General features: G+C 41.7%; 3 protein-coding genes across 10 annotated transcripts in view; all 3 read right to left on the bottom strand.

The window, feature by feature from the left end:
• Positions 1-10,265, bottom strand: part of LOC135469354 (protein dispatched homolog 3-like) — a 13,469-nt gene extending 3,204 nt beyond the window's left edge. Inside the window, exons 1-9 of the mRNA XM_064747983.1 lie at positions 10,055-10,265; positions 5,585-7,086; positions 5,127-5,354; positions 4,104-4,229; positions 2,590-2,724; positions 2,112-2,241; positions 1,755-1,882; positions 1,275-1,361; positions 266-436 (exon numbers count right to left, since the gene is read on the bottom strand). Coding sequence (XP_064604053.1) covers positions 266-436; positions 1,275-1,361; positions 1,755-1,882; positions 2,112-2,241; positions 2,590-2,724; positions 4,104-4,229; positions 5,127-5,354; positions 5,585-7,086; positions 10,055-10,265 — 2,718 coding nt within the window. The remainder of the gene's footprint in view (positions 1-265; positions 437-1,274; positions 1,362-1,754; positions 1,883-2,111; positions 2,242-2,589; positions 2,725-4,103; positions 4,230-5,126; positions 5,355-5,584; positions 7,087-10,054) is intronic.
• A 13,592-nt stretch (positions 10,266-23,857) lies between these two features.
• Positions 23,858-46,105, bottom strand: LOC135468487 (uncharacterized). The gene is made up of 13 exons (XM_064746770.1): positions 45,913-46,105; positions 44,819-45,044; positions 44,121-44,228; positions 43,353-43,454; positions 42,325-42,452; positions 41,357-41,489; positions 37,454-37,630; positions 36,983-37,179; positions 32,720-32,849; positions 28,284-28,577; positions 27,564-27,680; positions 27,183-27,340; positions 23,858-24,066 (listed from the first exon to the last, which is right to left on the bottom strand). The coding sequence occupies exons 1-13, from the start codon at positions 46,032-46,034 to the stop codon at positions 23,928-23,930; spliced, it is 2,031 nt and encodes a 676-aa protein (XP_064602840.1). The 5' UTR covers positions 46,035-46,105; the 3' UTR covers positions 23,858-23,927.
• A 10,624-nt stretch (positions 46,106-56,729) lies between these two features.
• Positions 56,730-95,352, bottom strand: LOC135468235 (uncharacterized). Of its 8 annotated transcripts, none has more exons than XM_064746371.1 (16): positions 95,218-95,352; positions 91,065-91,109; positions 89,281-89,355; positions 85,349-85,459; positions 84,981-85,079; positions 71,309-71,419; positions 70,975-71,073; positions 69,550-69,651; positions 66,071-66,169; positions 65,762-65,872; positions 65,415-65,513; positions 63,288-63,386; positions 62,176-62,291; positions 61,199-61,474; positions 60,912-61,021; positions 56,730-60,521 (listed from the first exon to the last, which is right to left on the bottom strand). In XM_064746371.1, exons 2-16 carry the CDS (start codon positions 91,102-91,104, stop codon positions 59,252-59,254), a joined length of 2,817 nt encoding a protein of 938 aa, XP_064602441.1. In that variant the 5' UTR covers positions 91,105-91,109; positions 95,218-95,352; the 3' UTR covers positions 56,730-59,251. The 8 variants fall into 8 exon arrangements, with proteins under 8 accessions (XP_064602441.1, XP_064602442.1, XP_064602444.1 ...); XM_064746372.1 differs by lacking the exon at positions 95,218-95,352 and adding an exon at positions 91,234-91,495; XM_064746374.1 differs by lacking the exon at positions 66,071-66,169.
• Between the last annotated feature and the right edge of the window lie 48,827 nt (positions 95,353-144,179).

Here is a 144,179-nt window from a genome sequence, read left to right as displayed (position 1 = left end):
TGTGATATAGTAATTACCCCAAGTTTCCAGCCCACCATGGGAATCAGACCCACAACTGTTATTGTGATACAGTACTTATCCCAAGTTTTCAGCCCACCATGGGAATCTGACCCACAACTGTTGCTGTGATACAGTACTTACCCCAAGTTTTCAGCCCACCATGGGAATCAGACCCACAACTGTTACTGTGATACAGTACTTACCCCAAGTTTCCAGCCCACCATGGGAATCAGACTCACAACTGTTACTGTGATACAGTACTTACCCCAAGTTTCCAGCCCACCATGGGAATCAGACCCACAACTGTTACTGTGATACAGCAGATAGTGAGGGTTGCCAGGAAGCCTAAGACCAGGTTCTGAGTAGCCAATACCAGGATAGGGAAGGCCAGGCAGATGCCTATGATGATTCCCTGCACAGCATTACGGGCAAGCGTCTGGATAGACAATAGTTTGATATAAAACAAGAGAAAATACACAGTATTCAAACTTTCATGAAGCCATTGTAGTGCATGTCACATGGTGAAGTACTCCGGTTGACATTGGGCCTATTTGTGAAAGGTGGTCACTGACATTACCCTCTTTGACTCAATACGACGTCAATACACATCTTAGACTAAATACAACGTCAATACACATCTTAGACTAAATACAACGTCAATACACATCTCAGACTCAATACAACGCCAATACACATCTTAGGCTAAATATAAAGTCAATACACATTTCAGACTCAATACAACGTCAATACACATCTTAGCCTAAATACAACGTCAACACACATCATAGCCTCAATACAACGTCAATACACATCTTAGGCCTAACACAACGTCAATACACATCTTAGACTCAATATAACCTCAACACACATTTTAGCCACAATACAACGACAATACACATCTTAGGCCTAACACAACGTCAATACACATCTTAGGCTCAATACATCTTCAATACACATCTTGGACTCAATACAACGTCAATACACATCTTAGGCCTAATACAACGTCAATACATGACTATTTTGATGTACTCCCTGAAGACGATGTTTTCCCTGACTAGTAACACACTAATGTCTAGTCACCTTAAATTGAATCCAGTGAGGCCACTTGAATTCAAATAAACACTTGAACCTAGTGAACAGTGCTAAGGGTTGTAAAGCATGTAGGTGTTATGCCGCTAGGTGAACGAAATAGGCTGTTACTCTGTGCTCAGCAATGAGCACAAATGGAAATGACGGACCAATAAACATCTTGGCCTGTGTTCTAATGGGCTCACCTGTTGAACCTTGAGCCAGTGCCACTGATTGCCGCCTTCAGGTGTACACTGATACCCACTTGACACAGTCGGGGAAAGACTCTTCATCTAAGCAAAAATAGGAAATATAGAGACTACGGTATACCGAGAATGACAACACGGAAGAGCGGTGATTGAAGGAGACTCAAACATATACTGTGGTTTTAGGTCATTTTAAAGAGCCACAAATATGACGCTGAATGGCACGCATGGCTGTATGGCATGTGAGGCAAGTATGGCTGTATGGTACGTATGGCTGTATGGCTGTATGGCTGTATGGTATGTATGGCTGTATGGCTGTATGGCATGTATGGCATGTATGGTTGTATGGCTGTATAAACCTAACACGATGGCATTTGAGCAAATACAAATATGCGAATTCCGCTAGATTTAAACACTCAAACAAAGTATAACAGAGTATTTTGAAATGGATATCAAAGAACACTATGAATGAATGCAAACCTGCTCTCTGGTAAACTTTTCCCAGGCCTCTTGTATGGGAAGTCCTGTCTGGTAGCCCATATTACCTGCAGACAATGAAGTGTTCACTACGACGGCGGCATAGCGTAGCCTGGTGCCATACCTGTAATCTGTAAGGCGAAGGATAACAAAACTGAACTGATTTAACCCTTTCATTTTTGAAGCATGTCAGTACTATATGAGTTGCTTCCCTTAACACGAAAGCGACGAGACTCAGTAGAAAATATGTCCACACAAATTATTAATACTGGTAGGAGATGTTATTTTTTATCTCGTACATCGTCAATCCCAGTGTTAAAGCAGCAGAGTAATCCATTCTTCAGAAGTCCGTGTCAATACCTGTTGCGTTTATCTTGAAGGTGACAGTGTCAAACTGGTCAATGGATTCTCCTAGGAGATCGGAATACGCCATGGCGTCGAGGGAAATGCTACCGGAGTATCCGTCAGTAAGCCAAAATCGTAACCCAACCTTGTGGGATAAAAAAGAATGACCCCGTAAATTAACAGTGCATGACAAATGGCTCTTTATTACCGTAGTGCCATTTTAGCAGTGACAAATGAGTTTAGCTAAGACACATTTAAAGCTCTGTGGAATGGTGCTTTTTTGGTTGCTTGTTGTTTGCGTGAGAGATATCGCGCGGCGACATTGGTCAGTGTAGTCGAGATTCATGTTAAAATGTTGCCTTTGTCAAGTGCTAAGCTTATAACGTTTAAAACCAACCTTTTGGTTTAGGACCAGAACAGGGCTATATCACTTCAAAGGAAATCATCGCATGAACCTGACTTGAAATCTCTGTTATTTATTTCAATCACGTACCTCGAAAAATCTGTAGAAATTATCTGGAAGGATGGACATATTGTAGATGTCCGGATGAGCTGCCATTAGCTTAATCATACTGATCTCTGTGACTGGCAATCGGAAATCCGAAATAGGACTACCACTGTCTTCTTTCTGTAAGCAAGATGAATACAAGATGGTGTAGCCAAATTAAAATCTGCTACAAGCATGACAAAGATAAGAAGATATGTCCAAATCACAACTTCCTGCGAGCATCAACAACGCAGTGGTCCAGGAACAGTAAACACATAGCTCAGTGGGCCAGTAACAGTAAACACATAGCTCAGTGAGCCAGGAACAGTAAACACATAGCTCAGTGAGCCAGGAACAGTAAACACATAGCTCAGTGAGCCAGGAACAGCAAACACATAGCTCGGTGAGCCAGGAAAAGTAAACACATAGCTCAGTAAACATATAGCTCAGTGAGCCAGGAACAGTAAACACATAGCTCAGTGAGCTAGGAAAAGTAAACACATAGCTCAGTGAGCCAGGACAGTAAACACATAGCTCAGTGAGCCAGGAACAGTAAACACATAGCTCAGTGAGCCAGGCACAGTAAACACATAGCTCAGTGAGCCAGTACAGTAAACGCATAGCTCAGTGAGCCAGGCACAGTTAACACATAGCTCAGTGAGCCAGGCACAGTAAACACATAGCTCAGTGAGCCAGGCACAGTAAAAACATAGCTCAGTGAGCCAGGCACAGTAAACACATAGCTCAGTGAGCCAGGACAGAATTCAGTCAGTAACAAGGTCATATCTCAGTCAGTAATAAGGTCGTGTCTCACTTAGTAATAAGGTTGTGTCTCAGTCAGTAATAAGGCCGTGTCTCAGTTAATAATAAGGCTGTTTCTCTATCAGTAATAAGACTGTGTCTCAGTCAGTAATAAGGTCGTGTCTCATTTAGTAATAAAGCCGTGTCTCAGTGAGTAATAAGGCCGTGTCTCTATCAGCATAAGGCCGTGTCTCTATCAGTATAAGGCCGTATCTCTATCAGTATAAGACCGTGTCTTAGTTAGAAATAAGGCAGTGTCTCTATGAGTATAAGGCCGTGTCTCAGTGAGTAATAAGACAGGGTCTCTATCAGTATAAGGTCGTGTCTCAGTAAGTACTAAGGCTGTGTTTCAGTTACTAATAAGGCCGTGTCTCAGTTAGTAATAAGACCGTTTCTCTATCAGTAATAAGACCGTGTTTCAGTCAGTATTAAGGTCGTGTCTCATTTAGTAATAATGCCGTGTCTCAGTGAGCAATAAGGCCGTTTCTCTATCAGTAAAAGGCCGTGTCTCTATCAGCATAAGGCCGTGTCTCTACCAGTATAAGACCGTTTCTCTATCAGTAATAAGACCGTGTTTCAGTCAGTAATAAGGTCGTGTCTCATTTAGTAATAAAGCCGTGTCTCAGTGAGTAATAAGACCGTGTCTCTATCAGTAAAAGGCAGTGTCTTTGTCAGTAATAAGGCCGTGTCTCAGTCAGTAATAAGTGGACAACGATTACCTGTAAGAATTTGTCCATCCCATCCAGGAAGCAGTTCACCTCTAAGAGTCCGCTGATGGGACTTCGTCTGATGAACAGGGCCTCGTTCTCCTTCTCACTTAGTTTCCGAATTTTGTCACACAAACGCTAAAGGGGAAAAGAAAGATCAGTTCATATGCCACGCCAATGCATCCTTTATTTTCAGGAGAGTAATACACTATTCGGTGATTTCGCCTACGACCTTAGCTAATGACAATGAGTAATACTATCATGTCCTGTAAGCTTTCATCCCTCTTATGTGACACAGGTTTTGTGATTTTAAGGTGCTTCCTTCATCACCTGGCGATGGCAACACCGCTATGACAGAGATGTATTCAGACTCGCTTTCTGGGAGTCAGCAGAAGCAAAGAAAGCACCAGGGATCGCTGAAATCTTGGAGGCGGCAACAGAAGCGTTAGAGATCAATGAAAGCATGGGGGGGCAGCGATAGAAGCAAAAAAAGCACCAGGGATCGCTGAAATCTTGGAGGTGGCAATAGAAGCGTTAGAGATCAATAAAAGCACGGGGGAAGAGAGCGATAGAAGCAAAGGAAGCACCAGGAATCATTAAAACTGTGAGGAGTTGAGGGGGGGGTAAAGCGAAGGAAGCAATAAGAATAAATAAAATCATCGGGGGGGGGGGGGGGTGATAAAAGCAAAGGAAGCACCAGGGATCAATGAAATCATCATGGGGCGATAGAAGCAAAGGAAGCACCAGGGATCAATGAAATCATCGGGGGCGAAAGATGCAAACACCTTTAATCACCAATCAGGTAAATGTACAATATTTGTGTTGCTAGGTGTTAATTGGTTGATTTTACCTTTCCTCTAGTTGCATTGCCCAGTCGAACATGCCGCAGTACTGTTATACTTGTGCAAAATTTCTAACTCAAACAGATTTCAGTCGGATTTGGGTTAGAAAAATGTACATCGATAGTGTATAAAATTCGTAAAACAAGGGAGATAACAGCACCAAAATATAACACAGCCGACAGTAACGCTATACCTGGAGTGCAACCTGGGCGGGTTTCGGATTAAGATCGAAGCTGTCGTCCCAGATTGTCTCCCCCTTACAGTTGAAGAAGTTTGTCCTATGGCACTTCGAACGGTCCTGTGTCCGTAGGCCCCAGATTAAATACACTTTCACAACCCGGTCCTCTCGACTTGGTACAAACCTCGAGCTGGCCTTATCTAGCGCCCTCTGGTAATTATGAGCACTCTTGAAAATTCGTACCTATGCAAGGAACAATTTTGGGAAGACAAATTGTGGTTACCAAACTATACAAAGATCATAATATCCCATAAATATGACAATAGAAATTTTAAAAGATGACAGTGCCGCATGTGAAGCACAATTCTTACCTTACTAAGTAATGATTATGATTTACTTGAACTTCACATTAATCCAGACCTTATTACATGGTTTCAAAAATGAAATTGCTCATAGGAGTCCTGAGTACTTACGGGTTCTTCATCTGGTTGTAGCTTAGTTGAAAAGAAAATGAAACATGAAAGGGTGGCAAAACACACTACGAGGATACACCACTTGGCTATCTTATGGGTGACAATCTTAAAATATGGTCCTCCAAAGAAGCGAACCACCGGGTTTTTACGGCTTGTCATCGTTTCAGATGGAGTCAAGTCCTGGGCGCTGTCTGTGATTTTTGCATTCACCTCTACTTGTGAACACTTCCTGAAACATGGCCATGACCAGTCTGACCAATACAGATGATAAACCACAACAACACACGGGAAAAACGACACAACGCTCACATAGTTCACAAACACAAGAATTCCTGAAAACAATCCGAACGAGGATATAGCCAGTAGAGGAGAGAAAGCGTTGGCTATAAAGGCTGTCATAGTGGTCACGGAGGTTATTAACATAGCCAGAGCCGCCTGTCGGTAACATGCAGACAGGCGGTGCGCCAAGGACGGGTAGGCCACGTGTCTCGTTGCTCGCCACGTATCATAGAAGACAAATATATCGTCTGCTCCGATTCCTAAAATGATAAATACAGAGAGCACGTGGAATATCCCGAAGTATTTGTAGTCAAATATGACTCTGTAGATAAGATTAGCGCCAGTGAAACTCGTAAATATAGAGAATAGGGCCAACGAGGAAATGAACAATGACTGCGTCTGGAAAAGAACGACGAGGAAAATGAAAGCTAAACTTGCGGCAGCCAAAAGAAGGTCGGTGCCAACCTGTTTGCTAACATCCGCGGAGAACAACATGTTACTGTAGAAAACAATGTCCATTCCCGAGTAACCGTTTTCCACCAAGTCATACAGCCGGTCACGGAGGTTATCAACCAGAAAGTCTCGTACCTTGTTCCACTGCTTCTGGTCTTTATCCTCAGTGTCGGTGAACCCGTCCAAAGGGAAACCGAAGAATAACAAGGACCGGGTGATGGATCCGTGCACTTTGTTTGAGCCGTTCTCAATCCTGAAATCTTTACCCAAATGAAAATCCAGCAGCGCAGAGAGTTTTGCATCAGCCTTCGCGGTTCGCAAAACCAGACCAATATTTTCGAACTTAGTGTCATTGAACACCGGATGAGGAAGAGTGCCGTCAAAGAACCTTAGTACAGACTGGGGCCGCTTACACCGCCCCTCGGTCGTGAGCTGGCAGTAATCAGCATAACCAGAAGTCGAGGTCAGTTTGTTTTCCACCTCACTTAAGGCCTGAAAGCTTTCTTTGCTAAACACGTTTTCGCCTTCAAAGATGAGCTGAATCGTGTCGATGTTTGTGGATCGTTCATCAACAGGACTAGACACCTTCACCTTGGGCAGAATATTAGGATCGTTGTCTCTGTTAATCCAGGCCTGAACTCTCAGGTATGCTTCATCTTCAGTCAGCTCCAAGGGCACGGTACTGAAGTCCACAGGCAGGAGATCGTAACCGGCCCCAATCAGGGTTACTGTCAAGAGCAACAAGGTGAGGTGACAACCCAGAGTTAAACCTGTGGAGGGCAAACATGCAGAATTAACAACAGTCATGCACAATCTGATTCAGTGGTTGTTGATCCACTGAAATAGTGCAGAACTGCAAGGAGCAAGCCTACCAGTGCTAGTATTAGTGATTTGAGAGGAAAAGAAAACACTAGATATATACTTAGCCTTGATATGCTTGTGTCGAAAATACTTCTGCATAAAACAAGGATATTGTATAAATTCTCATATATATGACCAAGATGATAATCACTATGAATTCCAGGTCCTCATGGGAACAGACATTGTGCAAGTGAATTACTATCAGTGTATTGTACTGGAACTCCCTAGTGTTCCTGAGAAATTGAATGTGCTGGATTCACGCGTACTTCACACAAGCAATAGCCAGGGTATCGTCCGAAAGACTGACAAGCAATAGCCAGGGTGTCGTCCGAAAGACTGACAAGCAATAGCCAGGGTGTCGTCCGAAAGACTGACAAGCAATAGCCAGGGTGTCGTCCGAAAGACTGACGCTTGGGACAATATGGTTGATCAAAAGTAAGAATTCAACTGCGAAATGGCCATCTACATACAGCTATTATATATCTAGGATTGTTTCTTTTTTTAAGTCCCTGCTTGTGGCGCTTTGGTAGTAATAAGCAGTCTGTCGTTCACTGAATACCACTTGTCCTCCGCCAATATGCTGTGCATGTCATATGCGGGAAAGTTCATCAGTAACTTGCCAAAGGTCGGTGGTATCAGTTAAAAATCCTAAAGTGTGGGGTTAAACAATCAAATATGTACGTTAATTAACATAACAACGTAGTTTTTGGTTGTATAAAACACTGTTTTGGACAAGCGGCAAACAAATTATTGTATATATATATAGGCAAACCATTTTGCCGCAATCAATATTGTTATTCTTCATTATCTTGTTGTCATTCCTGTTTATTCTGTGAGGGTGAGTCAATTGATTCTGTGAGGTTGAGTCAGTTGATTCTGTGAGGTTGAGTCAGTTGATTCTGTGAGGTTGAGTCAATTGATTCTGTGAGGGTGAGTAAATTGATTCTGAAACAGTATAATTGGCTCCAGAAATTAAAGCACTCCAGTGTCCGCGCAAAACAAGGTACATTACAATAAAGGCGATAGCATGTAGAAGAAAAGGAGACAGTGCTTTCCAAAGGAACACAAGATTTCCCTAGGGCTCTCAACGGTTTCCTCCCACCATAACCGCCGTCGTATGTGAAATATTCTTGAGCATGGCATAAAACACATGTCAAATAAATAAATAATTAAAATGAAAGATAACACGTGACTAATGTTTATATCCACTGAAAGATTAGATTTTTTCCAACCCAGTAAGAGTTTAGTGAAACTTCATCTTGACACAGCTTCAGCACGTCTCCATTATTGACATCAAGGTGACGTCACGTTTACTCTAGCTCTTTAACGTCGAAGGTATTTGCCGTATAATAGTTTAAGCATTAGCTTATCACAGATGAAAGATGTTGACATTCGCCCATGAAGGACCAAGTGATAAATAGCTTCTGAAAATTGGACATACTTGAAGGATATTTCTTACACTAGGACGTACTATTTCATTTATACGAGTATATTTCAAGTTTACGAGTAGCCTGCAGGTGCACGGTCGGCGTGTTCCTGGCTCAGTGTCTGAAATGTATTTAGTTTGTGAATTTGTGCGGTTTTTTGGTTCGGCGAGACTCAGAACAGGTTATGGGGACACATTAGAAGCCGTTATTGCCCGTAATTCTACCAACATTTTCATATTGGTCGATTTCAGAGTTACATTCCGCAATTAAGACGGTATGATGCTGTATGACACAATTTGAATATTACACGGCTTGTAAATCAACTGATTTTACGTCTGTGGTGATCCGTAAATGATAAATGTCTTTCTCATAGCACTGTGTGAAATAGCCCTTTAACTACATGTAAATAAATCGTTATAAACGATCTCGAAATGATGTTTTATCATTAATTCTGTGTTATCATATGTCACTTCATGAAGTGAACAGGTAAAGGCTACGTCATAGCTTAGGCCGCAAAAAATCTGATAACAACGTGTTTGATTGCGTAAAATTCTTTAAATGGCTGCCTTGGTTCACACAATATAAGCCTCATGTCCGACATTCATATACCATTCGTAGCCCGTGATGAGCGTTCCAAATCGATAATCGCAAGATCCATTTCCAAAACAACGTTTAACACTAGCTCCCAAAGACAAAGGTGTGTAAGAAATTATACAAATAAGAAATAAAGCCAGTAACACACAAGAGAGTAGCGATCATCAGTATTCAATGATGTGCAAAAAATGTCATTTTGTTTTACGTGTCATTCGGTGAAATTCATTAAAATAATAAAGTATGATACTTTTCAAAAAGCTTGACTATCCTGTTTTCCACAGAAATATGTTTGAGCCATGTGGTGCCTTGCCCATTACATAGATAACTTGAGTATTTACATGTTCTCCCAGCCCATTAACATTAGACATTCTTTCAAATGTAACTTCTTATGCTTAAATGTAACCGTTTGGCTTAAAAGATGTTTCATTCAACGTTTCGTTTTGCTGTCAATTGTCTGCTTTTATGAAATCTTTTAGACAACATCATAACCCTATATAGTCATGAATGCAAATATTTTGTGGTTGCCATGACAACCACAGTGGATGTGTTTAACGCACATCTATAATTATTTGTTCATATTTAGATGCAATTAAGGTCCCTTCCTTGCCATAAGAACCTTTGATCAATAAATCAATGAAAAGCTTAGATTTCAGCTGACAACATATTTCAGGTGTTAATTTTGACAGTAGGCATTGATCTTGTAGAAGACCTCTACACGACGAGAAAAAATCGCCATATTACAAATTACCCGGCCATAATCGATCGTCAGATCATCTGGCCCAAGTACCTGTCACATCTTAAGACAGATAGACAGATCTTCACGGATAGATTTCACTCACCACACGTTTCTGGATACATTCAACACGTCTCTGCATGCCCTGCGTTAATTTTTCATCAGACATCTCAAGGCACAATGAGCTCATCTCATCAGACATCTCAAAACACAATGAGCTCATCTCATCAGACATCTCAAAACACAATGAGCTCATCTCATCAGAAATCTCAGGGCACAATGAGCTCATCTCACCAGAAATCTCATGGCACAATGAGCTCATCTCATCAGACATGTCATGGCAAAATCAGCTCATCTCATCAGAGATCTCAAAACACAATGAGCTCATCTCATCAGAAATCTCATGGCACAATGAGCTCATCTCATCAGACATCTCAAAACACAATAAGCTCATCTCATCAGACATGTCATGACACAATGAGCTCATCTCATCAGAAATCTCAGGACGCAATGAGCTCATCTCATCAGAAATCTCAGGGCACAATCAGCTCATCTCATCAGAAATCTCAGGGCACAATCAGCTCATCTCATCAGAAATCTCAGAGCACAATCAGCTCATCTCATCAGAAATCTCAGGGCACAATCAGCTCATCTCATCAGACATCTCAAGGCACAATGAGCTCATCTCAGAAATCTCATGGCACAATGAGCTCATCTCATCAGACATTTCATGGCAGAATGAGCTCGTGTCTTTTCTCCTCAAAGAAGTCATACCTCACTTCTGTGCACAAATCTGTGACCGTCCTAGATATGGATGTGTACAAATCTCTGACCGCCCTAGCCATGGATGTGTGTGCATATCTGTGACCGTCCTAGCTACGGATGTGCGTAAATATAGCTAAGACGGTTACACATTTGTACACACGCCCGTAGCTAGGATGGTCACAGAACTGTACGCACATCCATAGCTAGGACTAGATACGCTTTTGTTAAAGTTTGAGTGCCAAATGCGCCAGGGTTAGTGCGCTTTGCTACATTCTGGCAAAATATAATTTTACTTACCCAGTGCTAATTTTGGCCTGTTGGCTATAAAGGAGCAGAAGGCAATCGGGGTTGGGGGTGGAGTTGGTTCCTGTCTCCACGGGGTTGGTACCTGGACGGTGGACCCATTAGAGTTGCTGTCTCCAGGTACCGCATGCATCACCTCCTCCTCCTCCTCCTGTGTCAGAACCGTTGTGCCGTCTGTCTCCTCACCGGCACTATCCCGGGGCCCGGGACGTGTTTCACTCACAGCCGCACCCTCCGCCATGACTTCCAAACTGACCACCTTTTTATAAACACCGTATCGTCCAATAATTTGCACAAGCTCCAGATTCTTATGAGCCCTCCAGATTCTTATGAGCCAGTAGTGTCTTACAGAAGACCTCGTAGTTTTCAGAAGATATAGACGGCATTTACCTGCTCAGGTAAGTGTTATATGTTCTGCTTCTCACTACGAAGTTTCCAGAGGTGCTCGGCGACTGGAGATCTGACGTTATACTGATATTCTGTTAACCGACTGCTCCCGTATTCTCACTGCGCCCTTACCATCGACGTCAGCGGAGACAGGTGTGTGTATGAGGAAAATGGAAATTGGCGTTAGAACAGCTAGAAAGGAATATAAAATCAAATGACGGGGACAAAGAACTTGTACGACAGATGTTTAAGCACAAGTTTTGTTTTGTTTAATAATGTGGTAAGGGATTTCATCTGCATGGTTTACCGACTGGTTGCTGGTTTTGTCTGTATCTTCGATAACATCATGGATGGTGTATGAAGGAATAACTACTGTTTGGCTGGAATGGAGTATTGTTTTCGTGTGTAACTGGATTGCATGGTTTAATGCTTTCCTGAATGACTACATGGTTGATTCGTATATTGATTTCCTGTATATTACATATTGACTGGTAGGCTGTTTCCTGTGACGGCATTGTTGACTGGTATATTGTTTTCTTGTGACAGCATTGTTGACGAAAATATTGTTTTTTCTGTGACTGGACGGCCGATTAGTGTGTTGTTTCCCTGTACGACTGAATGGCAGATCAGTGTGTTGTTTTCCGTATGACTGGATGGCCGATTAGTGTGTTGGTTCCCTGTATGACTTGATGGCCGATTAGTGTGTTGCTTTCCTGTGTGGCTGAATGGCCGATTAGTGTGTTGTTTCCCTGTGTGAATGGATGCCCAATTAGTGTGTTGTTTTCCCGTATGACTGGATGGCCGATCAGTGTGTGATTTCCCTGTATGACCGGATGGCCGATTAGTGTGTTGTTTCCCTGTATGACCGGATGGCCGATCAGTGTGTTGTTTCCCTGTATGACCGGATGGCCTATTAGTGTGTTGTTTTCTTGTAAGACTGGATGGCCAATTAGTGCGTTGTTTTCTTGTAAGACTGGATGGCCGATTAGTGTGTTGTTTCCTGTATGACGCGATGGCCGATCAGTGTGTGTTTCCCTGTATGACCGGATGGCCGATTAGTGTGTTGTTTTCTTGTAAGACTGGATGGCCGATTAGTGCGTTGTTTTCTTGTAAGACTGGATGGCCAATTAGTGCGTTGTTTTCTTGTAAGACTGGATGACCGATTAGTGCGTTGTTTTCTTGTATGATCGGATGACCGCTAGTGTGTTGTTTTCTTGTAAGACTGGATGGCCGATTAGTGTGTTGCCTTTCCTGTATATCTAGATGGCCGATTGGTAAACTACATGTATGTGACTGACTGGTTAACCATATGACTGACTGGTTAACCATATGACTGATTGGTTAACCATATGACTGACTGGTTAACCATATGACTGATTGGTTAATTACATCAACTGGCTGGCGAACTGACTGTAGAGTTTTTTCCACTTCTGAAATTTGGAATAGATGAAGGTCTGCGTTAACAGTTGGGTAGGTAACTATATCAAATGTTTCTTAACGAATTGAGTGTTCGATTTATTGATCGCTAAGCCTTATCTAGATGGAACGACAAAAAGATTTACAGACAAGAAGACTGATCTATTAATCTCTTGTTTAGTTTCTAGGTATCTTGATGGAACAATGTTGTTAAGGCAGAAATATGTCCTTCAACAATGCAAGTATCGGTGCTTGTATTGATAAACTGCTTGCATGGCATCCTGAAGCTGTTTACCTCACGTGCGTTGGTAACCATGGTTTCACATCTTGATCCATTGATCGCAATTCCGCGATATGAACATTATGTAAATAAGCGATTACTTTCAACTGATATCGATGTTACCCGTCTGACTAAATGTCTCTAATATTGAGGCAGTTTTCAGTCGCTTCAGTACTTCAATCAACCAACCCCAAAATACTTATAAAAAGCACCCACAAAAGTCTTATGATCTGAATATATAGTATGACGGTACGTTGTACATTAAAAGTTTCTGTATTCTGTGTACCTTCTTATAGCACTGCCAATGAATTTTGGAGAAAGCACCAAAACGCAATGCTGAATATATCTTATTCTAATACAAAATAGGTAAGCATGCATTCAATGGCATTACGTTTCTCCTTCGTTTCTCCAGGTTTGTGGGATTTGAATACATTTTGAACCAGGTTTGTGGGATTTGAATACATGGTGAACCAGATTTGTGGGATTTGAAGACATGATGTACCAGGATTGTGGGACTTGAATACATGGTAAACCAGGTTTGTGGGACTTGAATACATGGTGAACCAGGTTTGTGGATTTGAATACATGGTGTACCAGTTTGTGGGATTTGAATACATGGTGAACCAGATTTATGGGATTGAAGACATGGTGTACCAGGTTTGTGGGATTTCAATGCATGGTGAACCAGATTTGTGGGATTTGAAGACATAATCTACCAAGGTTTGTGGATATGAATACATGGTGAACCGGGTTTGTGGGATTGAATAAACCAGGTTTGTGGGATTTGAATACATTGTGAACCAGGTTTGTGAGATTTGAATACATGGTGAACCAGGATTGTGGGATTTAAAGACATGGTGAACCAGGTTTGTGGGATTTGAAGACATGGTGAACCAGATTTGTGGGATTTAAAGACATAATGTACCAGGTTGGTGGGATTTGAATACATGGTGAACCAGATTTGTGAGATTTGAATACCTGGTAAACCAGGATTGTGGGATTTGAAGACATGGTGTACCAGGTCTGTGTAATTTGAACACTTTGTGAACCAGATTTGTGGGATTGAAGACAGAGTGAACCAGGTTTGTGAGATTTGAAGACATGGCGTACCAGATTTGTGGATTTGAATACACGGTGAACCAGGTTTGAGGGATTTAAGTACATGGTGTCCCAGGTTGGTGGGATTTGAATACATAGTGAACCAGGTTTGTGTGATTTGAAGACATAATGTACCATGTTTGTGGGATTTAAATAGATGGTGAACAAGATTTGGGCGATTTGAATACATGGTGTACCAGGTTTGTGGGATTTGAAGACATAGTGAAGCAGGTTGGTGGGATTTGAATACATGGTAAACCAGATTTGTGGGATTTGAATAGATAGTGAACAAAATTTGTGGGATTTGAATACCTGGTAAACCAGATTTGTGGGATTTGAATAGATAGTAAACAAAATTTGTGGGATTTGAATACCTGGTGAACCAGGTTTGTGGGATTTGAAGACATGGTGAACAAGGTTGGTGGGATTTAAATACATGGTGAACCAGGTTGGTGGGATTTGAATACCTGGTGAACCAGGTTTGTGGGATTTTGAAGACATGATGTACCAGGTTTGTGGGATTTGAAGACATGGCGAACCAGGTTTGTGGATTCGAATAGATAGTGAACCAGATTTGTGGCATTTGAAGACATGATGTACCAGGTTTGTGGGATTTGAAGACATGATGTACCAGTTTGTGGATTTGAAGAAATGGCGAACCAGATATGTGGAATTTGAATACATGGTGTACCAGATTTGTGAGATTTGAAGACATAATTTAACTGGTTTGTGGGATTTGAATATATGATGTACCAGGTTTGTGGGATTTGAAGAGATGAGGTACCAGGTTTGTGGGATTTGAAGACATGATGTACCAGGTTTGTGGGATTTGAATACATGGTAAACCAGGTGTGTGGGATTTGAATACATGGTGAAACAGGTTGTGGAGATTTGAATACATGGTGAACCAGGTTTGTGGGATTTGAATACGTGGTGAACCAGGTTTGTGAGATTTGAATACATGGTGAACCAGGTTTGTGAGATTTGAATACATGGTGAACCAGATTTATGGGATTTGAAGACATGGTGTACCAGGTTTCTGGGATTTGAATACATTGTGAACCAGGTTTGTGAGATTTGATTACATAGTGAACCAGGTTTGTGGGATTTGAATACATGGTGAACCAGGTTTGTGGGATTTGAAGACATGGTGAACCAGGTTTGTGAGATTTGAATACATGGTGAATCAGATTTATGGGATTTGAAGACATGGTGTACCAGGTTTGTGAGATTTAAATACATGGTGAACCAGATTTTGTGGGATTTGAAGACATGGTAAACCAGATTTGTGGGATTTGAAGACATGGTGTACCGGGTTTGTGGGGTTTGAAGACATGGTGAACCAGATTTGTGGGATTTCAATACATGGTGTAGCAGGTTTTGTGGGATTTGAATACATAATGTACCAGGTTGGTGGGATTTGAATACATGGTGAACCAGATTTGTGGGATTTGAAGACATGGTAAACCAGATTTGTGGGATTTGAAGACATTGTGTACCGGGTTTGTGGGGTTTGAAGACATGGTGATCCAGGTTGTGGGATTTGAAGACATGGTGAACCATATTTGTGGGATTTGAAGACATGGTGAACCATATTTGTGGGATTTGAATACATGGTGAACCAGGTTTTTGGGATTTGAAGAGATGATGTACCAGGTTGGTGGATTTGAATACATTGTGAAACAGGTTTGAGGGATTTGAATCCATGATGTACCAGGTTTGTGGGATTTGAAAAAATGGTGTACCTGGTTTGTGGGATTTGAATACATGGTGAACCAGGTTTGTGGGATTTGAATACATGATGTACCAGCTTTGTGGGATTTGAATACATGGAGAACCAGGTTTTGGGGATTTGAATACATAATGTACCAGAATTGTGGAATTTGAAGACATGATGTACCAGGTTTGTGCATTTGAAAAAATGGTGTACCTGGTTTGTGGGATTTGAATACATGGTGAACCAGGTTTGTGGGATTTGAATACGTGGTGTACCAGCTTTGTGGGATTTGAATACATGGAGAACCAGGTTTGTGGGATTTGAAGACATGGTGAACCAGGTTTGTGGGATTTGAAGACATGGTGAACCAGGTTTGTTGGATTTGAATACATGGTGAACCAGGTTTGTGGGATTTGAATATATGGTGAACCCAATTTGTGGGATTTGAACACATGGTGAATCAGGTTTGTTGGATTTGAAGACATGGTGAACCAGGTTTGTTGGATTTGAATACATGGAGAACCAGGTTTGTGGGATTTGAATACATGGTGAACCAGGTTTGTGGGATTTGAAGACATGGTGTACCAGGTTTGTGGGATTTGAATACATGGTGAACCAGGTTTGTGGGATTTGAAGACATGGTGAACCAGGTTTGTGGGATTTGAAGACATGGTGAACCAGATTTGTGGGTTTGAATACATGATGTACCAGATTTGTGGGTTTTGAAGACATGATGTACCAGGTTTGTGGGATTTGAATACCTGGTGTTCCCGGTTTGTGGGATTTGAATACATGGTGAACCAGGTTTGTGGGATTTCAATACATGGTGTAGCAGGTTTGTGGGATTTGAAGACATGGCAAACCAGCGTTGTGGGATTTGAAGACATGATGTACCAGGTTTGTGGCATTTGAATACATGGTAAACCAGATTTGTGGGATTTGAATAGATAGTGAACCAGATTTGTGGGATTTGAATACATGGTGAACCAGGTTTGTGTGATTTGAATACATAGTGTACCTGGTTTGTGGGATTTGAATACATGGTGAACCAGGTTTGTGGGATTTGAAGACATGATGTACCAGGTTTGTGGGATTTGAAGAAATGGTGAACCAGATTTGTGGGATTAAATACATGATGTACCAGGTTTGTGGATTTGAAGACATGATGTACCAGGTTTGTGGGATTTGAAGAGATGATGTACCAGGTTGGTGGGATTTGAATACATTGTGAACCAGGTTTGTGGAATTTGAATACATGGTGAACAGGTTTGTGGGATTTCAATACATGGTGTACCAGGTTTATGGGATTTCAATACATGGTGTACCAGATTTGTGGGATTTCAATACATGATGTACCAGTTTTCTGGGATTTGAAGACATGATGTACCAGGTTTGTGGGATTTGAAGAGATGATGTACCAGGTTTCTGGGATTTGAATACATTGTGAACCAGGTTTGTGGGATTTGAATACATGGTGAACCAGGTTTGTGAGATTTGAATACATGGTAAACCAGGTTTGTGGGGTTTGAATAATAGGTAAACAAAGTTTGTGGGATTTGAATACATGATATGTACCATGTTTGTGGGACTTGAATACATGGAGAACCAGGTTTTGGGGATTTCAATACGTAGTGTACCCTGTTTCTGGGATTTGAATACATGGTGAACCAGATTATTGGGATTTGAAAAAATGGTAAACCAGGTTTGTGGGATTTGAATACCTGGTGTACCAGGTTTGTGGGATTTGAAGACATGGTGAACCATATTTGTGGTATTTAAATACATGATGTACCAGGTTTTTGGGATTTGAAGAGATGATGTACCAGGTTGGTGGGATTTGAATACATGGTGAAACAGGTTTGTGGGATTTGAATACATGATGTACCAGGTTTGTGGGATTTGAAAAAATGGTGTTCCTGGTTTGTGGGATTTGAATACATGGTGAACCAGGTTTGTGGATTTGAATACATGGTGTATCAGCTTTGTGGGATTTGAATACATGGAGAACCAGGTTTTGGGGATTTCAATACATAATGTACCAGAATTGTGGAATTTGAAGACATGATGTACAAGGTTGGTGGGATTTGAATACATGATGTACAAGGTTGATGGGATTTGAGTACATGGTAAACCAGGTTTGTGGGATTTGAATACATAATGTACTAGGTTTGTGGGATTTGAATACATGGTGTATTGGATTTGTGGGATTTGAAGACATGGTGAACCAGATTTGTGGGATTTGAATACATGGTGAACCATGTTTGTGGGATATGAATACATGGTGAACCAGATTTGTGGGATTTGAAGACATGATGTACCATGTTTGTGGGACTTGAATACATGGAGAACCAGGTTTTGGGGATTTCAATACGTAGTGTACCCTGTTTCTGGGATTTGAATACATGGTGAACCAGATTATTGGGATTTGAATGCATAGTGTACCACGTTTCTGGATTTGAATACATAGTGTACCAGGTTTGTTGGATTTGAATACATCGTGAACCAGATTTGTGGGATTTTAACACATGGTGTACCAAGTTTGTGGGATTTGAATACATGGAGATCCAGGTTTGTGGGATTTGAATACATGGTGAACCAGGTTTATGGGATTTGAATACATGGTAAACCAGATTTGTGGAATTTGAATACATGGTGTACCAGGTTTGTGGGATTTGAAAACATGGTGAACCAGGTTTGTGGGATTTGAATACATAGTGTATCAGGTTTGTTGGATTTGAATACATGGTAAACCAGATTTGTGGGATTTTAACACATGGTGTACCAAGTTTCTGGGATTTGAATACATGGTGAACCAGGTTTGTGGGATTTGAATACATGGTGAACCAGGTTTCTGGGATTTGAATACATGGTGAACCAGGTTGGTGGGATTTGAATATATGGTGAACTAAATTTGTGGGATTTGAACACATGATGAACCAGGTTTGTTGGATTTGAAGACATGGCGAGCCAGATTTGTGGGATTTGAATACATGATGTACCAGGTTTGTGGAATTTGAATACCTTTTGTACCCGGTTTGTGGGATTTGAAGACATGGTTAACCAGGTTTGTGGGATTTGAATACATGGTGTAGCAGGTTTATGGGATTTGAACACTTGGTGAACCAGGTTTGTGGGATTTGAATACATGATGTACCAGATTTGTGGGATTTGAATACCTGGTGTACCTGGTTTGTGGGATTTGAAGACATGGTGTTCCCGGGTTGTGGGATTTGAAGACATGATGTTTCAGGTTTGTGGGATTTGAATACATGGTGAACCAGGTTTGTGGGGTTTGAGTACATGATGTACCAGGTTGGTGGGATTTGAATACATGGTGAACCAGTTTTGTGGATTTTTATGACATTTGAAGACCCATGTTAAAATTGGCACATTGGCATTAGCTTTACATGAAGTAACAATTTTACTTCACAAAGAGACGTCACTCTGTTGTCGTAACTTCGAATCCCAAAACCTGCGTATTAAATCTGAATATATATATATATATATATATATATATATATATATATATATATATATATATATATATATATATTCCTCAGTCCTCAGTTATTCCTCAGTCTGAATAAACCTGACGGTGTGGAATGATTACTGACTACAGTTTCTACCCGTTCACATCAATCTTAGCAATTTTATTACTGGTGAACTTTTCTCTTCTTTTTTTTTTTTTAAGCTATGACGAATCGTTCATTTGCAAACTTGTGACGTAGTACTCATGCATGGCAAGACCGTGCTGTAGTGCTGTTCCCTCTTCATGCCCCTAGATTTATGTATCAAAACTTTTATCCACTAACAATGCAGAGTTCACTAATGAGCACGGGCAGAAGTCCATTACCTGGAGGTATGCAACTTCTCTACAACTAATCTCCACGGAACATTACGTTACATGTTACGTCATCTGTAGAAGGTCGCGCCACCTGGTGGAGAAATATGCCAACCTCTTGGGTTGAAATTGTGAACTGAATCAAGGGAAATCTAATTTAAACGGCTCCCACAAAAACTACGATTTCTCTGATCATTGTTGCAAAGCAGTTAAGAGTCCATTGACTATTTTCATATTTCCAAGCAACTCTAAAACAATTACTATCAAAGACAGTGTTGTCCTTTAACAAAACTCTCTATCGTAGCAATTTTTTTAAAAGTCTATTTCAACATAAACGCGTTTTGAACACTTTTTCCCACGTTGCGCAATAGAGAGGAAAAAAACATGGCTGGACAGACACGTCACATAATGTGTTAGCGATGGAAGAAAAGTGCAAAGGGCCGTGGAAACTAACTATAGGAAAGTTACACACTTCTAGGTAATGGACTTCTGGTACCGGTAACCAGGGGAATATTTGGACCGGCATTTACATGCATGCGCAAAGAGGATCTGCCAGTTACCAGTTTTAGAGCGCGGTTGAAGACGCCATGTGACCGTTTAAATTAAAAACGTTTATTTTTTTCTCTTAATTGCACATTACTCTTTCAACATCAGGAAACATCAAAAGTTGTCATAACAGCGGCTGAATTTGTGCGTGTGGTTGTTAACTCCCTCTGTCAGAAGAGGACAAACAAGGTTTGATTGCTTGTTATCCCGCCCCACGGTTATTGATCAGTTAGATATATCCACTGTAAATGACGCATAAACAATGACAAAAGCCCTTTAATCGCCGCATGTTTTAGTCCCACTTGGAATAAATGGTCTGTTTACTCGACCTACCCAAAGATGGATTTTTTCCATACACGGCCTCACCCCTTACGTCACCAGAACTACACACAGTAAATTAATTTTACATATAAAAAATGGACGTATGTTCTTGGAATAGCTAAGTGCGAACCTGTTCACTGATTTCACGGCCTGGCCTAAATGATTTCCAGGGGCAAGGAGACAAATGAGACTTTCATGACGTCTTCGAAATCATTGTGAATTAAGGTAATGCTATATTGAATGTTCTCGGCAAATCTGGTTTTCTGGCTACATTCTTTAGTAGTTCTTTGCCTTTATGAAAATGATAAAAAAAATCAGCTACATCTGGTGAGCAATGTACAGAGGTCAATCTTGATTTTGACAACTAATATACTAGCATTGTACCGGTACATGATTTGGACACTTCATTTCATTCATCCGCCTGGAATTTTCACTGCGTCTTTCCAGCATTGTTGAACACTGTTGATATCTCTTCTTTGCGTGATTAACTCTTAACTTTGTAGACTTTCTCAGCTCTTTGGTGATCTGTGTTTAACATCATTGAAAATTGGTCTTGTGATTATTGACCCGGGATGTCAATTTAGAAATATAAATGTTTGCTTCGAAGCAAAGATTTATGACGAATATGTCATACATAATTCAGAAAAAAGCGGAAATGTTTTCGTTGATTCGCGTGCCGTCATTATCAAACATCCGTCGCTTAAAAGGTGGCGGAAACCAGAGACGGTTCCGAGCAACCATATCGTATCGTCACGTAGATTTGAACATGCACATGACAAACCTTTTCACGTACAGGCGTAACCAAGCAAAACAGAGCCCCAGCAAACCACATCGTATCGTCACGTAGATTTGAACACGTACCTGACTAACCTTTTGACGTACAGACGTAACCAAGCAAAAAAAGAGCCCCAGAAAGACCACATCGTATCGTCACGTAGATTTGAACATGCACATGACAAACCTTTTCACGTACAGGCGTAACCAATCAAAACAGAGCCCCAGCAAACCACATCGTATCGTCACGTAGATTTGAACACGTACCTGACAAACCTTTTGACGTACAGGCGTAACCAAGCAAAACAGAGCCACAGCAAAGCCACATCGTATCGTCACGTAGATTTGAACATGTACCTGACAAACCTTTTGGCGTACAGGCCTAATCAAGCAAAAAAGAGCCCCAGCAAAGCCACATCGTATCGTCACGTAGATTTGAACATGTACCTGACAAACCTTTTGGCGTACAGGCGTAACCAAGCAAAAAAGAGCCACAGCAAAGCCACATCGTATCGTCACGTAGATTTGAACATGTACCTGACAAACCTTTTGACGTACAGGCGTAACCAAGCAAAACGGAGCCCCAGCAAAGCCACATCGTATCGTCACGTAGATTTGAACACGTACCTGACTAACCTTTTGACGTACAGGCGTAACCAAGTAAAACAGAGTCCCAGAAAGACCACATCGTATCGTCACGTAGATTTGACCATGTACCTGACAAACCTTTTCACGTAAAAGCGTAACCAGGCAAAACAGAGCCCCAGAAAATCCACATCGTATCGTCACGTAGATTTGAACAGATACCTGACAAACATTTTGACGTACAGGCGTAACCAAGCAAAACAGAGCCCCAGCAAAGCCACATCGTATCGTCACGTATATTTGTGCCTAACACACTTTGAATGAACAGGAGCAATCAAATAAAACAGAGACCCAGGAAAACCACAGCATATCCTCAGGTGCAACCAAACACGACAGAACCTAGTAAACACCACATCATATCGTCACGTACATTTCTACCTGGGGAGACCCAGTATCAAACCCAATTCGGATCATACCAAAGACTTTTGAAATGGTATTTGTTGCTGCCTCGCTTAGGTACATTTGTACCTGAATAACCTTTTGACGTACAGGCGTAACCAAATAAGACAGAGCCTCTTCTACACCACATCATGTCGTCACGTACATTTGTACCTGATAAACGTTTTGACGTACAGGTGTAATCAAACAAGACAGAGCCTCGGGAACACCACATCATATCATCACGTACATTTGTACCTGATAAACGTTTTGACGTACAAGTGTAACAAAACAAGACAGAGCCTCGGGAACACCACATCATATCGTCACGTACATTTGTACCTGACAAACCATTTTGACGTACAGGTGTAACCAAATAAGACAGAGCCTCGGGAACACCACATCATATCGTTTGAGGTACAGGTGCAACTAAGCAAAATACAGCCCAGGTGTATTGTGACGTACACTTGAGCCCGAAAAACCGTTTGAGGTAGCGGCAGAACCAAGCAAGATACAGCCCAGGTACAATCAGGAGGAGCTGCATACCAATCAACTAACCATCCAACGGCACTCGTCAATTTTATAAAGGGTCAGTTGTTTTCATGGAGTACACATTACACAGAAAAGGCTACAACAACTTTTTTGAGCGACTACTGTAAATACTAATCCCGATTCAACCAAAACGAAGCACTCTTTTTTCCAATCAATGTCATCATTTGCCTGGAGTATCTACACGTAGATCTCCCTAAACTAACTGCATGATACACCGGAGCCCTTTAAACCCGAAACCCAAGAGCTCCAAACCGACTTTCTAAGTACATGTACATACAGGCTTGGGAAATACATCAGCTGGTTCGCGGACCTTGCTCACTGTAAGCCTCAGCATGCCTCTATAGCGATCTGTGGATCAATGCGTGTTACTCGGGAGACCCCTTGAACGAAGCACATACAGCGTTTGCGGTAACCACAGATTCTTTGATCACTGAATGTCTACACAATGTCACCGTAAAAAAAACATTCATATTTATTCATCGTTAAATGAATAGACTTTATGTGTATATTTACCTTCAACATCAGAAATCTTTGTACGACGTTTGATTAGCTACTCTTTGTGATCTGCAGATGGCAGGACGGTGGGGATACGTACAGAAGGGCCTAATTCAAAAATATTAACAGGTGTTCGTGTAATAAATTATATTATTGATGTTTTACTTGTAACTAACGTGGTGCTCAGAAATATTTCCCTAATAAAATGACAGGTTTATGGTTGAAGTAACCACAGTGGATCACTAAAGAAATAGTCACCTTTTCCCTGGTTTATCGCATACCTCAAGACTTAAAGCTGCAGGTGAATGAGAGCAAGCTGGATTTCAACAGGTAACACCATTGGTCAACTACATACATGTGTACAATATGTATGGCCTAACAGAGACAAAACATCACGCAAAATCAGGGAATTACATACAAAAGAGTTTATTAAAAAGTACAGAAACAAAACCGACGATTCTAGCAAAATCATATTTTGTCATCTTTGTTTAAAAGGCATAGTCATAGGTAATAAGTCTTTAGCTGGAAATCCATGTAATATCAGCAGCAAAATTAAGATTGCCAAGAATGGTCCACACAACAACCACTGGAGATCCTGTAGAGAGACTCTGTGAAACCTAGCAACAAACACAATCACCCAATGAACAAGTGCTTTGTAATAGAATCTATCATGTAACTGAAAAAAAACAAGATAAAGGCTTTCTCCACTTCATAAGTTCCCAACTTGGAAATGGAAACATATCAATGCAAATCTTGAGCATGGTACATAAAAAAACTGAAATATGTACTTTCTGTACTTTTTGATTTATTTGATTGATTTATTTGATTGGTGTTTTACGCCCTACTCAAGAATATTTCACTTATACGACGGCGGTCAGCATTATGGTGGGTGGAAACCGGGCAGAGCCCGGGGGAAACCCACAACCATCCGCAGGTTGCTGGCAGACCTTCCCACTTACGGCCGGAGAGGAAGCCAGTTTGAGCTGGACTTGAACTCACAGCGACCACATTGGCGAGAGACTCCTGGGTCATTACTCTGCCCTACCGCGCTAACCAAATGAGCCACGGAGGCCCCCTGTACTTTCTGAGATACCACCCCTAACATGTAGTTTAACTCTGATGCTAATAAGTCAGGAGTTCAAAAATTTATGGTGTTTAATCTGTATACACCTAATGAACGATGGAATATCCTTCTCGTGATATTGTGCTCGACGTGTGTACAAACCTTAATCGTCGTATTGTGCTTAACTAAGTGCAAACCTTAATCGTGGTATTGTACTCGGCGTGTGTACAAACAAACCCTAATCGTGGTATTGTGCTAAGTGCAAACCTTAATCATGGTATTGTACTCCGCGTGTGTACAAACCCTAATCGTGGTATCGTGCTAAGTGCAAACCTTAAACATGGTATTGTGCTCGGCGTGTATGCAAACCTTAATCGTGGTATTGTGCTAAGTGCAAACCTTAATCGTGGTATTGTACTCGACGTGTGTGCAAACCTTAATCGTGGTATTGTACTCAGCGTGTGTACAAACCCTAATCGTGGTATCGTGCTAAGTGCAAACCTTAATCATGGTATTGTGCTCGGCGTGTGTGCAAACCTTAATCGTGGTATTGTGCTAAGTGCAAACCTTAATCGTGGTATTGTACTCGATGTGTGTGCAAACCTTAATCGTGGTATTGTACTCGGCGTGTGTACAAACCCTAATCGTGGTATCATGCTAAGTGCAAACCTTAATCGTGGTATTGTGCTCGGCGTGTGTGCAAACCTTAATCGTGGTATTGTGCTCGACGTGTGTGCAAACCTTAATCGTGGTATTGTACTCGGCGTGTGTACAAACCTTAATCCTGGTATTGTGTTCGGCGTGTGTACAAACCTTAATCGTGGTATTGTGGTCAACGTGAACAAACCTTAATCGTGGTGATGTACTCAGCGTGTGTGCAAACCTTAATCGTGGAACTGTACTCGGCGTGTGTACAAACCTTAATCCTGGTATTGTGGTCGACGTGAACAAACCTTAATCGTGGAATTGTACTCGACGTGTGTACAAACCTTAATCGTGGTATTGTGGCCAACCTGAACAAACCTTAATCGTGGCATTGTACTCGGCGTGTGTGCAAACCTTAATCGTGGAACTGTACTCGGCGTGTGTACAAACCTTAATCCTGGTATTGTGGTCGACGTGAACAAACCTTAATCGTGGAATTGTACTCGACGTGTGTACAAACCTTAATCGTGGTATTGTGGCCAACCTGAACAAACCTTAATCGTGGCATTGTGGTATTGTACTCGGCGTGTGTGCAAACCTTAATCGTGGTATTGTACTCGGCGTGTGTGCAAACCTTAATCATGGTATTGTACTCGGCGTGTGTGCAAACCTTAATCGTGGTATTGTACTCGGCGTGTGTGCAAACCTTAATCGTGGAACTGTACTCGGCGTGTGTACAAACCTTAATCGTGGTATTGTGGCCAACCTGAACAAACCTTAATCATGGCATTGTGGTATTGTACTCAGCGTGTGTGCAAACCTTAATCGTGGTATTGTACTCGGCGTGTGTGCAAACCTTAATCGTGGTATTGTACTCGGCGTGTGTGCAAACCTTAATCATGGCATTGTACTCCGCGTGTGTGCAAACCTTAATCATGGCATTGTACTCGGCGTGTGTGCAAACCTTAATCGTGGTATTGTACTCGACGTGTGTGCAAACCTTAATCGTGGCATTGTACTCGGCGTGTGTGCAAACCTTAATCATGGCATTGTACTCGGCGTGTGTGCAAACCTTAATCGTGGTATTGTACTCGGCGTGTGTGCAAACCTTAATCGTGGAACTGTACTCGGCGTGTGTGCAAACCTTAATCGTGGTATTGTGGTCCACGTGAACAAACCTTAATCTTGGAATTGTACTCGATGTGTGTACAAACCTTAATCGTGGTATTGTGGCCAACCTGAACAAACCTTAATCATGGCAATCGTGGTACTGTACTCGGCGTGTGTGCAAACCTTAATCGTGGTATTGTACTCGACGTGTGTGCAAACCTTAATCGTGGTATTGTACTCGGCGTGTGTGCAAACCTTAATCATGGCATTGTACTCGGCGTGTGTGCAAACCTTAATCATGGCATTGTACTCGGCGTGTGTGCAAACCTTAATCGTGGTATTGTACTCGACGTGTGTGCAAACCTTAATCGTGGCATTGTACTCGGCGTGTGTGCAAACCTTAATCATGGCATTGTACTCGGCGTGTGTGCAAACCTTAATCGTGGTATTGTACTCGGCGTGTGTGCAAACCTTAATCGTGGAACTGTACTCGGCGTGTGTGCAAACCTTAATCGTGGTATTGTGGTCCACGTGAACAAACCTTAATCTTGGAATTGTACTCGATGTGTGTACAAACCTTAATCGTGGTATTGTGGCCAACCTGAACAAACCTTAATCATGGCAATCGTGGTACTGTACTCGGCGTGTGTGCAAACCTTAATCGTGGTATTGTACTCGACGTGTGTGCAAACCTTAATCGTGGTATTGTACTCGGCGTGTGTGCAAACCTTAATCATGGTATTGTACTTGACGTGTGTACAAACCTTAATCTCAATACCCACAATACTCCTGATACCTCCCATAACATTTTGTTTAGCATTGCTTTCTCTGTTATTGGACCCCAATGCCGACGCTCCGACATAAGATAGAAATGAACTGAGCATTTATCTGCATCATCTGCAAAGGTGTCTTTACCTGACTGACATGGAATCCTGGTAGACTTGGCCATGATGATTCGTCAAAACCACAGTCACATGACCATGACTAGGAGTCAACCAGGACTGCACAGTGATGAAATACTCTCCAGGATGTGAGTGAGATGCCTGAGCCAACAGATGGCGTCCAAAGTAAACCTGCAAACAAGTAGGTCTGAAAAAGTACTATGCTGATGCCATTAACGAAGACCATAAAATATATAAGGGTGAAACGTTACCATGTACAAAAAGAATACAAACAAACTTAATCGACAATCATTTTCAAAGTACAAGAAGGTACTCAAGTTAAAATGGTACTTACATGCATTATACTTTATCACTTTATTTGAAAAGTAAGTCTATGACAAACGGATTTGCCTACCTTGATGTGGAACTCTCCTGTGCTTTTAGGAATTCCAGTGATCTTGTAGCTCAGATAGAAGCTGGTACTGGATACATCTGTGATTCCTGGTAAATGATTTGTGATTACAATTCCTGTCTGGAACAAAGGTGCGAAGCAATAAAATGGTAAAGGAGTGAAAGGGACATCTGAACAAGGGACATATATTCATTAGTCACAGGCCAATGATATCCTGTGTTCAAACCCAGCTGTCGCTTGTTCTGATAACATTTTATGTCAGCAGGTGTGTCAGTGGATTTCTGACCATAATTTTACAGGTGTGATTTATTCATGAGCATTGAGTTCAATAAAATAAATAAACATGCATGTACACTAAAATTTCACATTTATTTTCAAGTGGTCAATTGCAGACACCATACTGTACACACAAGACATACACTGTAACCTGAGGGAGATGCATAGCTTGGCACTATACTGTACACACAACATATAACCTCAAGGAGATATATGACCTGGCACTATACTGTACACACGAGATATAACCTGATGGAGATACATGTATAGAGCTTGGCACTACACTGCATTAAAGCTGGAAGATGTCTGAATCGGACAGTCTTCCAAATTCTTCTCGACATTCATGAAGTCTGACTTACACATTACATTCAGCAGCTAACACTTTTAACATGTACATGTAAAAGTAGGCTAAACATTTACCTAATTCTAATCCTTTAAACACATTACCTTGTTTTGTCCATAATAAAAGTCATTGTAAGTTTTGAGGTCAGCAGGGACAGAGTGCACTTTATCCTCCACACTCCCACCATTGTCACTCAGACTTTGCACATGCCCATAACCAACACCAAAGCACAACAATGTCCCATCCTTGGTGGCGATCAGTAACTCAAGGCCTTCTGATTGGCTGATCAGGTCATGTGACAAGACCTGGACCAATGAGGTTTCACCAATTGGAATATGTTTTCTGCAGTGATGATCACTGGACACCAGGTGTATGCTGCCATCATCTGTGAGGATAATCTGGGAGAAGACAGGAAGACAAAATGCTGAAAGTCTCATATCAGTGATAAACAGTGTAGATATACAAGTATACAGCAATAAATTTCTACAACTTACATGTACATGTACCTACATGGATGTATATGTAGACATTTACAGCCGTTACATGTACCTACTGCATGTACACCATTACACTCTATCATAATTTATCACTTAATAAACATATCCTAAGGGAACCAATTAACACAGTAATCTCTCATCAGTGCATTCAAAGAACAATGGAAATAAAGCAAACATCTAATCAATTATTTTAAACTGCTTTACAAGCTGGTTACAATATAACTACTGTCATTAACTGTGACAGTAAAGCTCAGAGTAAAAGAGAACATAGAGAAGACAGAGTGTTACTATCTGCTCACCATATCTACACAGTGAGAAGTGAGTTTGGACAGTCTGTTGATGAGGACATTAGCTGTAACAGTAAACCCCAGAGTAACAGAGAACATAGAGAGGACAGAGTGTTACTATATGCTCACTGTATCTACACAGTGAGAAGTGAGTTTGGACAGTCTGCTGATGAGGACATTGGCTGTAACAGTAAACCCCAGAGTAACAGAGAACACAGAGAGGTCAGTGTGTTTCTCTCTGCTCACCATATCTACAGAGCATGGACTGAGTTTGGGCAGTCTGTTAATGAGGACATTGGCTGTGACAGGAAACCCCAGACTAACAGAGAACATAGAGAGGACAGAGTGTTACTATCTGCTCACCATATCTACACAGTGGGAAGTGAGTTTGGACAGTCTGTTGATGAGGACATTAGCTGTGACAGTAAACCCCAGAGTAACAGAGAACATAGAGAGGACAGAGTGTTACTATATGCTCACTGTATCTACACAGTGAGACGTGAGTTTGGACAGTCTGCTGATGAGGACATTGGCTGTGACAGTAAACTCCTGAGTAACAGAGAACACAGAGAGGACAGAGTGTTACTATCTGCTCACCATATCTACATAGTGAGAAGTGAGTTTGGACGGTCTGTTGATGAGAACATTGGCTGTGACAGTAAACCCCAGAGTAACAGAGAACATAGAGAGGACAGAGTGTTACTATCTGCTCACCATATCTACAGAGCATGGACTGAGTTTGGACAGTCTGTTGATGAGGACATTAGCTGTGACAGTAAACTCCTGAGTAACAGAGAACACAGAGAGGACAGAGTGTTACTATCTGCTCACCATATCTACATAGTGAGAAGTGAGTTTGGACGGTCTGTTGATGAGAACATTGGCTGTGACAGTAAACCCCAGAGTAACAGAGAACATAGAGAGGACAGAGTGTTACTATCTGCTCACCATATCTACACAGTGAGAAGTGAGTTTGGACAGTCTGTTGATGAGGACATTAGCTGTGACAGTAAACCCCAGAGTAACAGAGAAAATATAGAGGACAGAGTGTTACTATCTGCTCACCATATCTACACAGTGAGAAGTGAGTTTGGACAGTCTGTTGATGAGAATATTGGCTCTGACAGTAAACCCCAGAGTAACAGAGAACATAGAGAGGACAGAGTGTTACTATATGCTCACCATATCTACACAGTGAGGAGTGAGTTTGGACAGTCTGTTGATGAGGGCATTGGCTGTGACAGGAAACCCCAGAGTAACAGAGAACATAGAGAGGACAGAGTGTTACTATCTGCTCACCATATCTACACAGTGAGAAGTGAGTTTGGACAGTCTGTTGATGAGGACATTAGCTGTGACAGTAAACTCCAGAGTAACAGAGAACATAGAGAGGACAGAGTGTTACTATATGCTCACTGTATCTACACAGTGAGAAGTGAGTTTGGACAGTCTGCTGATGAGGACATTGGCTGTAACAGTAAACCCCAGAGTAACAGAGAACACAGAGAGGTCAGTGTGTTTCTCTCTGCTCACCATATCTACAGAGCATGGACTGAGTTTGGACAGTCTGTTAATGAGGACATTGGCTGTGACAGGAAACCCCAGACTAACAGAGAACATAGAGAGGACAGAGTGTTACTATCTGCTCACCATATCTACAGAGTGAGGAGTGAGTTTGGACAGTCTGTTGATGAGGGCATTGGCTGTGACAGGAAACCCCAGAGTAACAGAGAACACAGAGAGGACAGAGTGTTACTATCTGCTCACCATATCTACATAGTGAGAAGTGAGTTTGGACGGTCTGTTGATGAGAACATTGGCTGTGACAGTAAACCCCAGAGTAACAGAGAACATAGAGAGGACAGAGTGTTACTATCTGCTCACCATATCTACACAGTGAGAAGTGAGTTTGGACAGTCTGTTGATGAGGACATTAGCTGTGACAGTAAACCCCAGAGTAACAGAGAAAATATAGAGGACAGAGTGTTACTATCTGCTCACCATATCTACACAGTGAGAAGTGAGTTTGGACAGTCTGTTGATGAGAATATTGGCTCTGACAGTAAACCCCAGAGTAACAGAGAACATAGAGAGGACAGAGTGTTACTATATGCTCACCATATCTACACAGTGAGGAGTGAGTTTGGACAGTCTGTTGATGAGGGCATTGGCTGTGACAGGAAACCCCAGAGTAACAGAGAACATAGAGAGGACAGAGTGTTACTATCTGCTCACCATATCTACACAGTGAGAAGTGAGTTTGGACAGTCTGTTGATGAGGACATTAGCTGTGACAGTAAACCCCAGAGTAACAGAGAACATATAGAGGACAGAGTGTTACTATATGCTCACTGTATCTACACAGTGAGAAGTGAGTTTGGACAGTCTGCTGATGAGGACATTGGCTGTAACAGTAAACCCCAGAGTAACAGAGAACACAGAGAGGTCAGTGTGTTTCTCTCTGCTCACCATATCTACAGAGCATGGACTGAGTTTGGACAGTCTGTTGATGAGGACATTAGCTGTGACAGTAAACCCCAGAGTAACAGAGAAAATATAGAGGACAGAGTGTTACTATCTGCTCACCATATCTACACAGTGAGGAGTGAGTTTGGACAGTCTGTTGATGAGGACATTAGCTGTGACAGTAAACTCCTGAGTAACAGAGAACACAGAGAGGACAGAGTGTTACTATCTGCTCACCATATCTACATAGTGAGAAGTGAGTTTGGACGGTCTGTTGATGAGAACATTGGCTGTGACAGTAAACCCCAGAGTAACAGAGAACATAGAGAGGACAGAGTGTTACTATCTGCTCACCATATCTACACAGTGAGAAGTGAGTTTGGACAGTCTGTTGATGAGGACATTAGCTCTGACAGTAAACCCCAGAGTAACAGAGAAAATATAGAGGACAGAGTGTTACTATCTGCTCACCATATCTACACAGTGAGAAGTGAGTTTGGACAGTCTGTTGATGAGAATATTGGCTCTGACAGTAAACCCCAGAGTAACAGAGAACATAGAGAGGACAGAGTGTTACTATATGCTCACCATATCTACACAGTGAGGAGTGAGTTTGGACAGTCTGTTGATGAGGGCATTGGCTGTGACAGGAAACCCCAGAGTAACAGAGAACATAGAGAGGAAAGAGTGTTACTATCTGCTCACCATATCTACACAGTGAGAAGTGAGTTTGGACAGTCTGTTAATGAGGACATTGGCTGTGACAGTAAACCCCAGACTAACAGAGAACACAGAGAGGACAGTGCGCCACTGTCTGCTCACCATATCTACACAGTGAGAAGTGAGTTTGGATAGTCTGTTGATGAGAACATTGGCTGTGATAGTAAATTCCAGAGTAACAGAGAACATAGAGAGGACAGAGTGTTAATATATGCTCACCATATCTACAGAGTGAGGAGTGAGTTTGGACAGTCTGTTGATGAGGGCATTGGCTGTGACAGGAAACCCCAGAGTAACAGAGAACATAGAGAGGACAGAGTGTTACTATCTGCTCACCATATCTACACAGTGAGAAGTGAGTTTGGACAGTCTGTTGATGAGAACATTGGCTCTGACAGTAAACCCCAGAGTAACAGAGAACATAGAGAGGACAGAGTGTTACTATCTGCTCACCATATCTACACAGTGAGAAGTGAGTTTGGACAGTCTGTTGATGAGAACATTGGCTGTGACAGTAAACCCCAGAGTAACAGAGAACATAGAGAGGACAGAGTGTTACTATATGCTCACCATATCTACAGAGTGAGGAGTGAGTTTGGACAGTCTGCTGATGAGGACATTGGCTGTGACAGGAAACCCCAGGGTTACAGGCCAACCAGAGAGTTCGCTCCCTGAATCACCAGAAAGCACATGGATAGATCTGAAACAAAGTACAAAATTATCACATGTACATATTTGTCATGTTTAGTGAAAATTTGTTACTTCAGTTTTAAAAAATTGTTACACTTCCAAAACCAGCTACATAGCATATTTAACACAGTGTACTAGGTAGAGCCCTGTGCTACACTGTACACAAACTCCATATGTGTGTATCCATGTGTCACAAGTGCAATATCTGCATATGTAACCAGTTCATGAAACTCCATATGTACAGAGGTATACAGGTAGTATTGTAACCAGTTCATGAAACTCCATATGTACAGAGGTATGCAAGTAGTATTGCAACCAGTTCATGAAACTCCATATGTACATGGTATGCAGGTAGTATTGTAACCAGTTCATGAAACTCCATATGTACATGGTATGCAGGTAGTATTGTAACCAGTCCATGAAACTCCATATGTACATGGTATGCAGGTAGTATTGCAACCAGTTCATGAAACTCCATATGTACATGGTATGCAGGTAGTATTGTAACCAGTTCATGAAACTCCATATGTACATGGTATGCAGGTAGTATTGCAACCAGTTCATGAAACTCCATATGTACAGAGGTATGCAGGTAGTATTGTAACCAGTTCATGAAACTCCATATGTACATGGTATGCAGGTAGTATTGTAACCAGTTCATGAAACTCCATATGTACAGAGGTATGCAGGTAGTATTGTAACCAGTTCATGAAACTCCATATGTACAGAGGTATGCAGGTAGTATTGTAACCAGTTCATGAAACTCCATATGTACAGAGGTATGCAGGTAGTATTGTAACCAGTCCATGAAACTCTATATGTACATGGTATGCAGGTAGTATTGTAACCAGTTCATGAAACTCCATATGTACATGGTATGCAGGTAGTATTGCAACCAGTTCATGAAACTCCATATGTACATGGTATGCAGGTAGTATTGTAACCAGTTCATGAAACTCCATATGTACAGAGGTATGCAGGTAGTATTGTAACCAGTTCATGAAACTCCATATGTACATGGTATGCAGGTAGTATTGTAACCAGTTCATGAAACTCCATATGTACAGAGGTATGCAGGTAGTATTGTAACCAGTTCATGAAACTCCATATGTACAGAGGTATGCAGGTAGTATTGTAACCAGTTCATGACACTCCATACGTACATGGTATGCAGGTAGTATTGCAACCAGTATTGTAACCAGTTCATGAAACTCCATATGTACATGGTATGCAGGTAGTATTGCAACCAGTTCATGAAACTCCATATGTACAGAGGTATGCAGGTAGTATTGTAACCAGTTCATGAAACTCCATATGTACATGGTATGCAGGTAGTATTGTAACCAGTTCATGAAACTCCATATGTACAGAGGTATGCAGGTAGTATTGTAACCAGTTCATGAAACTCCATATGTACAGAGGTATGCAGGTAGTATTGTAACCAGTTCGTGAAACTCCATATGTACAGAGGTATGCAGGTAGTATTGTAACCAGTTCATGAAACTCCATATGTACAGAGGTATGCAGGTAGTATTGTAACCAGTTCATGAAACTCCATACATACATAGGTATGCAGGTAGTATTGTAACCAGTTCATGAAACTCCATATGTACAGAGGTATGCAGGTAGTATTGTAACCAGTTCATGAAACTCCATATGTACAGAGGTATGCAGGTAGTATTGTAACCAGTTCATGAAACTCCATATGTACAGAGGTATGCAGGTAGTATTGTAACCAGTTCGTGAAACTCCATATGTACATGGTATGCAGGTAGTATTGTAACCAGTTCATGAAACTCCATATGTACAGAGGTATGCAGGTAGTATTGTAACCAGTTCATGAAACTCCATATGTACAGAGGTATGCAGGTATGTATTGTAACCAGTCCATGAAACTCCATATGTAGAGAGGTATGCAGGTAGTATTGTAACCAGTTCATGAAACTCCATATGTACAGAGGTTTGCAGGTAGTATTGTAACCAGTTCATGAAACTCCATATGTACAGAGGTATGCAGGTAGTATTGTAACCAGTTCATGAAACTCCATATGTATAGAGGTATGCAGGTAGTATTGTAACCAGTTCATGAAACTCCATATGTACAGAGGTATGCAGGTAGTATTGTAACCAGTTCATGAAACTCCATATGTACAGAGGTATGCAGGTAGTATTGTAACCAGTTCATGAAAAGTAAAAGTAATGACAAGCATGCTTCACATTTACGTAGTACTGCCATACATATAGCAATACCAGGATGGTCAGATCAACTACAGCAAGTCATAACATGTTCATATCCACTAAAACTGTTCTTGTCAACTATACCTCTATCTGTCCTCTTAGACGCTATCCCTCTCCATCATAACTCTGTCCCTGTCCACCATAACTGTGTCCTTGTCCATCATAACTCTGTCCCTGTCCACCATAACTGTGTCCTTGTCCATCATAACTGTGTCCTTGTCCATCATAACTCTGTCCCTGTCCACCATAACTGTGTCCTTGTCCATCATAACTCTGTCCCTGTCCATCATAACTCGGTCCCTATCCACCACAACTCTGTCCCTGTCCACCATAACTCTGTCTTTGTCCATCATAACTCTGTCCCTGTCCACCATAACTGTGTCCCTGTCCGCCATAACTGTGTCCTTGTCCATCATAACTCTGTCCCTGTCCACCATAACTCTGTCCCTGTCCACCATAACTCTGTCTCTGTCCACCATAACTCTGTCTTTGTCCATCATAACTCTGTCCCTGTCCACCAAAACTCTGTCCCTGTCCACCATAACTCTGTCCATGTCCACCATAACTGTGTCCTTGTCCATCATAACTCTGTCCCTGTCCACCATAACTGTGTCCCTGTCCACCATAACTCTGTCCCTGTCCATCATAACTCTGTCCCTGTCCACCATAACTGTGTCCCTGTCCACCATAACTGTGTCCCTGTCCACCATAACTCTGTCCCTGTCCATCATAACTGTGTCTCTGTCAACCATAACTGTGTCCCTGTCCATCATAACTCTGTCCCTGTCCACCATAACTCTGTCCATGTCCACCATAACTCTGTCTTTGTCCATCATAACTCTGTCCCTGTCCACCATAACTCTGTCCCTGTCCACCATAACTCTGTCTTTGTCCATCATAACTCTGTCCCTGTCCACCATAACTCTGTCCCTGTCCACCATAACTGTGTCCCTGTCCATCATAACTGTGTCCATGTCCACCATAACTCTGTCCCTGTCTACCATAACTCTGTCCCTGTCCACCATAACTCTGTCCCTGTCCACCATAACTGTGTCCTTGTCCACCATAACTCTGTCCCTGTCCATCATAACTCTGTCTCTGTCCACAATAACTCTGTCTTTGTCCATCATAACTCTGTCCCTATCCACCATAACTCTGTCCATGTCCACCATAACTCTGTCTCAGTCCACCATAACTGTGTCCTTGTCCATCATAACTCTGTCCCTGTCCATCATAACTCTGTCCCTGTCCATCATAACTCTGTCTCTGTCCACAATAACTCTGTCTTTGTCCATCATAACTCTGTCCCTGTTCACCATAACTCTGTCCCTGTCCACCATAACTGTGTCCCTGTCCACCATAGCTGAGTCCTTGTCCATCATAACTCTGTCCCTGTCCATCATAACTCTGTCCCTGTCCCTATAACTCTGTCACTGTCCACCATAACTGTGTCCCTGTCCACCATAACTGTGTCCCTGTCCATCATAACTGTGTCCTTGTCCATCATAACTCTGTCCCTATCCACCATAACTCTGTCTCTGTCCACCATAACTCTGTCTTTGTCCACCATAACTCTGTCCCTGTCCATCACAGCTCTCTCCATGCCCACCACAACTCTGTCCTTGTTCATCATAACTCTGTCCCTGTCAATCATAACTCTGTCCCTGTCAATCATAACTGTCTCCCTGCCCACCACAACTCTGTTTGTCCACCATATCTGTCCCCGTCCACCACTGGGACAGAGCTGTGCATTATAACTCTGTCCATGTCCATCATAACTCTGTCCATGTCCATCATAACTCTGTCCATGTCCACAACAGCTCTGTCCCTATCCATCATAACTCTGTCCACATCCACCAAAACTCTGCCCCTGTCCACCACAACTCTGTCCACAATAAATCTTACCCTTCCTGTGTTGTAATGACAATGTCTACTTTCCCATCCCCATTTATGTCAGACAGCCTCATCCCGGAGATGACTGGACCGGACACCTCCGCCTCCCAGACCAGCTGCCCTTCTCTGTTGTGACAAGCCACATTACCGCTGGGATCAACGGTAACAAGCTGTAACCTGCCATCTCCCAGCAGCTCTGCAACAACCACCTACAGGGGACACAGGACTACACAATACAGGTGCATGTCCATAGTGCACAGACTTTACATATGTAATTCACACCACCTTATATATTTATATTCATGAAAAGATAGTTTTAGTAAAACAAGATTTACACAGACACCTCCAAAAATAACAATAAACAATACAAATTGTTCAAGATTCACGGTACATGTTATATATTGTTGAAAAATAACATAATCAAGCCCCACAGTTTTAACTCAAAACACACTGTCTATAGAGGCTGCACAACCCATCCCATACCTGAGACGTAAGACTGTTTGTGGAGACTGGAAAGCCCTTCCTGTGAGCCCCTGAGGACTCCACCACGTGGAGGTTACCTGCCCCTGTCCCAACCACAATCTCTAATGGCCCTCCTTCACTGTCCAGGTCAATCACTGTGGGTGTGGCCAGCAGGTAACCAGGGAAAACTGCCGATGCCTGGAGGAGGTACATATTTATTTACTTGTTTTTGGTAAATAAGGTAAATCTTCTCCAATAACAAAGTCAAATACATGTATATTATAATTATTAAAATAATATTAACATAATCATTATAAAAATTCAATCCTCACACAAAAAAATATATGCAGAAAAAATTCATTTCTTCTTTTCAGAAGAGTTAGAAATTACCTCAGCACACTTTTGTGCAATTATACCCATTAAGTATGTGCCCAATCTGTAAACCGAATAAACTGAGACTGACAAATAATGTAACCGATTCAGTTCATAAGACCACTTTCACAAAGCTTCGTAAATCCATTCTGCAAAACTTTTCTGGAAAATCAAAAAAAAAATACGAAAAAAAAGGTATGAGAAATACTGTACGAGGTTACCACTGACCACAGCACTGACCAATGACTCACCCGACTGAGGTCCAGATGAACAGTATGTACCACCTGCAGACTGGTCTGATTAACACTGACCACAGCACTTACCAATGACTCACCTGACTGAGGTCCAGATGAACAGTATGTACCACCTGCAGACTGGTCAGATTAACACTGACCACAGCACTGATCAATGACTCACCTGACTGAGGTCCAGATGAACAGTATGTACCACCTGAGGACTGGTCAGATTACCCATGACTACAGCACTGATCAATGACTCACCTGAGTGAGGTCCAGATGAACAGTATGTAATACCTGCGGACAGGTCAGATTAACCACATAACTGATCAATGACTCACCTCAGTGAGATCCAGATGAACATTGTGTAACACCTGCTGACTGGTCAGATTAACATTTACTACAGCACTGACCAATGACTCACCCGACTGAGGTCCAGATGAACAGTATGTACCACCTGCAGACTGGTCAGATTAACACTGACCACAGCACTCACCAATGACTCACCTGACTGAGGTCCAGATGAACAGTATGTAACATCTGCAGACTGGTCAGATTAACACTGACCACAGCACTGATCAATGACTCACCTGACTGAGGTCCAGATGAACAGTATGTACCACCTGAGGACTGGTCAGATTACCCATGACTACAGCACTGATCAATGACTCACCTGAGTGAGGTCCAGATGAACAGTATGTAATACCTGCGGACAGGTCAGATTAACCACATAACTGATCAATGACTCACCTCAGTGAGATCCAGATGAACATTGTGTAACACCTGCTGACTGGTCAGATTAACATTTACTACAGCACTGACCAATGACTCACCCGACTGAGGTCCAGATGAACAGTATGTACCACCTGCAGACTGGTCAGATTAACACTGACCACAGCACTCACCAATGACTCACCTGACTGAGGTCCAGATGAACAGTATGTACCACCTGCAGACTGGTCAGATTAACACTGACCACAGCACTGATCAATGACTCACCTGACTGAGGTCCAGACGAACAGTATGTAACACCTGCAGACTGGTCAGATTAACACTGACCCCAGCACTGATCAATGACTCACCTGACTGAGGTCCAGATGAACAGTATTACCACCTGCAGACTAGTCAGATTAACACTTACCACAGCACTCACCAATGACTCACCTGACTGAGGCCCAGATGAACAGTATGTACCACCTGCAGAGTGGTCAGATTAACACTGACCACAGCACTGACCAATGACTCACTTGAGTGAGGTCCAGATGAACAGTATGTAACACCTGCTGACTGGTCAGATTAACAATGACCACATAACTGATCAATGACTCACCTGAGTGAGGTCCAGATTCACATTATGTAACACCTGCTGACTGTTCAGATTAACACTTACCACAGCACTGATCAATGACTCACCTGACTGAGGTCCAGATGAACAGTATGTAACACCTGCACACTGGTCAGATTAACACTGACCACAGCACTCACCAATGACTCAACTGACTGGGGTCCAGATGAACAGTATGTACCACCTGCAGAGTGGTCAGATTAACACTGACCACAGCACTTACCAATGACTCACTTGAGTGAGGTCCAGATGAACAGTATGTAACACCTGCAGACTGGTCAGATTACCCATGACTACAGCACTGATCAATGACTCACCTCAGTGAGGTTCAGATGAACAGTGTGTAACACCTGCAGACTGGTCACATTAACACTTACCACAGCACTGACCAATGATTCCCCTGAGTTAGGTCAAGATGAACAGTATGTAACACCTGCAGACTGGTCAGATTACCCATGACTACAGCACTGATCAATGACTCACCTCAGTGAGGTTCAGATGAACAGTGTGTAACACCTGCAGACTGGTCACATTAACACTTACCACAGCACTGACCAATGATTCCCCTGAGTTAGGTCCAGATGAACAGTATGTAACACCTGCAGACTGGTCAGATTACCCATGACTACAGCACTGATCAATGACTCACCTGAGTGAAGTTCAGATGAACAGTGTGTAACACCTGCAAACTGGTCACATTAACACTTACCACAGCACTGACCAATGATTCCCCTGAGTTAGGTCCAGATGAACAGTATGTAACACCTGCAGACTGGTCAGATTACCCATGACTACAGCACTGACCAATGATTCCCCTGAGTTAGGTCCAGATGAACAGTATGTAACACCTGCAGACTGGTCAGATTAACACTGACCACATAACTGATCAATGATTCAACAGAGTGACGTCTAGATTAACAGTATGTAACACCTGCAGAGTGGTCAGATTACCCATGACTACAGCACTGATCAATGACTCACCTCAGTAAGGTCCAGATGAACAGTGTGTAACACCTGCAGACTGGTCACATTAACACTGACCACATAACTGATCAATGACTCACCTGAGTGATGTCTTGATTAACAGTATGTAACACCTGCTGACTGTTCAGATTAACACTTACCACAGCACTGATCAATGACTCACCTCAGTGAGGTCCAGATGAACAGTGTGTAACACCTGCTGATGGTTCAGATTAACATTTACTACGGCACTGACCAATGACTCACCTGAGTGAGGTTCAGATGAACAGTGTGTAACATCTGCAGACTGGTCACATTAACACTTACCACAGCACTGACCAATGATTCCCCTGAGTTAGGTCCAGATGAACAGTTTGTAACACCTGCAGACTGGTCAGATTACCCATGACTACAGCACTGATCAATGACTCACCTCAGTGAGGTTCAGATGAACAGTGTGTAACACCTGCAGACTGGTCACATTAACACTTACCACAGCACTGACCAATGATTCCCCTGAGTTAGGTCAAGATGAACAGTATGTAACACCTGCAGAGTGGTCAGATTACCCATGACTACAGCACTGATCAATGACTCACCTGAGTGAGGTTCAGATGAACAGTGTGTAACACCTGCAGACTGGTCAGATTACCCATGACTACAGCACTGATCAATGACTCATCTCAGTGAGGTTCAGATGAACAGTGTGTAACACCTGCAGACTGGTCACATTAACACTTACCACAGCACTGATCAATGATTCCCCTGAGTTAGGTCAAGATAAACAGTATGTAACACCTGTAGACTGGTCAGATTACCCATGACTACAGCACTGATCAATGACTCACCTCAGTGAGATCCAGATGAAAAGTGTGTAACACCTGCTGACGGTTCAGATTAACATTTACTACAGCACTGACCAATGATTCCCCTGAGTGAGGTCCATATTCACAGTACGTAACACCTGCAGACTGGTCACATTAACCACATAACTGATCAATGACTCACCTGAGTTAGGTCCAGATGAACAGTATGTAACACCTGCAAACTGGTCAGATTAACATTGACCACAGCACTGACCAGATATTTGTCCACATCTTCCTCACTGACATTGAATAAGGTGTGTAATTTCTCCAATAGCCTGTCAAGTGTAAGGCCAAGAACAGGTACATTACAGGTAAAATAGTCCCTGTGACACCACATAAAATAAGCAATCAAGACGGTTTACAAACAATGCAGAGATCTCAGAAATCATCATACATATTGCTGGAGGAAGAGAAGTACACCTAGAGTGTGGTATGTGTACAGGTACCTGACAAAAACCCCGACCTCTATAGAATCAATCACCACTAAACCACCAAGAGCTGGGTTCAAGTGTGTTTTATTGGTGGAGTCATCCAATATGATTTTAATAATACGTGTAAAACAACAATCAAATAAATAAGTATGACCTACATATGACTTAAAGATGTGAAATGTATTACATAATATTTTGCATAAGCCGACACTAAAGTGGATAAAATACTGTACAGCATTAATCTTTGAGATTTAAAGTATGCATCTTAGCAAAACACAATGTCATCTTTGTGATGACCTGGGCTCAATTTGAGACCATAATTTTTTTTTTGAAGTCTTAAACATGACATTAAGACTTATTATTAAAGCAGTAAATGCACATGTTAATGACTTCTTTCAAATGTATTACACAAAGAACTGACAATTACATGCATATGCAAGCTTATTGCAAACAACATAATACAAGGACATAAGTAAATGACTTTACAAAATACTACTACACAGAAATCCTTTTTTCTGTACACACTACATGATGTAAGATACACAGTGTAAAGTTAACAAAGAAAAGCTTACAGGTACATGTAGCAGTACACACAAACAAATGTGCAGGAAGATATAAACGCTGGTAGAGTTGTGTTTGTTATCCATGGATGAGGTCTGTGATGATGTAAACCTCATACCTGTAATCGTGGCTATCATAGTAGTAGGACACAGGTACGACCAGCTCTTCCACAATCCCATCATGGTTGACATCTGCCAGGGCAGGCGTGGCCAACACGTGAGGGTCAACACTGATGTACACGGGGTCCTGTTCATGATAAAATAAAATGACAGCCTAACACTGTACATGGCTCGGCACCATCCTAAGCATACATGTAATGGAACAGTGAGTATAAGTTTGATTCGGGTAACATACATTCAAACCCATCATATCTTGACTACTGTGTCTTTTTTTACCTGTGCAAGACAAGTATACAGTACCTGTGTTTGGGGTTAGATCATCCATGAACAGACATGTGAGATAAGGCCACTACCTCAGTGAACTGTTATTACCTGTAACAGTGTTGGTATACATACAGGTAGGTGTACAGTACCTGTGTTTGAGGTGGATCATCCAGGATAAAGTCATGAACAGATGTGTGAGATATTGTCACTACCTGAGTGAACTGTTATTACCTGTACCAGTGTTGGTATACATACAGGTAGGTGTACAGTACCTGTGTTTGAGGTGGATCATCCAGGATAAAGTCATGAACAGATGTGTGAGATATGGTCACTACCTGAGTGAACTGTTATTACCTGTACCAGTGTTGGTATACATACAGGTACGTGTACAGTACCTGTGTTTGGGGTTAGATCATCCAAGATAAAGTCATGAACAGATGTGTGATATGGTCACTACCTCAGTGAACTGTTATTACCTGTACCAGTGTTGGAATACATACAGGTAGGTGTACAGTACCTGTGTTTGAGGTGGATCATCCAGGATAAAGTCATGAACAGATGTGTGAGATATGGTCACTACCTGAGTGAACTGTTATTACCTGTACCAGTGTTGGTATACATACAGGTACGTGTACAGTACCTGTGTTTGAGGTGGATCATCCAGGATAAAGTCATGAACAGTTGTGTGAGATATGGTCACTACCTCAGTGAACTGTTATTACCTGTACCAGTGTTGGTATACATACAGGTACGTGTACAGTACCTGTGTTTGGGATGGATCATCCAGGATAAAGTCATGAACAGACGTGTGAGATATGGTCACTACCTGAGTGAACCAATCACGACGCACATGTACAGCAGGAATCTGTGCAAAACAAAACACTAGAATCAATAGACTGTTAACTATACTCATAGCTTATGTCACAGTGTGATAGGACAGAACTAAGGACAACTCTGTGCAACTGGGGGCTTATGTCACACACGACAGCACTCATCAACAACTGGGAAAAACTAACAGAACAAGTTATCACACTCATAAGGGCACTGCCCCAAGTCTACACACTATTCGATTGGCTAAATGATGCTGTTGTAACTGCATTGCCAGAGCACTTATGTCACTTGAGTGCATGAGGAGCTAATCAGGACTAGGCTGAGCTGATCCCTAAAAGCAGGACATGATCTACTATCAGGAAATGATAATATCACGTCATGTTCCTAGTAGCGAGTGATCAGTCGCTGAGAGAGGCCAACTGGCTCCAGGAACTGATTACAACTAGTTCTGACTCAATGCAACGGTGACATACATTTGATAACTCAAAATCTACAGCATACGCATAAGCATAAATAAAGATGAGCTCAACCCTCCTTTACATGCTTCACAGTTTGTCAGTGGTAAGATTTCCTGTTTAGCTTAACACAATATATCCCATGCTAGAATAAGTTTTGAGGTGGATCTTCACTTCATAGGGAAGTATTATCAAAGAAATGATATCACATAGGCCAAACGTTTTAAACCTAGAATAAAACTTACAGTAAAGGTGTAATCTTGTAACAATTGTCCATTTTTGGCATAAAACAACAACTCTCCAGCTGAGGTGGTGAGCAGTATGTCCAGCATTCCATCACCATCAATGTCAAACTATAAAGATAAAGGTAAAACTGTGGAAAACAGTGAATATATACCTATATATCTCTGACATACATGCAATGAATGCTTGAGTACAGCCTTGAACAACAACCAATCAAATAAATAATGAATGCTCCCCAGAACAGATAATGACAGCTCCCTCAAACCTCAAGATAGATGCACACCCATGCCACTGATAACAGCTTTTTAGTCATTGTGTGTGAACTTATTCTGCGCACATAATGAAAGTCCCCTCCTCACCAAATCCCATCCTTTGAGTTGAGTTTCACCATTTTCTTTCAATTGGCAACCATAAATAGTCACAGATAGCTGTGATATTTTGCCCAAATTATACAATTTCTTAAAGTCCTTCATGTTACAAAAACAACCCATTGTGGTTATCCTGGTCGCAGGCTTGTTTGTTCAGATGAATCTCCAGTGCTGCCTCACTGGAATGCCATGCTGAAGACAATGCATGACACCTCACCCTGTCACAGTAAGCTGACACAAGGACAAACAGGGCTAGGCCTACACCATAATGTTCAGTATACAAAGTCTTTCAGCCTCTGCAGTAAGGTAATTCTGTTTTGGTAAAGCTGTACCTGTAAAGGACTGGAATGGAAACATCTGTCTGTGAACTGAACCGGCCAATATCCATCTCTCAGCTGTTTCCCTGTCTCTCCATCAACGACAGTCAGTGCCTCTGTGAAGGAAGCAGCAACAATATCCACACGTCCATCTGCATCAACATCTGTGATGAGAGGCGTAGCTGCAAAGGGACTATGACCCACTTCATGGCTCCATAACTGGTGCAGATCATAATGACACCTACTCAACAATAATAATTATATTCATGTACATTTTCCTGGCCATTAGCTCTGGCTGAATCCCAGGTAAAGGCCATTTTAAAGGATGGACCACAAACAGCCCATAAAGCTTAGGTACTAATAAGAGTATATAGCATGGCTTGGGTGTAACTTCCAGATACATGAAGTGTTATACTTCTTCTTTGAAATTACTTAATATAGACCTAAACAGTTAACTTAAATAAAGTATACAATATATGGTACGTCATCATGGTATGATTACCTTAAAAAAAGGTAGTCGGCGATTGCTTTGACGTTGGATTTGGTAAAAGTTTGTCCAGCCAAAGACTCAATGACCCCAAACCAATCCCTGACCAAACAAAAATTTTGCGAAACCTAATGTCAGAGCAATTGCATACTAAATATCCAGTCGCAGTTGCACCCTTAATTACTCAAATGCTTCCCTGCCATGACTGTTAGCTAAGTGAATTCTACTGCCAGTCATTACTGGAACCAGAAAGGTGCTGCAGTCCGTGGTAAATTGTTCATTTATTTATTTATTTGATTGGTGTTTTACGCCTTACTCAAGAATGTTTCACTTATACGACGGCAGCCAGCAGTATGGTGGGTGGAAACCGGGCAGAGCCCGGAGGAAACGCACGACCATGCATCCACAGGTTGCTTGCAGACCTTCCCACATACGGAAATCGTTCATACCACTGTCACGAAATCTCTCCGCTTATCCAACCTCCTTTAGTTCCACTACAATGTGCCTTTCATCGGAAAGCTCAAGTTTGCCATCAGATATACAAGTATTATGTGCTGATCTTCAAAAACACGAAGGACTGGCATGTGGTATGTTTGATGTGTTATGTTGTTGTTGCTCTCACCGTCTCGATGCCGCTTCCTCGGCCTCCTGTACAGAGGCTATGTGATCTTTGTGTCTATCATAACCTATAGCCAGAGTAATCAGCTGACAAATTACAATAAGCCACACGCTGGATACAGGCATCGAGTACACAACACCTACATGAACATTCAGGCTGATTTTTTCATTTTTCCACGCACCGCTGCTAGGTGTCACATGATGCCATCTGTAAACAACTTTGAAGGGAGACAACTCCAGCATGCACTTGTAGACGATTCGATCCGTGGCCGCTATTTTCAGCCAGAACTGCTAACTTTTCAAGAACTTGAAGGCGATTTCCATTTCCATACTGTTTCCATACTGAATTTAATAAGAAGTATTCATTTGTCAAGGCAGCCTTTAAATCTATCACGCAAACGTACACAACCTAAACAAGCAAACTGTCCTCATGAAAAATGAGTGCTGTTCCCATACTTAACGATAAAGGTGGTAACTCTTACAGATGTAAACAGTTTTATGATATGCTCTTCCATAAGTCATGTGATGCATGATGTGGTTGTCAGCAAAATTATGACAAAGATGTATGGCCTTGCGTGAGGAATGTTTTATACAAAGCACCTGTGGATAAAAAGATCATGCAATTACAATTTAAGATTATCGATATTCATACAATTTTACTAAGCAATCTTCAGGTCTATTTACACAACTAAAAGTGAAAAACAGTGAACTGTGTACACTGATACACTTCACCACGATTTATTTCATTGCACCTATAACACTACATTTTGGATGCGTACTGAACATTTAATCTCTAACTTAATTAATTATATTAATTTGAACTCTGCTGCGTGATATTAGGCCTATATAGGCAATGCCGAATCTATAGCTGTTAACTTGCAAAGTATATTGTCTATCGCCGTAGAGTTGTAAACTCTGTCCCTATACTTAGTATATTTCTTAAAGAACTGGAAGGATCTGTTAACATAGCTCTGAAATGTTTGAGACTAACCAACAAGAGTTTTGATATACTGACACATCAGCTAATAGTCTATATATGGTACATGCAACTTTTGCTATGACTTGCAAAGATTTTGCAAATCGAGGGCTCAGTCGAAAAAGACAATAATTTTTGTTTGGTGGTTATTTGGGGCCACCTCTTGGTATATATCGTCTTCGCATAATAATGTTTTATAAACGAGTATCTAACACATGTTTAATAAATATATTTGTGCTAGAATTTGGTCGTTTCAGCAAGCAAATGTGTTGAACCTGAATTATAGTCATATGTATGTTTGTAATGTATTCATAAATATGCATGTCATAGATATAAACAACAAATTTGGATTTAAATTTATTAGACATGCATTACATCCTTATCTAGGACATTATAATGCCAAGACGATATATACCAAAATGTGGTACTAAATACCCACCATACAAAAAAAATTTCATATATTCGTTTTCCCTGAATGCAAAAATCTCAAAAATATTATTAAAAAACACAATTTTTCATCTGAGATTCTCTTTTAAACATGCATGTTATCCCCTGTTATGTTTTCGTTTTGAACACAGGATAGAGCTAACTGAACTTCAATATGCTGTAAAACTTCGATATTGCTACTTGTTTACAGGTGTAAACAATATGAGGGCGCACTCATTGTTTTACAGCTATATAACTACAATCCTCACGCATTCTTTGTCCTCGTATAACATGTTTTTCGTACTTGTGTATATTACTGTGCCTACTAATATTATTTGAAGTTTTTATCAACAAAATTAACTGGCATCCTGAGGCCTACACCGCTCTGCACACTGAGGCTCACACCATTCTGCACACTGAGGCCTACACCATTCTGCACACTGAGGCCTGCACCGCTCTGCACACTGAAGCCTACACTGCTCTGCACACTGAGGTCTGCACCATTCTGCACACTGAGGCCCATAACGCTCTGCACACTGAGGCCCACACCGCTCTGCACACTGAGGCCTGCACCGCTCTGCACACTGAAGCCTACACCACTCTGCATACTGAGGCCTACACCGCTCTGCACACTGAGGTCTGCACCATTCTGCACACTGAGGCCCACACCGCTCTGCACACTGAGGCCCACACCGCTCTGCACACTGAAGCCTACACCGCTCTACACACTGAGGTCTGCACCATTCTGCACACTGCGGTCCACACCGCTCTGCACACTGAGGCCCACACCGCTGTGCACAATGAGGCCTGTTAGCTCGAAATTAAATTCGGTCTCAAGATATGGCTCGTATTTACTGTTACTCGGGGACAACATCTTACCCAAAATTAAAAGTTAGCCCAGGCCTGCTTAAACTGTATTTAACATCTAGAACGTGGAGAGTTTTCCGAATGGGCAAATTTGATCATGTTCAGTCCTATATAGAGGTATATAGAGCCTACATACATTTTTATCGGTACATTATTTACCCTTTCGGTCAAAATAATATCAATAAAGCAATGAGAAAAAGGTAATCTTGACAACATTATATACAATTAAATAAATATGAATTGAGAAAAGGTGGGATATTCAGTTGTGTATGTATCTAAATGTTTTGAACTCCATACCGCTACTCAAGACCATTTCGATATCCTCTTACTGTAAGGCAATAGCAATACGGCCATACGAACGTCATTGTCTGCTTATTTGCAAACTAGGCCGCTGGAGCAGTGACATCGTGGGCTAGTATTGAACCCACACCTTGCGTATTTGGAATAGAATGTAAGGCAAGCACCTCTTATTACTTACGATGTTCCTGGTCAGTGAGTGGGGCCGAGAGAATGGGGCTTACTTGAGGTCTATTGCGCCTTCTACCAAGATGCCATGCATGAAGTTTTAACGGTACAGTCCTGTTTGAGATGAAGAAGTAATAAGAGGGCACTGTGAGAGTAACATATTTATAGTTCATTCCGGTGCCCTTCATGAGGGTCGGGTAGTATTTAACCCGTGCAAAAGTAACCGTAGAAACGTCACGCATCCTAAATGACACATGAAATCATGGCGTTTATATAATGACATCGACATGGTTTGAAACTGGCTTAACATGCGCTGCGTCTCATTTCCCACATGCATAGTGAAGAAAGTAGTGTTTATCCGCTGTTGGTCTAATCAGTTGATGCTTGAAGGCTGTCTTTGATGGATTGACTTGATTGCTCTTCACTCAGTCATTTGTCAGCCGTAGGACTGCTTTCAGTCGTCCCTTGTCTAGTGCTTCTAAGCCAGGAATCAGTGGCTTTTCTCTTTGTTGCTTTCTTTTTGTTAGGCCTAACCTATAGGATTGAACCTTGGGCCACTAGTTCCTTATAAACCGATTATGGTCGGTCTACTTAGGGCTACTTTCCGTTTCCTGAATTATTCTCTGGAACTTTCAGAAATTACAAAAATACAACTCGAACAAATTATTTCTTTATTAATTCGGTTTCATATATTTCCTGCCCCACTTCTCCTCACGCTGGCTATCCCACATGTCTTCACACTGGCTATCCCACTTCTCCTCACATTGGCTATCCCACTTCTCACACCGGCTATCCCACATCTCCTCACACTGGCTATCCCACATGTCCTCACACTGGCTATCCCACATGTCTTCACACTGGCTATCCCACTTCTCCTCACACTGGCTATCCCACATCTCCTCACACTGGCTATCCCACATCTCCTCACACTGGCTATCCCACATCTCCTCACACTGGCTATCCCACTTCTCCTCACACTGGCTATCCCACATCTCCTCACACTGGCTATCCCACTTCTCCTCACACTGGCTATCCCACATCTCCTCACACTGGCTATCCCACATGTCCTCACACTGGCTATCCCACTTCTCCTCACACTGGCTATCCCACATCTCCTCACACTGGCTATCCCACATCTCCTCACACTGGCTATCCCACTTCTCCTCACACTGGCTATCCCACATCTCCTCACACTGGCTATGCCACTTCTCCTCACACTGGCTATCCCACATGTCCTCACACTGGCTATCCCACATGTCTTCACACTGGCTATCCCACTTCTCCTCACACTGGCTATCCCACATCTCCTCACACTGGCTATCCCACTTGTCCTCACACTGGCTATCCCACATCTCCTCACACTGGCTATCCCACTTCTGCTCACACTGGCTATCCCACATCTCCTCACACTGGCTATCCCACTTCTCCTCACACTGGCTATCCCACATCTCCTCACACTGGCTATCCCACTTCTCCTCACACTGGCTATCCCACTTCTCAAACTGGCTATCCCACTTCTCCTCACACTGGCTATCCCACTTCTCCTCACACTGGCTATCCCACTTCTCACACTGGCTATCCCACATCTCCTCACAATGGCTATCCCACATCTCCTCACACAGGCTATCCCACTTCTCCTCACACAGGCTATCCCACTTCTCCTCACACTGGCTATCCCACTTCTCCTCACACTGGCTATCCCACTTCTTCTCACACTGGCTATCCCACTTCTTCTTACACTGGCTATCCCACTTCTTCTCACACTGGCTATCCCACATCTCCTCACATTGGCTATCCCACATGTCTTCACACTGGCTATCCCACTTCTCCTCACACTGGCTATCCCACATCTCCTCACACTGGCTATCCCACTTCTCCTCACACTGGCTATCCCACATCTCCTCACACAGGCTACCCCACTTCTCCTCACACTGGCTATCCCACTTCTCCTCACACTGGCTATCCCACTTCTCCTCACACTGGCTATCCCACTTCTCACACTGGCTATCCCACTTCTCCTCACACTGGCTATCCCACTTCTCCTCACACTGGCTATCCCACATCTCCTCACACTGGCTATCCCACTTCTCACACTGGCTATCCCACTTCTCCTCACAATGGCTATCCCACATCTCCTCACACAGGCTATCCCACTTCTCCTCACACTGGCTATCCCACTTCTCCTCACACTGGCTATCCCACTTCTTCTCACATTGGCTATCCCACTTCTTCTCACACTGGCTATCCCACTTCTTCTCACACTGGCTCTCCCACTTCTCCTCACACTGGCTATCCCACTTCTCCTCACACTGGCAATCCCACTTCTTCTCACACTGGTTATCCCACTTCGCAACACATTGGCTACCTCACCACCTCTCTATGGCTATCCCACTTCGCCTCACATTGCCTATCCCACTTCACCCCACATTGGCTATCCTACTTCGCAACACACTGGCTATCCTACTTCACCCCACATTGCCTATCTCACTTCTCATCACACTGGCTGTCCTACTTCACCTCACATTGCCTATAGAAGTGGGATAGCCACATTGGCTATCCCACTTCGCCCTACATTGGCTATCCCATTTCAACCCACACTGGCCATCCCACTTTACCCCACATTGGCTATTCCACTTCGCACCACACTGGCTATCCCACTTCGCTTCCATTGGCTATCCCATATCGCCTCACACTGGCGATCCCACTTCACCCCACATTGGCTATCCCTATTCGCCCCATATTTGCTATCCCACTTCGCACCACATTAGCTATCCCACTTTTCCCCACATTGGCTATCCCACTTCGCCCCACATTGGCTATTCCACTTCGTCCCACATTGGCTATCCCACTTCGCATCACATTAGCTATCCCACTTGGCCCCACCTTAGCTATCCCACTTTTCCCCACATTGGCTATCCCACTTCGCCCCACATTGGCTATTCCACTTCGCCCCACATTGGCTATCCCACTTCAACCCACATTGGCTATCCCACTTAGACCCACATTAGCTATTCCACTTTTCCCCACATTGGCTATCCCACTTCGCCCCACATTGGCTATCCCACTTCGCCCCACATTGGCTATCCCACTTTAACCCACATTGGCTATCCCACTTCACACCACATTGGATATTTCACTTTAACCCATATTGGATATACCACTTCGCCCCACATTGGCTATCCCACTTCAACCCACATTAGCTTTCCCACTTCGCCGCACATTGGCTATCCCACTTCGCCCCACATTGGCTATCCCACTTCACACCACATTGGCTATCCCACTTCGCCCCACACTGGCTATCCCACTTTGCCTCATACTTCATGGCTATCCCGGTGTTCCTCGGCAATGTGATAAACAGGGGCTATGTTTTCTTAAAGAAACTATATGATATAATCATGTTTTTTGTTGGGTATAACAGTTAACGTGCATGTATTGATACCAGCCGATTTCTCAAAGCTTAAGACATCATTTATAGTCTGGAAAATGTGACGTGCCATATTTGACCCCTTTTTCACCCATCTCTCCTATGTACAGACAGAGAAATCCTTTACTGACCCCAGAGGAAATCCCCTCACGTTGGCTAGCATCACAGATAATCCCCATTTTTTGTTAGCACCACACTTTCAGCATGGCTGGCACCATTAAAAACCCTTCTACATTGGTTGGTACCGAGGAAATTCCCTCATCTTTACTAAAATTCCCATTACATTCAGTGGGAGCAGAGGAGATCGCCTGACCTTGGCTGGCACCAGAGGAGATCGCCTGACCTTGGCTGGCACCAGAGGAGATCGCCTGACCTTGGCTGCCACTAGAGGTGATTGTTGACCTTGGCTGACACCAATGAAAATCCCTTAACTTTGGTGAGCGCCAGAGGAATTCAATTTACCATAGATGACAGAGAAAATACCTTCCCCTTCGATAACACCAGATGGAATCCCTCCCCTTTCGCTGACAGAGAAAATCACCTCCCCTTCGCTCACCCCAGAGGAAATCCCCTTCCTTTACCTGGCACCACATGAAAAATTTCTCCCCTCACAATACGCGGCTTAGCATGACACACTAGGCAGCTTAGTGCGTGTAATGAAGTCACACAAGGCTTCGTATGCAAAAGGCACAATAAAGTTTGTATTGACAGTGAACATCAATCAAGTGTCGTGGTATGCGCACAGCCACTACATGTGTACATAAACTGTTGTGGCGCTTACACGCTTATACAAGATATTATATTCCTCCACCTTTAGTAAAGAATTACTCTTAAGTGGAAATGTTAACATGGAAAAAATCTAACATTAGAAATCGTAGTGGTTAATATGGAAATAATATACATGTTCATCGGTACTGCTCGTACTGGGAATATCCCGACACAAAGTTAATTACCCACAGTCTCAGTAGAACCATTTGTATCGGTGTAACATAAAGTACATGTAATTCTTTGTCATGAACAATTACCGAAAGGAAATTCAAACGTCTACAATTACGAGTCATTGAACATAGTCTTTCAAGTAAGAGGGTGATTCACTAACACGTGAAGGATAACGATCAATACTGGCTCACTCTGCCTCTGGAAGGTAGGTTGCACTGGTTCAGAGATCGGTGTTATCTCTGGAACATTATTAGTCTCCACATGACTGTCACAAAGAGAGCTACCGCAGTTGATGTCGATGTCTGTTGATGTCACGGATGTAGGAAACGATTTCTCCACAACATCTGGAACATTCTCCGGGAATGGCTGTTGCTGCACGTATACAGCATTGTCATCGATGATATCAATGCGAAGTGTAATCTGGTCCTGGTGTCGACGACAGATTCGTCCGTCTGGTGTTTGAAGATGGTAAGACAAAGGTCCTGTCTTTTCCTGCACAATTGCTGGTATCCATTTCTCTCCTCTGCCATAATTGCAAACATAGACCCTGTCGTTTTCCAGTGTAGTGCGACTTTTCGCATGTCGATCATGGCATGTCTTTTGCTGTTGTTGCTTCTCGCCAGTGCATCTTTGAATATCTGGATGCAATACGTTCAGTCGGGATTTGAGTCTACGATTCATCAACATTTCAGCAGGTAACAAGCCTGTTGTGGTCTGTGGTGTTTCTATACTGAAAACGTAACTGATTCAGGTGGTCCTGAATGGAACCACCTTTTATCTTCGCCATAGTCCCTTTGAAGAACTGAACAGCTCGCTCTACTTGCCCATTTGTTGCTGGGTGATAGGGAAGTCAAGATGTGGTTAATTCCATTTTGTCTTGTGAATTCCTGTTGGTCTCGTTATCCTACACAATCTGATCCGGTAGACCGCGGGTGGCAAAACATTGTAGTTTCTCAATGGTGGAACTACTAGTCGATCCATTAGCTGGGAAGATTTCCAGCCACTTCGTATAGGAATCTATTGCTAGGAGAAACATTTTCCCCATGTATGGTCCTGCATAATCGATGTGAATTCTGGACCGAGGTCATCCCGGACTTTCCCATGGGTGTAATGGTGCTTCGCGTAGTGTACGCTGGTGTAATTGACACTCTGTACATCTGCGGACTATGTTTTCGAGTTCAGTGTCCATCTTAGGCCACCACACATAGCTTCTGGCCAGGTTTTTTATACGAGAAATCCCTGGATGAGTTACATGAAGTTCCTGTATCACCTGTTGACGTCCCTGTGGGGGGTACAATGACACGTGCTCCCCATTGTGTACACTGAGTTCTGTCCGTCTTATACAAAACGGTTGTGGGTCTGCTTTCTGGTATTTACCTGGCCAGCCCTGGAGAACAAATTTGAGTACTCTGGACAACACTGGGTCTCGCTGAGTACAGGACTTGATCTGTTTTGGGTTTACAGGTCCATACATGTCCAAATGTTCCATGAGCAAAATGTTCTGTCCCGGGATTGGTGGATTTTCACCACCCGATGAATCAGGAAGTGGCAAACGGCTTAAAGCGCCTACGTTTGCATTTGATTTACCAGATCTGTAGACCAGCTCAGTGCTGAATATGTGCTGCTGTCATGGCTGGTATTCCCTTGGGTTTCTTGCAACAGTCCAAGTAATGGTTTGTGGTCACGCATTATGGTAAAATGTCTCCCATAAAGAAATTGATGAAACTTTTTTACTCCAAACACGATGGATAAGGTCTCTTTCCTCAGCTGGGAATACCCTTTCTCTGCTGTAGAGAGCGTGCGCGACATGAACCCAATGGGCCAGCCTGTTCCGTCTGCCGTTTTGTGAGAGAGTATTGCCCCAATTCCGTATGGTGACGCATCAGATACCAAGCGTTTGCTTGGGTCGAAATGGACTAACACATCTGAAGACTCTAACAATCTTTTTGACGTAAGCAAAGCGTCCTCCTGTCGTTTACCCCAATGCCACTTTACGTTTTTACGTAAGAGCTCATGCAGTGGCGCCAATACTGTTGACAGGTTCTTCAAAAACTTGGAATAATAGTTCGGAAGTCCTGAATAAGATTTCAGTTCTGTGATATTTTTAGGTGATGGTGCGTCATGAATAGTTTGGATCTTGTCGTCCAATGGATGGATTCCTTCCTTAGTGATTCGATGACCAAGGAAGGCAACCTCATCTACCATGAAGAAACATTTGTTCCTTTTCAGGTGAACTCCTGCTTTACTGAGGCGTGAACAAACCTGATCCAAAATGTTCAGAATCATCTTTCCCAGTTGTTAGTATGTCGTCTAGGCATACTAACACATGTGGAATGCCTTGAAGAAGACTTTCCATCGTCCTCTGGAAAATTCCAGGTGCACTGGACATCCCAAATGGTAGTCGGTTATACTGAAATAAGCCGTTATGAGTGTTAATTGTAGTGAAAACTTTAGAATCTTCGTCCAGTAACGTTTGTGGGTAGGCTTGAGACAGGTATAACTTCGTAAACTTCTGTCCACCACCAAGTGTAGCATAAAAATCTTCAGTCTTTGGAATTGGACAGCTGTCCAATTTGGAAACTTGATTAACAGTTACGGATAGATTTGTTACTTTTCACTACTGGTACTACTGGAGCTCCGACAGTAATCTTCTTTGTATTCTGTCATCTTTCACTCCACATATCAGCCTATCTCTGAGCATTTCATGTAGAGATCGTCCAAAGTCACAATGTTTAGAAAGTCGACGTAATTCAGACACAAACACACCAACTGACTCGCCCGGAATTCAGACACAAACACACCAACTGACTCGCCCGGAATTCAGACACAAACACAGCAGCTGACTCGCCCGGAATTCAGACACACAGCAGCCGACTCGCCCGGAATTTAGACACAAACACAGCAAATGACTCGCCCGGCATTCAGACACGAACACAGCAGCTGACTCGCCCGGAATTCAGACACAACCGCAGCAACTGACTCGCCCGGAATTCAGACACAAACACAGCAAATGACTCGCCCGGAATTCAGACACAATCCCAGCAACTGACTTGCCCGGAATTCAGACACAACCCCAGCAACTGACTTGCCCGGAATTCAGACACAAACACACCAAGTGACCTGCCCGGAATTCAGACACAACCCCAGCAACTGACTCGCCCGGAATTCAGACACAAACACACCAACTGACTCGCCCGGAATTCAGACACAAACACACCAACTGACTAGCCCGGAATTCAGACACAAACACACCAACTGACTCGCCCGGAATTCAGACACAAACACACCAACTGACTCGCCCGGAATTCAGACATAAACACAGCAACTGACTCGCCCGGAATTCAGACCCAAACACACCAACTGACTCGCCCGGAATTCAGACACAACCCCAGCAACTGACTTGCCCGGAATTCAGACACAAACACACCAAGTGACCTGCCCGGAATTCAGACACAACCCCAGCAACTGACTCGCCCGGAATTCAGACACAAACACACCAACTGACTCGCCCGGAATTCAGACACAAACACACCAACTGACTAGCCCGGAATTCAGACACAAACACACCAACTGACTCGCCCGGAATTCAGACACAAACACACCAACTGACTCGCCCGGAATTCAGACATAAACACAGCAGCTGACTCGCCCGGAATTCAGACACAAACACACCAACTGACTCGCCCGGAATTCAGACACAAACACACCAACTGACTCGCCCGGAATTCAGACATAAACACAGCAACTGATTCGCCCGGAATTCAGACACAAACACACCAGCTGACTCGCCCGGAATTCAGACACAAACACAGCAACTGACTCGCCCGGAATTCAGACACAACCCCAGCAACTGACTCGCCCGGAATTCAGACACAAACACAGCAACTGACTCGCCCGGTACCCTCATTCGGCTGTTGAATTTGCATCTATGAACGCACGCTGACGGCGGAGGCTCGTGGTGATCACCAACGAGCTTAAACCTTTATTTGCCACGTTTTTCAGGTGCAACTAAATTCCTTATGCCTTTATAAGTCCTTCTTCCACAAACACTGAGTAGGATTGAACCCTTTTTCCGTCCATCTTCAATGTCATTAGCTATGAAGTAATGTTGAATGTAATGTTGAATGTTCAATGTATTCAGTCCAACTGCCGCTCACCTTTTCATTGAATTCCTCGATTTTTCCGCGCGAAGCCATCGATAGAACAGTCTATAGCACCAATCCCATCCTCGTCGCCAAAATATGTAATAAAGTCAGTTTGTATTGACAGCGAACATCGATCAAGTGTCGTGTGGTATGGGCGCAGCCAGTACATGTGTACATAAACTTGTGGCGTTGTACGCGCTTATACAAGATATACAGTGTGACACACTTGGCAGCTTAATGTGACACACTAGACAGCTTAATGTGACACGCTATGCAACTAGCGTGACACACTAGGCAGCTTATTGTGACACACTAGGCAGCTTAATGTGACGCATTAAGGAGCTTAGTGGGATACATTAGACAGCTTAATGTGACACACTAGACAGCTTAGTGTGACACATTAGGCAACTTAGTGTGACACATTAGGCAACTTAGTGTGACACATTAGACAGTGTCATCAGTCGGCAGCCTTAATTTTTACTGACGGAGACTGTGAAGACAAATATATGCAGAATAGTTGAGGAACGTACAATAAGCCAATAAATTCAATCTGATTTCAATCTTCATCAAACAGCGTTTTGCAAACGAATATAACATATTAGAATGTGGAAAAAGCACGTATCGAAGGATGATATTATAGATGAAACTGTATGTAAAGCACGTGGAATAAAAGGACTCCAAAACTCGGGACTGACGTTCTTTTATATACTCATGGAGATGGTCACCGCATACAGGTGGTACAGAGAGTCAGAAAGACCTGAGAAGACAAGCATATCAGAACAACACTTAGCACCTTTATATACCCATGGAGTTGGTCACCGCACACAGGTGGCACAGAGAGTCAGAAAGATGCCAAATGTTGCCTATAGTTGCTGACAGGACCCTACCGGGATGTCTCCTAACGTTGTCCCAATAGCATAACCTAATAACTTGACACTGAGCAATAGAATCATGGGTACATGTCAACCAAATTGTCCTAGAGGCAGTAAACCGCAAAGACGTTTGTTATAAAGTTTAACATCTTCCATTAATCACATGAACACAGACTTCCTTCAAGTGAAGAATTCTACTTGAACCTGATATGCAGAAATAACAAAAATTACAACTTTCAAAAAGCTGGACCTAACTAAGTTCGAAGTGACGGACTGGCGTCACAAATATAATAAACAAGGACATATGCACCTAAACGTTACAACATCCCTTACATGTATACAGCCTCTTTTGTTCCTGCCGAGAAGAGTTACAACATCCCTTACATGTATACAGCCTCTTTTGTTCCTGCCGAGAAGAGTTACAACATCCCTTACATGTATACAGCCTCTTTTGTTCCTGCCGAGAAGAGTTACAACATCCCTTACATGTATACAGCCTCTTTTGTTCCTGCCGAGAAGAGTTACAACATCCCTTACATGTATACAGCCTCTTTTGTTCCTGCCGAGAAGAGTTACAACATCCCTTACATGTATACAGCCTCTTTTGTTCCTGCCGAGAAGAGTTACAACATCCCTTACATGTATACAGCCTCTTTTGTTCCTGCCGAGAAGAGCGTATACACGACAGTGTCCGGCAGTTGTAGATTATCACGTGAAATTCCATGTTACCAATGGGAATGGCAAATACCCCATGAGGCTAGAGAAAAAGGTTACAGAGTTCTACAAATGTAGTTGCCGTTATAGTTGTGTAGCATTGATTAGCTCCGGGATCACTCCTCCATCTTCATTTGTATCCGGAACTTCTGGGCATCAGGGAATTTGTCGTTTAGGTCACACCTACAGAATATATTCAAGCAGGAAATAAAGAGGAAGGGTGGGGCATTTTTTCTATAAAAAAATATTAATTCATACAAATCACCGCTTCTAGACGACCAAAAACCAAAACTAGGTACCCTTTGTTGACATTTAAGTTATAAGTATGCTGTAGAGATTGTTCTGTTGTACGGTAATGTCTGGGTATTATCAGGCACATGTCTCCCTCCATTATTATGCATTTCCCCTACAGGCCTACGTCTCTGTCGCAGGCAAGTAATGTAGTCTCGACTACGTGTGGTTATGCGTGACGATTAACAGTAACCTCGGGCAGCTGTAATGCAAGAGAACATTGTCTAGCTGTTTGTCATTTGAGAAGAATACACGTAAAGATCATCTGAAGCAGGCTCGGAATGCGTTTGGTCGGTCATTCCTTCTGCGGAAGTGATGCTTGGATTCACTTCCGGGTAACGTGGCAGACGTACTCCGCGTTGCAGACTGTTTGTAAACTCCATCATGGTGACATCAAAATCGTAGAATATAGCAGACTTGACGCCGTTCTTTGCGTACTGGTCTCTGATCATTCTGCGCATCTCACTGACCTCACGTGACATGACTGTGTTTCCCGTTTGTTCGTTTTGCTGACCCAACAGTCTTGTGGCACTTGGGGCTTCCCTGACAATGGCCGAGGACACGGATTTCACAGCAGCCCACTTATTGCCGGTAGTTTTCTGCGAGTCTTCGATCACTCTCATGAGGTTAGCTAGATTAGCGGTCACGGACTGGGCCAAATTAGTAAGTTGTTGTTTTTCAGAGGCTACACGGAGCTCTTGGCAGTGGTTTTCCACGTGCGTCTCTACCTCCTCAATGCTTTGTAATAAGTGGGCTACAGCCCTGCTGCCTTTCTCCTCCCTCACGTCTTCAGCCACCTGCCGCAAGGCCAGCTGAGAAATTCGCCGTATGTCTTGGATGCTTACAGCAAGGGATTGCTGTGTTTGTGGATCCTCAAACTCGCTGCGCATGACCTCGTGGGTGAAGGTGTGCTTCTCCATCACTGCGTCGAGATATTCCACCTTGACCCTTAGCACGGCAGCGTTCATGTCAGTCTCACACATGACGGATTCCTTGTCTAAGACGATCAGCAGATGCTTTGACATTCCCAGGCCCAAGTCGTGAAGGAAGTAACAGATCTCGTCATCTCGCTCGTGTGGTCGGTGTGCCATGTACTCGTGACCGCACAGTTTGGGCAGTAACTCGGCGGGATCCAGAGCTTCTGCCTGTACAGAGATACTGTTAGCCACAGAGTTCATCCGGAGCAACACGGGCATCAGGGCGCCAATCTCCAGTATATCACTGTCCTTTTCGATGTAAAAGAAGGCGTCATTGCCACAGGTCTTGGACAGCATGTAGACGGCGTCGGACACGTTGTTACCAGTTACTACGGTGGAGATGGTCAGGCTGGGATCCTTCTTGAAGTGGTTTCCCTCCATTTCCAATTCCCGGATGGCCTGTCTAACCTGACGCACCAGCTCCTGACCGTCAGTGACACCGTCGTTAATGTCCCCGTCCGTTAGCACCATGATCATGTCCCGGCTCTCACGATTTGAACATTTCCAGCCCCGCTCTCTGCACACAAAAATGGCTCTCATTAGAGATTAGCCCCGTCAATTTTTATGGTTTCTTTCAAGTTTGTTCCTAATTTCAGTTAGAGATTTATTACCGCTCTGGTAGGGGGCTTGTAGTTTTGTTATGAACAAGAATTGTCATGAACAATCATAATAATGCTCGATTTGAGTTAATAAAACGTTGTGGCACTTTACTGGTTACTTGATGAAAGGGCACCAGTTGTCACACTGTCAGACAGCACTGCAAATTTCTGTCATTCTTGTGTGATGTCTTCAGTTTGACTACGATTTGATATAGAATTTGAATTTACAGATGGACTGATGGAATTGACTTGATCGTGTACAGCTTTAAATCTCTTATGGAAGAATGAGTCGTTGTTTTCAGACTTACTTGGAATCCTGACGGAACATGTTAATGGCGGCGAACATTGCTCGACTGAGGTTAGTGGTTAAAGATAAACCATTTCTACCAAGTTCTCTGACCTTACTCAGCACTTCTTTCTGAAACAGTCAAGTGAGTTAAGCTATAATGTGTCTGTTTAAGTTTCCATTATACATCTAGCTGGTGAGAGTAATCATTATTCAATGTCGCTGAGGAATGTACCGCAGGATGTTTATCATCGCGTCTCACAGCAAGAGCATATTGAAAATACATAAAAATAATAGTTTTAAGATTACCTTTGCACTCGGCTCATTCTTGGTCATCGGCGACAAAACCTCTGTATCATTGCCGAACGCTATTACTCCGAGGTAGTCCATATCATCCAAGGTGTTCGTTATTAGTTTGGCAATATTTCTCATCTTTACTATTTTAGTTTCTCTCCTCCTCGCCTTGGATCCAAATTGCTGACCCATACTTCCGCTTATATCAAATAAACACACAACGCGCATTGGCACGCGACGAAAGTGCCCTGCTTCCGTTTCCGGTGACCTTAACTGGAGAACTATCTTAATCTGAAAAGTAGTAAAACGTATCAGGAATCACTTTCATAAAACAGCATGACTGTTATTTGTTTCAATGCAAAGGGTCAAATGTAGGCAATTTTCAAACTATGCCATTTGCCGTTTACTGGATAGCGTAATAAACACAAAACTGAGTATGTGTGATCTTAGTGCCCAGGTATGCACAACTTCTCACTCCCAGCACAAACTGGGAACAAACCAAGCAAACCAAGTAGCATGCGTGAATGATGGAACATATCTTCCTTCCAAACTATCAGAAACGAAGCAGACATGCATAAATGATGGAACACACCTTTCTCCATAACATTCATCAACCGCGAACCCCACCGCACCCCACCCTACCCCAACTCCCAGCCCCACCCCAACTGCCAGAAACTAAGTGGCCATAATGAGGTATTTATAGCAAGTCCTGTCCTATACCAAACGGATGGGAAATACATACGATAACATTATGAAGATAAACAAAATGTTACTTCCTTCCCCCAACTCCCACCAGAATTGTATGCATTAGAAACAAACTGCAAAGCTGTGTAACTCAGTGCTATTATTACCATACCTTACTGTGAAAAATATTCAGTTCAAATATACCGACCTGTATGCCAGTCTACGCAAAGTTCTGTTCTTTTTTTCCTTCCCGATATCATTTTACCATACGATATTAAGTGGTATATCGTCCTGTGCCATTGCCTTACCTGATCGCCTTCGACTTTCAAGGAGTGAGCCATAGTCAGAGGTTTGGGGGGCTTCATCTCCACTGCCTTTTGCCCTGCACCCATTTTGACGTTTTCTGTTGTGGTAACCCTCAGGCCTGCAGCATACTGAACTACTCAAATACTGTGGCAACTACAAGAAGTGAGCTCTAGTGAAACTTTATCAATTACATCCAAATACCAACCAAACCTTTCTTACGAAGCACTAAATAACAGTTATATTTATTTTAAGACACGCTTGATACATTCTTTTTTACAAATTAATTAAATTGAGCAAATGTGAAACCATCTTAGCGGCCGAAAAGCGAAAGCAGAGTGATTTGAGCAGATCTGCCTGTCTGTATTATGTGTGTTTTGTTTCTAGAAAAAAAATATTTTAAAAACTTATAGTATTAATAATAAATTTGATTTTACAGTCCGACTTATTTATACACACACCCAACAGGCTGAGTGTCGCGGCATCTTAGTTTAATTCAACCCGTAAAGGCACACACACCTTGTCCATTATGCGTCATGGTGTCTGTAGTCTGGCTTAACAAGCAAATGTTCACCCACCTAGCCCACTCCGTGTCGCGGTGCTTACAGCCTGACTCAACACGTACTCATGTACACACCTAGTCCATTCTCTGTCGTGGCATCTATAGTCTGACTCAACACGTAAATGTATACACACCTGGTTCACTCTGTGTCGTGGCATCTATAGTCTGACTCAACACGTAAAAGTATACACATCTGGGCCAATCTGTGTTGCAGTGTCTGTAACCTGACTCAACCTGTAAATTTATACACACCTCGTCCAGTCTGTGTCGTGACATCTATAGCCTGACTTAACACGTACATTCATACACATCTGGTTCACTCCTTGTTGTGACATCTATAGTCTGACTCAGCACGTAAAAGTACACACATCTGGGCCAATCTGTTTTGCAGTGTCTATAGTCTGACTCAACACGTAAATGTATGCACGCTTAGTCAATTCTGCGTCTTGGCATCGTGGCATTTATAGTCTGTCTCTGCACGTAAATATATACACACCTAGTCCACTCTGTGTCGTGACATCTATAGTCTGACTCAACATGTAAATGTATACATACCTGGTCCACTTTGTGTAGCGGACGTCTTGGTTTGGTGCGCTGGGAAATTGCCTGACGGTTTGGCAATGTCGTACATCAAACCGTAATAGTCTTCAGCACCTGTGGTTTTAACAAATGTTCATGTTAACATTCCACATGCATCATCTAGAACTGAAGTTGCTGTGGCTGTTTACGCTGACCGTTAGGCTGTAGGGAAAATGTTAATAATATCCAAAACATATTCGTTATTACTGAGTGAGTGACTGATTGATTGAGTGACTGAGTGAGTGCTTGAGGTTTAACGTCGTACTTTTATCAGTCATATAACAACGAAGGTTTTTACTTTGAAGTACTCATTCACTAACAGGCAACGTAATCTAACAATCAGGTAAGAATATGTAAGTGACATGCAGGTAAAATAGATGGACGGGCAAGGGGCCTACACCTAACATCCTGCAGGCAGTGGTATATGATACCTGTACTCAACATCTACGGCGGTTGTACGCGATGAGGTTTTCCACTCTGCAGTCGTCGTCTGTTTTAATCTGTATCTGTCCCTTAGTCAAATAAACGCTAACTGTCTTAAACTGTCAAACTGAACCCGGAGTATGTAAGAAGCATCACAGATTTCCATTGTGGTATTTTGTAGGTGGTCACTCTTTGTGGTATTTGGTAGGTGGTCACTCTTTGTGGTATTTGGTAGGTGGTCACTCTTTGTGGTATTTGGTAGGTGGTCACTCTTTGTGGTATTTGGTAGGTGGTCACTCTTTGTGGTGTTTGGTAGGTGGTCACTCTTTGTGGTGTTTGGTAGGTGGTCACTCTTTGTGGTGTTTGGTAGGTGGTCGTTCATTGTGGTATTTGGTAGGTGGTCATTCTTTTTGGTGTTTGGTAGGTGGTCATTCATTGTGGTGTTTGGTAGGTGGTCACTCTTTGTAGTGTTTGGTAGGCCGTCATGCATTGAGGTATTTGGCAAGTGGTCACTCTTTTTGGTATTTGGTAGGTGGTCGTTCATTGTGGTCATGCATTGTGGTACTTGGTAGGTGGTGACTCTTGGCGATATTTGGTAGGTGGTCTTCATTGTGATATTTGGTAGGTGGTCACTCTTTGTGGTGTTTGGTAGGTGGTCATTCATTGTGGTATTTGGTAGGTGGTCATTCTTTGTGATATTTGGTAGGTGGTCACTCTTTGTGGTGTTTGGTAGGTGGTCACTCTTTGTGGTGTTTGGTAGGTGGTCATTCATTGTGGTATTTGGTAGGTGGTCATTTTTGTGGTATTTGGTAGGTGGTCACTTTGTGGTGTTTGGTAGGTGGTCACTCTTTGTGGTGTTTGGTAGGTGGTCATTCATTGTGGTATTTGGTAGGTGGTCATTCTTTTTGGTGTTTGGTAGGTGGTCATTCATTGTGGTGTTTGGTAGGTGGTCACTCTTTGTGGTGTTTGGTAGGCCGTCATGCATTGAGGTATTTGGTAAGTGGTCACTCTTTTTGGTATTTGGTAGGTGGTCGTTCATTGTGGTCATGCATTGTGGTACTTGGTAGGTGGTGATTCTTTGCGATATTTGGTAGGTGGTCTTCATTGTGGAATTTGGTAGGTGGCCATTCATTGTGGTATTTGGTAGGTGGTCATTCATTGTGGTATTTGGTAGGTGGTCATGCATTGCCGTATTTGGTAGGTGGTCACTCATTGTGGTATTTGATAGACAGTCTGTCAGTGGGGTATTTAATAGGTGGCTCATCAGTGTAGTATTTATTAGGTGCTCTCTCAGTGAGGTATTTAGTTGGTGGTCTCTCAATGTGGTATTTGGCAGGTGGTTACTCAATGTAATATTTATAAGGCGGTCACTTAGTGTGGTGTTTGGTAGGCGGTCTGTCAGTGAGGTATTTGGTAGGTGGTCACTCAGTGTAGTATTTACTAGGTGGTCACTCAGTGCGATATTATGTAGGAAGTCACTCAGTGTGGTATTTGGTAGTCATTCACTCATTGTGGAACTTGTAAGATTGTTACCATCAGAACTAATTCAGACATGAACAGAAGTGTCTGTCAAAACTCTGACTCTAAATTATGCTTTAGCTTAAAATGAAAGAAACACAACCAACTCAAACTCAACAGTGAGACAGACGAAAGATTCACGGTGGAAACATCTGAACTCACCTCGTGGACGTTGTAACGGAGAAGACTTGTGAGGCCCACCTGAGGAACTACTCAACGTTTTCGGGTCGTCATAGATAAAACCGTCACCGTCATCATAGTCTGTAGTAATAACCACGTTAGTGTTAACAATTCACAGACATTGTCACAGGTTATAGTATATTCACAAAAGTCTTAGCAGAAAATACAACATAAAATATGCGAATAGGGCTTATTGTCTTACAAGTAAGTCAGATGGATATACAAACGACATTTAGGTGAGCTAATTGGACATCTAAGTGACATTCAGGTATGTTAGATGGATATGCAGCCGACATGCAGATGATTTGCCAGTGGTATGTGATACTCACCATCAACCGTGGTTGTAAGAGGTGACGCGTACTGCTCTGGCGCCCTTCTCCGGGCTATGGCTTCTGCATACATGTAGTCTTCGTCGGTTTTAACTTGTTCGTGTTTCTCCGCTGCAAATAAACAGGATATACCAATAAATAAAGTCATTTCCACGGGCAGTCTGAAATTGTTAAGCAACAATAAAAACAAAAATAAGAGTCAAAAACAAAAAGAAAAAAATCAACCAATTCGAACTCAACAGTTAGACATAAGAAAGAACCATGGAAGGGCACCCATTTCTTTTATTTTGACTGAATATCTAAACCCACCTCGTGGATGTTGTGACGGTGAAGACTTGTGAGGTCCACCTGAGGAACTACTCAACGTTTTCGGTTCGTCATAGATAAAACCGTCACCGTCATCACAGTCTGTAGTAATAATCACGTTTATGTTAACATTTCACAGACATTGTCACAGGTTATAGTATATTCACAAAAGTCTTGGGAATTGGAAACATGCAAGTTACGTGATATGCAGGGGCCATACAGATAAGTTGGATTGATATGCAAATGACATGCGCATAAATTATGTAAAAATGCAAACGACATAACTGGTAAGTTAGATGGACATGCAGACGACATGCTGGTAAGTTAGATGGACATGCAAACGACATACAGGTAAGTTAGATGGACATGCAAACGACATCCTGGTAAGTTAGACGGACATGCAAACAACATGCTGGTAAGTTAGACGGACATGTAAAAGACATGCAAGTAAGTTAAAAGGACATGCAAACGACATGTAGGTAAGTTAAACGGGCTTGCAAACGGCATGCAGGTAAGTTAAACAGGCTTGCAAACGACATGTAGGTAAGTTAAGCGGGCTTGCAAACGACATGTAGGTTAATTAAACGGGCTTGCAAACGACATGCAGGTAAGTTAAACGGGCTTGCAAACGACATGTAGGTTAATTAAACGGGCTTGCAAACGACATGCAGGTAAGTTAAACGGGCTTGCAAACGGCATGCAGGTAAGTTAAACGGGCTTGCAAACGACATGTAGGTAAGTTAAGCGGGCTTGCAAACGACATGTAGGTTAATTAAACGGGCTTGCAAACGACATGCAGGTAAGTTAAACGGGCTTGCAAACGACATGTAGGTAAGTTAAACGGGCTTGCAAACGATATGTAGGTAAGTTAATCTGGCTTGCAAACGACATGTAGGTAAGTTAAACGGGCTTGCAAACGGCATGTAGGTAAGTTAGACGGCCTTGCAAACGACATGTAGGTAAGTTAAACGGGCTTGCAAACAACATGTAGGTAAGTTAAACGGGCTTGCAAACGACATGTAGGTAAGTTAAACGGGCTTGCAAACGATATGTAGGGAAGTTAAATGGGCTTGCGAACGACATGTATGTAAGTTAAACGGGCTTGCAAACGACATGTAGGTTAGTTAAGCGGGCTTGCAAACGACATGCTACATGTGGCGGATTGTGATACTCACTGGCGGTTGTACGTGATGGGACATTCCACTCTGGAACGCTTCGCCGGTTTATGGGTAACGGTACCGCATACATGTCATCTGCTTTTATTTGTGCCTGTCTCTCTGTCATACGTAAATAAACGTTGTCCTAAACTGTCAAATTGAACTCAGACTGGCTACACCGTACCCCGTTACTATGGAAGCCGGATCCGCTCATGCTCACTCTCTCTCATACTTACGCTAAACCATTTAGAACGATATTCGAACGACCCTGAGACATTTAGCCCCCACTAGGTCAAGATAAGCACGACAAAGCCACATTGTAAAACCAAGACCCGACTAACTTTTGTGAGATTCAACCGAATCTTGCGCTGTCGTGTGAGACTCGTTAGCATATGACCTTCTCTACTCTACACTTTAACATGCCTTCCAATGTTATGAGAAAGCGACATTTGGACGAGACTCGCACGTCAGAATGTCGCAGTTTCCACAATCTCGTTCTAATCTCGCTTTGTCGCACGAACGTCGATCTTCAAAAGCTGAGTTGAAAGTTCAGCTTTCGAGGATACCCCAACGATCTGACGAGATTCAGAATACAGGCAATATTCTGGTGAGATTAAGTCGAGGATACCCCAACGATCTGACGAGATTAAAAATATAGACAATATTCTGGTGAGATTAAGTCGAGAATCAGTGTATTCTTCTGGTCGGTCCTGGTCGGGATTCAGACGATATTTTGTAGAGAAATGAACAAATTAGGCTGTGCTCGGTAAGCTGGTCGTCCATTGTGGTTTTTGGGAGGTAATTACCTACTCTGGCATTTGGTAGGTGGTCACTCATTGTTATATTTGTATATTTGTTCACTAGGCAAAGGTCGGTAGTTTTGCATTGTAAGGAACTGTAAGGCACTTCGGTTTTCTTCACCCATAAAGCTGACCGCCATCACATCAGCGAAAAATTCGTCAATATGGCGTTAACAAACAATAATAAGAAATAAAAAAGTAAAAAAAAGCAAACTAAAACTCAACAATTAGAGTGCTTAGGGTTTACCGTCGTACTTAACAATTTTCAGTCATATGACCACTAAGGAGTCCTTACAGTGCATGTAATGTGTCTCCTTGAAGCAAGCTAATTTCCACCGCTCTTTTATCTAGTGCTGCTTCACTGAGACGACTTACCGAAGGCAAGTAATACGCCCCGCCCGAGCCATCATACTGATACGGGTCAACCAGTCGTCGCACTATCCTCTTAATGCTGAGCGCCAACTGAGGAAGCTACAACTTCCTCTTTTAATGTCCTGCGTGTGACCCCACCGATGATTCACCCTTGAGCTACTGAGCCATCTGGGCCGGTATTAGAAGAAGGGGACGCTTTGCTAACTGAGCCACCGGGGCCGGTATTAGATAGAAGGGGACGCTTTGCTAACTGAGCCACCGGGGCCGGTATTAGACAGAAGGGGGCGCTTTGCAAACTGAGCCATCGGGGCCGGTATTAGAAGAAGGGGACGCTTTGCTAACTGAGCCACCGGGGCCGGTATTAGATAGAAGGGGACGCTTTGCTAACTGAGCCACCGGGGCCGGTATTAGACAGAAGGGGACGCTTTGCAAACTGAGCCATCGGGGCCGGTATTAGACAGAAGGGGGACGCTTTGCTAACTGAGCCACCGGGGCCGGTATAGATAGAAGGAGACGCTTTGCTAACTGAGCCACCGGGGCCGGTATTAGATAGAAGGGGACGCTTTGCAAACTGAGCCACCGGGGCTGTTATTAGACAGAAGGGGACGCTTTGCCAACTGAGCCATCGGGGCCGGTATTAGACAGAAGAAAAAACATGATAATGTGCCCATTTGGCATGATCTAACAATTGATATAACATAAAACATGCTAATACAGTGTTACATGAAGGTAAATTAGATGGACATGAAAACAGCATGCAGGTAAGCTAGGTAGACAAGCAAACGACATACAGGTAAGTTAGATGGACATGGAAACGGCACGCAAGTAAGTTAGATGGACATGGAAACGGCACTCGAATAAGTAAGATGGACATGAAAAAGGCACTCAAATCAGTAAGATGAGCATGCAAATAGGCACTCAAATAAGTAAGGAATAAGTAAGATTAAAATAAATAAGTAAGATTACATTCAAATAAGTAAGAAATAAGTAAGATGGACATGAAAAAGCCATTCAAATAAGTAAGGAATAAGTAAGATTAAAATAAATAAATAAGATTACATTCAAATAAGTAAGAAATAAGTAAGATGGACATGAAAAAGGCATTCAAATCAGTAAGATGGACATGCTACATGTAGTAGATTATAATACTCACCAGCGGTTGTACGCGAAGAGGCTTTCCGCTCTGGCACACTTCGCCTGTTTGTGGGTACATCATAGATGTAGTCGTCGTCTGTTTTAACCTTTATTTGTCTCTCTGCGTACGTAAATAAACGCTTGTTATTTTAACGTCAAAAATGAGCTCGAACTGGTTAAAACGTATCCCGCTGACATATTTTACATATCCTCTACGTTTAAATCAAATATAATTTAGTTTTACCATTCTATCAAGGAATTGTTTGGTATGTGGTCACTGAATATGGTATTAGGTTGTCGTCACACGATGTGGTTTTTGATAAGTGATCAGTCAGTGTGATATTTGGTTGGTGATCACTCATTGTGGTATTTGGAAGGTGATCACGCATTGTGGTATTTATTAGGTAATCACTCATTGTAAAATTTGGCATGTAATCACCCATTGTGATATTATCACCCATTGTGGTATGTGGTAGGTGATCACATTGTGGTATGTGGTAGGTGATCACATTGTGGTATTGGGTAGGTGATCCGTCATTGTGGTATTGGGTAGGTGGTCACTCATTGTGGTATTTGGTAGGTGATCACTCATTGTGGTATGTGGTAGGTGATCACTCATTGTGGTATGTGGTAGGTGATCACATTGTGGTATTGGGTAGGTGATCCGTCATTGTGGTATTGGGTAGGTGGTCACTCATTGTGGTATTTGGTAGGTGATCACTCATTGTGGTATGTGGTAGGTGATCACTCATTGTGGTATGTGGTAGATGATCACTCATTACGATATTTGTTAGCCCATCACTCATTGTGTTATTTGGTATCTAAGCATCCATTGTAAAGTTTGGTATGTAATCACCTTTTGTGATATTAAGCATGTTATCACCCATTGTGGTATATGGTAGGTGATCTCTCATTTTGGTATTGGGTAGGTGATCACTCATTGTCGTATTATGTAGGTGATCACTCATTGTGGTATTTTGTACGTGATCACTGATTGTGATACTTGGTAGGTGGTCACTCATTGTGGAGTTTGGTAGGGGACCACCCATTGTGGTATTTGCTAAGTGATCTATCATTGTGATTTTGATAGGTATTTGATAGGTTATCACTCATTGTGGTATTTCGTAGCTGAACGTGGTACCTGGTTATTAGTCACTCATTGTGGTATTTGACTGGTGAACTCTCACTTTGATATTTGGTAGGTGGTTACTCAATGAGGAATTTGGTAGGTGGTGACTTGGTGAGGTATTTGGTAGGCGGTCACTCAGTGAGGCCCTTGGTATTTATGGGATTTGTAAGACTTTTACCATCAGAACTAATTCAGACATGAACAGAAGTGTTCAAGTCTTTTATTATGCTTTAGCTTAAAATGAAAGAAACACAACCAACTCAAACTCAACAGTGAGGCAGACGAAAGATTCACGGTGGAAACATCTGAACTCACCTCGTGGACGTTGTAACGGAGAAGACTTGTGAGGCCCACCTGAGGAACTACTCAACGTTTTCGGGTCGTCATAGATAAAACCGTCACCGTCATCATAGTCTGTAGTAATAACCACGTTAGAATTAACATTTCACAGACATTGTCACAGGTTATAGTATATTCACAAAAGTCTTAGCAGAAAATACAACATGAAACATGCGAATAGGGCTTATTGTCAGATGGATATACAAACGACATTTAGGTGAGCTAATTGGACATGTAAGTGACATTCAGGTATGTTAGACGGATATGCAGCCGACATGCAGATGATTTGCCAGTGGTATGTGATACTCACCATCAACCGTGGCTGTAAGAGGTGATGCGTACTGCTCTGGCGCCCTTCTCCGGGCTATGGCTTCGGCATACATGTAGTCTTCGTCGGTTTTAACTTGTTCCTGTTTCTCTGCTGCAAATAAACAGGATATAACAGTAAACAAAGTCATTTTCACGGGCAGTCTGAAATTGTTAAGCAACAATAAAAACAAAAATAAAAGTCAAAAACAAAAAGAACTAGAATGGATCTGCGAACAGCAGGTCCTAGGCCGGGATCCCTGATCGGTTCGATGACGTTTTCCCCTTCATGTCCTGTAGGTGTTGACACAGATCCAAGATTTTCAGCACACATAGAGTACGTGTGTAGCACTTTCCACTCAGTGATGTTCAGCTTTGCAGCCGTAACGTTTATCTCTCACCAGACCTCCAAATATGGTGGGATAAGCGCTTTTTCGCGTTTTGATCGCAATTTGCGGCAAAACTATACGTCGCCGGAAAGAAATAAGTCCAGATTCATGATCCGGACGTCAAACTATGTCGGGTAGCATGCTTACAATGTTCGTGCCTTCATCCTAGTCGCAAATGCATTTAAAATGCATCAAATAACATGGGGACGTCAAAGTGGCAAACACAGCAAATCGGCCTTTGGACAATATTTGAAGCACTGCAACTCCCTCATTTATTGACACACTTCCATGATTTTCCGCACGCCTATAGTATCCATATAGCCCTTTGTACTCAGTCATTTTCAGCTGCACAGCTGCAGATCACTTAGCAAATACCACAATGGGTGGTCACCTACGTGACTTCCAAATGTGGGCGAAAATTGCAGTTTTTCGCACTTTCATAGCAACTGGCGTAAAACCATGCGTCGGAGAAAGGAAAAAACACCAGATTCGTCATCAGAACATCCAAATACGCCTAGCAGCCTACTTAAAACCTTGAAATTCACAACATTTTCATCGCCTGACAAATTGGCTAAGCTGGGATCGAACTCTGACATGACTGACAGGCGTCAGCGGTAAGAGAAAAGAAAGAAAGAAGAAAAATCAAAGTTTGTACTTTCATGTCTCAATCCACAACCTGCCATAAACAGACTCACTGCTCCACTGATATCTAGGCCGTTGTTAGAAAGTCAACACCTTGACCACAGCACATTGTAATGTCTGTCAATCACCCTGGCCTTATAAGCGTATAGTAAAGATGACAAGGCCTGCGCAAAACAAAGCTAAGTTTCACATGTCCACGTCGTTTGCTGTTGTAGTTAGAATTCTACGCCATCTAATAGAGTACTGGCGTTAGATGGGAACTGGAATCACTGTCATCCTACAACCGTTTCGGGAGATCACGGACAGTGTAGCCGAAAGCATCAGGTCAAATACTATAAACCCAGTCCAGTCCCCATCTAACTCAATGTTAAAGCAATAGGATTCCCATCTTTTTCTAAACAAAAAACGGTGTTGTCATTTAAACGCATCTAGCGAGAAAACTATTGATCGTAGCTCAATCCGTTGGCAAGCGCTCGAAAGAGCATGTCTTGGGCTACAATTTGGTGCAGGTTGCACATTTCTAGCTCCCATAGTTCTCCAGTTACAGGTCATTGAAATTACGTAACTTTTCTAGTTTTTTGCTTATATCTCAAAAAGTTACACAGATATGCAAAAAATAAAAGCAGATTCGGAATCAGCAGCTCAAGATACATTAGAATACCTTGGGAACAATTGACATTTCAGAACTTTTTGTGAACTCACAACTTGGACCAATGGCGAGCTTCCAGAGTTTTGACCGGAAGTCAACCATTTTTGCAAACTTTTGTAACTCGTGACCTTCTAGCTGCATGTCAAATTTGAAAACAATCGGTTCAGTGGTTCTTGATAAGAAGATTTTTATAGGTTTTACACAAAATTCAATATGGCGGCCGAACCACGTGACCTAGAAAAAAATGGAGAATTTGACCCGAGATATTCACCGCCAAAATATATGAGCAAAATTTGGGACTTCTGTGTTGAACGGTGTAGGAGTTTCCCTGCTAACAAAGTCGGTGAAAAAAATAAGAAGAAAAAACAGAACGATTACAATAGGAATCCCGTTCGGGAACAACGGGATCCCTAAAAAATCAACCAGTTCGAATTCAACAGTTAGACATAAGAAAGAACCATGGAAGGGCACCCATTTCTTTTATTTTGACTGAACATGTAAACCCACCTCGTGGACGTTGTGACGGTGAAGACTTGTGAGGCCCACCTGAGGAACTACACTGTTGACCATAAAGTTGGAATAAAATATTTTAGCCACAATCCCAGAAGTTTAATATTATTTTTCGCCTCAAAAATAATATAAGCCGACACGAATTGATGCATAATCTCTCTCTACTACGTGTACAAAAATGTTTTATTCTATGCTAACATGAGAATTACATATTCTCAGGCTCTGATGGTAGTGATAAAAAGCCCTGTGCCTGGTGACCGGCCCGGATAGCACAGTTGGTAGAGCGTCCACTTATCCAGGATCAATCCTTGGTCGAGTCACACCTAAGACTTTAAAAGAGGAAGTTGTAACTTCCTCGCTTGGCGTTCAGCATGAAGGGGATAGTGCAACGACTGGTTGACCCGTATCAGTATAATGGCTCGGGCGGGGCGGCTTACTTGCCTTCGGTAAGTTGTCTCAGTGATGCAGCACTAAATAAAAGAGCGGTGGAAATCCGTCCTGCAACAAGGAGGCACATTATACGTGCATGCACCCTAATGATTCCTTCGTCGTCATATGACTGAAAAATTGTTGAGTACGACGTTAAACCCCAAGCACTCACTCACTCACTCCCTGTGCCTGGTGCTTCTCCAGTGATCTTCATTCAGAGAGGTCAAATTACATCGCGCATAACGGAGTTCTCGGTTTCGCATGGAACAAAAAGTAGTGTAGCGGGGATTCCGGCTATGCCTCGTGCTACTCCAATGCCAATACGCCGGAGAGTGATTGCCCTCCATCAAGAAGGCTACAAACAGTCCGATGTTGCCGATTTTGTAGGCATATCGCAAAGTACAGTCAGCAAAATCATCAGACGTCATCGAGACGTGGGTCATTTGCGGCCACGTCAAACTCCAGGACGACCACGACTGACTACGAGACGGGATGACCGCCGACTGCTCAATCTCTCTCGCACAAACCGGAAAATGTCTGCGAACCATCTTCGCCGTTTGTGGCGGAGGCATTACGGAATCAATGTTTCCCGAACAACGGTGAATCGCAGATTACTTCAGCATGGTTATCGAGCAAGACGTATGACCAAATATCCCCGCCTAACCGCCCAACATAGAGTCCAAAGGCTTCGCTGGGCTAGGGAGCACAGACAATTGCAGTTAGGGCATTGGCGACATGTGCTCTTCACGGATGAGAGTCGCTTCTTCCTGAAACCTGTGGACGGAAGGCAAAGGGTTCGTCGTTTGCGAGGAGAAAGCCTTCGAGATAACTGTGTGCAGGAAAACAATCAAGGGGGTGGCGGTTCAGTAATGGTTTGGGCAGGTATTCACTATGGTGGAAAAACGCCGTTGGTGGTGCCCGACGAAAACGTCAACGCCGTCGTGTACATTGATATCCTTGAAAACCATTGCCTTCCATACGCACGAAGGGTTTATGGAGACAATTTTGGTTTGCAAGACGACAACGCTACACCACACAGGGCCCCTGCAACACGAGAATTTCTTCGGGCAGAAAGGGTGGAGCAGTTACCTTGGCCATCGTGTTCCCCTGATATGAACCCAATAGAACATGCCTGGGACAAGTTAGGGCGAGCCATCAACGCACGTGACAATATTGCTGAAAATCTGCAAGAACTGGCACAGGCTCTGATCAATGAGTGGAACGTTCTGCCCATTGAATTCATTAACAATCTGGTCGATAGCATGCAACGACGTCTTGACGCATTGATTCGTGTCAGGGGTGGTCGTACGAGATATTAATGACTGTTTCTCTTACAAACTGTATTGTCTGTAACTTATAATACGAAGGGAACAAATACGTTTATGTTTGTGATATGGAGACATTGCAGTAAAGCCTTCAATCCTTTCGTCTTGTATTGCCAGTTTTTGTTTTTACGCCGTTCTACAGCCTATAATCGATCCATTAAAGATTACAATAGGCTGATATGTGTAGAAAAGACCAACATTTGGTGTTATGCTGATATCTACGCCATAATCAAGCATTCAATACCGCGTACAATTAGAATAACTCCGAATTCAGTCGTCGAATTAATTTATTCCAACTTTATGGTCAACAGTGTACTCAACGTTTTCTGTTCGTCATTGATAAAACCGTCACCGTCATCACAGTCTGCAGTAATAACCACGTTTATGTTAACATTTCACATGCATTGTCACAGGTTATAGTATATTCGCAAAAGTCTTACTGGGAATTGGAAACATGCATTTAAGTTACGTGACATGCAGAGGGCATACAGATAAGTTGGATTGACATGCAAATGACATGCGCATAAATTATGTAAAAATGCAAACGACATAACTGGTAAGTTAGAAAGACCTGCAAAGGACATACAGGTAAGTTAGATGGACATGCAAACGACATGCATGTAAGTTATGTAAACATGCAAGCGACATAACTGGTAAGTTAGATGGACATGCAGACGACATGCAGGTAAGTTAGATGGACATGCAAACGACATACAGGTAGGTTAGATGGACATGCAAACGACATGCAGGTAAGTTAGATGGACATGCAAACGACATGCAGGTAAGTTAGATGGACATGCAAAAGACATGCAAGAAAGTTAAAAGGACATGCAAACGACATCCTGGTAGGTTAGACGGCCTTGCAAACGGCATACAGGTAAGTTAAACGGGCTTGCAAACGACATGTAGATAAGTTAAAAGGACATGCAAGCGACATGTAGGTAAGTTAAACGGGCTTGCAAACAGCATGTAGGTAAGTTAAGCGGGCTTGCAAACGACATGTAGATAAGTTAAAAGGACATGCAAACGACATGTAGATAAGTTAAAAGGACATGCAAACGACATGTAGGTAAGTTAGACTGGCTTGCAAACGACATGTAGATAAGTTAAAAGGACATGCAAACGACATGTAGATAAGTTAAACGGGCTTGCAAACGACATGTAGATAAGTTAAACGGGCTTGCAAACGACATGTAGGTAAGTTAAAAGGACATGCAAACAACATGTAGGTAAGTAAAACGGGCTTGCAAACGACATGTAGGTAAGTTAAAAGGACATGCAAACGACATGTAGGTAAGTTAAACGGGCTTGCAAACGATATGTAGGTAAGTTAAACGGGCTTGCAAACGGCATGTAGGTAAGTTAAACGGGCTTGCAAACGACATGCTACATGTGGCTGATTGTGATACTCACTGGCGGTTGTACGTGATGGGACATTCCGCTCTGGAACGCTTCGCCGGTTTATGGGTAACGGTACCTCATACATGTCGTCTGCTTTTATCTGTGCCTGTCTCTCTGTCATACGTAAATAAACGTTGTCCTAAACTGTCAAATTGAACTCAGACTGGCTACACCGTACCCCGTTACTATGGAAGCCGGATCCGCTCATGTTCACTCTCTCTCATACTTACCCTAAACCAGTTAGAACGATATTCAAACGACCCTGAGACATTTAGCCCCCACTAGGTCAAGATAAGCACGACAAAGCCACATTGTAAAACCAAGACCCGACTAACTTTTGTGAGATTCAACCGAATCTCGCGCTGTCGTGTGAGACTCGTTAGCATATGACCTTCTCTACTCTACACTTTAACATGCCTTCCAATGTCATGATAAAGTAACATTTGGACGAGACTCGCACTTCAGAATGTCGCACTGTTTCCACAATCTCGTTCTAATCTCGCTTTGTCGCACGAACGTCGATCTTCCAAAGTTGAGTTGCAAGTTACGCTTTCGAGGATACCCCAACGATCTGACGAGATTCAGAATACAGGCTATATTCTTGTGAGATTAAGTCGAGGATTAATGTACTGTTCTGGTTGGGTTTGGTCGCGATTCAGACGATATTTCGTCGAGAAATGAACGAGCCGGCGAGATTCTAATGAGGGCACGAGTTTTAGTCGCCAAATCGAGATGGGAATTTCGTCAGTGTCCTTATCCAAATCCTAATCTCCAATAAGTCTCGCCTAAATATCTCACTTAATCTCCAATAAGTCTCGCCTAAATATCTCACGTAATCTCCAATAAATCTCGCCTAAATATCTCACTAAATCTCCAATAAGTCTCGCCTAAATATCTCACTGTGGTTTAAATATCGCTGTTCTTGTTTTGCGGGAAATGTATAGGAGAGAGCATAGCCGCATCCGGCTTGCATACATTACCATATATAAATGTATAGGAGAGAGCATAGTCGCATCCGGCTTGCATACATTACCGTATGTCATGTACTATTTGATGTGTTATTTACTTCGTACACAAACATATTTGACTTATGCGACGACTGCTAGCATTATGACGGAAGGAAACCTGGAACAGCCCGTGGGAAATCCACGATCATCCCCAGCTTACCAGCAGACCTTCCCACGTACGACCAGAGGGTATGTACTCACATATAGTGGAACTGTGTAGCCGGTCACTTATTGTTGCGTTTGGTAAGTTGGTCACCCGTTGTGGTTTTGATGGTCACATTGTGATATTTGGTAGGTGGTCACTCACTGTTATATTTGGTAGTTGTTCACTTATTGTTCTCATTGGTATTGGTATTTGGTAGGTGGTCACTCATTGTGGTATTTGGTAGGTGGTCACTCGTTGTGGTATTTGGTAGGTGGTAACTCATTGTGGTATTTGGTATGTGGTCACTCATTGTGGTATTTTGTAGATGGTTGCTCATTGCGGTATTTGGTAGGTGATCACCCGTTGTTGCATTTTGTAGATCGTTGTTCACTGTATTATTTGGCAAGCTGATGGTTATTTCTGCATTTGACAGATGGTTGCTCATTGTGGTATTGAGTTTGGGGTCACTCATTGTCCTATTGAGTTGGGGGTCACTCATTAAGGTATATGGTAGGTGATCACTCATTATTGTGGGTCTCTTTGGTATGTGGTTTCTCAGAACTGAGTGTCATACGAACAACACCAACTGTAAAATTTATGAGTATGTGTCTTACATAAATTTAAAATTTCTTTAAAATGTCAGCACAGGGACACAAACCAACATGAGATGGATGTTCAGTCCTGGATGTGGACAGGAACTTTGTAGATCCCTCCCCCCCCCCCCCCCCCTCTAGCTCCCCATGGGGCCTTGATGACAGTAAGCTGTCGGCGAGAATCACGTGGTTCTTAGCACAGTGTAGCGTTCGTTGATGACCATTTGTCGTCCAACAGTATGCTGTCCATATCAGTTCGACGCAGGTGGGAAAGTTTGTCAGTAACTAGGCAAAGGTCGGTAGTTTACGCACTCCGGTTTTCTTCACCCATAAAACTGATCGTCATCACATCAACGAAAATAATAAACAATTATAAGAAATAAAAAAGTAAAAAACAAAGAAAAAAACAACTCAAGCTCAACGATAAGACAGAGGAGTGAGTGAGTGCTTAGGGATTACCGTCGTACTTAACAATTTTCAGTCATTCGAAGGAGTCCTTACAGTGCATGTAATGTGTCTCCTTGTTGCAAGACTAATTTCCACCGCTCTTTTATCTAGTACTGTTTCACTGAGACGACTTACCGAAGGAAAGTAAGCCGCCCCACATCGCCCGAGCCAGTCATCGCACTATTCTCTTAATGCTGAACGCCAACTGAGGAAGCTACAACTTCCTTTTTTAAGGTGACTCCACCCAGGATTGACCATGGATCTACCGCCCCGGAAAGGGACGCTTTGCCAACTGTGCCATCGGGGTCGGTATTAGACAGTAGGGGACGCTTTGCCAACTCAGCCATCGTGGCCGGTATCAAACAGAAGGGGACGCTTTGCCAACTGAGCCATCGTGGTAGGTATTAGACAGAAAGGGAACGCTTTGCCAACTCAGCCATCGTGGCCAGTATCAAACAGAAGTGGACGCTTTGCCAACTGAGCCATAGTGGTAGGTATTAGACAGAAGGGGGACGCTTTGCAAACTGAGCCACCGAGGCCGGTATAAGACAGAAGGGGACGCTTTGTCAGCTGAGCCATCGGGACCAGTATCAGACAAAAGAAAAAACCATGATAATGTGTCCATTTTGTGTAATTTGACAATTAATATAACATAAAACATGCTAATACAGTGTTACATGAAGGTAAATTAGATGGACATGAAAACAGCATGCAGGTAAGCTAGGTAGACAAGCAAACGACATATAGGCAAGTCAGACTGACAGGTAAACGGCACGCAAGTAAGTTAGATGGACATGGAAACGGCACTCAATTAAGTAAGAAAGGACATGAAAAAGGCACTCAAATCAGTAAGATAGACATGAAAAAGGCACTGAAATGAGTAAGATGGACATTGAAAAAGCACTCAAATAAGTAAGATGGACATGAAACAGACACTCAAATAAGTAAGCGGTTGTAAGTGATGGGACTTTTCGCGCTGACACATTTCGCCGGTTTGTGGGTACATCATGGATGCAGTCGTCGTCTGTTTTAACCTTTATCTGTTTCTCTGTCATACGTAAATAAACGCTTGTTGTTTTAAACAGTCAAAAATGGACTCGATCTGGTTAAAATGTATCATGCTGACATATTTTACATATCCTCTACGTTTAAATCAAATAGAATTTAGTTTTACCATTCTATCAAGGAATAGTTTGGTATGTGGTCAATGAATATGATATTAGGTATTCGTCACACGTTGTGGTATTTGGTATGTGATCAGTCAGTGTGATATTTGGTTGGTGATCACTCATTGTGGTATTTGGTAGGTCATCTCCCATTGTGATTTTTAGTGGGTGATCACTGATCACCTACTAATTATTGTTAAATTTGGTAGGTGAGTACCCAATGAGGGTTTTGGTAGGTGGTGGCTCATTGTTCTATTTTGTAGGTGGTTGCTCATTGTGGTATTTATTAGGTGATCACCCACTGTGGTATTTGTAGGGTGGTCGCCCATTGTGGTATTTGGTAGGTGATCACCCTTTGTGGTATTTGGTGGGTGGTCGTTTATTGTGGTATTTGGTACGTGATCACCCATTGTGGACTTTGGAAGGTGGTCACCCATTGTGGTATTAACCCAATGTGGTATTTGGTAGGTGGTCACTCATTGTTATATTTGTTAGGTGAGTACCTATTGTGGTATTTGATAGTGGTCACCTATTGTGGTATTTGGTAGATGGTCACTCATTGGGGTATTTGGTAAGTGATCACTAGTTGTGGTATTTGGTAGCTGATCACCAGTTGTGGTATTTGGTAGGTGATCATCCATTGTTGTACTTTGTAGATGGTTGCTCATTATGGTATTTGGTAATTTTGTTGTGGTAATTGTTACGTGACCACACGTTGTTGTATTTTGTAGATGGTTCCCAATTTTGGTATTTGATAGGTGATCACCCATTTTGGTATCTGAAAGGTGATCAAGCATTGTGGTATTAAGTAGGTGATCACCCAGTGTGGTATTGCGTAGGTGATCACCCATTGTGGTATTTGGTAAGTGCTCACCCATTGTGGTATTTAGTAGGTGGTCGCTCATTGTGGTATTTAGTAGGTGGTCGCTCATTGTGGTATTTGGTAGGTGACCACCCATTGTTGTACTTTGTAGATGGTTGATCATTATAATATTTGGTCACCCATTGTGGAATTTAGTAGGTGGTCACTCGTTGTTTTATTTTATAGATGGCTGCTCACCCATAGGTGATCACCCATTGTGGTATTTGAAAGGTGGTGACTTGTTGTGTTAATTGTTACGTGATCATCCATTCCGGGATTTGGTAGGTGGTCGCTCATTGTTGTGTTTGGTAGATGGTTGCTCATTGTGGTATTTACTAGGTGATTACCCATTGTGGTGTTTGGTAGCCGGTCGTTCATGGTGGTATTTGGTAGGTGATCACTCATTGTGGTATTTGGTAGGTGATTACCCATTGTGGGATTTGGTAGCTTGTCAATAATTGTTCTTTTTTGTGGATTATTGCTCATTGTGGTATTTATTTAATGGTATTTAGAAGGCGGTCGCTCATTGTGGCATTCGGTACGTGATCACCCGTTGTGGCATTTGGTAGGTTATCACCAATTGTGACATTTGGTAGGTGGTCACCCGTTGATGTATTTTGTAGATGGTTGCTCATTGCAATATTTGGTAGTTGATCACCCGTTGTTGTACTTTGTAGATGGTTGCTCATTGCGGTATTTGGTAGGTGATCACCCGTTGTTGTACTTTGTAGATCGTTGTTCACTGTATTATTTGGTAAGCTGATGGTTAATTCTGCATTTGACAGATGGTTGCTCATTGTGGTATTTGGTAGGTGGTAACTCATTGTGGTATTTGGTATGTGGTCACTCATTGTGGTATTTTGTAGATGGTTGCTCATTGCGGTATTTGGTAGAAGATCACCCGTTGTCGCATTTTGTAGATCGTTGTTCACTGGTTAATTCTGCATTTGACAGATGGTTACTTATTGTGGTATTGAGTTTGGGGTCACTCATTGTCCTATTGAGTTGGGGGTCACTCATTAAGGTATATGGTAGGTGATCACACATTGTTGTGGGTCTTTTTGGTATGTGGTTTCTCAGAACTGAGTGTCATACGAACAACACCAACTGTAAAATTTATGAGTATGTGTCTTACATAAATTTATAATTTCTTTAAAATGTCAGCACAGGGACACAAACCAACATGAGATGGATGTTTAGTCCTGGATGTGGACAGGAACTTTGTAGATCCCCCCATCCCTATCGCTTCCCATGGGGCCTTGATGACAGTAAGCGGTCGGCGATTATGAATATGTGTCTTACATAAATTTATAATTTCTTTGAAATGTCAGCACAGGGACACAAACCAACATGAGATGGATGTTCAGTCCTGGATGTGGATAGGAACTTTGTAGATCCCCCATCCCTCTTTTCTTCCCATGGGGCCTTAATGACACTAAGCAGTCGGCGTGTATGAGTATGTGTCTTACATAAATTTATAATTTCTTTAAAATGTCAGCACAGGGACACAAACCAACATGAGATGGATGTTCAGTCCTGGATGTGGACAGGAACTTTGTAGATCCCCCATCCCTCTCGCTTCCCATGGGGCCTTGATGACACTAAGCGGTCGGCGAGTATGAGTATGTGTCTTACATAAATTTATAATTTCTTTAAAATGTCAGCACAGGGACACAAACCAACATGAGATGGATGTTTAGTCCTGGATGTGGACAGGAACTTTGTAGATCCCCCCATCCCTATCGCTTCCCATGGGGCCTTGATGACACTAAGAGGTCGGCGATTATGAATATGTGTCTTACATAAATTTATAATTTCTTTGAAATGTCAGCACAGGGACACAAACCAACATAAGATGGATGTTCAGTCCTGGATGTGGACAGGAACTTTGTAGATCCCCCCATCCTTCTCGCTTCCCATGGGGCCTTGGTGACAGTAAGCGGTCGGCAAGTATGAGTATGTGTCTTACATAAATTTATAATTTCTTTAAAATGTCAGCACAGGGACACAAACCAGCATGAGATGGATGTTCAGTCCTGGATGTGGACAGGAACTTTGTAGATCCCCCCATCCCTCTCGCTTCCCATGGGGCCTTGGTGACAGTAAGCGGTCGACGAGTATGAGTATGTATCTTACATAAATTTATAATTTCTTTAAAATGTCAGCAAAGGGACACAAACCAACATGAGATGGATGTTTAGTCCTGGATGTGGACAGGAACTTTGTAGATCCCCCATCCCTCTCGCTTCCCATGGGGCCTTGGTGACACTAAGCGGTCGGCGAGTATGAGTATGTGTCTTACATAAATTTATAATTTCTTTAAAATGTCAGCACAGGGACACAACCCAACATAAGATGGATGTTCATTTCTGGATGTGAACAGGACCTTTGTAGATCCCCCCATCCCTCTCGCTTCCCATGGGGTCTTGGTGACAGTAAGCGGTCGGCGTGTATGAGTATGTGTCTTACATAAATTTATAATTTCTTTAAAATGTCAGCACAGGGACACAAACCAACATGAGATGGATGTTCAGTCCTGGATGTGGGCAGGAACTTTGTAGATCCCCCCCCCCATCCCCCTCTTGCTTCCCATGGGGCCTTGGTGACAGTAAGCGGTCGGCGTGTATGAGTATGTGTCTTACATAAATTTACAATTTCTTTAAAATGTCAGCACAGGGACACAAACCAACATAAGATGGATGTTCAGTCCTGGATGTGGACAGGAACTTTGTAGATCCCCCCTATCCCCCTCTTGCTTCCCATGGGGCCTTGGTGACACTAAGCGGTCGGCGAGTATGAGTATGTGTCTTACATAAATTTATAATTTCTTTAAAATGTCAGCACAGGGACACAAACCAACATGAGATGGATGTTCAATCCTGGATGTGGACAGGAACTTTGTAGATCCCCCCCATCCCCCTCTTGCCTCCCATGGGGCCTTGGTGACAGTAAGCGGTCGGCGAGTATGAGTATGTGTCTTACATAAATTTATAATTTCTTTAAAATGTCAGCACAAGGACACAAACCAACATAAGATGGATGTTCAGTCCTGGATGTGGACAGGAACTTTGTAGATCCCCCTCACCCCCTCTCGCTTCCCATGGGGCCTTGGTGACAGTAAGCGGTCGGCGAGTATGAGTATGTGTCTTACATAAATTTATAATTTCTTTAAAATGTCAGCACAGGGACACAAACCAACATGAGATGGATGTTCATTCCTGGATGTGGACAGGAACTTTGTAGATACCCCCATCCCTCTCGCTTCCCATGGGGCTTTGGTGACAGTAAGCGGTCGGCGTGTATTAATATGTGAGTAAATTTATAATTTCTTTAAAATGTCAGCACAAGGACACAAACCAACATAAGATGGATGTTCAGTCCTGGATGTGGACAGTAACTTTGTAGATCCCCCCATTCTCCTCTCGCTTCCCATGGGGCCTTGGTGACAGTAAGCGGTCGGCGTGTATGAGTATGTGTCTTACATAAATTTATAATTTCTTTAAAATGTCAGCACAGGGACACAAACCAACATGAGATGGATGTTCAGTCCTGGATGTGGACAGGAACTTTGTAGATCCCCCTCACCCCCTCTCGCTTCCCATGGGGCCTTGGTGACAGTAAGCGGTCGGCGATTATGAGTATGTGTCTTACATAAATTTATAATTTCTTTAAAATGTCAGCACAGGGACACAAACCAACATGAGATGGATGTTTAGTCCTGGATGTGGACAGGAACTTTGTAGATCCCTCCCCCCCCCTCTAGCTCCCCATGGGGCCTTGAAGACAGTAACCGGTCGGCGAAAATCACGTGGCTCTTAGCATAGTGTACCGTTTGTTGTTGACCATTTGTCGTCCACGAGTATGCTGTCCATATCAGTTCGACGCAGGTGGGAAAGTTTGTCAGTAACTAGGCAAAGGTCGGTAGTTTACGCACTCCGGTTTTCTTCACCCATAAAACTGATCGCCATCACATCAGCGAAAAATTCGTTAAGCAACATCAAAACATAAAAGTACAAACAAATGAAAAAGGAAAAAGCAATTCAAATTCAACGGTTAGAAAAAGGAAAGCATCATCATAGGTCTTCTATTTGGAACAACAGACTGAACCCACCTCGTGGACGTTGTAACGGAGAAGACTTGTGAGGCCCACCCGGGGTATTACTCAAAGTTTTCGGGTCGTCATAGATAAAACCGTCATCGTCATCATAGTCTGTAGTAATAACCACGTTAGTTTTAACATTTCACAGACATTTTCACAAGTAATAGTATATTCACAAAAGCCTTAGCAGAAAATACAGCATAAAACATGCGAATAGGGCCTATTGTCTTACAGGTAAGTCAGATGGATATACATATGTATATGTTAGACATATGTTAGACATTTAGGTGAGCTAATTGGACATGTAAGTGACATTCAGGTATGTTAGGCGGATATGCAGCCGACATGCAGATGATTTGCCAGTGGTATGTGATACTCACCATCAACCGTGGCTGTAAGAGGTGACGCGTACTGCTCTGGCGCGCTTCTCTGGGCTATTGCTTCGGAATAGATGTAGTCTTCGTCGGTTTTAACTTGTTCGTGTTTCTCCGCTGCAAATAAACAGGATATAACAGTAAACAAAGCCATTTCCACGGGCAGTCTGAAATTCTTTTAGCTGAAAATAAAATAAGCTATATATTATGTATGAAATATTTACATCTATATCTCTCTTACGTTATGGATTAAATACAATTCCACCTTGTGTTAGCCATTACTCCAGTTGTCGTCAAGTGGCCGTAGGCTTGACCATGTCGTCAAGTCGTCAAGTGGCCGTAGGCTTGACCATGTCGTCAAGTCGTCAAGTGACCGTAGGTTTGACCATGTCGTCAAGTGGCCGTAGGCTTGACCATGTATTCCTAACACATGTTTTGCAAAGATTGTGTTGAAATTGTAGACTATAACAAACGTAGTTTCCAAAAGATGCATGGAGTTATAAATTAGTTTAAAATGTTGCCTTAAACAGGCTATGTGTGAGATTTTTGGCAAAAATCAATCGGCGCAAATTTAATCGAATGCTTGCTATCAATTTAGAATTTTTCAAATAATTACCTGTCACAGAATATTAGCCTAGTCTGTACACGTCTTAGCTTTCACAATGTAATGAATACAATTTATGAAGCGGATGGCATTACAACGGTATGGCGGTAGGGATCAGAGGGTAACGTTATAGATGGTGAACCCAAGTCTAGCTGGTCTTAATAATCTGGAAATTCGTATCAAAAAGATGTTATTCACGGAAGCAAATATACAGCAGAAAGTTTAATTTCATTAGCGAATATTGATTTCTTGCGGAAAATTTCCCATATGGCCTTTTTAATAAGTGAGTGAGTAGGGGCTTGAGGTTTAACGCCGTACTTAACAATTTTTCAGTCATATGGTGACGAAGGAATCCGCAAAGTGCATGTAATGTGCATCCTAGTTGTAGGACGGATTTCCAGCGCTCTTTTATCTAGTGCTTCTCCACTGAGACGCCTTACCGAAAGCAAGTAAGCCGACCCGCCCGAGCCAATATACTATACTATGTTATGCCCCTCGCACCATTCGTTGTGCTGTTTCCGTCAGTGGTCTCCAGGTGTTACTTCCCTCACACCATTCATTGTCCTATTTCCATTAGTGGTCTACAGGCGTTATATCCCTCACATCATTCGTTGTGCTATTTCCGTTAGTGGTCCCCAGGCGTTATATCCCTCGCACAATTTGTGGTTCTATCTCAGTTAATGGCCACCAGCTGTTATATCCCTCCCATCATTCGTTGTGCTATTTTTGTTAGTGGTCTCCAGGTGTTATATCCTTCACACCATTTGTGGTGCTATTTGCGCTAGTGGTGTCTAGTCCTTAAATCCCTCGCACCATCGTTGTGCTTTTTCCGTTAGTGTTCTCCAGGCATTATGTCCTTCACGCCATTCATTGTGCTATTTCTGTTAGTGGTCTCCAGGTGTTTTATCCCTCACACCATTTGTGGTTATATCGCTCACACCGTTGGTGGTGCTACTTCCGTTAGTGGTCTCCAGGCCTTATATTGCTCGCACCATTGGTAGTGCTTTCTCTCTGACCGTTATATTCCTTACTCCATTCATGGCGATATTCCCGTTAGTGGTCTCCAGGCCTTATATTGCCCGCACCATTGGTAGTGCTTTCTCTCTGGCCGTTATATTCCTTACTCCATTCATGGCGATATTCCCGTTAGTGGTCTCCAGGCATAATATCCCTCACACCATTCGATGAGCTATTTCCGTTAGTTATGTCCAGGCATGACATACCTGACAGATTCTTTGCGCTATTTCCGTTAGTGGTCTCCAGGCGTTATATCCCTCACACCATTTCTGGTGCTATTTCCGTTATTGGTGTCCAGGCGTTATGTCCCTTGCACCATTCATTGTGTTATTTCTGTTAAAAGTCTCCATGTCCCTCACACCATTCATTGTGCTTTTTCCGTTAGTGGTCTCCAGGGGTTATAAAAGTCGCACCATTTGTGGTGCTATTTCAGTTAGTGGTTTCCCGGAGTTATGTTCCTTGCACAATTTATTGTGGTATTTACGTTAATGGTCTCCGGGCGTTATATCCCTTGCTCCATTCGTTGTTCTATTTTCGTTAATGGTGTCCAGGCGTTATATCTCTCGCACAATTTGTGGTTCTATATCAGTTAATGGTCCCCAGCTGTTATATCCCTCACACCATTCGTTGTACTATTTCCTTTAGTGGTCTCCAGGCGTTATGTCCATCACACCATTCATTGTGCTATTTTCGTTAGTGGTCTCCAGGCATTATATCCCCAGCATCATTCGTTGTGCTTTTTCCGTTAGTGGTCTCCAGTCGTAACATCCCTCGCACCAATCATTGTGGTATTTCCGTTAGTGGTCTCCAGGGGTTATGTCCTCACACCATTCGATGCGCTTTTCCTGTTTGTGGTCTCCAGTCGTAATATCCCTCACTCCATTCTTTCAGCTATTTCCGTTAGTGGTCTCCAGCCGTTATATCTCTCACACCATTCGATGCGCTATTCCTATTAGTGGTCTCCAGTTGTAACATAACTCACACCAATCATTGTGCTATTTCCGTTAGTGGTCTGCAGGTGTTATGTCCTCACACCATTCATTGTGCTATTTCCGTTAGTGGTCCCCAGGCCTTATATCCTTCACACTATACGATGCGCTATGTTCGTTAGTGGTGTCTGGGGGGGGGGGGGGGCTTCCGTGGCTCAGTCGGTTAGCGCTAGCGCAGCGTAATGACCCAGGAGCCTCTCGCCAATGCGGTCGCTGTGAGTTCAAGACCAGCTCATGCTGGCTTCCTCTCCGGCCGTAAGTGGGAAGGTCTGCCAGCAACCTACGGATGGTCGTGGGTTTCCCCCGGGCTGTACCCGGTTTCCACCCTCCATAATGCTGGCCGCTGTCGTATAAGTGAAATATTCTTGAGTACGGCGTAAAACACCAATCAATTACTAAATAAATACACATTGGTGTCTAGGCGTTATATCCCTCACACCATTCGTTTTGCTATTTCCGTTAGTGGTCTCCAGGTGTTATGTCCCTCGCACAATTTGTGGTGTTATTTCCATTAGTGGTTTCAAGGGGTTACATTCCTCACTACATTCAATGCGATATTTCCGTTAGTGGTCTCCAGGCGTTGTATCCCTTATACCATTTGTGGTGCTATTTCCGTTAGTAGTTTCCAGAGGTTATGTTCCTCGCACCATTCATTGTGCTATTTACGTTAGTCGTCTACGGGCGTTATATCTCTCACACCATTTGTGGTGCTATTTTCGTTAGTGGTCTCCTGGCGTCATATCCCTCACACCATTTGTGGTGCTATTTCCGTTAGTAGGGTCTAGGCGTTATATCTCTAACATCATTCGTTGTACTATTTCCGTGGTCTCTAGGCGTTATTTCCCTCACACCACTCGTTGAACTAGCGTTAATATTCACAGGGTGCTATACTTACACAGAAAGATAAAGCAATTGAAAATGTCAGGGTCTCACCTAAGACTTTAAAAGGGGAAGTTGTAACTTCCTTGCTTGGCGTTCAGCATGAAGGGGATAGTGCAAAGACTGGTTGACCCGTATCAGTATAATGGCTCGGGCGGGCGGCTTACCTGCCTTCGGTAAGTCGTCTCAGTGAAACAGCACTAGATAAAAGAGCGGTGGAAATCCGTCCTGCTAGATTACATACACCCTGAACTGTTTCCATTAGCGGTATCATGGCGTCATCCTTCACACCACGCAATCGTCGCGCTATTTCCGTTAGCGCTGTACTAGCGTTAAATATTCACAGGGTGCTATACTTACACAGAAAGATAAAGCAAATGAAAATGTCAGGGTCTTTGTCAAAATGACTGCAGTAAGAGCAATTCGGATTAAATCGTATTTAGACTTACCTGTTTCAGACCTATTTACAGGCAACTTGTGTGCATTCAGAGCAACATTAGTACCGGGCTTGGGGCCTCTTTTGTCTAATAAAACAAAAACAACCACTAGAACAAGTACGTAATACACATATACTGTGAAGTAAAATGACAGTCAATGTGGATGTGCGGGATGGGGGATGTTTCATGGGAAGGGCACCCAAACAGAAACAGCTAAGTCGCATCAGTAGTCACTCGCCATTCTTGTTAGCCGCCAAACGAGAGACGAATAACTTTGGTGGTTGATCACGTGACTTTTCAGGTTTGGCATAATGCCATCGGGTATGGGTTGTATCGTCTTCGCGGCTCTCTGCGTTTCTGTCTTGAAAACGAGCATTCCAAACGATAATCAAAAATTGAAGGTCTTTTCGGCATGTTCAGAATAATCAAAAGCGGATCCAAGTGAAATTGTTAACAGCAGACAGGAATAGGCATCTTTGAATATATTGCCGAATGAATTTTTTTATTCTTCGGGTATATGTTTGTACGCATTGTAAATATGGCGATGTTGGTCAGTATATAAGCGATGACTATTTCAATATATAGAGAACGATATCAATTCTCTTCGGTATCTGAAACGGTAATCAAATCTGAAACAGCCTTCAAAATTGACAAAAGCGATCGACTCGAATGACTTTTTCGGTCTTGCTGTGCATTACTTCTGATGGTGAACATGACGTGTAATGGGGGGAGGGGACTGTAACGAGCTGAGCTGTACAGTTGAGGGATTTACGATCACGGAAGTGGAAGGGCATGCATGCTTAACGAATTTATAGTTCATACCAATCGTCTCCAGTAAGCGTAAGGAAAAGTACACCAGCAGAACAAGACACACAGTCAGACTTGACCCTGTTTTGAAATGTGACCCTTATTTTTCCCAGGAAAAGAGCTGTTTGATAGATACAAAAATTTATGTTTGTAAGACCACTTTATTGTTTACTAGCGGTGTGTTATTTATCTCGGATATATAGCAGGAAGGTCACAGCAACCTGCGGATGGTCGTGGGTTTCCTCCGTGCTCTGCCCGGTTTCCTCCCGCCATAATGTTGAAAACCCTACATACATAAATACTTCCTTTTTTAAAATGTAAATTTGACACTTCTTCGAAACGAGCTTAAACATATCAATTTAAACATGCCATTGCGGTATGATGTAAGGCATTTCCCTCATTTCTTATGATTTTGATTTCCCACGTGTTTACTAGAGAGATAGCGTCTCTTACTTTTTCCGCTTCTGGAGCGGTAGATCCAGGATCAATCCTGGGTCGAGTCACACCTAAGACTTTAAAAGAGGAAGTTGTAACTTCCTTGCTTGGCGTTCAGTATGAAGGGGATAGTGCAAAGACTGGTTGACCCGTATCAGTATAATGGCTCGGGCGGGCGGCTTACTTGCCTTCGGTAAGTCGTCTCAGTGAAACAGCACTAGATAAAAGAGCGGTGGAAATCCGTCCTGCTACATTACATACACCCTAAGGTTTCCTTCGTCGTCATATGACTGAAAAATTGTTGAGTACGACGATAAACCCTAAGCACTCACTCACTCACTCTCTTACTTTTGGTTATAGTTTGTAAGTACTGACCGTCTGGCGTCTCTTGTTATTTTTGGTTAGTGGGTACTCACCGTCCGGTGTCTTTTGTTGGTTTCAGTTATAGTTAGTGAGTACTCACCGCCTGGTGTCTCCTGTTGGTTTTGGTTATAGTTTGTGGGTAAACGTTTGGCGTCTTTTGTTGGTTTTGGTTATAGTTTGTGAGTACTCACCATCTGGCTTCAGTCTCGGTGGTCTAGGAGGCGCCGCCATTTTTTCTGAAAACGACGCAGAGTTTAAAATGCTGTACAATTCCAGGTACACAGACGCCTTGATACATGTCGTCAGAGACGATTTGCTTAAAAAAATCATTAAACTAAAATGTGTAAAGAAGAAAACTACCTGACAAAAACCTGTCATAGGCAATGTCTGTGAGATTTTACTTCACATGTAAGTTTCCTCAAGCGACGTTGTATTATAGTAACTTCCTTTCTTTTGCATACAAGTTTCTAAACATATCCCATTGAGAGTCACTTCCTGTTTGACTGCACAGAAGACGTGCGAGCCACATAACAGATAATAACATGGTGTAAGGTTCGTTAATCATACAAACATGTTTTGCGTAGTTCTTCCCTGTGTCGCTATATATGAAATTTTCTGTAACTGGTTTTTATCTACAACCAGACGGAATTTGACGCTCTCCGCACAACAGGCACACGAAGTTCATGTTCCACATATTAACTATTTAGCCTGCATGGAATAGGTGTGGTTGAATACGTAGCTGTATGACCTGAAATCCAGGCCATGTGAAATATACGGTGTGCTTCAAATTGCCATAGTCACGTTATTCACCCTGTTATGAGGGCATGTATACCGTAAAGCTGCACCTGTGTACACAATTACTGGCATATATATATATATGTGTGTGTGTGTGTGTGTGTGTGTGTGTGTGTGTATGCTCATGTCTCTTCAGTACGTCTTTGCGACTTGACACAGAGAAACCGGTTTATGTCTTTACAACAAGACCTACTGTCTATATACAGGAAAATATCCCGTCTTTATACAATCAGGTTGTCCGTGTTAGCTATGTCTATTCATTTCTACGGTGAGTTCGTCTTGTTTTATTCTATGTCCGTTTTGTTCTATGGCGACGTTATATCAATAATTAAACTACAGTTATGACGTCACCATATTATCAAACTGTTGTTTCTTTTTAAGGAAGCTACAGATAGTGTACATTCTTATTCTGGAAAGTACGGTACAACGGAGAACTTAGTGTACAGAGACACCAAAATCCGCATTGCGTGGTGGAATAGGCTCAGTGCTATGTGGACTGGGTCTTATAAAGCTGTCTCTCATTGGGCTACACAAACTTTGCATAAGACACTCATGTAAACCATTACATTTGCCATGCAAATGGCATAACATGTTCTACCTCGATGCTGTCCTGTTCAGTTAGTATGTGTTCAAAGATCCAAGAAACATACACGCAGATATCCGACACAATTTAACTGGGGCCGCCTGTATAAAGCAAACGGTTATAGCTCCATGAACGTGTTACATAAAGGACGACAATAAAGTTTTCAGTCTTGTAGATATATATACTCCAAATTCACTGCATAAAATAGTACAATTTATATCAAATGTTCACTTCATTTATCATTTAAGTAATGGAGAAAGTACGAGTAATAGTACTTTTCTAAAACTTTCTTCTTTTAGAATAGCACTGTTCCGAAAGGTTTCTCCGTCTTAAACGACAATCACTAACAATATTCATATAAGCGTCAAGTCCGACATTCATATACCATTCGTAGTCCGTAAAGGGCGTTCCAAGTCGATAATCACAAGATCCATCTCCAGAACAACGTTTAACACTAACTCCCGAGGACAAAGGTATGTAAGAAATTATACAAATAAGAAATAAAGCCGGTAACACACAAGAGAGAAGCGGTCATCAGTTTTCAATGATGCCGGGCAGACAATGAATATTCCAGGCATGAATTCCATATCAAAGTTCAAATTCGTAGTCCGTGAAGGGGTTCCATGTCAAATAACAACTAAATAAGTATCTCAGTCGCGCTGAGTGACTTTCTACACTACAGAATGGATTGTGGTTTTGTGCATTACGCTACACAACTGATAATCTATGTACCAGAGACATCCTCTACATCCTGTCGCTATTTCTCTATTCAACGAAATGCATAAAGTAATCTCGGTAATGTAATCACATTTTGAAGCGGATATGCACCATACAAGCCCTAAAAACGTTTCCCCCCGTTAATGGGTTAAAGGACCTGGTATGTTAAGGCGAGTGATCATTTTATCATTATATTCTAAACCTATTTATGTGTTTCCACCCGTTTCGTTTTGGATATCGTTTGTCCCCATGTGTAATGTGTGTTTGTCCATCATATACTTCATAATCTGACCGGTTTTCCCATCTTTGGCAAGTTTAAATCTACATTGCTCGCGAAGTTTGGGCGGCGTCTTTCATATTGTAGAGACCCATTAAAGCTCTCTGAAACAGTGTTTCAAATACTGGTTTGGCGTCTTTTAAACTGGAAACAATTTGGTGCTTGCTGTGGTAAGCTAGAAAAACATCCCGTATTAGTCTACACTGGTGCTAGGAGCATCTCTTATCAGCCTACACTGGTTCTTGCTGTGGTAAGCCAGAGGAGCCTTACTTATCAGTCTACACTGGCGCTTGTTGTGGTAAGCTAGAGGAGCATCCCTAATCAGTCTACACTGGCGCTTGTTGTGGTAAGCTAGAGGAACATCCCTAATCAGTCTACACTGATGCTTGATGTGGTAAGCTAGACGAGCATCCCGAATCAGCCTACACTGGTGCTTGATGTGGTAAGCTAGACGAGCATCCCTAATCAGTCTACACTGGTGCTTGTTTTGGTAAGCTAGAGGAACATCCCTTATCAGTCTACACTGGTGCTTGCTGTGGTAAGATAGACGAGCATCCCTAATCAGTCTACACTGGCGCTTGTTGTGGTAAGCTAGAGGAGCATCCCTAATCAGTCTACACTGGTGCTTGTTTTGGTAAGCTAGAGGAACATCCCTTATCAGTCTACACTGATGCTTGATGTGGTAAGCTAGACGAGCATCCCTAATCAGCCTACACTGGTGCTTGCTGTGGTAAGCTAGAGGAGCATCCCTAATCAGCCTACACTGGTGCTTGTTGTGGTAAGCTAGAGGAGCATCCCTAATCAGTCTACACTAGTGCTTGATGTGGTAAGCTAGACGAGCATCCCTAATCAGCCTACACTGGTGCTTGCTGTGGTAAGCTAGAGGAGCATCCCTAATCAGCCCACACTGGTGCTTGCTGTGGTAAGCTAGAGGAACATCCCTAATAAGCCTACACTGGTGCTTGATGTGGTAAGCTAGAGGAGCATCCCTAATCAGTATACACTAGTGCTTGCTGTGGTAAGCTAGAGGAGCATCCCTAATCAGTCTACACTAGTGCTTGTTTTGGTAGGCTAGAGGAGCATCCCTAATAAGCCTACACTGGTGCTTGCTGTGGTAAGCTAGAGGAGCATCCCTAATCAGTATACACTGGAGCTTGTTGTGGTAAGCTAGAGGAGCATCCCTTGCCAGTCTACACTTGCGCTTGCTGTGGTAAACTAGAGAAGCGTCACTTATCAGTCTACACTGGTGCTTGATGTGATAAGCTAGAGGAGCATCCCTAATCAGCCTACACTGGCGCTTGTTTTGGTAGGCTAGAGGAGCATGCCTGATCAGCCTACACCGGTACTTGCTGTGATACGATATTAGTTACGCATTCTCTCACCAGTCTACAGAGGTGAAAGTTTTAGGAAATTAAAGCTGTGAGATTATTAACTTGACAGGGAGCCCTCGTTAGCTCAGTTATCTAGTGACTCGCTCTCAGCCGATAGTGATGCCTATGACCTACGATGAACTGTTGGAGTTGCGACATAACTGTAGTTTTGAGATTGTCTGACACATCAGGAAAATACGTTCGTCTTCAAGACAACTGACTCCGGGGATTTCTACTGTTAAATGCACCTATACTCAAATTGCAGCATCGATATGATTGAAAATTACACGCAGCAGATTGACATGCGCCGCTGTACATGTAATTAGAACGTGAACAGTCTGCACCAGACCTGATGGAGTCAAGCTAATATGTGATTGTTCACCTAGTATTGATGATGCAATTCAACAGTCAGTAGATTACAGACTGAATCCTGAGGATCGTAATGCCCACATTCACTCCGTGCAAACCTCCCCATCACTTAACACATGGACGCACAAACTGGCTTATATGTGTTATATGGTGCACTGGCTTGACTACGCCACTTTTAGCACCTGGGTAGAGGGAGACAGCCGGGCTAACTTGATACTGTAACACATACTCACAGATGAGAAATCCGAAATTCTGCCTCATCCACTTAGGACTCTTCTATCTGTTAACCTGCCCAACCCGCTAACTTCGAACGTGGCGATTCCTCGTGTAATGTATCCTATAGCTACGCCAGGAGTGTAAAAGTTAACTGTACACAGTTCAGATTGCACTAACACAGATATAACCCACTTCAGTTTAAAGGTTAATTTTTCTTCCTGGTTGGATGCAGGGTCAAGGGGCGACATTTTAACAACATGCATACACGGGCATTTCTCCTTTTGACGTGAGATTGAATTAGAGACCCGGCGTTTTTACACATATGGGCCAGTATGTGCTCTGTCACAATGAACATTCTTGTAACATGTACGTATTACACCTTAGGATAGCCCACGCTGAAACCAATATGTCTTGTTGACATCTACGGTTCAATAAATACATAATATATCAGGAAAATATACCATTAATGAAATACTATTGACAACACTAGTTCTAAGGTTTGACAGGTGTAAGAAAGGTTTGATAGTTGTTGAACTATAACCAAACACTGAATTTGGCTGCTGAGGAGCGTAGAAGTAGCATCGCATTATTCAGAGTAAACCTAACAAGGAAGAGGCACGTAGTGTTCGTAGGATATCTATTTTTAGAGTAACAAAAAAGGACAAAGCGAATAAAAGTGAAAGCAAATTATACTTTGTTTACTAATGGTTTGCATTCCCTTTCATATCATTTCAGTCATGTCACGACCAGAACTCGTTTTAGCATGACTACGGTATCATTGTCAACATCTTTATTTGTCTTCCTCATTGACAGGCCACAAAACAGACACCAGACATTTAGCACACCCCACACAATCAGAGATAAGACACCAGACACGACACCCCACACAGTCACAATACACTGACACAGACATGACACCCCACACAGTCACAGTATACTGACACCAGACATGACACCACACACAATCAGAGTTTACCGACACAGACATGACACCACACAGTCACAGTATACTAACACCAGACATGACACCCCACACAGTCACAGTATACTGATACCGGACATGACGCCCACATAGTCAGAGTAAACTGACACCAGACATGACACCCACACAGTCACAGTAAACTGACACCAGACATGACACCTCACACAGTCACAGTATACTGATACCAAAAAATGACACCCACACAGTCAGAGTGTACTGACACCAGACGTGATAAACCACACAGTCAGAGTTTACCGACACCAGACACAACACCCCCCACAGTCAGAGTTTACCTACACAGACATGACACCACACAGTCACAGTATACTGACACCAGACATGACACCCCACACAGTCACAGTATATTAACACCAGACATAACACCTCACAAAGTAACAGTATACTGACACAAGACATGACACCTCATACTCGCGAATGGTTACATATCAACACAGCAATGTTTTAACTGCCTGAGTTATGGTACTCGGAGCGTATAAATTGCTACTATTTAGGCATTTACATGAGCAGTTACAATAAAACCCTGACTGAAGTAAACTGACAAGAGGCCGCATTTCACCGGTTACTTGTAACCATGTGCCAGCTATCACACTGTCGTCGCTGCTCTGGTTTTTCTCCCTATGCTGTAGGTCTTAATTATTTTGTAGAATGTAACACGAAACTGTTATTAGTGACTTTCAATGACATTTAGAAGTTGAGTTGGATAACATAAATGTATGGATCACAGCTTTTGTTCCTTCAGTGAAGTTGTGATCCATATATTTGTAGTGTTACTGTTATCAGTGTAACATAGTGTTACTGTTATCAGTGTAACATAGTGTTACTGTTATCAGTGTAACATAGTCCTAAAGCCAATGATTAGGAGGATATAGCTGACATGAGTACACATAAACTCCACAACCACTATAAACACCCGGTCATTATGGATTATATGTGTTTTAAGTTAGGCGAGCCGCACACGATTTTGACGCCATGCTTACTGACTTCTCTAAGAACGATAGATATTTTCCCTGGGTCCCGGTTTTAATTTACATATTAACTTCACCCTGTTTTTGGTGAAGGTGGTGACGTAACTGCCATTCACTGGACTCTGAAAGGTGCTGTTGATGCCGATGTTTTGAAAAAAATCCCTTGAGTGATTTCCCTTTGACCACATATTGAGATCTCTCTTGAAAGCACTATTTTTCCTTCATTGTCAAAATAACAAAAAGGTAAGTGGGAGTTAGGCCATACCTCAAGCTCAATGTGTTAACTGTGACTGTTCTCAAATGTGTTTGGCATGTCATGTGCTGGGTTAGAGAGTTTTGCAGTTGTCATTCACGCCAGTTCAAATAATGTTTACCTTACATAAATCTAGCTCTCAATTCACCCGGCGTGTTTGTACTGTATGTTACACTATACAGAAAATGCGAACGTCGAATCCTCCCTCAATACGATAGTAAACGTTTTCATTGAATAACCGAAAAGAGACTGCCGTGAATTTTGATTTGCCAGCCTTTCATCTCGTTTCACCACACACACAACAACTCCGAAATGTCGACGATTAGGGCCTACACTCTGTGCTCTGTAATCTAATCCCACGCTATATGAAATATTTCTATGATTCCACAAACCACAGGACGATTCAACTGTCTCTTCTCCATTACATTAACACGGAAACTAATCACTCCGATCACTTTATAATATATACCATGCAATTAGTTCGTGTCAAACTTGTGTCTAACTCAAATCACCTTGGCCAACAATGCACCACGTTTCTACGAAATGAGGAAGCACATGAAGATGCCATGAACCAAGTTTGTACGAAACGAGCAACCACAGGAAGATATCATAAACCGTATTTGTACGAAATGAGGAAGCACATGAAGATATCATAAACCGCATTTGTACGATATGAGGAAGCACGTGAAGATATCATAAACCGTGTTTGAGCGAAATGAGGAACCACATAAAAATATCATGAACCAAGTTTGTACGAAATGAGGAAGCACATGAAGACATCATAAAGCATGTTTGTACGAAATGAGGAACCACATGAAGTATCATGAACCATGTTTGTACGAAATGAGGAACAACATGAAGTATCATAAACCATGTTTGTACGAAATGAGGAAGCACATGAAGTATCATAAACCATGTTTTTACGAAATGAGGAAGCACATGAAGATATTCATAAACCATGTTTGTACGAAATGAGGAAGCACATGAAGTATCATAAACCATGTTTGTACGAAATGAGGAAGCACATGAAGATATTCATAAACCATGTTTGTACGAAATGAGGAAGCACATGAAGTATCATAAACCATGTTTGTACGAAATGAGGAAGCACATGAAGATATTCATAAACCATGTTTGTACGAAATGAGGAAGCACATGAAGTATCATAAACCATGTTTGTACGAAATGAGGAAGCACATGAAGTATCATAAACCATGTTTGTACGAAATGAGGAAGCACATGAAGATATTCATAAACCATGTTTGTACGAAATGAGGAAGCACATGAAGTATCATAAACCATGTTTGTACGAAATGAGGAAGCACATGAAGATATTCATAAACCATGTTTGTACGAAATGAGGAAGCACATGAAGTATCATAAACCATGTTTGTACGAAATGAGGAGCCACATGAATTATCATAAACCATGTTTGTACGAAATGAGGAAGCACATGAAGTATCATGAACCATGTTTGTACGAAATGAGGAAGAACATGAAGACATTCATAAACCATATTTGTACGAAATGAGAAAGCACATGAAGTATCATAAACCATGATTGTACGAAATGAAGAAGCACATGAAGATATTCATAAACCATGTTTGTACGAAATGAGGAAGCACATGAAGATACCATCAACCGTGCTTGTACGAAATGAGGAAGCACATAAAGATATCATAGGCACAGCTGCAAGTCGTGTCTGTATAAATTTCTGTAAACGATATCTTCTCATCATTGATTAGATTAACCATTTTCTGTAAAGGATATCTTCTCATCATTGAGTAGATTAACCATTTTCTGTAAAGGATATCTTCTCATCATTGAGTGGATTAATCATTTTCTGTAAAGGATATCTTCTCATCATTGAGTAGATTAACCATTTTCTGTAAAGAATATCTTCTCATCATTGAGCAGATTAACCATTTTCTGTTAAGGATATCCTGTCATCATTGAGTAGACTAACCATTTTGTGTAAAGGATATCTTTTCATCACTGAGTAGATTAACCATTTTCTGTAAACGATATCTTCTCATCATTGAGTAGATTAACCATTTTCTGTAAAGGATATCTTCTCATCATTGAGTAGACTAACCATTTTCTGTAAAGGATGTCTTCTCATCATTGAGTAGATTAACCATTTTCTGTAAAGGATATCCTTTCATCACTGAGTAGATTAACCATTTTCTGTAAAGGATATCTTCTCATCATTGAGTAGATTAACCATTTTCTGTAAAGGATATCTTCTCATCATTGAGTAGATTAACCATTTTCTGTAAAGGATATCTTCTCATCATTGAGTAGGTTAATCATTTTCTGTAAAGGATATCTTCTCATCATTGAGTAGATTAACCATTTTCTGTAAACGATATCTTTTCATCACTGAATAGGTTAACCATTTTCTGTAAACGATATCTTCTCATCATTGATTAGATTAACCATTTTCTGTAAAGGATATCTTCTCATCATTGAGTAGGTTAATCATTTTCTGTAAAGGATATCTTCTCATCATTGAGAAGATTAACCATTTTCTGTAAACGATATCTTTTCATCACTGAGTAGATTAACCATTTTCTGTAAACGATATCTTCTCATCATTGAGTAGGTTAATCATTTTTTGTAAAGGATATCCTCTCATCATTGAGTAGACTAACCATCTTCTGTAAAAGATATCTTCTCATCACTGAGTAGATTAACCATTTTCTGTAAACGATATCTTTTCATCACTGAGTAGATTAACCATTTTCTGTAAAGGATATCTTATCATCATTGAGTAGATGAACCATTATCTGTAAACGATATCTTCTCATCATTGAGTAGATTAACCATTTTCTGTAAAGGATATCTTCTCATCATTGAGTAGATTAACCATTTTCTGTAAAGGATATCTTCTCATCGAGTGGATTAATCATTTTCTGTAAAGGATATCTTTTCATCACTGAGTAGATTAACCATTTTCTGTAAAGGATATCTTTTCATCACTGAGTAGATTAACCATTTTCTGTAAAGGATATCTTCTCATCATTGAGTAGATTAACCATTTTCTGTAAAGGATATCTTCTCATCACTGAGTAGATTAACCATTTTGTGTAAAGGATATCTTCTCATCACTGAGTAGATTAACCATTTTGTGTAAAGGATATCTTTTCATCATTGAGTAGATTAACCATTTTCTGTAAATGATACCTTTTCATCACTGAGTAGATTAACCATTTTCTGTAAAGGATATCTTCTCATCATTGAGTAGATTAACCATTTTCTGTAAACGATATCTTCTCATCATTGAGTAGATTAACCATTATCTGTAAAGGATATCTTCTCATCATTGATTAGATTAACCATTTTCTATAAAGAATATCTTCTCATCATTGAGTAGATTAACCATTTTCTGTTAAGGATATCCTCTCATAATTGAGTAGATTAACCATTTTCTTTAAGGATATCTTCTCATCGTTGAGTAGATTAACCATTTTATGTAAAGGATATCTTCTCATCATTGATTAGATTAACCATTTTCTGTAAAGGATATCTTCTCATCATTGATTAGATTAACCATTTTCTGTAAAGGATATCTTCTCATCATTGAGTGGATTAATCATTTTCTGTAAAGGATATCTTCTCATCATTGATTAGATTTACCATTTTCTGTAAAGGATATCTTCTCATCGAGTGGATTAATCATTTTCTGTAAAGGATATCTTCTCATCATTGATTAGATTAACCATTTTCTGTAAAGGATATCTTCTCATCATTGATTAGATTAACCATTTTCTGTAAAGGATATCTTTTCATCATTGATTAGATTAACCATTTTCTGTAAAGGATATCTTCTCATCATTGATTAAATTTACCATTTTCTGTAAAGGATATCTTCTCATCATTGTGTAGATTAACCATTTTCTGTAAAGGATATCTTCTCATCACTGAGTAGATTAACCATTTTCTGTAAAGGATATCTTCTCATCATTGAGTAGATTAACCATTTAACAGAGTAATGTATTGATAGGTGGACTTCATCATGTCATCATATTAAATATTCTTGCTTGAAGTTTCTTTTTAGCAATGTCTAAAGTTCTTTCGTGTCAGTTTCAGGTGCACCTCATCTGCCACCAAGTCTTCAAAGTGTTTCAAATCTATTAAAACTCCTACACCCATAGCTCGTTTGCTAAGGCAGTCTGCTTACAGACTGTTGAGACTCATCAGTACAATTATCTTGTTTACGCTAGAGTAGCTGAGTTTGCGGTCTTGGGTGTTGGATGGAATCAAAGTTTCTTCATGGAAGCTGACTCAGTGAGTTCGACAAAAAGCGTCAACTTTGTTAGCCTCACTCAAACCCCTTGGGTGTGGACGTTGCAGAAACTACAGCTGAAGCTTCTCTGCACCTGAATGGGTATGAATGATGTGTATTTTTGTGGATTAGTTTGTGTATTTGTATTAATGGACAGGCGGTGATTTTATTAAACCCCACCTTATTTATCCAGGAAGTAACATGAAGAAACAGACACCTCGTTGATAACTGTAAGCTTTAGCGTTCTTCCGTGAATCAGCAGCCATTAGTAGTGTCTATACTGTGAGCGGAGTATGCCGGTACAGATGGCTTATGTAAACGGCTTAGCGTTTAAACGGGGTGTTACACTCCCCCAGGGAGACACAATCGGCACCCGGCTCACAAGAAAGAGGACTCTAAAATGGCATCAGATCGTCAGCGCATTAGCATCAGTCATGTTTCACCGTTTGAATAAATGATATGTCGTCTGAGTTTTCTTCCCGAGGGACGGACACCTATCTTTGAGAGCAGACGGTCCCTCATCCAGAGCTATGTCAGCTCATTTACAACCTCTCGTCTTACGCACACTAATTCCCGCCATCTCGGGTCATGGATAAGTGTTCAAGCACTTCGGTTTACATTACAGCCGATGTGGTCAGCCATTGACATAAACACCCAGGCACACTGGGGGAAATACCCACTGGAACATTCACTGTGGCTGTCCGTATAATTTGACATAAGCACCACGGCAGTTTTAGTAAAACCGGATATATAAACAACCTCTAGCTTTAGCTTAAGTAAAACCAGATACATCGTCTAGCTGTGGGTTTAGTAAAACCAGATACATCATCCAGTTTTGGCTTTAGTAAAACCAGATATATCATCCAGATTTGGCTTTAGTAAAACCAGATTCATCATCTCGCTTTGGCTTTAGTAAAACCAGATACATCATCTCGCTATGGCTTTAGTAAAACCAGGTACATATTCATCATCTAGCTTTAGTTTAAGTAACACCAGATACATACATATCATCTAGTTTTCGTTTCAGTTAAACCCGATACATCATCATCTCGCTATGGCTTTACTAAAACCAGATACATCATGTAGCTATGGCTTTAGTAAAACCAGATACATATTCATACTCTAGCTTTAGTTTAAGTAAAATCAGATACATACACATCATCTAGTTTTGGTTTCAGTAAAACCAGATACATCAGCTAGCTGTGGCTTTAGTAAAACCAGACACATTATCTAAATTTGGCTATAGTAAAACCAGGTACATCATGTAGCGATGGGTTTAGTAAAACCAGACACATCATCTAGCTTTGGATTTGGTAAAACCAGATACATCATCTACCTTTGGCTTTAGTAAAACCAGATACATCATCTAGCTTTGGCTTAAGTAAAACCAGATACATCATCTAGATTTGGCTTTAGTAAAACCAGACACATCATCTAGATTTGGCTATAGTAAAACCAGGTACATCATCTAACTTTGGCTTTAGTAAAACCAGATACATCATCTAGCTTGGCTTTAGTAAAACCAGATACATCATCTAAATTTGGCTTTAGTAAAACCAGGTACATCATGTAGCGATGGGTTTAGTAAAACCAGGTACATCATCTAAATTTGGCTTTAGTAAACCAGACACATCATCTAAATTTGGCTTTAGTAAACCAGACACATCATCTAGCTTTGGCTTTAGTAACACCAGACACATCATCTAGCTTTGGCTTTAGTAAAACCAGATACATCATCCAGCTTTGGCTTTAGTAAAACCAGATATATCATCCAGCTTTGGCTTTAGTAAAACCAGATACATCATCCAGCTTTGGCTTCAGCAAAACCAGATACATCATCTAGATTTGGCTTTAGTAAAACCAGATACATCATCTAACTTTGGCTTCAGTAAAACCAGACACATCATCCAGCTTTGGCTTTAGTAAAACCAGATACATCCTCCAGCTTTGGCTTTAGTAAAACCAGATACATCATCTAGCTTTGGCTTTAGTAAAACGAGACACATCATCTAGCTTTGGCTTCAGTAAAACCAGGTACATCATCTAGCTTTGGCTTTAGTAAAACCAGGTACATCATCTAACTTTGGCTTTAGTAAATCCAGATACATCATCTAACTTTGGCTTTAGTAAAACCAGATACATCATCTAGCTTTGGCTTTACTAAAACCTGATACATCATCTCGCTATGGCTTTAGTAAAACCAGACACATCATCCAGCTTTGGCTTTAGCAAAACCAGACACATCATCTAGCTTTGGCTTTAGTAAAACCAGATACATCCTCTAGCTTTGGCTTTAGTAAAACCAGACACATCATCTAAATTTGGCTTTACTAAAACCAGACACATCATCTACCTTTGGCTTTAGTAAAACCAGATACATCATCTAGCTTTGGCTTTAGTAAACCAGGTACATCATCTAGCTTTGGCTTTAGTAAAACCAGATACATCATCTAGCTTTGGCTTTAGTAAAACCAGACACATCATCCACCTTTGGCTTTAGTAAAACCAGATACATCATCTAGCTTTGGCTTTAGTAAAACCAGATACATCATCTAACTTTGGCTTCAGTAAAACCAGGTACATCATCTAGCTTTGGCTTTAGTAAAACCAGACACATCATCTAGCTTTGGCTTTAGTAAAACCAGATACATCATCTAGCTTTGGCCTTAGTAAAACCAGATACATCATCTAGATTTGGCTTTAGTAAAACCAGATACATCATCTAGCTTTGGCTTTAGTAAAACCAGGTACATCATCTAGCTTTGGCTTTAGTAAAACCAGGCACATCATTAAGCTTTGGCTTTAGTAAAACCAGATACATCATCTAGCTTTGGCTTTAGTAAAACCAGATACATCATCTAGCTTTGGCTATAGTAAAACCAGACACATCATCTAAATTTGGCTTTAGTAAAACCAGATACATCATTTAAATTTGGCTTTAGTAAACCAGACACATCATCCAGCTTTGGCTTTAGTAAAACCAGACACATCATCTAACTCTGGCTTTAGTAAAACCAGATACATCATCTAGCTTTGGCTTTAGTAAAACCAGATACATCACCTAACTTTGGCTTCAGTAAAACCAGGTACATCATCTAGCTTTGGCTTTAGTAAAACCAGGTACATCATCTAACTTTGGCTTTAGTAAAACCAGATACATCATCTAACTTTGGCTTTAGTAAAACCAGATACATCCTCCAGCTTTGGCTTTAGTAAAACCAGATACATCATCTAACTTTGGCTTCAGTAAAACCAGACACATCATCTAGCTTTGGCTTCAGTAAAACCAGGTACATCATCTAGCTTTGACTTTAGTAAATCCAGATACATCATCCAGCTTTGGCTTTAGTAAAACCAGACACATCATCTAGCTTTGGCTTTAGTAAAACCAGATACATCCTCTAGCTTTGGCTTTAGTAAAACCAGACACATCATCTAAATTTGGCTTTACTAAAACCAGACACATCATCTAAATTTGGCTTTAGTAAACCAGATACATCATCTAGCTTTCGCTTTAGTAAAACCAGATACATCATCTAGATTTGGCTTTAGTAAAACCAGATACATCATCTAGCTTTGGCTTTAGTAAAACCAGATACATCATCTAACTTTGGCTTTAGTAAAACCAGGTACATCATCTAGCTTTGGCTTTAGTAAAACCAGGTACATCATCTAGCTTTGGCTTTAGTAAAACCAGATACATCATCCAGCTTTGGCTTTAGTAAAACCAGATACATCATCTAGCTTTGGCTTTAGTAAAACCAGATACATCATCTAACTTTGGCTTTAGTAAAACCAGGTACATCATCTAGCTTTGGCTTTAGTAAAACCAGGTACATCATTTAGCTTTGGCTTTAGTAAAACCAGATACATCATCTAGCTTTGGCTTTAGTAAAACCAGATACATCATCTAGCTTTGGCTATAGTAAAACCAGACACATCATCTAAATTTGGCTTTAGTAAAACCAGATACATCATCTAAATTTGGCTTTAGTAAACCAGACACATCATCCAGGTTTGGCTTTAGTAAAACCAGACACATCATCTAGCTTTGGCTTTAGTAAAACCAGATACATCATCTAGCTTTGACTTTAGTAAATCCAGAAACATCATCTAGATTTGGCTTTAGTAAAACCAGACACATCATCTAAATTTGGCTTTAGTAAAACCAGATACATCATCTAAATTTGGCTTTAGTAAAACCAGATACATCATCTAGCTTTGGCTTTAGTAAAACCAGATACATCATCCAGCTTTGGCTTTAGTAAAACCAGATACATCATCTAGCTTTGGCTTTAGTAAAACCAGATACATCATCTAGCTTTGACTTTAGTAAAACCAGAAACATCATCTAACTTTGGCTTTAGTAAAACCAGATACATCATCTAGCTTTGGCTTTAGTAAAACCAGATACATCATCCAACTTTGGCTTTAGTAAAACCAGATACATTATCCAGCTTTGGCTTTAGTAAAACCAGATACATCATCTAGCTTTGGCTTTAGTAAAACCAGATACATCATCTAGCTTTGGCTTTAGTAAAACCAGATACATCATCCAACTTTGGCTTTAGTAAAACCAGCTACATCATCTAACTTTGGCTTTAGTAAAACCAGCTACATCATCTAACTTTGGCTTTAGTAAAACCAGCTACATCATCTAACTTTGGCTTTAGTAAAACCTGATACATCTTCTCGCTATGGCTTTAGTAAAACCAGACACATCATCCAGCTTTGGCTTTAGTAAAACCAGACACATCATCTAGCTTTGGCTTTAGTAAAACCAGATACATCCTCTAGCTTTAGCTTTAGTAAAACCAGACACATCATCTAAATTTGGCTTTACTAAAACCAGACACATCATCTAAATTTGGCTTTAGTAAACCAGATACATCATCTAGCTTTCGCTTTAGTAAAACCAGATACATCATCTAGATTTGGCTTTAGTAAAACCAGATACATCATCTAGCTTTGGCTTTAGTAAAACCAGATACATCATCTAACTTTGGCTTTAGTAAAACCAGGTACATCATCTTGCTTTGGCTTTAGTAAAACCAGGTACATCATCTAGCTTTGGCTTTAGTAAAACCAGATACATCATCCAGCTTTGGCTTTAGTAAAACCAGATACATCATCTAGCTTTGGCTTTAGTAAAACCAGATACATCATCTAACTTTGGCTTTAGTAAAACCAGGTACATCATCTAGCTTTGGCTTTAGTAAAACCAGGTACATCATTTAGCTTTGGCTTTAGTAAAACCAGATACATCATCTAGCTTTGGCTTTAGTAAAACCAGATACATCATCTAGCTTTGGCTATAGTAAAACCAGACACATCATCTAAATTTGGCTTTAGTAAAACCAGATACATCATCTAAATTTGGCTTTAGTAAACCAGACACATCATCCAGGTTTGGCTTTAGTAAAACCAGACACATCATCTAGCTTTGGCTTTAGTAAAACCAGATACATCATCTAGCTTTGACTTTAGTAAATCCAGAAACATCATCTAGATTTGGCTTTAGTAAAACCAGACACATCATCTAAATTTGGCTTTAGTAAAACCAGATACATCATCTAAATTTGGCTTTAGTAAAACCAGATACATCATCTAGCTTTGGCTTTAGTAAAACCAGATACATCATCCAGCTTTGGCTTTAGTAAAACCAGATACATCATCTAGATTTGGCTTTAGTAAAACCAGATACATCATCTAGCTTTGACTTTAGTAAAACCAGAAACATCATCTAACTTTGGCTTTAGTAAAACCAGATACATCATCTAGCTTTGGCTTTAGTAAAACCAGATACATCATCCAACTTTGGCTTTAGTAAAACCAGATACATTATCCAGCTTTGGCTTTAGTAAAACCAGATACATCATCTAGCTTTGGCTTTAGTAAAACCAGATACATCATCTAACTTTGGCTTTAGTAAAACCAGCTACATCATCTAACTTTGGTTTTAGTAAACCAGATACATCATCTAAATTTGGTTTTAGTAAACCAGACACATCATCTAACTTTGGCTTTAGTAAAACCAGATACATCATCTCGATTTGGCTTTAGTAAAACCAGATACATCAGCTAACTTTGGCTTTAGTAAACCAGACACATCATCCAGCTTTGGCTTTAGCAAAATAAGATACATATACATCCTCAACAAATGCAATTGCCTCCACCCACAAACCCGACCGCCTTCATGTAAGCTGAAACTTTAGCGCGACTTTAAACATCACACAGATAAATTAATGTTCAGAAGATAATAAGTCCTTGTAGGTTTACATCTCTAACAACGGGTAACAACGAGTAACAACGCATTAATCTCCAACAAGGTGTAAGAAATCTCGCCCACACGTCCAACCGAAACAGCACAAACCTAGCGATACCTCGATTTGGTCATATAACGATTACAATGCTCCCACGGTTGTTGAGTTTTTTTGTTTGAGAAAGATCTATGGCGCTGTTTATTAACTCCGCTTAACCCAGGTGTAAGAATCGTATAAGTACATTGCAGTTTTAATACCGCCGCATTGTTTATGTGAACATCTGCAATAAAAGCGTATCTTGTATGCCTTTGTATTTTTTTCAGCCTTATACTACGGTACAAATTTGCACTACTACTTTTCAACATTTAAACATAAAGTGATGTGGATCTGAAGTATTGGATTTTACACACGTACATCTTTCCGACATCTGATCTCAAATTATATGAAAACGTTAACTTTGGATATTATTTACTGATTGACGACCTGTGATTTGGACACTTCGATTACTGTTGAAATACAACGAAATAATTGAATTCTGCCATAATATTAGAGGATGAGATTTTCCATATAATTAAAGTTATTGATACCATATTCGCCGTGAGACCAGATTTCGCTGGTGTATAGGCTCCTCAATCTATAAACGTATGTAAAACATAAAAATCATTCTGACAGGCATCTCCCCTTGAGAACATTGTTTTCAGAAATGTGTATAACCAGCAGCGGTAATATAATAACCTTCTACAAATACCAATCCAGTTTTACGTAATACACAAGTAGTGGAACTCGGAAAAACAAAGACTTCATTGTGACTTAGTCTTTAGGGTGTACTAGGGGAAAACGGGGATAAATCGAAATCCACATGCCGCAATTCTCTAATTCTAAAGCAGAATACAAATAAGCCAGTGATTGCTTTTAACTGATAGTTATATGCATGTAAAGCTGTTCTTTGTTTTTGCGAAACAATGTGACCACTCTCAAACCTTACGTTATTTCATTTTCCTATTTACCATGTGTCCCTTGTACTTGACACCTCTATAGCTTTGATGTGTCTGTCTTAATTGCCCTAATCGCCATCTTATTTTAAACATACGTTTAGCGATACTGTTCATTTATATTTATTTAGGCAACTACCTGGGCGGGTTATAAATGAAGCTTTGTTTTTTTATTTCGATTCAAGTTGTATTTGTCAGTTGTTGTTTTGACGGTTTTTTGGCATTAGATATATGGAGGATTGTCAAGGATTCTTCATGTAGTAAATAAATGAAAGCATGACATTTGACTGAGTTGAGCGATATCGGTAGGATATATCCTACATAGCACCTTGTTAGTGGAAGAGGACATGTATTAGGATTAGTTCCGGGATTAGGATTAGTTCCGGGATTAGGATTAGTTCCGGGATTAGGATAATCAGCTGAATATACAGGCTTAAAGGAAACAGGACTGGGTTCCCCGCTGACAGTATTAGATGGAATTAGACATAAAGACAGCCTCTCATCCCGGATTAAGCGGAAAAAAAGGATTAAGCGGAACCATGTGTAAACCCGCCATTATAGTATAGCACAGGGGCTAGTGTGTCCATAGCACAGGTGCTAGTGTATCCATAGAACAAGTGCTAGTGTATTCATAGCACAGGTGCTAGTGTATCCATAGCACAGGTGCTAGTGTATTCATAGCACAGGTGCCAGTATATTCATAGCACAGGTGCTAGCTTATTCATAGCACAGGGGCTAGTGTATTCATAGCACAGGTGCTAGTGCATTCACAGTGTCGAGCATCCGGGTTATTATCCAGGAGCAGGAGGGGATAAATAACACAGTATTAAATGGGCAAAATGGTGATTCTTAAAGATTAAAGTACTGTTGGACACCGAAATTATCCTAGTTGAAGTCTGGACACCGAAATTATCCTAGTTGAAGTCTGGACACAGTTTTTTTTAATGGTTAAATCAGATTCAACGCCTATCTTGGTTTTCACCTCCTGTACTCTAGCCATGTGACCAAAGAGTAGGTGGATGAAACCCGAGTGTCCAGGTTAAAGCATAGACCATTGTCAGGTATCTGAGATGTGGATAAAGATGTAGCCACATGGCGTTACCCAGCGTAGAGATGTAGCCACATGACGTTATCCAGCCTGGAGATGTAGCCACGTGACGTTTTCCAGCCTGGAGATGTAGCCACGTGACGTTATCCAGCCTGGAGATGTAGCCACGTGACGTTATCCAGCCTGGAGATGCAGCCACATGGCGTTACCCAGCGTAGAGATGTAGCCACATGACGTTATCCAGCCTGGAGATGTAGCCACGTGACGTTTTCCAGCCTGGAGATGTAGCCACGTGACGTTATCCAGCCTGGAGATGTAGCCACGTGACGTTATCCAGCCTGGAGATGCAGCCACATGGCGTTACCCAGCGTAGAGATGTAGCCACATGACGTTATCCAGCCTGGAGATGTAGCCACATGACGTTATCCAGCCTGGAGATGTAACCACGTGACGTTATCCAGCATGGAGATGTAGCCACGTGACGTTATCCAGCCTGGAGATGTAGCCACATGACGTTACCCAGCCTGGAGATGTAGCCACGTGACGTTATCCAGCCTGGAGATGTAGCCACATGACGTTATCCAGCCTGGAGATGTAGCCACATGACGTTATCCAACCTGGAGATGTGGCCACGTGACATTACCTAGCCTGGAGATGTAGCCAAATGACGTTACCCAGCCTGGATGTAGCCGAATGACGTTACCCAGCCTGGAGATGTAGCCACATGACGTTACCCAGCCTGGAGACGTGGCCACGTGACATTACCTAGCCTGGAGATGTAGCCAAATGACGTTACCCAGCCTGGATGTAGCCAAATGACGTTACCCAGCCTGGAGATGTAGCCAAATGACGTTACCCAGCCTGGAGATGTAGCCAAATGACGTTACCCAGCCTGGAGATGTAGCCAAATGACGTTACCCAGCCTTGAGATGTAGCCGTATGACATTATGAAACCGCCTTGACGTCATTTAGGCAAAATAGTTTATTACACGTCAAAACTGCCTTCCTCAACATTATATCTGGAACAACATATCAGGATATCGTCATATCACACAATCAGAACATTTTGTTTAGTGTATATAATACAGATAGTACATACTGTGGGAGAGGGTATGAGGAATTATGACCTCGAGATAACTGGTATTGTTTATACATAGCTGAATATCGAGAGCTGACAATTCCTCTTATCCCATCCCACAGCATGCACCATACATTTTACTATTGCGTACCTTTCGGATTTTGTTTAAATCCCCGAATTTGTACGTCGACAACGGAGCTATAACCTTTGTTTACTTTACGAGCAAGCAGACGTCGGAGAGCTAACAAAGGGAAGTAACTGCCGTGAAATAAACGCACGTCATATGGGATATTAGTACGAGATCGTTGAATATTGCCTCTTGAAAATTTAAATATGCAGGCCAGTTTCTCTCTCAACATTAGACGCCTCTTAAATATTGTGTACGGTTATGCATACAATGTTCAATTCCTCCTCCTATAAACAGTGATTTCCTATCTCATATAAAACTCAACTGAGAATTCCCTCATCTCAACCACGCAGACACAACTTGTGAACAAAGTTGGTAACACAGCCATAACACAGAATTAATGGAGTTGCTGGGCAAATTAACTGAAGATGTCTGGATGAGACTGCGTGTTGACGGCTTTAAGCTCGAGCCGTCTCTGGCGGCGCGGAAGCCTGCCAAGAGACGACAAGGTTATTGTATTGCAGACTGCGATAGCCAAACTACGAATGATTAAATTCTGGAGCATGAAACAATGTCCCTTGGCGCGTGATGGAATGACGTCATATCCATGAAGTATTCCCCAGAGATATGTATGCACATATACTAGTAGGTAAATAATCGGAATAAACCTGCGATGTAGACATATAGTTTAGACGCTAGAGTTAAAGTTTATGAATATGTACACGGATTTTGTCAATTAACTGCATTATTGACTCAAACAGACTATAGAAGATACCGACCACATTATTTCCTTTGCATTGTGCTGTTTGAGTTACTACATAAGGTCGACAAATTTTAATCCATGTTCTGGTGTGAAATTCACTACCTAAGAGTATTCATTTGTTTGCGTATGTTTTTCCGGCAGAAGTTGTCCGTTGGAATCTGACACTGGATACACGATTAATCAAGCCCTTATCATCCGCATTCAATAGACCTGGGTGTAACGCGACACCTGACATTTTCTGAGCCAGCTGTGCCAGCAATCCCGACAATGCCGGGAGAAAAGAGAGTGATGCCAGTTCAGGCTGTCCAGTCAGCCGTACTGTACGCTAATCCCCGTCATGTTGTATTACACACTCATCAAGATCAACGATATTGATAAAATCTCTCCAATTTCCCCTTCCGTTTCCACCAAACTCCAATGCAACCTAACTTCTGCCCCATTAAACTAATAGTTTTGTTAAAAGTAATAATCAAAGGCCAGGTACTGACACAGGAAAAGGTATGCGGTCGTGCGGTCAAAGGAATTCCTCAAATAATCAGTCTGGACACATTCACTTAGTACAGAACCTCCGCAGTTTAAACAGATTGTAGACAATTCCGGATTGGTTGGAGCTAGTCTTACGTAATCGCCTCGACATGACATTCTACAGGCGAGCATGCGATGCCTTTCTTTGTGTATGTCGTCGTCATATGACCGAAAAACTGTTGAGCACTACGTTAAACCCCAAGCACTCACTCATTCTATGTGTATGATTTTAATGTCATCGAAGGAAACACAAATTAATAATGAAACAAGCTCCTATACTCCTTCAAGATGCGCGTTTTCCTGTAACTGTTCCATTGTGACTGTCAACAGTTATGATCAAAAATGGTCATATAACACAAAACTGAGTTAATGCAAAGCAAGCCGGTTTCTCACATGACTGAGGCAGAGCGTCCTGTGTGGGAGAGGTAGATCCAGCGTCAATCCTGGGTTGGGTCACACCTAAGACCTTAGAAGAGGAAGTTGTAACTTGCTCGCTTTGCATTCAGCATGAAGGGGATAGTGCAAAGACTGGTTGACCCGTATCAGTATAATGGCTCGGGCGGGGCGTATTACTTGCCCTCGGTAAGGTGTCTCGGTGAAGCAGCACTAGATAAAAGAGCGGTGGAAATCCGTCCTGCAACAAAGAGGCACATTACATGCACTCTAAGGATTCCTTCATCGTCATATGACTGATAAATTGTTAAGTACGACATTAAACCCCAAGGTTTCACTCACTCATCACATGGCTGTGAATGGACATAGCTACACACTAAAATAAGTGTTTATAAACACATTTGCCGTACGTGGGAAGGTCTCTCAGCAACCTGCGGATGGTCGTGGGTTTCACCCGGGCTGTGCCCGGTTTCCACTCACCATAATGCTGGCCACCGTCGTATAAGTGAGATATTCTTGAGTACGGCGTAAAACACCAATCAAATAAATAAGTAAATAAATAAATAAATATAAACACATTTACTTCTGTCAAGTATCTCGGTGTTTAACCATAAACAATGTGTTTACAGACATGTGTTAATATAGTAAACATGTGACATGGTCATATGACATACACTTTTTCATGTTTATTGGCTCGTTATGCTTAATGTCATGTCATGTTTACTGAGCTATTTGTCTTAGCTGAAAACACCGGCCACATTACAGCGTGAACATGTCAAATGTTTAATATAATAAACAAATCTCTTTAATTACTGAACATGAACTTTTCGAATAAACACCATGTATGTGTGTTTCAAGTTATCTATCATACACCGAATGAATTTCCACACAAACATTCTACGATTTGGGACCGGAACGATGAGTGTTAGAAGTTAGAATATTTGACCGTCATCGGTATTGCTTTTCGGCGACGTCGACAAAAGGTTTGATGGGACATTAAACTCGAGTTAACGGGTTGGTAAATCTGTCAATTAATCAGTTGCCAGGCTTATCGGCTGTCAAGTGGTTATCACTTCAGACACAGTACGAACACTAGTGCTGAATGGTTAATAGTTCTGAGGACCTGTACGTTATGTTGGTAGGAGAACATGACCAGTGTCATCATTTCAGGATTTTTCTCATACACGTGTGTAGTTAGTTAATTTCACTCGTTTCTTTGAAAATTCATTAAAAATGACTGCAAAATAAAAATAATTCAGGGGTTGTTTGAAAGTTTGACCAGTATTCAACCGTAGCTTGATCTATTTAAATATTCCTTCTACTGCGTGATTGTTTTCATTACATAGCTACACTCTAAAAGCTTGATCTATTTAAATATTCCTTCTACTGCGTGATTGTTTTCATTACATAGCTACACTCTAAAAGCTTGATCTATTTAAATATTCCTTCTACTGTGTGATTGTTTTCATTACATAGCTACACACTAAAAGCTTGATCTCTTTAAATATTCCTTCTACTGCGCGATTGTTTTCATTAGATAGCTACACTCTAAAAGCTTGATCTATTTCAATATTTCTTCTGCTGCATGATTGTTTTCATTACATAGCTACACTCTAAAAGCTTGATCTATTTAAAATTCCTTCTACTGCGTGATTGTTTTCATTGTTTTCATTCCATCCTATGCATACACATGCATTCTCGGGGACCGGAGAGCAGCGTAGAGAATAATCGGTTTCTGCCTGCATGCTGAGAGTAGGTAGTTTCATTTAAACTGGGTTTGTTTTCCTTCTAGTCGAAGACATAGATCTACAGATCATCTAACAAGTATGGGTTTGTGTGTTTGTGTTGAACAGATGGTAGAGCACATAAATGCATGTGGAATAGGGTTGTGTGTTTGTGTTGAACAGATGGTAGAGCACATATATGCATGTGGAATAGGGTTTGTGTGTTTGTGTTGAACAGATGGTAGAGCACATATATGCATGTGGAATAGGGTTGTGTGTTTGCGGTGAACAGATGGTAGAGCACATATATGCATGTGGAATAGGGTTTGTGTGTTTGTGGTGAACAGATGGTAGAGCACATATATGCATTTGGAATAGGGTTGTGTGTTTGTGTTGAACAGATGGTAGAGCACATAAATGCATGTGGAATAGGGTTTGTGTGTTTGTGTTGAACAGATGGTAGAGCACATATATGCATGTGGAATAGGGTTGTGTGTTTGTGTTGAACAGATGGTAGAGCACATAAATGCATGTGGAATAGGGTTTGTGTGTTTGTATTGAACAGATGATCGAGCACATGTATGCATGTGGAATAGGGTTTGTGTGTTTGTGTTGAACAGATGGTAGAGCACATAAATGCATGTGGAATAGGATTGTGTAAGAATTGTCGACGAATTCGGATTTGCATAGGAAAAAGTTGAACAATTCGGAGTTTCATTTGAAAAGATCGAAGAATTATTGTTTGTTCACAAAAGTAATGACACGGGGAGGGTACAACCCCATTAAGTGAACCATGTAATGATCTATAATTTCTGGGCCGAATGGCTGGCTGTAAGCCTGTCCCGGGAAGCGGTCTTTTTCAAACCTTTGTTTTTTTTCAAACAAAAATTTCAAATCACTTTAAAATTGTTATTTCTTACATAACAAGGTCAAAATACTGCTTGAAAACGTAAATAAGTTAATGTAAAAACATTTCATCTCACACAACGCAAAGGAATATACCAAGCTTAATGAAATTTGACTTAATAAGTTTAAGATCGCTTTGTGATCCCGGAGCATGGACCGTTAACTGCTCTGAGAGCCTTAGCTGGTCAAGTCGTCTACTAAGTCGTCCCGGAAGTCGACAAACCTTAATTCAACCAATGACGTCATGGGCTATATAAAGCTTACCTCTAAGAGGGTTGCTAGGTATCTGGTGAAGTAAGAGGATGCTCTCCTTTCATACAATCGTATGTATATAACGGAAGTGGACTAAACAATAAAGTAAATAAATGAAAAATAGTCACAGAACGTTCCTGATTAGTTTGCCTACACAATTGATCTTGCCTAGAGAACAGGAATAGACATAGATCTACTCATACAATCGGTCAGGTTTTCAGGTAGATTTATGGACGTTGAGGAGATGCGAGCACCGCTTACCTCTGTCAGTCCGCCACGCAGTTACCAAGTTATGCGCGTGCCTCTGAACACAACCTACGCAGTAACCTAATTAACACAGCCGTCTGACCTAGTCACCTGGGAGATAATTCAGTCACGTGAAAGAGTAATTAACACGCAATTGTTTTAAGAAGCGATAACCTCATTATCAGCTTTTTATGTTTGGAAAATATTGGTCACAGTTGTGTGATGATATTTCTGAACACACGTGGTATGACGTTGGTTACATGTAGAATGGTTACATTTAATGGAATGTCGGACGAAATGTTGTAAATATATATAAATATATACAACATTTCATCATCTGATTACCTCATCGGTCAATGAGATCATGGATAGCTGTCAGCAGCAATAACGAAATAGACAGCAGTTACTGTTATAGGACGTTCGCCAGGACTTGCATCCATCTATTCAGTATTGACCCATTGCCCAATTGGACCTTCGTATGCCTATACTCTGTTTTCTGCTGTTTATAAAACAATTTGTATCTTATAATAAATACGCTGGACTGTTATCAACCGCAGCGTGCTCATACATCATTTTATTTTGTTGGTGATTAATACACATAACTAAATATAATGCTGTGAGTCATATTCGTATACAAACCTACAAACATGTGCATACAAACATAATGTTCAGCTGTTCATAATTTAAAAAGGAAGACATTTAAAAGAATAACAAATTATTGAAGCGAAGTGAAACAAGTTAATTACTTTGAACTGCGATATCTCGTTCATGTAACATCACAAAAATAAAAAGGCATGTTTTTTATTTATTTATCTATTTGACTGGTGTTTTATGCCGTACTTAAGAATATTTCGCTTGTACGACGGCGGTCAGTATTATGATGGGAGGAGCAGCAGAGGAAAACGGCATGCTTTTAAAACTTGATGTGGGTCCATTTATCCATGCATATATACATTTGTCATTTCTAATGTTCTTATAACAAAATCAACACCCTTTATCACCCCACCAGAAAGCCATAATTTTACGTATGTAGATTGATCTATTCACATTTTGACAAAAAGCCCGATAGTTTTCGATTAAAATTAATTTCAAAATGAATTAATGACGAAGTTTATCACACATGAGGGTCCTCAAGACATTTTCTCCCTTTCTGTTTTTGAGACAGTCGTGTGGTGGAATAATTTTATTACTCGCTTATACATAATAGTAACACATTTATTTTCAGGGATGTTTTATGTTTCTCAATATAATCCCCCTATAATTCATGAATATTTCCAATTAATGGTCGGCAATATTCGGAAATGTACGCTCCAAGGAGAAAGTTGAGAAGCTGTTTTGTACTTTTAGATGTTTGACCACACCTAATCTCCAGATTAAGAAATAAAAGCCAAGCGTCGCATGTGTCCTTTAAGACTGTATACGACAGACGTGTGAAAGTCCGTCGGTAACTTGCCAGAAGTTAGTGGTTAAGCCCAGGTTGTCTACACCAACATCTGACCCCCTGAACCAGGGAGGGTCTCTATCATGAACTGTGACACAAAGCTGTAAAACCCATGGTTTTGATACATCAAGCATCATTTACATGTTTGTCATACGTGTGAAGTAATTTCCCTAAAGAGCTATCCTAAGTGAAGGACCTGATGAAAGGTGAAAACTGAACAACTTCCGATATCCTCAAACGACTCGTACGGTTTCGCTGCGGATCATGACAACCCAGATCAGTTGACCTTTAAGTACTAGGCGAGTTTACCCTGGAGGCATGAGCTTTGGATGTGAAACATATCCGGCAATTAGGTGAGACTTGCCCGAAGCAACTCATCTGGATAATCAGACTAATTAACACCGACCCCTGATTTATCTCCCCTGGCTGAGCTTTGTTCCAAGCGTTGTTCCAACAAGCCATTTTTCTGTACCCTCAACCCTGTTAGGTTTTCCCTTTTAAACACGCAACGGAGTCGAAGGGACACACCCATTAACCCCGGCAAAAGTCATCTAATTATAACAATGAGCGTATGCGACAAGATTGTTAACACCGATGACTTTGCTATAGTATATTTCCTATTTAATTTGATTTATTTATTTGATTGGTATTTAACGCCGTGTTCAAGAGTTGTTGACTCATGTGACGTCAGTCTGGTTTATGGGTGGAGGAAATCATCGCTATTCACTGGGTATCTGGTTTGTGGGTGGAGGAAATCAGCGCTATTCACTGAGTATCTGGTTTGTGGGTGGAGGAAATCAGCGCTATTCACTGGGTATCTGGTTTGTGGGTGGAGGAAATCAGCGCTATTCACTGGGTATCTGGTTTGTGGGTGGAGGAAATCAGCGTTATTCATTGGGGTGCCTGATGTATGGGTGGAGCAAATAAGCGTTATTCACAGCGTGCCCGGTTTATGGGTGGAGGAAATCATCGCTATTCACCGGGTATCTGGTTTATGGGTGGAGGAAATCATCGCTATTCATTGGGTATCTGGTTTATGGGTGGAGGAAATCATCGCTATTCACCGGGTATCTGGATTATGGGTAGAGGAAATCATCGCTATTCACTGGGTATCTGGTTTATGGGTGGAGGAAATCAGCGCTATTCACTGGGTATCTGGTTTGTGGGTGGAGGAAATCAGCGCTATTCACTGGGTATCTGGTTTGTGGGTGGAGGAAATCAGCGTTATTCATTGGGTGCCTGATGTATGGGTGGAGCAAATAAGCGTTATTCACTGGGTGCCTGGTTTATGGGTGGAGGAAATCAGCGTTATTCACAGCGTGCCTGGTTTGTGGGTGGAGGAAATAATCGCTATTCATTGGGTGCCTGGTTTATGGGTGGAGGAAATCAGCGTTATTCACAGCGTGCCTGGTTTATGGGTGGAGGAAATCAGCGTTAATCACAGCGTGCCTGGTTTGTGGGTGGAGGAAATAATCGCTATTCATTGGGTGCCTGGTTTATGGGTGGAGCAAATCAGCGTTATTCACTGGGTACCTGGTTTATGGGTGGAGGAAATCTTCGCTATTCACTGGGAACCTGGTTTATGGGTGGAGGAAATCAGCGTTATTCACAGCGTGCCTGGTTTATGGGTGGAGGAAATCATCGCTATTCATTGAGTGCCTAGTTTATGGGTGGAGCAAATCAGTGTTATTCACTGGGAACCTGGTTTATGGGTGGCGGATATCAGCGTCAATCACTGGATTCCTGGTAAAACCTATTGCCTAACTGTATAAAGAGTGTTTTGAATACTAAGTGCCGGTAAGACTGTTATTTTAGATGTCCTGCATGTCGTTTACATTTATCAGCCAAAAATATTGTAAATAATGCATTTCAAAAAATCTAATAAACCATCCCAAATTTAATTACCTTGTGGTTTGTTAATTGCAAATTTAGATCAACGTGTTTATGCCGTTTAAACAGGATCTAGCTTGACATTTTTTTTTCTCAAATTTTCAGAAATCACAAACGTAACTATGATCAGGGGAGATAACTTGCCCTGTGCAAGTTACATATCTACCCCGAAAAGGTTGACCTAAAAAGCTGTGTGTGTTTACAAACAGAGGGCTGAGAACCAGTGTGCATGTACTGCTTGTATCCAACCTGTCCACAACATGAAATGACATGTGTAACGGACTGTCACTTAGACAGGTCGTGGCCCCCGCTGGCACGATGCCAAACTGACATCAGTTCTATTCTGGAGAGGCGCGCGCGGGAAAGTCAGTGTTGTTAAATTGTGGGCACGTGTTAAGGGAAACACATAAACAAACCGGTTATTAACTGACATATATGTCCCACGCAAGATTTCTGCATAATTGTCTTACAATTGGGCCATTTTCTGTATTTGCCGTGTGCTATTTTGTCAAAGTACAAATTTACGGATAAAATACTGAAGGCTGGGGCACTAATTAAGCGTTTGAGGACTGTTCCAGTAGGTTGTGTGACATGGCAGTTTTGTTAGTGTGTCTCAGTTCGCTGCTAAGCTGTGTTAATCTACTTTTCACAATTATTAAAGTTAACAGTAAAAATTTTACTACCACCAGGATCTCACAAAAAAAGACTAAATTGCAAGAAAGTTTATATATTGACCCTAGCTTATATATAGCTTAATTGAATAGAACGACTGAACACATACATAGCGCTAGTCACACGTATGTCTGTTATACCCGCTGGTAATGGTACAGGCAGGGCGTGGCTGCATAACCCACCCAATTTGGTGCCCGTTTGGGGTTGATATATTCACATAAACTGTAGCAAAGATTTAAGTAAAAGTACTGAAAATAACTAAAGGGCCGTGTGTAGGAAAATAAGAAATTGGGTGACAGACAGATGATTTTACAAAGCTAAGATTTCACAGGCAGATGATTATACAAAGCTAAGATTTCACTGGATGCTGTTTCAGTTGGAAAAAATGTGCATACATCATGGTCGATTCCTTGGTTTGTTTGAGAGAAGACTGACAGGTTTCTTGACGAATGTTGGTCATTGATCTGATGGTTCACGATGGGCAGAATATCTGCTATACTTGATCCTCATCATTGCTTACAGAATGTCTGCTATACTTGATCCTCATCATTGCTTACAGAATATCTGCTATACTTGATCCTCATCATTGCTTACAGAATGTCTGCTATACTTGACCCTCATAACTGCTTACAGAATGTCTGTTATACTTGATCCTCATCATTGCTTACAGAATGTCTGCTATACTTGACCCTCATAACTGCTTACAGAATGTCTGTTATACTTGATACTCATCACTGCTTACAGAATGTCTGTTATACTTGATCCTCATCATTGCTTACAGAATGTCTGTTATACTTGATCCTCATCATTGCTTACAGAATGTCTGCTATACTTGGCCCTCATAACTGCTTACAGAATGTCTGTTATACTTTGATCCTCATCATTGCTTACAGAATGTCTGCTATACTTGACCCTCATAACTGCTTACAGAATGTCTGTTATACTTGATCCTCATCATTGCTTACAGAATGTCTGTTATACTTAATCCTCATCATTGCTTACAGAATGTCTGCTATACTTGATCTCATCATTGCTTTACAGAATGTCTGCTATACTTGATCCTCATAACTGCTTACAGAATGTCTGTTATTACTTGACCCTCATCACTGCTTACAGAATGTCTGCTATACTTGACCCTCATAACTGCTTACAGAATGTCTGTTATACTTGATCCTCATCATTGCTTAGAGAATGTCTGCTATACTTGATCCTCATCATTGCTTACAGAATGTATGCTATACTTGATCCTCATCATTGCTTACAGAATGTCTGTTATACTTGATCCTCATCATTGCTTACAGAATGTCTGCTATACTTGATCCTCATCATTGCTTACAGAATGTCTGTTATACTTGATCCTCATCATTGCTTACAGAATGTCTGCTATACTTGGCCCTCATAACTGCTTACAGAATGTCTGTTATATTTGATCCTCATAACTGCTTACAGAATGTCTGCTATACTTGACCCTCATAACTGCTTACAGAATGTCTGTTACACTTGATCCTCATCATTGCTTACAGAATGTCTGTTATACTTGATCCTCATCATTGCTTACAGAATGTCTGTTATACTTGATCCTCATCATTGCTTACAGAATGTCTGTTATACTTGATCCTCATCATTGCTTACAGAATGTCTGTTATACTTGATCCTCATCATTGCTTACAGAATTGTCTGCTATACTTGACCCTCATAACTGCCTTACAGAATGTCTGTTATACTTGATCCTCATCATTGCTTACAGAATGTCTGCTATACTTGATCCTCATCATTGCTTACAGAATGTCTGCTATACTTGATCCTCATCATTGCTTACAGAAGTATTTTTGTTGTGGCTTTTTCGAACACCGTACTGTACATTGACAGACAAATGACGACTTCATGCAGGCCTAAATTTGGAACGTCTCACTAAATCTAAAATCTTGCCAACTCTAAGATACTGACACTGTTATAGCTATATAAGACGACCCTTATAACTTCAACCGCCGTCAACCTATTTACTTATTCCCAAACATTTAATCTGAAGACGACATCTGTATATATATATACATCCCACATACCTCCACACGATCTGGGAAATAAGCAGAGATACGCCGTGATGTTCAGGTCAAGTGGGTGACAAATGTCAGGTTATGTCAATTCATGACGCATAAAGGTATAAATAGTATATACTGTGGGTTGTATCAGCACAAGAAACCAGTCATTTGATGCGAACACTTATTCCGTATGCATAGTTCGTTGACAAACGAGTTCTCATTCTTCTACGTCATTTCATTCCTCTTGAATATCATCTATATCTGATGTTGTATAAATACATTATTTACTTCAGTATAGTTTTTGTACAAAACATTTCTCCCTAATCCCCTTGATGTACAGAGTTTTCTTTTTTTTCCCAGGAAATTAGGCCAGTGTTAAATCATTAGACACAATACGTTCTGGTCAGACCAATAGCTGACGTCACTTCCCAGAATGTTAACAATAGATGATGAAAGTGCGCACTATTAAGCTGAACAACAAGTTTATCCAAAGTTAGAGGATTTATGTAGATAGATTTATGTTTTGGTGCTATATGCCATACTCAATAATTTATCGTACGTCACGGTTGTCAGGCTTATAGGTCAATGGCCATGGGAGCTGAAATCACCGCAATTCGCGAAAACTGGAATCGAGCCTGTAACTTCGGTGTTTACAGTGGCCTATTGGTCAGGGTGAGAACCACGTTTAGCCGACGAAGCCAGCGAAGGCCGGATAGCAATAGCTAATAATTTATCTGGATAAGATCTATATATACGTATCAAAGTTTCCAGCGCGTGAGTCAGGATTGTTATCAGACGTCCCGTGAGTTCGAATCCAGCTCTGGTTGGTTTGTCTGAGCCTTTACTTAGATTTCTTTTGGTGGTTTCCTATAGGCTATACTCTCCTGTTTGCTTCATAGTAACGTTAACTTTTATTGTCTCGCATTGCCTGAGCTTTCAGCAACCTCGAGCAAATTCGTGACAAACAGGTTTTGCGAAAAAAGGCTTCCTCTTTACTTGGAACCTTGTAAGAGAACATTTCGTGGATACGGCATGAAACACTCATCAAATGCATAAATAAACAAATAAATAAATAAATCGACGAAATAATTGTTATCAAGGTGAGCTGGAAAGATGTATCATTGCGGTATCTCAAACAAATCCTTCATCTTAAACAAAGCATTTTACTGTATAGGCCTGAAAAATCATAAAACTGTGGTACATATAATATTGCTTTGCTGAGTTTCATTAACTATAAATAGTTTTCCGACGAAAAATGCAAACGCTCTCTCAGTGTGTGGTATACTCAAACTTCAATAAACAGAAACTTTCAGGCGGGTTTTTAAAGCCCTTTTTACGACGTAACAAAATTTAAAACGCCTACTCACTGTTCCAGCTAAGCCGTTCACAAATTAATGTATGTTACTTTCCGCACCACACTGAATGTTAAACTAGAAATCAGAGACACAAGGCGGTGCTTAGTGACATTTCAGGTTATTGTAGTCAACGTACATAATATCCACAACTAAAGACACAATGTACATAATATCCACAAGACCTAAAGACACAAGGGACATAATATCCACAAGACCTAAAGACCCAAGGGACATAATATCCACAAGACCTAAAGACCCAAGGGACATAATATCCACAAGACCTAAAGACAAAAGGGACAGAAGATTCACAAGACCTAAAGGCCCAAGGGACATAAGATCCACAAGAAATAAGGACCCAAGGGGCAGGTGTCCTGAAGACATAAGGGACATAACACTCTAGGGCATAAGATCAGAACATTAGACCAAAGGACATAAAACCTAAGGTCATAAGGCAAATGGACAAAAGATCCAAGGACAAAAGGCCTAAGGGTATAAGGTCAAAGGGACATAAGACCCAGTGACAAAAGACCCAAGGACAAGACCAAATGGCTTAAGGCCCAAGGACATTAGACCCTGGGATATAAAACCTGACATCAGACCCAAGGGCATAAAACACAGTGATATGAGACCCAGGGATATAAAACCCAAGGGCATAAGACCCAAGGACATAAGGCCAAGGACAAAAGACCCAAGGGCATCAGACCAAGGGCATGAGACCCAATGACATAAGACCATTGGCAGAAGACTCAAGAACATTAGACTCATTGGCAGAAGACCCAGGGACATTAGAGTCAATGACAGAAGACCAAAGAACATAAGACCAATGGACAAAAGATTCAAGAACAAAAGACCCAAGGGCATAAGACCTTAGGGCATACGATCCAAGGACACAAGACCCCAGGTCATAAGACCCAATGGTATAAGACTCAAGTACATAAGAACAAAGGGCATAGGACTCAATAACCTAAGACCCAATGACATAAGACCCAAAGGCATAAGATTCAAGGGTGTAAGACCCAAGAACATAACACCCAAGCGCATAAGGCCAATGGGCATGAGGCCAGTGGACAAATGATCCCAAAGGTATAAGACCCGAAGTCATAATACCATAATACCGGGGACAAAATCCCAATGGCGAAATACCCAAATACAATTGTTATACTGAATTTCTGCTTCCTTACATTGCCAAATGAATTCCACCCGTTGAACTGAAACAATGATTCAGACTGATAGTAACGTTTGACCTTTCCAACAGTAGAGAGGTCACAGGATGACTGAGATATTGTCCATCCTCGGATATAAATTTAGTTAGCGACAAGTCAGTAGCCCCACCTGTATAGAAACTAATCAACAGGTAAATTTGGTACAGACTGGATTGTCTACCAAAGTGAAATTTGACCAAGTTCGTTAAAGTTCATTGTCGTGCACATTCTGGTAAACAGCGCTTCCGCTGTCCTTTCTCATCGCTGACGTCACGAGATCCTCTCCAGGTCATGTTAATTTGTCTGCGATGGAAATGTGGAATTTTTCCGGACTAAAATGAGTCGGGACCAATTCATGTGGTCTGTTGTTCATTTCCCCTTTTTCATCTAAAATTTGGGACACATGGTCTGCTCATTTTAGCCAATAAATATGTGATTCTAGCAGGAATATCAAGTTTCTTTTTTCTCACATGGTTAGACCTTCCAATGAACAACATACTCATATCTTTACCTTTCCAAAAGACTGGTAAAGAAATGTAACATTCTACTTTTCAACACTACTACTATCTGTCCCAGATTTTAGAGGAATTAGGGTACTTTGGGGGTAAACTGATTACCTACTACTTGTGTAATGCCAGGGGACAATAGTCAATCCAGCTGGGTTCCGACTCGCCATTGGGGGTGGGGAAGATACGCCAATGTGTAAACAATCTGGAAGAGCCTGTTGAAGATAAGTGTTTGAGTCAAGTCATTTACAGGTTTTTTCAGCTTTGTAAGGAAACACGACAAATTATATATATGTGATACCCAGCACCTCGTGGATAAAAAAAGGACGTAAATAAGACAAAATCTCAGTCAGCCGAACCTTCAGTCTCCACTCACGTAAGTCCTACCCACGGTTACTTGTCTCCATTACGCTGTGTTGTGCTACCTTCAAAACACAACATGTTTTGCAGGAAAGCTAATGGTATGACACATGTGAAAAACACTATGTAAGCGGTATTACGGCATATATTACCATGCAGAAATGTGTTGTAATTGGAGACGTGCCAAGGAAATAAGTAAATAGCGATCACAATAGTCACATATGACACTTCATTCTACCGTTGATGAGGGAGAAATTGCCAGCGTTTTTCTCATGAACGGCTGTCATGGCGTCTTCATATCCGCGCGCGACTTCTGATATATGACCTGCGTCAATTGGTCTCGCGCGTCAACATGGCGTCAATCCGGAACACCACTTATAACATCACTTCATCCATTTGCCAACCTGGCTGACGGGGCTTTACAACAGTAAACAAAATGCACTCAGTTGGCTATTTCTGGATTAAGATAAGGTTAATAATTGCTCGTTTGATGATGCAATTCTCGCATGCAATGATTCATTGTATCGAGTTATTTTGAACCCTTCTTAAGCGCTGCCATCCCGCACATGTATAGCTTTGACAAAATTCTCCAGTTTGTGTTCTGATAAAACTTAATTCCAAGAAATAAAATTCCACCTTGCTGTTAAAAATTGTGACGGCTATTATTTAATTATATATTGATGACGCTACAGACATCAGCATGTAAATGAGTAGATAAAAGTATAAATCACATTTCGAAGAATAGACAAAAACATGGTAGGGCTAATCACTCTAACCATCACACAAATGCAAAGTAATTTGTCATCACGCATGTTCTATAAAATGTTGTTTTTAGTAAACCACCTGACGTCTAATATGTTACAATCGCTAGATGTAGATCAGAATGCAGTCTCTCATGGCCTGATCCGATGGTTTTATCCGGCTTCGAGGAAAAGAGCTGGTTTGTTGAAACTGTATTGGAACAATGGCAGGAAAACAAAGGAGAATCTGCGAGGTTCAGGCAGTACGTGTGTAGTTCTTTGACGTGTTGCATGGTGTTGTTAAGGCGGTAAATACTCCAGGGTCATTGAGTACAGCTGAAGTTCATATGTTCATATGGACGCTGTTGTTAATTTATAGTGTATCTGCGATGTTGTTTTGATGTTGATTTCCTTGTCTATATGTGAACAAGACCTGCTCTATAATCGTTCCCGCCCCGCGACGCAAACACCCTGTTGTAAAACCTATGGTTGAGGACGATGGTTTTAATTTGGCGGTGGTCAAACCACAGGAAATGCTGGGTCAGATTAGGCCATCGGGTGACTTCACAAAGACTGTTCCTGTACATAGCTCATAGCTGTACCTAAATGTACAAGGCCTACTAATGATACAAAAGCTACAGATAGATGTCATTTTGCGGCGTAGTTTGTGACTGTAAATATGTCCAATCATTTCCTTAGACGGAAGCGGTTTTGAATTGTTGAATTGTTTCATGCACTACGGCGCTGTGAATTGCGCCGTGGAGTACTTCGAAAACATCAGGGTTCATCAAAACTATCACGGTCAAGTTAATATATATATATATATATATATATATATATATATATATATATATATATATAATATTTACGATGTATGTAAACAATGCACAACGATCAAACCTTTGTGCTAAAAAAAACATACGTATTTCTCTCTGAGGTATAGGTATTTCTCTTTGTCCCGAATTGATTTTGATAATGTATCAACTACTTATTGTTGTCTGTCCAGAAATGCTTTTTGATACATATTTTTTCTTACTAAGAAAGGGCAGATTTACAAGTGGATTTTGAAGACCACCCGCGATGAAATGGAAATAAACTTTGTTCAAATGGTTCGCAATCAAAACAGAAAAAAAGAAGAATGAAAAGAACACACGAAGATATTGATGTGACATCAAATGATTTGACTTGTAACATGATGCGTCACATGACTTTCCATGTGATCTAGTACACAAAAGTCTAAAAGCTCAAGTTCGTTAAGAGCACCTGTAGTACACAATGTATTATACAGGGTAGTGTAACCAAACATAAGTGATACTGTAGGATGAAAATTATTATCCAAACACTATAAACATATATGCATACATTTAAGCTTAACAATGCGAACAAAAAAGTTCGGCTGGTTTACTTATCGTATAGTTTATAACAACGTTCTAGTGCCACAGTTTATGTATACACGATAAATTACGCACTGATAATGAACTGCAGCGTTAGATGGCCGGCGGGCATTGTTAGTCAAATAACATCAGTACATAGAGCTGTGATGTGACGGAATTGAGCCGACCAAGTGTGAAGAAATTGACAGTTGGGTCGTAGCCCAGTGTGGAGTAGCAGGAGTAAGTGTGTCATAAACAATGACTTAGGCTATGACCCCCTAAACTGACAGAAGACAGGTTGTGTAGTGTAAGAGGCCGTCCATCATTTGTGTTATCGAGCAAACAAAGGTAACCACAGCGCGGGGTCGATGAGTGCAGCCCGGTGTTCACAATATAACTAAAGACGTACAGCATAGAGAGCAAAACCAGAGTAGTGACGATAGTGTGATAGCTGAAAAATGGTCACAAGTAACCGGTGAACTACAACCTCTTGTCAATTTACCTCATTCAGACCGATCTAAGATCAGCAGTAAACCTCGTTCAAGGCGCATGTTAAAAGCACAAGTTCTTAACTCTCAAGAACTAGAATCTGAGCTTTATGTTAACGTGAACTTAAAGTCAGACACTAAAGCTGAATTAATTGATGAAGTAGTATTCCAGAAATGTTCTAAAATATTTTAAAATTTTTACACGGCTTATTGTGACAGAGTAACTCCAGGCCAGCTTGTTTGGAGTTTAGAATCTTATTTTTATTGTAAAATTTACAACAAAAGACAAACCCCCTGTGACTATCTGGCAGAATGCATACGGATCACATCATCACTGTCCCTGCCCGACATGTACTGTGACTTCACCAGAGCCAGGGACGTACTTAACCCTGCAAACTCCTCACAGAGCACCGTGTAAAAAAAGTTACTACGTATCCTGCCCAATATGTACGCATCTTGCTTGAACACCTCAACCTGATTGCGGTAATTGTAACTTACATAACACCCTGATTTCCAGAGAAGCTCAGGACTGACCAGGCATTGTAGATAAGATGGGAATATCTCCATTCTGCACAAAGTAGCTCGTGCTTCCCCTGGAGGGCCATGTGATATTGAAATGTACACTTGTAAAAAACATAATAGATATGTGGAGAGCTATTCACAGAAATAGTGCAACATGAAATTCTTATACCTGGCAACCTTCCTTGGAGAGGTAAGCAATAATATATTCAAGAAAGTTACCTAACTTGTACCTCAGTTACAGTATTTATTTGTTATTTATTTATTTGATTGGTGTTTTACGCCGTACTCAAGAATATTTCACTTATACGACGGCGGCCAGCATTATGGTGGGAGGAAACCGGGCAGAGCCCGGGGGAAACCCACGACCATCCGCAGGTTGCTGGTTAAGCCATAATCATTCATTCATACAAAACATCCGCCTCGGGTACAAGATCAGATCACTTACATGTATATTAAAGGTGGAGAAAACATAAAAATGACAAATTTCAGATGAAAGAGTGCGAAAAGTTATTCCTAAATGTGGTCTTCAATATTTTGTCCGATTTTTCCTTAAGGATAAAAAGACACTTGAAAATAATTTTTGTATGGTGGGTATTTGGGACCACTTTTTGTTATTTATAGCCTTTGTTTAATAATGTCTTAAATGAGGTAACACAGGTTTAATAAATATTTTTGCACTAGTATTTGTTCTTTTCAGCTAACAAATGTATTAAATTTATATTTTAATATGTTCATAAATATTTTCTTAACTTAGGTTAAATGCATATGTTTCGATATAAACAACAAATTTACATTCAAATAAATCTATTAGACAAGCACCACATTCTTATTTAGAACATTGTTATGCAACAACGATAAATACCAAAAGTTGGTCCCATATACCCGCCATACAAAAATATTTTCATATACCCTTTTCTCTTGAAGACAAAAATCAAAAAAAATATTAAAGATCACATTTGCAAATAAGTTTTGACCCTCTTTCGTCTGATTTTGGCAGCATTTTATGTTTTGTTCTCCTTTAACAGCACCAAATTAAAGACAAGTGAGATTTTTGCAGATATAGAGGAACAAATGTCCAGCGTCCATCCAGAACGAATCTCAGTGAAGGCCAGCGTGATTCCCCAAGGCTCTGTCAATGTCTAGCATGATTCTCCAAGGATTGTTTGTGAACGTCCAGCATGATTCCCCAAGGATTCTCTGTGAACGTCCGGCATAATTCTCGAAGGATTCTCTATAAGCGGCCAGCACGATTCCCCAGGGATTCCATGTGGACGTTCTGCATGATTCCCCAAGTCTCCTCTGTGAACTGCCAGCATGATTCCCAAAGGATTCTCTGTGAACGGCCAGCATGATTCCCCAAGGATTCTCTGTGAACGGTCAGCATGATTCCCCAAGGATTCTCTGTCAACGTTCAGTATGATTCCCCAAGGATTCTCTGTGAACGGTCAGCATAATTTCAGTGAACGTTCAGCATGATATCTGAAGGATTATCAGTTTACGTTCAGCATGATTCCCGAAGCATTCTCACTTAATGTCCAGCATGATTTTCAATGAACGTCCAGCATGATTCCCAAAAGATTCTTTGTTAACGGCCAAGATGACTCCCGGCCGATTCTCAGTTAACATCCAGCATGATTTTCAAGGATTCTCTGTTAACGTCCAGCATGATTCCCGAAAGATTCTCCCTAAAAATTCAGCATGATTTTCGGACAATAATTATCAGTAAACGTCCAGCATGATTCCCCAAGGATTCTCTGTGAACGTCCGGAGATCGGCGGAGAATGGAGAGAGGTCGGACGTGTTTGATCGCTCAGCCTGTCTCAGTTAAATTTCAGCTGAAATTTAGCTAATTGGTCGTTGCGTTTGCAATCAACAGTTGCACCGAATTGCGAGGATTAGTCTCGTATACTTTTCGTTGTAGAATTTCTTATTTTTGACCAGTTTATAGACATTTTTGTCTTAGATTTGTGTGGCTGTTTGGCCGGCCCGTGTGGCTTGGCTCAGGCGCCAGTTGTCGTGTGTCCTGGGTTACAGCGACTATACGGGTTAAGGCATAAGACAGTGAACGAGGTCAGCCTGCCTGGTCGAGGTTTATTCAATCCCGGGCTAGCGGAGCAGACAAAGAACAGCATTTAAGCTGCTGGTTGTAGGTTCGTGGATCCTTGCACGAAATTTAGTTGTTCTCTTGGCTAGTGGGTGAGGGGGGTTGTAAATAGAGTAAGTCCCTTGCTGGCCGTGGAACTAGCCTTTGCGCTCTCAGCTTTTGTTTAGTGGTCACCCAGTCTGAAGGTAGTGTGACATTACGTTCTGTCGCTCTTAGAGGCAGGACGTATTCAGTAGCCTCTCTGTAAATAGCCTGTACATAGTTTAGTGCATTTCCACTTTGTAACATCGTATCTATTTTGCACTCGGCATCCACACTGTTCCAAACGCATAGTTGTGGTCATCTCTTTAGGGTAGTAGTTCTCGCCCTGGCCCACAATGTTGTGGGCAGGGCGAGTAAATAGACCCTTATGCCTTAAGCTTGTAATACAGGGAGGTGTACAACCGGTTGAAGTATACAATCGGCTAAAGGAGTTAGTGGGGAGTGGGCCTAATGTCCTAAAGGGACTAATCAATGTCTCTAGAGATGTCTGGAATGTTACAGTGGCTACGCAAACTGTGAAGGAACAGCTGTTGGCTAGCGGCTTCTCATTTAACGGGGTAGATTGTCCAATATATGATGTGGAGGAGCAAAGGCTCCTGGTTAGATCTCAATATCCGATCGAGGTGCCCGATGACACTATTCGAGGTTTGATGTCCCGGTATGGCACGGTCCATCACGTCAGCCGGGAACATTACCTTTTTGATAGGTCACTTGAGAATGGTATGTGCCGTATTTACATGAGTGGTGTGACCGAGATCATTCCACAATCAATTTCGGTTGGGAAGTTTAGAATTCCTTTGTGGTACAGAGGTCAGGTCCGTGCTTGTCACATCTGTGATAGCGCAGAACATTTCAAGGCCGACTGTCCTTTAAAGGATAAATGCCTCAAGTGTAAACAAGGAGGCCACTTTCAAAAGGACTGCCCGCTGAGCGATGAAAATGACAATGGCGATAATGAAGATAACGATTGCAATGATAATGATGATGATGATAAAGATAGTAATGTTTCTGAAGTTGAAGGTGACAATAAAGATGAGAATGAAGGTCGAGGAGATGATGATGGTAATTATAGTGAGGGACATGGGAATGATATGGAAATTGGGGTTTCTGGCGAGTCTGTTCCTTCCAGTCAACAAAATAAAGGGACTTTGGATAACTCTGCTGCTGACCACGAGGAAGCTGGAGAGTGGCAAGTTGTCACTAACTCCATGTCCTCCAGCAAAAAGATTCGAAATAAGCGCATTGATGCTACAAATAAGGTCAGGAAGTTAAGCGAATCGCCAGTAGTAGGTGGGCCCCAGAGCCTTTGCGAGGCATCTCAGACGTCAAATAGCCCGGAGTGGGTTGTCGGTATGAATCAAAACTCGAATTCCTCCTCACCCCCTAGATCGTCAGAAACTTCGAATACTACGCCACCCTGCATTAAGGATACGCAATCCAGTGGCGTGACGCCCTCCAAAGGTGCACCTGGTGAGAGTCCGTCCTTATGGGGTAGTACATTCAGCCCTGACCCGTCTATAATGTCACAGTTAGACACTAGAGATATAGCAGATTGCCTTGATCCTCAGGGAAGCTCTCAGCAATCTGATATGTTTAGGGCTGGTGGAGAATCCAATATGGAGGAATCTCTTTCGGAAATGGATGCACCCGAAGACTTGCCTGCCTATACCAATGGCAAGGGTGAGGTCTTGGTACCTGTCTCAACATCCCTGGGGTCGTATTATCGCACATTGCGATGAGACTCTAAAGTTGACAAGGTTAAAAAGCAGAGGAAGTTGATAACGTTGTCACAGGAGGATTTTGCTAAGCGTAGGGCAGCGATGTACAAGAAGTCCAGAAAAAAGAAAAAGAATAAATAAATATTAATAATGGCTACTACAAAGATCTTACAGTGGAACTGTAGAGGATTGAGGTGTAACCTCGCAGAGCTCCAGATGTTAGCTCAAGACCTCAATCCTGTAGCTTTTAGCTTGCAGGAAACTCTGATGACTGATCCTAGTTATCAATGTCGAGGTTATGTATCTCATCACGCTGTTGCCACGTCTACGAATGGAAAGGCATCAGGGGGTTCTTCTCTTTTGATTAGGCAGGGTGTAATACACAATAGAATGGCACTGAACACCGATTTGCAGGCGGTGGCGGTGCGTATCACACTGGGTATAGTATTAACAATCTGTTCTATTTATATACCACCTTCTTCTACTCTTCACCAACAAGAGCTGCAAAATTTATATGACCAATTACCTAAACCGTGTCTTCTTTTGGGGGACTTTAATGCCCATAGTGTTCTCTGGGGTGACTCTAAACGTAACCAGAAGGGCTCTGTATTCGAGGATTTTATATCTAATAACTCTTTGCGTCTTAAATGATGGCACACATACTTACCTTCATCCTGCAAAGGGAATTTATTCGGTCCTTGATTTAGCTCTGGCTGATGCAGGGTTAAGATCGGAATTCAGCTGGAGCGTCCATGATGATCTGTGCAGAAGCGACCACTTCCCCACCATACTTACCCTTGGGGATCCGGTATCTTCCTCCCTTCCACGCTTTAATTATGATAAAGCAGACTGGCCCCGCTTTGCTGTTCTGTGTGGTGAAACACTTACTAGCGACCTTTTTCTTGATGCAGTTGATCCTATCCAGTTATTCTCGGATCAGCTAATCGATGTAGCCTCCAAATGTATCCCGAAATCTTGTGCGGTTCCCCGTATTAAGAAACCGTGGTTCACGGAGGACTGTAAACGAGCTAGGCGTTTCAGGAAACGTGCTGAGCGCGTGTACCGATGTAGACCATCTCCCGGTAATTTAGACGATGTTAGGCGTACTCGAGCTAAAGCTCGTAGGACTATCAAACAGTCCAAACGTGACTCTTGGAAACGTTATGTTTCTAAGATTAATCATCGTACCCCTATGTCAAAAGTCTGGAATATGATCCAACGCATCAAAGGCAAGGGATCCAATGTCACTGTCAATCATCTTAAAGACGGGAATAATTCTTTGACAGAAAAACTTGACATAGCCAATAGGTTGGGCGCTTCTTTTGCGCACCATTCGTCTTCAGATAATTACTTGCCTCAGTTCCAGCGTAACAAGGAACGGACCGAGGCAAGTCCTCTTGATTTTACATCCTCAAATGAAGAATCCTACAATGCTACATTTTCTCTACATGAACTATCCGCATCCCTTAGCAAGGCCCATGACTCAACTCCAGAGCCAGATGATATCCACTATCAGCTTTTACGACACCTTCCAGAATCTTCCTTGAGGGTGCTTCTTGGAATTTTTAATACCATTTGGATTTCCGGGAATTTTCCTGCCTCATGGCAAAACGCTATTATTGTCCCCATCCCAAAGCCCGGAAAGGATTCTACCGATCCAAATAACTATCGTCCTATTTCCTTAACCAGTTGTGTATGAAAGACTATGGAGAGAATGATTAACGATCGCTTGGTTTGGTTTTTGGAGACTAATGAGTCGATAAGCGACATTCAATGTGGATTTCGAAAGAATCGCAGTACTGTTGATCACCTTGTTCGTCTAGAATGCTTTATTAAGAACGGTATCGTTAATCGTGACCATGTCGTATCTGTCTTTTTTGATCTGGAAAAGGCATATGACACTACTTGGAAATATGGCATTATGAAAGATATGCATGGATTTGGACTTAGAGGTCGGCTTCCTGACTTTGTTCGTAAATTCTTAGACCATCGTCACTTCCAAGTTCGGGTTGGGGCTACCCTATCTGACTACTTTGAACAAGACCAGGGGGTTCCTCAAGGCAGCACCCCCGTGGGGTTTCCGGGGTGATAAGAATAGGGCCTCAGCCCTCTAGGCAAGCTTGTCGTAAAAGTCGACTAACCTAGAGCTCTCCTGTGTGAGCCCGGTGAATATAATAGGCTCACATCTTCTTGGTTGTGTGAGAGGCAACCGGGAAGCGGCCTGTTTGCCGTGGGTTGCGACCCGTAGTCTCCGAGGACGGGATCCTGCTGGCTGAGGGCGTGTTGGTCTTGCGAGATCCTCACGCCCAACACTCCACTTTGGCCCTTACTTGGAGAGAGACGGGAGGTCGGATGGGCCCGGTCCGATCAATCGGCTTGGTCATTTCTTGCCTCTGCGTGGTCCCAGAGTATCCATAACACCAATCCTTAGAGAATATCTGTTATTTCTGAAATTTTGTTTGCGGGACTACGTTTTTGAGGCGGTGGCTCATGGGTCAATCGAGTAGTATGTGTCTGATGTGTGACCTTATTAGCCTAATGGGGTTTGCTCAATGAGGCCATCTATTCGAGTATACCTCACGTGGAGTCCTTGGTGTCTTTCCTGCCGGGTATTCCCAGGTTCAGGCATCGCCCTTGTTGGCACTCCGTGGTGGGTGGGGAACACGTGGGGTGAATTCGTATTATATATTTATTATGTCTACTCTAAACCTTCCATTAAATGTATCTAATGAATCGATCAGGTCTTCCTCTCAGCCGACTTCGTCGAATGCTGACAAAAAGAGGAAGTTAGAGGTTTTATCAGACTGCCTTGATAATGTGCAGGATACATGGCCGTCTTTTATCGTTCTCTCAATAAAGAGTAAACAGAAGCCGGCATCTAAAATCCACCCATTTATGTTGAAACGAGCCTTGCAGGGCGCAGCGGGCACACTAAAGCTGAGATCCGGAGACATTCTTATAGAATGTTTCCGGAAACAACAATCCACAAATCTCCTGACATTAAACAAAATATGCGAAATTCCGGTGTTTACATCCCCTCATAATTCCCTAAATAGCTGTCAGGGGATTATACGTGATAGGGATGGAGATATTAGAGACCTAACTGAGGAAGAAATTTGCGCAGAGTTACATTCACAGGGTTTTACCAGAGTGAAACGTTTCACAACAAAAAAAGCTGGTAACATCCTAAAATTAAATACATATCTTCTAACTTTCAAAAGTAAATCCCTTCCGTCGTACATCTACATTGGCCCGTATAGGGTTAGTGTAGACTTGTATATTCCTAACCCAACGCGGTGTTTCAACTGTCAAAAATTTGGTCACGGAAAGGGCCAGTGTAAAAATAAACTGGTTTGCTTCCGATGTAGTAGTGAAGGTCATGATGGTTTCGACTGTAGCAGCACAATTAAGTGTTGCAATTGCGGTGGAGATCACATGGCCTCCTGCAAAGACTGTCCATTGTTCCTTAAAGAAAAACAAATAATAAATTTAAAACTTAAAAACAATATATCGTATCAGGAGGCCCGCAAACTAGTCTCGCCTCCTAATACTTCACTGCAGACTTCGTTTGCCAATGTGGTCAAGCGAGTAGCATCTGTTGCTACTCAAACTTCCTTGACTTGGCCCATTGGAAACGACAAACCTAGTTCTACTCCTGTCCAACTTTCGGCTCAACCTGCGCTTAATTCCTGCTCAACTCAGACTACGACAATACAAAAAATAACGCCGATAAGTAGCACTCTACAAACTGATAAACCTGAACCCAATGCCCCTAAAAATAATGACAAAACTAAGTTCAAAAATAAAACTCAAAATAATAATAATAAACCTAGTGGCCCCACAAAGCGTCCCTCTAAGGCCACTAGGGATGCTATCCAAACTTTTAATAGGTTTGGATCGTTGGAGAACGTTGGTCCTTCAACATCGGATGCGATGGATACATCACCTGCACCAGGGAGATCTTACAGCCGATCTCCACGGAAGGGTCGGCCTCGATCCAAACATAAAGAGAAATCCCCCATACGCCTTCCTCCATAATGTCTTCCTTAGATAAAATTATACAGTGGAATTGTCGAGGTCTTAAGGCAAATTTTATTGAAATAACACAGCTAGTTCAATCTTTCAATCCAGTTGCCCTGTGTCTTCAGGAAACTCACCTGAAGACATCTGACAAAGATAAAATAACTCTTAAAAATTATTCCTTTTATAGCACAAATTGTATTGAAGAAGAGCGAGCTGCAGACGGCTCCTCGATCTTCATAAATAACAATATTATCCACAGCCCTGTAGCTCTGGATACAGAGCTTCAAGCTGTGGCCGTTCGTATTTCATTATATGAAACAGTCACATTATGTTCGGTGTATATACCTCCGAACACCTCTTTGTCAGCTTTTCAATAACACAATTTAAAAGAACAGTTACCTAAACCGTTTATAATACTGGGAGATTTTAATTCCGATAACCCCCTATGGGCAGTAACAACATAAATAATAAGGGCAAGATAGTAGAAGACTTCTTATCGAATGGTGAACTGTGTTATTTCAATGATGGTTCTAATGCCTATTTACATCCGGGTAACGGCACTTATTCTGCTATCGATCTCACTATCACGGATCCATCACTTCTCCTTGATTTTTCTTGGAAGGTGCATGACGATCTTTGTGGTAGTGACCATTTTCCTATTATCCTAGAACATATCACTTCTAATTCTTTAGAACATGTAGCTAGGTGGAAATTCGATAAAGCAGATTGGATCGCATTTGAGATGTTCTGTGAGGCCGATATCACCCCAGAGACTCTCAATGCAGCAGATGATCCAATATTAAAATTTAACGAGCTTGTTTTACGAGCTGCCGATAGAACTATCCCTAAAACCTCGACCAAATCCCAAATCCAAAAGTAAACCCTGGTATGATCAGGACTGTCGCAAAGCCATTAAGGACCGCTAAAAGGCGAGCGAAATTTTAATATTTGTCCTACTGATAATAACTTAAACCAGGTTCGTATTTTTAGAGCTAAGGCTCGTCGATTACTCAAGTCCAAGAGACGATCTTGTTGGCGGAACTTTGTTTCAGGCATTACGTCAAAACACATATGGCGTAAGGTGTGGAACATGGTTCAGAAACTTAAGGGCAAAAATAATAAAGCAAAAGTTCAGCATTTAAAAAGATGGAGATAATATATTAACATCTCCATCTGATATAGCCAATAAATTAGCTGAAACAATTTCCAACAAGTCTTCTTCTAAGAACTATACTAAAAAATTCCAACATATTAAAAACCAGAAGGAGAAAACTAAATTGCCCTTTTCTTCTAAAAATTTAGAAGATTATAATTGTCCATTAAATATCGAGGAACTTAGAAATGCATTAAAAAAGGCCCACGATACTGCTTGTGGTCCTGATAATGTATATTATAAGTTTCTCAACCATTTACCACCTGAGCCACTAGAGACTCTCTTCGATTTGATTAATGATATTTGGATAACTGGTAATTTTCCACCATCATGGAGGGAGGCGTGTATTGTCCCGGTTCCCAAACCGGGTAAGGATCATAATGATCCAAATAATTACCGTCCCATAGCTCTTACTAGCTGTGTCTGTAAGACTATGGAACGGATGATTAATGATAGACTTGTTTGGTTTCTTGAAACCAACAAGCTTTTATCTAACATTCAATGTGGTTTTCGTCAAGGTCGATCTACTTTAGATCACCTTGTTCGATTTGAAACTTTTATTCGTGATGGTTTTGTTAATAATGAACATGTGGTGTCCATATTTTTTGACCTTGAAAAGGGCTACGACACCACATGGAAATATGGTATTTTAAAAGACCTCACGGATATGGGTCTTAAAGGTCGATTACCTATATTTATATCACAATTTTTATCCGATCGTCAGTTTAAGGTACGGGTTGGGTCCACTCTTTCTGACTCTTATGAGCAGGAAATGGGTGTACCCCAGGGCAGCATTCTATCACCAACTCTGTTCAGCATAAAAATAAATAGCCTAGCAAAAACATTAACATCAGGCACAGAGGGTTCTTTATACGTGGATGATTTCCTTATATGCTACCGAGCTAAGAATATGAATAATATTGAACGTCAGTTGCAGCTTTGTCTCAACAAAATCGAGAAATGGGCAACTGAAAACGGTTTTAGATTTTCAACGTCTAAAACCGTCGGTATGCATTTTTGTAACAAACGGAAACTTCATCTTGATCCCGAGCTTAATTTTTGTGGTGAACAGATTAAAATTGTTGGAGAAACTAAATTTTTAGGTATAATATTTGATAGTAAGCTATCTTTTATACCTCATATAAAAATGCTTAAAGCTAAATGTACAAGGGCTCTCGATATAATTAAGGTCGTGTCTAGCAACGATTGGGGTGCTGACCGATCAGTTTTACTTAATTTATATCGTTCTCTGGTGAGGTCTAAATTGGATTATGGATCCATCATTTACGGTTCCGCTAAGAAGTCGTATATTAAAATGTTGGATCCTGTTCATCACCAAGGTTTGAGGCTCAGCCTTGGTGCTTTTAGAACCTCACCAGTAGAAAGTTTATACGTGGAGGCAAATGAGCCTTCCTTATATCACCGACGTATAAAACTGAGCCTTCAATATGCTACAAAGCTTAAAGCTCATCCAACAAACCCTGCCTACGACTGTGTTTTCAATCTATTGTATGTAGACAAATATACTAAATGTCCTAACAAGATCCCTTCGTTCGGTCTTCGTATACAGGACCATATTGTGGGAGCTAACATCAAGCTGGAAGATATAGCTCCAGTGTCTTTTCCGGAGTCTCCTCCATGGCTTCTCCCACAACCTAAACTAATATTTGATCTACGTAAATATAATAAATCGAATATAAATCCTCTTATAATTCAGCAAGGTTTTGCTGAAATTAAAGCTAATTATATGGATTATAAATTTATATATACTGACGGGTCGAAGGATGGGGACACGGTTGCGACTGCGGCTGTCATGGAGCAGCGGGTCTCTTCCTTTCGTCTTCCATCCTCTTCTTCAATATTCTCTGCCGAGGCCCGAGCTATACTCCTGGCCTTATCATATGTTTCTTCTGGGTGTGCCCAGAGGGCAATGATATGCACTGACTCGTTGTCTTGCTTATTGGCAATACAAAATAATAAATTTAAAAATCCCTTGATTCTTCAAATTTTAGCTATAAATAGGAAATTAATTAGAAGAGGTAAAAATATTATATTCTGCTGGATACCAAGTCGTGTTGGTATCCATGGAAACACAGTCGCAGACAGGGAGGCGAAAGCTGCCCTAAATAAACCCATATCAAAGATAAAAATCCCTTATACTGACATGAAGTCGAATATTCTTAAATATATTCGTTGCCTTTGGCAGGGTGAATGGAACTTGCAGGTCCATAATAAACTGCATGCCATTCATCCTGTCATTGGCTACAATGCTTATACTTGTCTAATGTCTCGCAGAGACCAAGTAGTTTTAACTAGGTGTCGTATTGGGCATTCTCATCTGACACACAATTTCATCTTAGATGGGAGCAGTGCTCCCGAGTGTGTTGGATGTGCTGCTCAATACGGCATCAAACATATTTTGGTTGACTGTGTAGACTTTGCCCATGTTCGGCAAAGGTTCTACACAGTCAACTCTATATATGATTTATTTGACAGCATCGCTGGCGTTTTATTGTCGCGATAAAACTGAAATATTGTTGAAAGCGACGTTAAAACTTTCACTCACTCACTCACTCACTCTGTGAACGTCCAGCACGATTACCCAGGGATTCTCTGTGAACGGTCAGCGTGTTTCCCCAAGTACTCCCTGTGAACGTCCAGAATGTTTCCCCCAAGGATTATCTGTGAACATCTAGCATGACTTCCCAAGGATTCTCTCTGAACATCCAGCATGACTTGCCAAGGATTGTCTGTGAACGTCCAGCACAATTCCCCAAGAATTCTCTGTGAACCGCCTGCATGATTCCCGGCCAATTCTCAGTTAACGTCCTCCACGATTCTCCAAGGATTCTCTGAGAACGATCAGCATAATACCCCATGGATTCTCTTTGAACATCCAGCATGACTCCCCAAGGATTCTCTGTGAACGTCTAGCATGACTCCCGAAGTCTCCTCTGTGAACGTCCTCCACGATTCCCCAAGGATTCTCTGAGAACGGTCAGCATGACTCCCTAAGGATTCTCTGTGAACGTCCAGCATGATTCCCCAAGGATTCTCTGTGAATGTCCAGCATGACTCCCCAAGTATTCCCTGTGAATGTCCAGCATGACTCCCCAAGTATTCTCTGTGAACGGTCAACATTATCCCCCAAGGATTCTCTGTGAACGTCCTCCACGACTCCCCAAGGATTCTCTGTGAACGGTCAGCATGATTCCCCAAGGATTCCCAGTGAACGTCCAGCATGATTCCCCAAGCGTTTTCTGTGAACGTCGTTGCAGACGACGATGGACGTTGAGCTGGAATCGACATCCGGGATAGGTTGTTAGACGGTAAAAGTCGAGCCTGACAGAAGAGGAATAGACTGAACGTTTGTCCTGCAGCATGGACTGCTCAGTCAGCGACAAATGATTTACGCGGAAGTTTTTACAGGTAAGTATCAACGGAATCGCTTCTGTCATTTCAAGGGTAAGTTGTGTTTACTTCCTGGATCCTTTCGAGCATCCTCGCGTGACCAAACTCGTTCAAAGCCAATGAACGAGGAGTTTGTTTGTTTAATCTACAAAATTTGTATTTGCAGTACGCGAAGGTATGTTTATTTTCGGTCTCGGTCGCAATATTAATTGCCTTGACTTAACACAAGATTTAGATGAAGGTTTTTGTGGTGTGTGTGTGTGTGTGTGTGTGCTATGACAGCAAGTGACCTGGACCGTTTATAACTTATCGGAAATGGGGATGTCGCCGGGCTTGATCGACTAAACGGTCGATATCGAGAACAGAAACTTACTACTTGTGGTCATATAGCCATCAAATTTATTTATCAAAGAACTAGAATTAAAATCTGATTTCTGACTGACAGTAGGATCGTAATATACAGTTAAACTATGGTTATACCTATCCCAGAGCAATGGCCAGTGGGGTCAAAGCTGTATGGATCATTGGTCTTTTCTACTGCATGAGTAATACGCCACCAGTTTGCCCACAAAAAGTCACCACATGGGCGAGAGTAAACAACAGACTACATAGCTTAGGTATCAAGTGCTTTGGGGTGAATGATTAATCATGTCATCAAAAGAAACAGAAATTTTCTATGCCATGTGAGGATTTATCTTCTAATATAAAGAAACAGCTGAACTGGAAATACAAACTCGATGTCCTACCGGACAAGTCAGCAAAACCCTCAAGCGTTAAGGAAGTGACCCACGGGAAAGGAATGTAGCCACGTTTGAACTGATTTGTCCACTAATCCAGGAAATTACGCGTTCCGAATTCAAAGGGAATTTATATAAACAATAATGCTTTTGGTGTCACGTCCTAAAGACCATCCTTGCTCATCATTTCTATGTCATATATATACAGAAGATTAACTCAGATATCATTTTCACCAGTGGAGGAAATCCTAACATTTCACCTTTATATAGATAATAAAATTTATTCTTTATCATGAATATAATCAAAGCAGAAAGCATTAGATGAACGTAATGAAGTCGATGTTACTCATCAGCAGTGTACATTGTTCATCTCGGCATATAACGGTCTGTACATTCCAGTAAACGTTATTATTACACCTCACGTGAATTTATCGTTCCCTCATAGGATAACATCACGTCACGTGGGGTTAAGCATTATACAGACAGTGCATGCTGTGGTGTGGGACATCAGAAAGTGTCAGCTCGAGAGAAGTTATATTCATCAGGGCGAAGCCCGAGTTAAATATAACTTGTCGAGAGCTGACAGTTCCATCATGTCCCACAGCATACACCATATGTTTTATTATACCGGAAAAACAGTATCTGTTCGAGTTGTACTTTAAATCGCGGAATTTGTAGGTCCATAAGGGAGCTGTAACCACCGTCCGGTTGTTTACTTTACGAACAAGCAGACGCCAGAGAGCTCTCGTGGGGAGATAACTGCTGTGGAATGAACGCACGTGATCGTTGGATATTAGCACCAGATCGCTGGATATTGCCTCGTGAACGTGAGATAATACTTTGTGAGCGTGACGTCGCATTCCTTGGCGCGCATGATAGTTGCACATCATGTTTTGCTGAATATCATGTGACCGTCTCTCGACTAATGGAAACCGAGAATTACCCTATGAGGTAAAGCAATTCGTAATGTTGCACGCTTTGACGTCATTAAAGAAACAAATGTAATGTAGCAAGATAAACGTACTAGATCACATTTATATTTGGTCGCGCCTTAGGTTGTTTCCCCTTTGTGTTGTATTACGTCACATCTGCCGTCTGCTTTCAGAGTCGCTGTTTTGACAATCTCTACTTCCATACCCTGACCCAATCACGTATGGAAACGTAAATAAAGTCTTGAGTGATGGCTTATCCGGCATAATAAAACAATTATTGCATGTTTCACAGTGGAACATCGTGATTTGTCGGCTCTCGACAGCTGATGTACGCGTTCGTTGTACAATCACGATGTTCCACTCTGAAACATGCAATAATTGTATAACACTGAATCATCAGCAGTAATACGTAAAGACTGAATACCTAAACATGTGTTCTTCACGTACCAAACATAACTGTATGCATGCTAGATACACAGACGTCTACGAACATATTTCTTATTTAAACATAAAAAATACTGATTTTCCCCAGAAAGAAAAAACACACTGGCTGTCCCCCAATAAGCCGTGAGGGTTGCGAACATGCTTTGATCATAGTTTTCTACAGGAATAGTCTGTTTGTTTCTTCCACAGATGCGGTTCCGTCGACGGAAGGATATCTGTACTTAGGCTAAATCCTTCCTGTGCTGTGACTGTCGACGTCTTCAAGGCCCTAAGGGGCAAGGTGGGGTGGAGGTTGGGTGGGGTGGGATCTGAGATTAGTTGTGGTAAGCCCGGTTTCCTTCCCCAACGGGCGCCAGGAACAATATAGGCAACGCTTAGCCAGTCAGCGCATCGCAAGCTGTTAACTGCCACAAAGATGCGGAGGGGATGCTTAAATAATCGATAAATTGTTGCAGTGCTGCATTCAGCGGGAGCCTCGGGGGCTGGTCACTACACAAAAGCTGCAGTCGGAAGCTGAGAGGACCTATATTCCGATGTGGGTCAGTTGGCGTCCAAGACAAAAGAATTGAGGGGGGGGGGGTGGGGGGTGGGGAACGACGAGTTTTATGCTTACTGACAGCACGTGGTTGATTTTGTTCTGCATGCATGCACATGCGGACATTTCATTCCATTGCGCGTGTACCATTTCTTTACTGACGTTCAAATACTCAGTAAGTGTTAACTGTGGGAGCTTCAACACGTTATTATCATATGATCCTCGCTGAGCGGTTTCTTGTAACTACATAATATACAAATGTTTTATTCCTCACACTGCAACAGACTTAAAACATTTCAACTATATCAAAAGGAAAATCGCACATATATATTAATGCTCTTTTCTGTTAAAAGTGGGAGCTGTAAACGTCATTCCAATATAATGATGCCGACAACGCAAAGTAATACGCTTATATTAAAGGAAATACTAACAAATTTAAAAGTATTTTTCAAGCCCATTTAAAACT

The sequence above is a fragment of the Liolophura sinensis genome, chromosome 6 (genome assembly GCF_032854445.1).
Source record: "Liolophura sinensis isolate JHLJ2023 chromosome 6, CUHK_Ljap_v2, whole genome shotgun sequence".
In the NCBI taxonomy this organism is placed as follows: Eukaryota; Metazoa; Mollusca; class Polyplacophora; order Chitonida; family Chitonidae; genus Liolophura; species Liolophura sinensis.
The sequence above is the reverse complement of the archived record's forward strand: the minus strand, read 5'-3'. Positions and strand labels throughout refer to the sequence as shown.

Bases quoted from the DNA above. Each gene is read 5' to 3' on its own strand.
- LOC135468487 (XM_064746770.1), bottom strand. From the start codon at position 46,034: ATGCCTGTATCCAGCGTGTGGCTTATTGTAATTTGTCAGCTGATTACT. The intron at 32,850-36,982 runs GTAAGATTTATT...ACTTTGTTTCAG, and splicing joins GTCATTACAACACAGGAAGG to ATCTATCCATGTGCTTTCTG. The intron at 27,341-27,563 runs GTAGGCAAATCC...ACTTGTTTGCAG, and splicing joins CAGGAGAGTTCCACATCAAG to GTTTACTTTGGACGCCATCT.
- LOC135468235 (XM_064746371.1), bottom strand. From the start codon at position 91,104: ATGGCGGCGCCTCCTAGACCACCGAGACTGAAGCCAGATG. The intron at 89,356-91,064 runs GTGAGTACTCAC...TTGTTTTATTAG, and splicing joins ACCGAGACTGAAGCCAGATG to ACAAAAGAGGCCCCAAGCCC. The intron at 65,873-66,070 runs GTGGGTTTAGAT...GTTTATTTGCAG, and splicing joins ACCGTCACAACATCCACGAG to CGGAGAAACACGAACAAGTT.